At 35.7% G+C, this 144,179-nt stretch overlaps 1 protein-coding gene and 1 non-coding gene across 3 annotated transcripts; both read right to left on the bottom strand.

The window, feature by feature from the left end:
• Positions 1-19,079: 19,079 nt before the first annotated feature.
• LOC128778517 (U6 spliceosomal RNA) lies at positions 19,080-19,186 on the bottom strand. Its single transcript, XR_008424083.1, has one exon. It is a non-coding gene; the product is annotated as a U6 spliceosomal RNA (small nuclear RNA).
• Positions 19,187-26,244: 7,058 nt separating this feature from the next.
• On the bottom strand, positions 26,245-138,347 carry GABRG2 (gamma-aminobutyric acid type A receptor subunit gamma2). Of its 2 annotated transcripts, XM_053907066.1 has the most exons (10): positions 137,756-138,347; positions 106,444-106,595; positions 104,828-104,895; positions 102,281-102,501; positions 99,206-99,288; positions 95,642-95,779; positions 45,414-45,566; positions 32,124-32,329; positions 30,121-30,144; positions 26,245-28,714 (listed from the first exon to the last, which is right to left on the bottom strand). In XM_053907066.1, the coding sequence occupies exons 1-10, from the start codon at positions 137,860-137,862 to the stop codon at positions 28,439-28,441; spliced, it is 1,428 nt and encodes a 475-aa protein (XP_053763041.1). In that variant the 5' UTR covers positions 137,863-138,347; the 3' UTR covers positions 26,245-28,438. The 2 variants fall into 2 exon arrangements, with proteins under 2 accessions (XP_053763041.1, XP_053763042.1); XM_053907067.1 differs by lacking the exon at positions 30,121-30,144 and having other exon boundaries at positions 137,756-138,346.
• Between the last annotated feature and the right edge of the window lie 5,832 nt (positions 138,348-144,179).

The following is a 144,179-nucleotide window of genomic DNA, read 5'->3' as shown; positions in this document are numbered from 1 at the left end:
CAATGCCTAATAATTGTTGAGAGTATTATTCTATTTTAATGGAGTAAATGATTCAAAGAGAGCACAAGGCTTATTCAAGTTATATGGTTGTTTCTCAGTAGATTTGGGATCAAGAGCCACTACAATGGCAGTACAGCTGCCTCTTCTCTAAGAAGGTATATGACTTTCCTGGGAAGGCAAACTGCTCTCTTGGGAAAAGCATTGTTGGAGAGAATGACTAGACCCTGAAGACCAGAGTGCAGTTGTCCTTTGATCTTAGCTTTCCCTTGTAGTTGTGAAAAACACAGTGTTGTTTTACCTAGAACTGATCAAAGCCCAGGTCCAGCCAGAAGTGAAAGGAGATGAGAGATGGACCATGCCATTGGAGTGTGCAGAATGTGTGGCTTCTAGAAAAGTGTCATGCTTTTCATTTCCAAAGTGTTGTCTTCAGACAGTATAGAGCAGTGAAACTTTGACTTTATATTGTTTTCTTGACAAAAAGACTGCTTCAGAAACCATCTCAATGCTGCTTGCTCAGTCATTCATCCACACTAGGCAGAAATTCTGTCAGAACTTGTCATTTTTATTTAACCAAGGCCCTGCCATGGAGCAACTTTATTCTAATCATACTCACATTCAATTTGACAGTTTCAGATATCTTGTATGTCCAGTGTACATGCTCAGATAGATGATTTATCACCAAACATTTCTCTGTCGGCAACTCTGATAAAATTCTCACCTTCTTTTAGCCCAATTTCTGGGGAGCAAAAAAACCTATATTAAAAATATCACAGTTTTCCAGTTCTCTATAGATAGTGTGAGATGACACATTATAGAAACAAACACAATTTATTGTTAGGAGGGGGAAAAGGCCAATGGAAAGTAGTATTAAAATGGAATACTCACTGAGAATTGAATCCTGAACTTTCTGATTTTCTCTTTGAATTCTATTTTCCCAGAGGAAAAGATTACATTGATCCAGTTAGTTTTGGGGGAGTTTATAAAACACTTTAAAATTCAATTTTAGTGTTATATTAATAATGTTATATAAACTGAATCTTCTAGCACACTAACCTTAAAAAGACTAAAGGTCAGAGAAGAACATTACTGAATTATCTGCTTAATTGGTGCTGCATGAAATACTGTCACAGTAATAGTATTAGCATTTCTCATTTCTTAAATGTGTATTATGGCTCAAGCATTCTATTTGCTGTATATATATTATTTCATATAATCCTTACATTAACCCTCTGAGGCATTATTATCTCTATTTGCAGAAGAGGCGAATGAGCCTCAGAGTAGTCAAGCATCTCATTCAAAGTCATTGTAAAGAGATCATTTCAGGGAAATGGTCATCTATGAATTTTCCGTATAGAAAATTAGGTAACTCCATGAGTATTTTTAGGAGATGTGGGACCACAGACTTGTGCCTCATAGTGAGCTAGAGAACTGATGAGGGAAAAATGATATAAATGGACTTTGACCATGAGCCTTTTCAAATAGTCACAGTCTATGTTGAGGCTCTCAATAGACAGCGAGAGCAAAAATAAGTGACTCCCCAGGTATGGCAACACCCACTTTGCACAGGTTGTTAAGAATCAGAGTCCTCTGGCTGACTAAATGTGTCCCTAGAATCTTTGAAGAGACAAATTTTATTTGGTCATTCAACCGTCTAAAGAAAATGGTAAGTAAAGGTTATTTGTTCCCACAAAATATTCATGTCCTCCCCTCACGTCCTAATCCTTGCATTGGGTTAGAGTTATATAATGAGTTCTGGCTCTGAGAAGCAACTCTGTCAATTCCAGGCCAAAGCAGTTCTAGAAAAGTACATTGTTGAACAAACTGATGGAATTCTAGTAAGGGCTGTAGTTTAGTTAATAATATTGTACCAATGTAATTTTTATCTTAAATTTAAAACAAACTGTGCTTAATAATGTTAGAGCAAGTAATGGTAGTTATCAGTATTGGAAATATTGGGAGCAGCAACAGAATATTTACCAAGTTCCAAGCACTGTGCTAAGCACAACATGAAAATTACATTTTTAAATTCTAACACCAATCCTATGAGGTATGAGCGCTCTTAATAATTGGGAATATATAATGAGAATAATGATGACAATAATGAGAAATTGGTCATCAACTTTTCATGTTACTGAAACACTCTCAGGGCATCTACCCAAACTCTAGAAAAAAACATCTTTAGATTTGGTTGACACTGACATTCTCCAAGGTTATATAAACAGTGGAGTTGGAATATTTCTTCTGTTTTCCTGCTTTCTGTAACTTAATAATTTGAATAAGATTCTATCCCATTTTTCTAATTTGTCAAATGAGGAAGTTAGATGAGGTAAATATGTGTTTCTCTTCACAACTGAATTCTATAAGGTTACTGTTATAAAGATCCATAAATAATGGTATTTTTTTTCCTCTTCATGTGCCTGAGTGTGTTTGAGAGTTGAACGGATGTCCACAATCCCTTCTGTGTAAGAGAGGTATGATTCTAAACAAAGACATGGACAAGAGTCAGGCTTCCATTTGTGTTTCAGCAACAAGAATGATAATAGCTGGGGGTTCCTGGGTGGGTCAGTTGGTTAAGCAATCAACTTCGACTCAGGTCATGATCTCACAGTCTATGAGTTCGAGCCCTGTGTCAGGCTCTGTGCTGACAGCTTGGAGCCTGGAGACTGCTTCAGATTTTGTGTGTGTGTCTCTCTCTCTGCTCCTACCCCCTTCACACTCTGTCTCTCTCTGTCTCAAAAATAAACAAACATAAAAAAAAGAATTATAATAGCATAACAACACATATTCTGCCTATAAAAATGTACCCAACAGAAGCTGAAGTTCCATTAAGACTATGTTGGCCAAGTCATGGCAAAGTGAAAAAAACAAAAACAAAACAAAAGCTATTAAAAAAATTAGCTTCTTGATTTAGAATTATGCCCAGTTACATAGCCTTCACATTCATTTGGCATATGGGTGCTCTGGGTATAAGGTCTCAGGAAGAGATAGGAAGGGGATCCTGAATATCCATATCCTGAGATAGCACCCATGCAAATATTATTTTTCTCTGGCATTTTAAATTACTATTTTCAGACCTTTAAACCTTAGAATTAATACCCACTCATGCACTCAGAATAATATCATGGCACTCCTTATGTACCTTACGCTCTGCCAAGCATAGGGTATTTTTTGTGTAAGGAGTCTAATTCCATTTTTGATGTGTGATGGCTGAGGGCTTTTAAGCCCATTCTCTTTCTGCACCACATCTGGGAAATGTTACAATAAAGCTTGGTTACTCCCTCCTTTGGAGCCAGAGTTCAAATCATACAATACCTGGGCTGTGCATCTTAACCAACATTCCCCAGCCTTACCAAGGAGCCACCTTTAAGCCAATCTTTCTCTAGTTTCATTTTTGGACCAGTTAGGAACCTACTCCTGTTCTTCCCAGAAAGTCTCATTATGTGTAATAAACCTTTACATGCCATCTTGGTGCATGTGTAACATTATCAGTCTCAACATCCAATCAAATCTGGGGTGGAGTGGTCTATCCTATCTATGTGAAATAAGCAGAACATCTTGCACGTTTGCTTTTATAAGACAATGATTGTTTTTGAAAAGTTATTAAGGGAAATAGGAATTCAGAAGAGATTAATGCCTTGACTAAAAGTCCCATTTCTTACTGCAAAGTGGCATGGACACGCCCAAGATCTTTAGGTTTTCAGATGATATTCTCCTAAAAGTAAATTCCAAAAAGTCAACAAAGGAAATTAAATGCTTATAAAAAGATTACCATGAAAAAATTAACAGTACATAGTAGAACTCAGCAATTACAGACTATTGCTGGTTCTACTTTAATGTCACAGAAAAGAAGCAAAGAATAATAAGCAAGTGTCTAAATTATTTCTGCATACTTATCATTTGTGAAGACTTAAACTCTAGTGGTTGATTTTGACCTTCCATTAAATGGATGTTATGTTTATACTCTACTGTTTTTCCATTGATTTAATTAAGAGTCTACATGAAAAACTCTCATGGTAAGAAAAGTACTAGAATGAAATGAAGGAAAAATAACCACATTCTACATAACTAAAAAATTAAATCCTCTTGCCTCCTTTTTATTCATTTCATTTCATTTCATTTCATTTCATTTCATTTCATTTCATTTCATTTTCAGTATAGTTAACAGAGTGTTCCATTAATTTCAGGTATACCATATAATGATGCAATGCTTCCTTTAACACCCAATGCTTATCATAACAAGTGTACTCCTTAATCCCCATCACTTATTTTACTCAGCGCACCACTCACTTCCATTCTATTAACCATCATTTTCCCCCTTTGTATATGTTCATCTGTTTTGTTTCTTAAATTCCACATGTAAGTGAAATAATATTATGTTTGTCTTTCTCAGACTGACTTATTATGCTATTTTGCTTAGTATAATGTTCTCTGGCTTCATCCACATTGTTGCAAGTGGTGCGATTTCATTCTTTTTGATGACATATATTATATAATATATATATTAATAATTTAATATATAATAATATATAATAATATATTATATTAATATAATAAATTATTATATTCTCCAGAATGGTTGCACCAGTTTGCATTCCCACCAACATTGCAAGAGCATTCCCCTTTCTCCACATCCTAACATGCTGTTTCCTGTATTGTTAATTTTAGACATTCTGACTTGTTTGAGGTGATAACTCATTGTAGTTTGGATTTGGATTTCCCTGATGATGAGCGATGTTGAGTATCCTTTCATGTGTCTGTAGCCATCTGGATGTCTTCTTTGGAAAAGTGTCTTTCATGTCTTTTGCCCATTTCTCAACTGGATTATTTGCTTTTTCTGGGTGTTGAGTTTGATAAGTTCATTGTAGATTTTGGATATTAACCCAAATTATCATATATGTCATTTGCAAATATCTTCTCCCATTCTGTCATCTCTTTAGAAGTCATGTGCTAACAGTACATGCATTAATGGTGAAAGATAGTTTAAATAAGACAAAAATTCACAGCAATCCATTTAAAAAGTGGGCTTTTTATTTTATGAGAAGCAATTTGGTAATCCTTATAAGTTTTACCTAGTAGATAACCTGTTATTATATAGTTTATAATGCCAGGCAATGTAGTTCACCCTTGTGAACTACATGTTGTGAACAACAGGATGGTTAGGGGCACTGAATCAACTGCCTCCAATAATACTGTGCAGTAGAAAAAAATACGCATTTATAACTTTCGAATCCCTCAAAACTTAAACTACTAATTGCTTTCTATTGACTAAAAAGCCTTACAAATAACGTGAACAGTTAACACATATTTTTGTTATATGTATTATATTTTATATTCTTATAGTAAAGTATGCTACAGAAAATAAAATGTTATTGAGAAAGTCATGAGAAGGAGAAAATACACTTACAGTACTCTACTGTATTTATTTTAAAAAATCTGCATATAATGGATACACACAGTTCAAACCCATGATGTTTAAGGGTCAACTGTATATTTCATGCTTTATGGTTTTAAAAAGCTAGGAAAACAACCAGGTAATCAGGAAAAATATGGTAAGGATTACAATATTTTTAATTTATTTATCTAATTTAGTTAATATACTCTGGGTTATTTGTAACAGAGATATATAAAATTATTGTATATATAGTTAAATTAAAAGCCAAGAAGCGGGGCACCTGCGTGGCTTTGTCTGTTGAACATCCAACTTCAGCTCAGGTCATGATCTCGTGGTTTATGAGTTCGAGCCCCACATCAGGCTCTGTGCTGACAGCTCAGAGCCTGGAGCCTGGTCAGATTCTGTGTCTCCCTCTCTCTCTGTCCCTCTTCTGCTCACACTCTGTGTCTCTCTGTCTCTCAAGATTATATAAATGTTAAAAAAAAAAAAAAAGACTCAAGAGGTACCTGGGTTGCTTAGTAAGTTACGCCTCTGACTCTTGGTTTTGGCTCAGGTCACAATCTCATGGTTTTTAGGATGGAGTCCCCTGTTGGGCTCCATGTGACAGTACAGAGGCTGCTTGGGATTCTCTCCCCCTCTCTATCTGAACCTCCCTGCTTGCATGTGCACATTCTCTCCCTCCCTCCTTTCCTCTCCCCCCCACCTCAATCAATCAATCAATCAATAAGCATTAAAAACATAAATAAAAACAAGGACATTGCAATCTGGTGAATCAAAATGTGCCTTGCTTCCTTGAAGTTTTATTCTCTAAAATTGCTTTTCTCAATGAAATTACATATAATCAATCAATTTGACTAAACCATCTGGTGTTGCATTACTTGGGCTGAAATGAATACAGTTTTCTCCAAGAAAGTTAGCTCTTGGTGCTGTATTTCCAAACTAGTATAGTCCTCTGACATAGGTGTTTTCTTGCAGGAGGTATGCAAAATCCCAAAGTAATCATGCCGTATTTTCCTGGAAGTTCCAATTCCACTCAAACAGTTTTGGAAAGATAACAAAAGAACCACAAGAATACATTCACTAGAATAACTAAAATTAAATTAAATGATAACAATAAATGTTTTGTGTATATGGAACAACCAGAATGCTCATACATTTTTATGGGACTGTTAAGTATTAGAATATATTTGGGAAAGTTGTGATTGTTTCTTATAAAATTAAATATATATCTACCCTATGACCTGGCAATTTCATTAGTAGATATATACCTAAGATGTATGAAAACATATGCCCACAAGTGATTTGAAAAAGTGTTCACATCAGCTTTATTTGTAGTAGCCTTAAACTAGAAAAAAATTAATTTTTCATCAAAGAATAGATAAACAGATTTAGGTATATTTATACAAGAAGATACTACTCTTAAAATATAAAGGAATGACTGATATGTGCAATAATCATGGATGAATCCTAAAAATATTACCCAAGTGAAAGAAACCTTACATAAAATAATACACATGGTGTATTTCCTTTTATATAATCTTCTAGTACAGGTGAAACTCAGCTATTGTGAAAAGGTCACAAAAGTGATGGTCTCTGGGGAGATGACAGATAGAATTCCTTGGGCAGGTAGGTGAAGGACCTCTCTAGGGGTGATGATGTTACATCTTTTGATGTTGGTTTATATTACAAGCAAATACTTTGTCATATGATGGCACACTTATAATTTTTGCATTTCAATGTTTATAAATTTTATCCCTGAGGGGCAGGTGGGTGGCTCTGTTGCTTAGGCGTCCACCTCTTGATTTTGGCCCAGATCATGATTTCATGGTTTGTGAGATCTAGCCCTATGTTGGACTCCATGCACTGACAGTGCAGAGCCTGCTTGAGATTCTTTCCCTAGTTCTCTCTCTGCCCTTCCCTCTCTCTCTCTACCCTCCCCCCCCTCAAACTAAATAGACTGAAAAAAAAAAAGAAATTTGATCCCTGAAAATGAAGATGGATTAAGATAGTGATGGACAGTTGAACTATTGGTTAAAAAGCAAATACAAAAAAAAAAAAATAGAAATTATATTAATATACATATTAGAAGGGGAAGGATTGTAAAATAGTTTTCAACATGAAATTACATAGAAACATTACTAAAAGTTCTATCTTTTGTGATCTTAATGTCAAAATTAAAGTACAATAACTTAAAATAATATTTTCAACTGAAAACATGGGCTGATGATCTGATATAAAAAAATTGGGGGCTATTAGCTCAAAACCAGCAGAAATAATATACATACTAGGAGAAAAATCAGATATTCTCAACAATTTTGATGAGATTATCTATTATAAAAATAAAGGGAGAAGAAGGATACCATAAGAGTGTTACACTAACACAATAAGATAATTGGTCTTTGTAGCATAATTAAAAAAAAAAGCCTGTGTTCTACTTACATGCTTGCTTGCAATTTTATTTTAATGTTGTAACACTGTAAATGAATCTAGTTTTTTACGTCCTTCATATAGGAGAAAATACCATTCCTCAATTGTATAAACCCACTGACTTCTGATTCTGGCACAGTCATAGCTATAAACATCTTGAAATTCTGGTAACATAAATTATTTTGGAAGCAAAGTTGGAATTACAAAAGGAAAAGAAAATCTATAGGTGACAGAAATAAAGAGTAAACAACACCTAAGCAGCAAGAAGGGAATGAGGACCAGGGTTATCCATCATTTTGGTTGAGGAGTTTAGAATTAAAACATGCCCCAGGATTAAGAGAGAAGTTCTTGGTCTGAAAAGGAACTAAGACTCCTGCTTAAAGTCATGTCACAGGATGGATTATTCTTCCTACTTGCTTGGGACCCTCTCTCAAAAATGTTTAAGTTCCTGAGTGACCTTAGACTTGTTAATTTTCCTGCTCTGTGTCTCCCCTTTCCTTATTTACAAAATGAATATTGTAGTTACCAATGTTTGGGCAGCATTTATTCAAAGAGGAATCTATTATGTTGGAGGATACAAATGCACTAAATTTAACAAGTAGTCATTGATAATAAAACAGTCAACTCAAAAAATCTTAGGTAGAGAAACAAAAGGTGACAGAATGGTGAAATCCTTATAACCACAAGAGTGAAGTAAATGGGAGTGCAAATAGAAGGTAGATTATTTTGAGTTGTTGGGCTTTTTTATAGGCTTCTAATAAAAATTGGTGGTTCCATAACACCTGCCTCTATGAGGTTTTTTTTTTTTTTTCACATATTTTAGTCCCTTACTTTATACCTTTTGAATTTCCTACCAGTTTCTTTCCCATCCCATCACACTTGTCCAAACCTATCAACAAAAAAATTAAGATCCAAAGTCCTAATGGATTCTAGTTCCTTCCTCATCTACCCAGTGGTTGCCTCCCCACCTGGCACACTATCTCCAGCCAAACTGCTCCTGGAGTAACCTCAGATGGAGACTGGAGACTGTGATCTTTCTGTTCCCTCTGCCTTAAATACTCTTCCCATGGATTTATTTCAAGACTCTCACTCCCACTCAGTTCATGTTTTTACTCAGATGTTGCCTCATCGATGAGGACATTCTGAACACACCAGGTCAAATAACATCTCCCCTGCCTTTCAGTACAATTCTCCAAAATTAATGCAGTCAATGCATCAGCATGTGTTCTATTAATATATGAGATAGGGGGACCCATCCTTTTTGGCTTGATAATACATAGTTATGGCCATGAGTATGATTATGGAAACTGAGATATACACATCTAATTATATAGATGGTTCTTTTCTTTCTGGTGGTACAAATAAATTGTTTGTGTTGTATAATATTAAAGCCATACATACCAGTAGGAAGAACAAAGTAAGCCTTCTTCTTCTTACCGTTCCTCTTCCCTTGCACCCTCCTGTCAATCCTTCCATTCTCCCTCCCTCTTTTCTTTCTTCTTCTCTCTCATTTGCCCTTCTTCTCTTTCTTCTTCATACCTCAAAGATGACTGTTGTGTTGAGATGAGCATTCTCAAGATTTTAGTAAACCCTTCTATATTTTTAAATTTTACATCTATTATGTATCTGTGTATATGGTGTGTGTGTGTATATATATATATTTTACATATGGAATATACATGCCAGATGCAACTTGGTGACTGTATCTATATCTGTTTATGTAATTTTATATTCTGCTTTTTACACTTAGCAATATATTACGGATTTTTTCATGTCAATGAGCTTCAATCCACATCATTGTTTTAGCTTCTGCATGATAATATATTACCTGGATGTACCATGCTTATAATAATCAGTCCAAATAATCAGGAAAGATTATATAGGTAGCTAGACAGCTAGCTCGATAGCTAGATAGATAAATTTATTTTATGACAGAAGTAGTAGGCACTTTAATGTGGCAAATAATTGATTAGCGAACAATTTTTGTTGGGTTAATTAAGTTTAAGCATATAAAATAACTTAGGTCCTACTTTAAGTCATATAAAAATAAGTTTTAACTAGAATAATTAATGTAAAAATAAAAGTACAAAACTATTATAATAAGATATACAAATATAGTTTTTAACTACTGTTTAAGGAAGACTTTTTGAAAGAAAAGTACATAAACACTTCTGTGAATTAAAAACTTTCTATGCTTTAGAAATCATAAAGCTTAAATAGTGGGTAGACTGAGAGAAGGTAAATACAACATCTGTGCATTGACAACAAAGGCAAAATATGCTCACCACAGCATAAACACCTACAAATGAATAAGAATGAAAAAGAAAAAAAAAGAATGAAAGAAGAGATAAAGGGAGAACAATATACAGAGGATATGCATAGTCAATTCACAAAAGAAATTTGAATGATCACATACATAAGGAGAGGTTTTGAACCCCATGAACACAAAGAAAAATGCAATTTAAAACAAAGCAGCACAATTTCACACCTAGAAGATTATAAAAAGTATTAGAAGTCTTAAAGTGATATGTATCATCAAGAATAAGAAAAACATTATTCTCTCATATTCTTTCTGGTGGGAGCCTAAATTGATGAGCCACTTTGGAGACAAATGTTAGTAGATAGGAAAATCAAGAATAAGAATAGGATTAACACAGCTAGCTGCCAGTTCTTTGACTATAGGTAGTGCATGTAGGTTCTTCTTTGATTAATTTGACTTGGAAAAAAAATGCACCTAAATTCAGAGGATTTATAGAATCCCTAAAATCTATTCATTAATATTCTAAGGTGTCCATTAACTTCTACACCGAAGATCTCTGGTGTATAACTTCCATATTTGCAATCTAACATCATGTAATAAATATCCAGTAACTAGCAGAGCCTTTATTAGAGACTGACAACAATTTAGACATCTCAAAGCTACTGGTAGAGCAAGAAATGGGGCTTTCTCTGTAATAACTTCACCCTTGGGGTAGTTCTAGCTGAGAGGCAGATGACTGACTGCTGTACACTGATGTTTGTGCCCCTCCAAAGTTCATATGTTGAAATCAAATCCCAAATATGATGGTAATTGTAGGTGGGATGTTTGACAGGTGACTAAGTCATGAGGATGGAGCCCTTATAAACGAGATTAATGCCTTTATAATTACAATTATAATGCCTTTACAATTAATGCCTTTATTAAGGCATTATAAGTATGTGTGTGTGTGTGTGTGTGTGTGTGAATGTACATGTATATGGATATAACCTATTCTTTAACGCGAACTAAGTCACTGCTTCTCAAAATGCTTCATAAATTGAATCTACTTTTTTTATAAAAATTCTTGGAAGGTTTTTAAAACAATTTTTTTAACATTTATTCATTTTTGAGAGACAGAGCACAAGCAGGGGTGGGGCAGAGAGAGAGAGGGAGACCCAGAATCTGAAGCAGGCTGACAGCTCAGAGCCTGATGCTGGGCTTGAACTCACGAACCATGAGATCACTACCTGAGCCGAAGTCAGAAGCTTAACTGACTGAACCACCCAGGCACCCCTACTTGGAAAGTTTTTAAAAGTACAATCCTGGGCCCAATATTCAGATTCTGATTCTACAGATCTGGATTGGTGTCTGGTAATCTGTATAATTTAGATGTATTCTGTGACTTTTCACTATAACCATCTCCATGAGTATTTACTTTCTTCACTCTCCTTCCTAGACCTTATGGTCCATCAGTTACATTATAGTCTTCATGACAGACCATCTTCACATCTCATCACATCTGCCTCAATTTTTTGCTCCTCTGTTAGTCGTGATCTTAAAGATGATTTTCCTTCACCGATGAGCACGATCCCACTGCATTTAGTCCCCTTAAGATTCTGGATCATTAGGGACACAATTTATTTTCTTTATCTTCAACATTTTGCTTATGACTCCTTTCCAACAGTATTTAAACATGTAAAATCATCTCCTATATTCAAAAGATAAAAATTTCCCTTCACCTCTTTTAAATCCCCTGGAGCTATTTTCTTATCTCTCTCCTTCCATTCACAACCAAGTGTATTAAAGGAGTTGTCTGCAGTTGCTGTCTCCATTCTTTCACCTTCTATTTGTGCTTTAGACAACTACAGTCTGACTTCTGCCACCTCCACTCAGCTAAAATTGTTGTAGATAAAATCACCATTGATTTCTTTGCTACTAAATTCAATGGAAACTTCCCAATCTTGGTCTTAGTTAAACTTTGTGCAGAACTTGATCTGTTCATTAATCTCTCCTTGCATTGCACTCTCTTTTAGAGGAGGTGGGGTTCTGTGACACCACACTCTTCTTGCTAGGTCCTTCTGAGCCTTTTTATGGGATTTTCCTTTGTTTTCCTATACTTATATTCACTTTTTTTTTTAAATTCTAAACATTTCCCTTAGTAATCCTATCCAGTCTCTGATCTTGGTATACTGTTTTTTGTTTTTTGTTTTAAATGTTTATTCATTTTTGAGAGACAATGTGAGTGGGGGAGGGGCAGAAAGAGAGGGAGACACAGAATCTGAAGAAGGCTCCAGGCTCTGAGCTGTCAGCACAGAGCCTGATGCGGGGCTCGAACCCATGAACTGAGAGATCATGACCTGAGCTGAAGTCGGACGCTTAGCCGACTGAGCCACCCAGGAGCCCCTCATTTACTGTTTTCTAATAATTTAGGCTATATTTCGAGTCTTTATCTGTCTCTTTGGTTCCGGTCTAAGTATCCAACTATCTACTACATATCAGAACCTGGATAATACTATTATTAAAGTACAAGAATCATAATAATTGAGCAATAACTGTGAATCAGGCTCTCCATTAAACCCATTTCATGAATTATCTCAGCCTTATGTAGAGGTTCAAATAATGTCCCCATATAAAGGAGAATAAACTGAGGCTTAGAGATATTTAATAAATTACTCAACACATGTAACTAGAATCCTACAATCCAGAAATAGTGTTTAAATTCTAATACCACACCACTCACCATTTCTTATACCTCTTCTGAGGATAAATATTCTCCACCAAAACTCAAATCCAGTAGGTCCTAAACTGAAATCTTCCATTTAATTCACTATCACAATGATTTTCCACTTCTCCTTCAATTCACACAAGCAAGAAACTGGACTTTTTGGCTTACAGATCATACCTAATAAATCACAAATCTTATAACTTCTACTTTTCTAATACCTTAAAAAGACAGGGCTTTCTATCTATCCCCACTGTTGGAAACATAATTAATCCTCCCCTGAATCAATGCAGCAGCTTCCTAACTGGTGTCTGTGCTTCAGGTCATGACCCTTCCAATCCATTTTTCACAAGGTAGTCTGAGTGATTTTCTAAAGTCAAATCTGATCATGTCACTTCCTTGCCTACTTAAAGTCTGTCAATGCCATTCCACTGCCCTCCGGATAAACTCGTTACCATGGCATACAAGGTCATTTGTGACCTAGCATCTCCTTAAATCTATGGCTTCCTCTACCTAAAGTACTCACTTCATTTTAAGCTCCAGCCATTGGACACTATTTGTAGATCCTTGAGCATGCTGTGCTCTGTTTCAGTTCTAAGATTTTAAAAGATTTTTTTCTCCTGCCTAAAAAGTATCCTTCCTCCCCCATTCAATGGGTCCTTCACAATTCAGCTTTGATGGAGCTTCCTCTTGTAAGTCTTCTCTCTCCTGCCAAGATCCTCCTGTGTTCTCCCAGCATAGTTGTTTTTTTACTGTAGAATTTATCACACTGTATTATCATAACTCATTTTCTTACCTGTGTCTGTGCACTTTATATCCCTTCAATGGTGGGCATCATGACATTAGTTTTCCTCAGAAGCAGAGCCTGAGGGAAGGATTCAAGTGCAAATAATTTGGAGGGTGATCTCAGAAAACACTGGAGGCAGAGTAAAGAAGTGAGACAGGGAAGGGAAACTAGTCAATGAAGAGCTCGGGAGCTTAGGTTAATGGAGCTTAATATGCTGAGGTACTCTGGGAGCCAATGTAAAACCTGTGCTTCAGAGTTACTCCATCCTAGGAGAAAGTTTGTGTATTCACATATCATCCTGGTTGCACTGAAGGTTACAGTTGTAGCACTGATTAACCCCTCAATCCCAGCCAAACCTGAGTAGTTAATCACCGTAACCACCAGCGACCACCAGTTACTAGTTGAAGGCAGCTAAGGGAAGAGGGCAGGTGAGTAGAGGAGCAGGTAGTAACTCCCTGACGCTTTTAGTGTCCTGTGTAGACAACAAAATTAATTCCAGTGATCCAAAAGCCTTCAGTCGAAGAAATTTAGGAGCTGGCATTTGAAAGTAGGTCCAGTAAACACTGGATGTTGGTGATGAATATGGGTCTCCATATTCATTCATTCATTCATTCATTCATTCATCTTCATGCATGTAACATTTGCTACAGCCTTGTTTACTATACTAGACTTGATGTCTCCCAGTGTCTGGCACATAGAGAGTGCTCAAAAATATTTATTAAGTAAGTCTCTCTCTCTCTCTTTCTCTCTCTCTCTCTAGATAGATAGATATAGATATATTTATATAGATATATAGATATTTCTTTTTTTTTTTTTTTTATTAATTTTTTTCAACGTTTTTTATTTATTTTTGGGACAGAGAGAGACAGAGCATGAACGGGGGAGGGGCAGAGAGAGAGGGAGACACAGAATCGGAAACAGGCTCCAGGCTCCGAGCCATCAGCCCAGAGCTTGACGCGGGGCTCGAACTCACGGACCGCGAGATCGTGACCTGGCTGAAGTCGGACGCTTAACCGACTGCGCCACCCAGGCGCCCCTAGATATTTCTTTTTAAGAAGGAAGCAAGTTTCTGTGATTTGTTTATTTTTTTGTCCTCAGCATGGAGCATTAATTCCAGCACTTAGTAAATGCTTAATAAATATTTTGAATGAATAATTGAATGAAGGTCTTACTGAATGAAGTAAGTGATCTGTAAGGTCCTTGTAAGCTGGGAGATTCTATAATATTTAAAAAAAATCAGTATGTACCTTCCACTGTATCCTCTTCAAACACGTCACTTTATTATCTGTGTGGGTGCTATGCAATGCAGGGCACATGATTTAATCACCTATACCCAGGCCACATCAGGGAAGAGGAATGTTGCAATGTTCTTTCATCAGCCTCAGAGCAGAGTGATGGTGACTAATTGGACAAGGGCCACCATGACCCAATTTTGGGGCCCTGTCACTTCAGAAATATTTAAAACCACACTGTGGGATGGTAGAACATAGACTGACTGCTCCCACCTGACTCCACTAATGATAGAACTATAAAGAGAGCTCCAATCTCCAGAGCTATTATTCTGGTGCTTCCCATGAGCATTTTCTGTATTAAAAAAAATGGAATTTAAAGGGAGGTGTGGGTGTGGAAGAAGCTGAGTCTTCAAATAGCTTTCTGAAATACCATCTGAAACAGGAAGGGCTTTGAGGAAAGGACTGTGGGAATGTGTTTAAACAACAATGGAAAGTGGATGCGCTCTATTTCTGGTTTTTAGAACACTTAGCATTTAAAAAACCTTTTTGTTTGTTTTGGATAATTGTGTATGTACCACGGTCGTCTGCTTTGTTGGTAGTGATTTTTTTTTTTTTTTTTTTAGGTAGAATTCCTTGTTGTCTAAGAAAGCTCTCTCTTATACTGACTACATATAATGTATTTTAAAAATCCAAATTTTTATCATGGCAATTTTCTAGTTCAGTAATATATCCTTTTCCTGATTATTAAATCGGGTGCACAGATAAGGATTTTAGAAAACTCAGAGAGTGATTTTTTTTAAAAAGCACCAATAATCCCTAATGTTCCGGACAGTATAAATATTATTAGCATTTTTTTATATCCATACATTTTTTAGTACATATGCTAGCTTTCTACCAAATTTGGAAGTTATCTTTATGATTTCCTGACTTAAAATATGCTAGGGTACATACTAAAAATTTATTTTGGGGGCCAAGAGTTAGGATTCCAGAGAAATTACAGGTCATGATTTGCTTTTAATGGGAATGATTTTTGTAGTGCCTTCTCATATGGGCGGCAAAAGACTTTATTCTTATTGGATGACTCTTTTTGGGAGCTGGCTTTCAAAGCAGTTGAGAGCTAGGCACAGCTGGAGGGCATGTGACTCCAGTCAGGGGAGATGGACCCACAACTCAACTCAGTACTAAAACTGAGTAGAGAAAACAGTGATTTCAGGTCACGTGTCACAAAGGCAGTTAATTTTTATGTAACTAATTCTTGACAAATGTATATAGCACACATCAGGGGAATAGCTTTTAGAATTTCCTCATTTGGTGGCACCTCGCTGGCTCAGTCTGTATGCTATTCTTGATCTTAGGGTCATGAGTTTGAGCCCACATTGGGGGTAGAGATTACTTAAAATAAGAAAATAAAATGGTTGATGTGGAAAGATCATATGTATTTCACCCCAATTAAAAAAATTTAGGGGCACCTGGATTGCTCAGTTAAGGGTATGACTTGAACTCAGGTCATGATCTCATGGTTTGTGAGCTCAAGCCCCACATCAGGCTCTGTGCTGATAGCTTGGACCTGGAGACTGCTTCAGATTCTGTGTGTGTATCTCTCTCTCTGTCCCTCCACCCTCTGTGTGTTAATTTTTAAAAATTTTTTTTCAATTAAAAAAATTAATTTGATGAGGGCTCATGATTCTCTTAAATTAAGAAATGAAGGCTATTCTATGGGTGAGATATACATTGTAGGTATATTTTACACAACAACTGGATTATTCTGTTCATACATCATGCAGAATATTTTCCAACTATTAATATATTATTTTAATTTTTTCTGCTTATGATTACATAGTTAAAACTTCTGACTAACCTACAAAATGGATTTTGTAAAGTGAACCAGTATAAACCTAAATAAACTTAACACTGGATCTGCTGATAGTCAAGAAACTACATCCATATCCTTCATTCTTTTTCAAAAGAAGTATTAGTATTTAGGATGTTTATATGAAATTCTACTCATAAAATATAATATATAAACGGTAAACCTGGAATTAATGTAGTCCAAATTTCTCATGAGGAAATTCTGAGTCTGGTATTTTTATCTTTAGGTCACAGTACTGGTTAGTTTCAAAAACAGAGTCAGAATAAAATTGATTTGATTTTCTTTTTCTTTCACTTTATTTTTATTACTCTTTGTTTTTTAGTTTATTTATTTTGAGAGAGAGAGTGACAGAGCATGCAAATGGGGGAGAGGTAGAGAGAGGGAGAGAGAGAATCCCAAGTAGGCTCTGCACTGTCAGAGCAGAGCTCAATGTGGGGCTTGAACCCACAAACCGTGAGATCATGACCTGAGCCTAAATTAAGAGTCAGATGCTTAACCAACCGACTAAGTCACCAGGCATCCCTGATTTGATTTTCTATCAAGATTCCTTATATTGTGCCCATGCTTAACAGCCAACAGGTCTATTTCATTTTTATGGTAGATTGATTGTGTTTATGGATAGATATAAATGAATACAGAAAAAAAATATGTATGTAATTGTATCCCTTTTAGTATTTTTGAGTTTTTAAAAAATAAACAGATATACTGAAAAGGACACATCAATAATTTTCACAAAATGACCTATCCATGTACCCAGAGTGCAGGTCAAGAAACTATTACCAGTTCTCAGAAGCCTCTCTTGTGCTCAGGAATCTTCTCCTCTACCTGTTCCCATAAGAATTCTCCTTACTCCATCACTATAGATTAGTTTTTTCTTATTGAATTTTATATAAGTGGAACTTATAGATATCCTCTTTTGAGTTTGGCATTTTGCTCTGTCTTATAGATGTGGATTCATTCATGTTGTTACTTGTAGTTTGATTCTTGTAAATTCTGTAGTGTAGAATATGCTATTGTGATAATATTCTACAGCTTTTTTTTATCCATTCTGCAGTTGATAGGCATTTGAGTGGTTTCAATATATAAGCTATTAAAAATAGTACTCTGATTAATCTGTTTCAAAAATAAAAATATACATACATTGTGAATATTCTAAGTGACAATTTCACAAATCATAGTGAGTGGCATTCATTTCACAGCCTTTATTTTGAAAATTCTCCTTTATTTCTCTATTGCCTATTATGGATAAGGATTTTCTATATTTTAATAAAGATTCAGAGGTAAAAACTGTGGCCCCCACTTTTAGGATGCTTATAGCTTTACAGGAAAGGCCACATCATGTATACATTTTACAAGTTTGGAGAAGGGTAAGGATTTTGTGATCAGATCTTCACTTCTGCATTAATGGTTTTTACCTACTAAATTTCAAATTCAGTACTTTTTTTTTTTTTTGGCCACTATATTGTACGTGGTGCAGGTGTATTAGTTTGTAATGTAAAATCATTTTCTACCATAGCTCAATAAAAGCTTGAAAGCCCTAGCTTTCATGGTAGTAGCAGGAATATTTTTACTTTAGTTTTTAAAATTTTTTAAAAATGTTTATTTATTTTTGAGAGAGAGACACACACAGAGTGTAAGCAGGGAAGGGGCAGAGAGAGAGGGAGACACAGAATCTGAAGCAGGCTCCAGGCTCCAAGCTGTCAGCACAGAGCCCAACGCGGGGGTTGAACTCATGAGCTGTGAAATCATGACCTGAGCTGGTCGGACACCCAGGTGACTGAGCCACCCAGGCATCCCAGGAATTTTTTTTACTTTAATAAATGTTACCAATTCCCCACTGACAAACTAGGGAGGTGAGCAATTATATATTTTAGTTTAGTTTAGATTTTAGTTTTTATTTAAATTCTAGTTAGTTTACATATAGTGTAATACTAGTTTCAGGTATAAAATTTAGTGATTCTGGGGCACCTGAGTGGCTCAGTTGGTTGGGCTTCCAACTTCTGCCAGGTCATGATCTCACAACTCGTGGGTTCGAGCCCTGCATTGGGCTCTGTGCTGACAGCTCAGAGCCTGGAGCCTGCTTCGGATTCTGTGTCTCCCTGTCTCTCTGCCCCTCCCTCACTCATTCTCTCTCTCTTTCTCTCTCTCTCTCTCTCTCTCAAGAATAAATAAAACATTTATTAAAAAAATTAAAATTTAGTGATTCAATGCTTACAACACCTGGTGTTCATCACAAGTACACTTCTTAATCCCCATCACCTATTTAACCCATCCCCGCCCCCCCCACCTCCCCTCTGATAACTATCAGTTTGTTCTTTATAGTTAAGGGTCTGTTTCTTGATCTGCCATTCTCATTTCTTCCCCAGGATGTTTGTTTGGTTTCTTAAATTCCACATATGAGTGAGATCATAAAAATATGAAATGCTTCACAAATTTGTGTGTCATCCTTGTGCAAGGGCCATGCTAATCTTCTCTGTATTGTTCCAATTTTAGCATATGTGCTGCCAAAGTGAGCACAGGAGGTCAACAGTTAAATATAAAACACTTTTCAGAGTACTTTAAGATTCTGTAGTGTTCAGTCCTTGGGTAATGTCACTGTGCCTAAAAACCAATATACGTTCAAAAGAAATGCATGTCAGCTATGTAACTGCATATATATGCCAAAAAGGACAATTTTGAAAGAAACACTGTTTCATTACTGTTAGGTACTAACAAAGATTGTCTCCTTGAGCAAACCGTAGCCAGCTTCTCTGAGCCCTTTATCTCAAGTAGGCTCAACTTTTGGACTGTGTATTCATCCTTGCATTGCCCAGTTTCACCAAGAATCCTTTTGAGTCAGTCTATCACATATCCCTCTAAGCCTTGATGTTTCCTTTTAGTAATTTTCCATCCAGTGACCCCTACTGTACTCCTTGACCATAAATCCCCACTTGTCCTTGTATTCAACTTGTGGTTGAGCCCAACCTCTTCCTCCTACTGCAGAATCCTCCTTGCAGTAGTCTCTCTTGAATAGTCTTTCTTAATGTTGTTAACAAGTGCCTTGAATAATTATATTCTAGTGGGGCTTTTTTAATAAAAAATATATTCTCCTAGGGAAACCCAATAATCCACCACCTTCTAGTCTCCTTTTCTATTTATATCTTACAAATATAAATAAATATAGATAGAAAATACATAAATACAGTTGAAACTTGAATAACATGAGTTTGTACTGTTTGCATTCACTTATATGCAGATTTTTTTGATAAATACAGGAAAGTACTGCAAATGTATTTTCTCTTATGATTTGCTAAATAAAATTTTCTTTTTTGTAGCTTACTTCATACTAAGAATACAGTATATAATACATATAACATACAAAATATGTTAATCAGCTGCTTATGTTATCAGTAAGGCTTCAGTCAACATTAGTAGGCAATTAGTAGTTAAATTTTGAGGGAGTTAAAAGTTATATGCTGATTTTCATCTGCACAGGTCAGTACCCAACCCCTGAATTGTCAAGGGTCAACTATATATGAAAATTAATGAAAGAAAACCAGCATAAGGCATCCTCCATATATATGTATATGATTTGGGAAGAGGTAAGGATTTTGTGATTAGATCTTTCCGTTTTACACTAATAATTAACACCACCTGTTGAATTTCAAGTTTAATAAAAAATTTTGGGCAATACAGTGTAAAATCTGTAAGGACAAAGCCTGTGCCAATAGTTGTTACTTCCAAAACACAGTGTAGTGCTTGACATATGGTAAGTACTCAACACACTTACTCAGTTGAATCCTTACTTCCTTACTTTACAAAGGCATCAAGTATTTTGGGAAAAAAATAATAAGAGTAAAAGGGGAGAGACAGAGTCAGTAGAAGCTTAAAGAAGGAAAGGAACTCAAATTTCGGTACCAAATATAATTGGACTACTCTTCTGTTCAGCAGGGTTCACATCTGGTCTTCATGAGGACTTGGTTCTTCCTGACTTTCAAGGAAGTCAGGGCCCTGTTCAGTAAGGAAGTCATAGTTTTATACCCTGTTGGATGTTGGGTTCAGAGGGTCTATGGGTTGATCCGTTCTCCATATGGTTTTATCCATAGTCTCTTTAGGTTAAGTTGTGCTAATAGTCTCTGTTGTCCCTATAGTCATTTTATTTATAGAAATAGGACTCTGGCTTTGCTATTTTTAGCTTCAACCCATTATAGAATTATACCCTTGGGGACCCCTTAACTCAGAAACCACATCTCTCTTTAAACTGAGTGAGAGCAGATGCGAAATATTGGCTCAGATGGTCCACACTTTGTTAAAGTAGCTCCAGCCTGCTTTGCCCTATAAATCACTGACTTGGCACCCTTGCATGGGGCTCACCTGAGGGCCATGGCTATTAGCCTATATTAACTCTCCAAAAGCAGTTTCCTGAAGGCATTTACCTGTTATAAAGCCAATTGGAAAGTTGTTCATGTTGAACAGAATACACGGTATAAAATATATCAGTTTTTAGTACTCCAATAAAATTCCTTTTAAAGACTACTTTTTTCATAGACTAGGCATCAACTGAAAAGACCTATATTTAACCTTTAAATTTTTTGAATGTTTATTTATTTTTGAGAGAGAGAGAGACAGTGTATGAGTGGGGGAAGGGGCAGAGAGAGAGGGAGACACAGAATCTGAAGCAGGCTCCAGGCTCTGAGCTGTCAGCACAGATCCCAACGCAGGGCTTGAACTTACCAACCATGAGATCATGACCTGAGCCAAAGTTGAATGCTTAACCGACTGAGCCACTGAGCCACCCAAGCACCCCCTAAATTTAACCTTCATAATCAGAGTTATGATGACTGTTGTGCAAATAAAGAGGCTTTGTCATGCACCACATGTACTAATTTTTGGAGAGATTTATTGGGTAATTTCTATCAATTTCTCTAGACCTGTTCTCCAGGCTTTCTCACCATGAGGTATACCCCACGAGGCTAATCTCTCTAGTCCACACTAGCTGGTTTTCCATGCTCTCTAGTTTCCATTTGGTTTGACCAATGAGATGCTTTAGGTAGGAGAGGAGAGAATTCTGGGTACTTGTTCTCACCCTCCCTCCCTGCCTGGCCACTGTTTGGCAGTAGCTATATCATCTATCTAAAGCCACAGCTCCTGTTGGTAGCTTCTGTTCTATGGCATTTTCTAGGTTCCAATACTGCTCCTTCCTCTTGTACTTTCAGGACTTAGAGTGGTGTGGTAGGCAGAATAATGGTGTCCCCAACATGTTGATGTTCTAATCCCTGAAATTTGTGAATATGAGGCCTTACTTATTAAAAAGGACTTTGAAGATGTGATTAAGCTTAGAGTATGGAGATGAGTGGGTTATCCTGGATTATGTAGGTGGGCCCAGTGTAATCACAATCACCTTTATACGTGGGAAGCAGGAGGTTGGAGCTAGAGTTATGATGAAGGAATCAGAAATTGGACTGATATAATTGCTGGCTTTGAAGATGGAAAAGGGCCATCAGCCAAGAAATGCAGGAAGCCTTTAGAACCTGAAAAAAGCAAAGAACCAGTTCTCTCTTAGCGCCTCCGAAAGGAACTTGGCCCAGAGAACACCTTTAGGTTAGCCAGCGAGACTACAAACTTTGAGGTATGATCATGAATTTGTGCTGTTCTAGATAACTAAATTTGTGGTAATTTGATGTAATGGCAATAGGAAACTCAGATGATAATGGCTTTCCCATGATACTACATCATCCTTTTATTGGTGGACCTTTGTGAATAATTTCATTAATTTTTCATTTATCCCCTTTGAGTGTGCCATCTTGATTTCTGCTAAGACGCTGTTAAATGCCTATATCTCAGTGCCTGAGATAAATATAGATATTCATTGTATCATTGTGTATAACAATAAAATTTTCAGAAATTATGTTAAGAAATAACATAAATTTTCAGAATACGGACTGGCTAAATAAATTATGGTATTGCTATCTGATATAAAAATAGAATACCAGAAACTGTTTGTTATATATGTACATAAATACATGCATAACTGTGTGAAAAAATCAGGCTACAAAACAGATCTATATCTATACCTATCCTTCTGTTTGTATCCATGTTTATACCTCTATTATATAGTTAACTAGCTAGCTAGCTAGTGTCTCACTATATAAAGGAAAAAAATAAATGATGATTTTAGTGGTTAACTCTTGCTAGTGGATTAGGATAATTTTTTTTTTTTTTTTTTTTTTTTAGTTTTTCATATTTTTTCAAAACTTCTACAAGGCTTTCATTAGTGTTCAGAGAGAAAGTTCTAAAGCAGTAATGAGCCTTCCTTACATATGGTGGAATGCTTTGTATTACAGAGAAAATCTTTTCTAGTTTCACCCAGTTAGAATAGTAATTTCCTCTACCTACAACTATTTAGTGCAGCTCCATTTTAGTTACTTATATTCTTATCTGACTTCTCTATCATATTAAGGGCATTTTGAAGCAGAGAATGCCTTAAAATTTATTTCTTCCTATACTTACAGTGCCCTATGTGAGGCTCTTGATATGTGTTTACTGAAAGCTTTATATTAAGTTGATTTTACAGATGCTTAATCAAAACTTCTTTGATGAGGGACTTATTTTCAGACCAATAAAAAATACAAGTGACAGAAAAAAATAAGAGGCAAACTCATAGAGCAGGGAGATAGAAGATAAACAACCTGGTTTAAGATGCAAATTTTGCTGAATTATTTATATCAGATTCTTGTTACAGAATTGTTCATTTAAAATTTGTTTACTAAGAGGATTAAATAAATATAAGTACTTAGCTGAGGTAAACATTAGGATAAGGCTACTCAAAAATCCCATCAAATACTGAAAGAAATAAAAGAAAATAGCCTATCATACTTTAGTCAGACTGGAAAGTCTCCATGGACTAGGTAGAATCTTTAATTAGCAACTCTTCAGAAAGTGAACAGAGAAAGGCATTCCAGCAATGTGTCACTGTTTTGGAAAAGACTCAAGGAGGAAATAGGACAAATGAGTCAAGACAACTGTGTGGAAGATATGACAGAGTTTAGGAGGGTCTGAATGTTAGATGATATCAGTAACATTAGCAGAGGTGTGATAGAATTAACATCAGTCAGAAGAGACCAATTACCTTCATTTACATATGAGACTGAGTCTCCCAAGATAAGAATAGTTAGGAACATCCCCAGATGTGACTTGAATTCTCTATCCCAGGCCCAGTGACATTTTGTTTTTCTTTTAATGGCAAGAGTCCTCAGTTATGATTGAGTCCTCATGTTGATTTCTTTAAGGGTTTTATAAATTAGCTACAAAATAATTTATTGACTTATAAAAATGTACTATATTAAGATGGAACTACACCTTTGTTGATAATGTCACTTAAGTTTATTTAGCAATCCCATTACACATTTCCATGTTTTTAAGGGAAATCTTTTTTACTTTTTAAAAGATAGCTACACTTGTGTCTTTATATGTATCATCTATGGTAATTAAAATGATACACTGTTCCACTTGGGAGTAATTATTAGTACTTGGCTCTATTCTTTATATACATGAATTTCCCAAGTATTGCATGTCAGTAAAGATATGTATTGTTTATTATCTATGTTTATTATTCCAACAAAGTGGGAATATGTAGTAATTAATTTCATAAATGATAATCCATATTCTTAAGCAACATAGACTAAGATATCATGCCCTTTCTTTTCTGTGCTGAGGAAAATTATTAACATGCAGTCCTTCTTTGGTATTAACTCAGTTACTCCTTACAATAAAATTATTAGTTATAAGCCATTATTATCCCCTATTCAGGAATAATAGGTCTTGAGAGGGCCTGGATTTGAATCTAGGTAAACTGAAACAGCCTCTGCTTTTCCATTTTGCTCTAAAAATAAAAAGGGAAAATGTTTATATCCCAAATGGCAGAAGAAAGTTACAACTGGATTTATAATTGGCCTATGATTTTTACTGTCAGAACTGGTAACAATAAAGCAGTTGTAGCACTTTCTTGATATAATAGAAATAATGAGCCTATACCAAGGAGCCATAGGAAAATCTTTAGTTGTCTATTGTCTCAAGCCCTAAGGGACAAAGGCCAACTCTGGGTCTGGAATTTTTCAGATAACTGGAGATGTCTTCTTTCAAACAGCATTCTGAAAGCAGCAGGTAACACCGAATATTGTTTGATCATTACATTAGAAAGAGAATAAAAGAAATGCAAAATTTATCACCTTATCTCTTTTACTACATATTCTAAAACTTCTGTCTCATTGCGATAAAATATTCAAAGCGAGGTCAAGATCAAAGAAAGGCATCCTCAAGTTTGGCGGATCCTCAAGTATTAACAGAAAGATAAAGTATTATAGAATTTTACTTCCAAATCCTGAAATGCTCTATGACCCAGTAGAAAGAGCAATGGTCAGATGCCTCTCCCAGGTTTGCCATTAACTGGCTGTGTGACCTTTGGCAATTCAACCAGCACTAAAAAACATAGCAGAGCTTTTGGTCTAGGTCATCCTTTCTCCTACACATTTGACAAAAATTCATAGTGACAAAGCATACAGACAGCAATTTTTGACACAATCCCCAAAGACCGCATCATTTTGTTAATTTAATTTGACCTTCATCACAGACAAAAATTGTTGCTACTAGTCAGAATAATATGAGACTTAAAAAGGGGGCTGAAGGCCATACAATGAATACGCACTCAGCTAAATATAAAGGCATTGAGTTAGACAGAAAACAAGACCTAAGTGAAATTGTTTTTTAAACATGTGTAGAAGGTGAGAAAGATGTCTAAATTGGATGCAGGCAGAGGAAGGTTAGGGCAGCTGTGCTTGTAAAGGATTATGCTACTTTCTTTTGAGAATTTCAGAGGACTTCAATAAAATATGACACTGTCTCTGGAGCATATCTCCCTATGTTTTTAAGTTTGGGGGTACAGGGAAAGGTTCTTTGGCCTTAAAAGTAATCTGTAAGATTTCTTCAATAAGAGACTCTCAGATTTTTATAGTTTAAAGGAATGTTTGCAATACAAATACTCTTTAAAAATGAAACCTCATGCTGCAGAGTCACATTAAGACATATGTGAGTATTGTTGGATATTTTTAAAGACAGCTTATATGATGGAGGTGGGAGGATCATGGTGGCAGAATATCGGAGGCCCTGGAAGTGAAAGAAGACATTTTGATCATTTGTTGAGTGTCACTACATGAGGTGGCATTATTATACCTTTTAGCTGATAAAATGGAGGATTATAAAGGATGAATTAATAACTGTCTAACAACAGGCAAATGGTAGAGTCGGGATCCCAATTATGTTTGACACCAGTGTCCGTATTCTTAACCACACCGCAAGTTTGGAGGTACAGAAGGCTTGAGCTTTACTTACTTGATGTTATTACTTCCTTCTATTTCCATTTCACACCTCAAATATATCTCTTAATTTCTTCGAAGTGAGGAGCATCACCATGCATAATATGATCACACTGCTCACAAATAAAGCTCACATAAAAGGAAAGCGGCATTGGGGAATGCTACTGGAGAGAAGTCACGGTCTTCACGACAAACAAGTCCAACCAGACCACTGACATGCCACCATCAATTAGAATGCAGCATTTTTATTGGAAAAGTCCACATATTAGGCAAGTCCCTTTGTGAAAAGGTTTTGAAATACACAGATGAGGAGCAGCTAATAATTAAGATTATATATAACATATATTCATACTGCCAGTACTATGCATACATTGGAAAGCTAGCTTTTTTTTTTTTTGCGTGTCCCCATTACAGAATACATTTCAAGTTGACAATAATGTGTTTCTCACCATTGAAAATTTGCCGACAACTCTCCTAAAGAGTCAACATTAAATTGTTAACAATTCAAAACATGAAAATAATTAATTCTATTTACATGTCTTTGAGGTTATATATGAGAGTACTGATATATTAAAGATTTGTAAAATTGGCAGCTAAATGTGTTTCAAGATTCATCCAGATGACTCAATGAGGACTTCACATAGCTTTATAACAAAGCCACTCTTTCTTTTCTACTCTTTTTAGATTATCTATCAAGTTATACTGGCTATGATTGAATTCTGACTTTAAAAAATGGTTGCTATAAAGAAGAACTGACAAAGGGTGTTATTTTAGAAAAAAGGGGATTCAGGATGAATACTTAAAGGTGGAGCTCAACTCATCATGTTTGAAGTCTGGGACAACCACTTCATGTGATTATCATTTAGTTGAAAGAAGCCACAGTCATAGGTTCAACCTCCATGTAAGTCATTCATTTCTTGTTTTATTTTTAGAAGTTAATTTTCAGTGCATTTTTTTTTTTTTTACAGACCATAGAAAACAACATTCTGAACACTAGTCAGTTATGAATCCTGCTCTTGCCTGTCCTATGTCTTCAAGTGGAATTGTGGATGGGTCAAAGCTAACTCATCCCCAAACCTGGAAAAAAAATATACAAACTCTAATTATGCCCTAGTAGACTCATTTTTTTTTTTTTTGCATAAACATATGACTTAAGTATTATTTTAAAAGGAGCATGGACTTTGGCTATTATTGTTCATTATCAAAAATTTATTTTAGGCAAAGTTCTTTGGATCCTTTTGTTCATTTTCACAAGATCAAGTATCATTTGACCATGCCTATGTTCAAAAGATGAGTCACTGGTTCCAGGCCAGCTCAGAGAGATTCACAGAAGCATATGAAGCCAATTTACTTCAAACCCTATCTGTTGAGCACCAACTATGTGCCAGGCACTATATAAGGTGCTGAGGACCCAAAGAGGAAATGACAAGGATTCTGCCCACAAGGCACTCACAATCACTAGAAGCAGATCTTGAGATGGAGAATAAATTCTGTTATAATCTATCAACCTAAAAGGAAGAAAAAATAGCGGCAAGCACATACAATTACTTTATACTCTATGAAATTGGGCATATTTAGAAGTGGCAAATGTCAATTATTCAGTCTATATTTTACTTAAAGTGTTCTAATATGTCCTACAAGGAAAAGAAAAAAAAAAAAAGCTGTTTGAATCTTCATGCGTGAGGGAGAAGGTAGAGAAAATTCCTCCCTCCAATTCCAAACCCAAACCCTTATCATTACATTCATGATTCTTTTATTGCCCAAAGACACAGAATAAAAGACAATGCTTTGTGATGTTAACTTCATTCCATTTATTTTGGATCTAAAGAGATGCATGCATTAAACTTGAAGCATTCTACGTTATTGAAATATTTACATCATTGTACATGTGATGTGGAGGAAAATTTCTTCCTATCTTGGGATAGAGGTGTAATAGATTTCTAGTCTAGGTTCTTATATTTAAAGTGACTTGTGATTTTTCTCAAATGAGGGAGATATTCTACTGGGATCAAATTTACCACAACCTATCCCCAAATGAACATAGGGTACAGTTTTGGACATTTTGCATCTAATTGTATTTTGAATTGATTAAGGACACCACCACTGTAAACAGTCATGGCTTTCACTATTTCGGTTGTTGTAGCTGAAAGTATCTTGTTGAATTCAGTGTTCTTGCTCTAATTTCACTCTGCCTTGCAGGTTTGAAACACAGCAAACATTAGAGTTCAAATTACACTTACCACAGGAGAGTTGGGCGCAAACAATATGACATTAATACAATTTAGCAGGTTAGAACATAGAAACAAATTCAAATTATCATAAACCACACAGGGGATTATTTAAGTGGACTTTAGAAAGGACATCTCCTCTCCATGAGATTTAGTGAATAAGACCTACATCAATAAAACCCATACCTCTTTCACAGGTAAAGGTAGGAAACCCAATAAACCAGATTGAACAAGCAGAAGGCAGTGGGGAAGAAGATCCGTGCATATGAGTCCATTTTGGCAATACGGATATGTATCCTCCCATGTCTCCAAGCTCCTGTTCGGCAATCTTCAAAACAGCAGAAAAAACTGGCACAGTCCTTGCCATCGAGACACTCATACCCATATTCTTCATCTCTCTCTTGAAGGTGAGTGGCATTGTTCATTTGAATGGTTGCTGATCTTGGGCGGATATCAATGGTAGGAGCCTGAGACAAGGGTAGGGAAGAAGAATTAGATATACTTGATAAATCCTAGATTAAGTCTCCACAATGTCACCAATGTGAATGATGAATCTGAAAATGAGTACTCAGGAAATTGCTATGACATCGTGATCTACAATGGTAAAATTGAACTTAGAAGGATAGCACATTTGCAGATTTCAAATTTTGAGCTTAAGCAGTGCAGCTGAAAATAATACCATCAAGCTAATAGCTATAGCAAGAAGATTGAACACCAAAAGAACTCAAAGTTTAAAGATTTAAATCAAACAACTACATGGAATCTTAGTCTAGTAAATATTAGATGTGAGATTGGTTACATGAAGGCATTTAATGGTGTTGCATGTGAGTAGAACAGAGAAATAAAATGCATTAATTTTGAACTCAAATTTTGTGTCATGCTTACCTATAGGCAAATGGTAAACCCCATTACACTGAGCAAAGTATAATGTACTAAATGCTATTAAAAGAAAATGTTAAAATATATACAAATGGAGGAGTTTCCTAAGTATAGGCCACAAATGGTATGGCTTATGTTTTAAAGACATATAGTGCTTTGTCTAACATTTACCATCTAGAAGCTTTAGAACATCAGCAATGTTTACCTATATGTGAGTCAACATTCAGAAAAAAAAAATGCTACCACCTTTTTAGCATTTGAGAAGAAACTAATGTCAATAAACTGAATGATAATTTGATCTTTGCTATCATATTAATTATGAAATAACTATAAATCTCAATGATTAATTTAATTTGGAGGAGTTTGTTTTGGATATTATAAACACAAATCCCAGTGTCTCTGAGAAAATTATCAGAATTCAACTGGGAAAAGAAATATCATTGCAGTATTGCATGATAGAGCCAAAAGGCCCCTGGATTATTCTAGAGGAAAGGGATGGATATTTTAACTTAAAGTATTTCACAGAGTATTATTTTTATAAAACTGACAGGTAGGGTTCAGACCAATGGAGATTATTAAATTTACTTAACAAAAACCAAATCTTATTTTGAATTCAGATTTACAGAGTTACATTTTAAGAACATATATAGTATATATGTTAGGTGCTGTCAGTGAAATTGGATCCTATTTTTATCTGGGAAGAGAGGATAAGTTTTGGTTTTGATGTTTAAAGAGGCCCTCTTTTCTAAGGACATCTCATAGAGTTTGCAGCTTTTGAGCTTCATATAGGGTCAACACTTCTGTGAATTAGTGTAGGGTTGATAACTCAACTCTGGAAATCTATAAAGCTTTCTTCATCTCAAAGCCCTTATCTTTAGTAGAATGCTTAAAGGTCTACTCACTAAAAAACAAAAGAAGTCGAAACACCATGTAAGCGTTAATAATTAAATTCAGCAGTTGCATGCAGTGAATTTTCATTCCAAAAACATTATACCTTGAAGGAAAACATCCGAAGAAGCTTTAGGTTTGTAGACAGAAAAGAGAATTGCATTTTTTTTTAATTAAAAGAAGGAAAAAAGAAAAGAAAAAGACAAAATAAGACAAATTAAAAATACATTTTAAAAACATAGTAAGTAAAATGAACTGAAATTATAAACACAGAAGGACAATTCTGAACTTGGAATAAAGTATATGCCTAACGTTGGAAAATGGAATTTGGGGATTTTAATAAATTAATCCACAATTACTTAACTATAAAAGCCAGTGTTGTCCACTTGTGAGGAAGCTTTCCATAGCCTGGCTTCCCTGCATAGAAGTATTGTGATTTTTATTTTCTAATTATTGTCAAAGAAGCCTTAATAGGTAAGTCTTAATAGAATGAACCAAAGAGCATATTAAATGGAAAAATAAGGTTTCAGCTTTTCCTTCACAGCTTGGTCTCTTTCCTGTTTTGATAAATCATTTGATTGTCTTAAAATAGGGAAGTCCATGAAATTCTCAGATAATTTAATTTTTTTCAGTTTCTTTAATCTCCTCTGCAATCATATAGCTGTTAGGGCATAAAGGCTTTTTCCGAAGGACTCTTGTTTAAAAGCACACCCTCACATCCTTATTAATGCTGGAAGGTAATAATGCTGAATGGTATAGAACTTTATTCTTGGGAAAAATAATGGAAAGTGAAGAATGGGGAGAAATAATAATTTTAAAAGTACAACAACAAAAATAAAATAAGGTTAGAAGAAATGCAAAGACAAGCAAAACAGAAAGGGAAGGAAAGGACTGCATAAAGCATAGTGAATAGTTGGGAAATTAAGGATAAGCATTTCTGTTTTAATTACCAAGAATAATGATGATTTTTTTCTTTACCTGTTGCAAATTGTTACATTCAAGTAAATATATGCCATTTGTAGAATCTCACCAGGTTTCCTGGAGATCCATCAGGATACAACCTAGAATCAGCTATATTTCCTCATTATAATTTAGTTCCCCCTAAGTTGGTGGGCCAGATAACTAGCCACTATCAAGGCCCTCATGGCCCTTACAGCAGACAAGGAAGGGCTATAAACTGAGGAGGCTAGGGTGACTTCCTTTGCCCCTGACTTAGAAGGGAATGGACCTTAACTTCCACAGGGCTTCCTATGAGCCAGCCAGCCATATTCAGGTGCATAAATGGGTATACTTGCTCTCTTCAATGTCCATATTAAAAGATAATTGCTTTAGGCTTGTTTATCTGTGCCTTTTTATTTAAAGTTTGATGGCAAGGTGAAGTCATCCTACCTTTTTCCAAATCATTGAAATCAATCCTTGTCGGTTAGTGTATAAATCATCAACATCAACCATCATCATCATCAACTATTAAAGGTAAGGACTTCCATTTGTAAGGTACCATGTAATGCTTTTTACCTTCATTGCCACAGTAGCCCTTTGAGGTAATTATTATAAAAAAATACATATTTTGTATATGAGTAAACAAAGACACTCAGAGGCTAAGTAACTTGCCCAAACAATAGAGTATCATTTCATTTAAAAACAAAATGATATACATTCTTGTTTGAAACCAATAGTAGTACTCTGGTGGTAACATGCACAGAGACAATTACTTGCAAAAATGTGATCTTTGAAGTTTCAAGAACATTATGGCTTCCTAGTAGAAAGCCTTGAATGAAAATGTTATTTTAAAATAACAATAACTTAAGAATGTTATTGTAAGGAGCAGAAAGGTGACAATCAATAGAAAATAAATGCAGGTGTCAGCAATATTTATAATTCCCATGAAATGAAAAGAGTGGGAGTCTTCCTTCATGAATCAGGTCTCTCCCAAATAACTAATGACCAAAATGAATTCTTATGTCCTAGCCAAACTCATACATTCTGTTTTCATTTTGGAACCCAAATTACTGAGGTTTAGTCTGCAGACAGACTAAGACCCAACAAAAACAAAACCAGGTGGGCTTCTACATAAAAATCTCCATGATCCCAATGGGAAATGATACATACAGGGTTTTTCTTCTTTTTGTCTTTATCCTTGCTTGGTTTCCGGTTGCTGACAAAATAATGCAGGGTGCCATACTCCACCAAAGCAGAGAAGACAAAGATGAAGCAAACAGATACGAAGAGATCCATTGCTGTGACATAGGAGACCTTGGGGAGTGACTTCCGGGCAATAGTGCTGAGGGTGGTCATTGTCAGGACAGTGGTGATACCTGAAGAAAGGTACAGTAAAACAGACCATGTGACCTTATCAGCAAGTTGGGTAACTGAGTCACTACTGAAACAAAATTTATTTTGTGACTGCTGAAAAGCAACCTCAATAAGGGAAAGGAGGCACAGGTGTAATCCATTCGCTCTGCCCACAAATATTTATTGCCTGCCTACCATGTATCAGTTACTATGACAAGCACTGAGTATATGCTGAAAAATAAGATGAACATGTTCCCTGAGCTTATGTACCTTACATTTTAGTGACAAAGAACACTATAAATCAAGTGAGCAAAGAAAAGTATAATTACAAATTATGGTTCATGCCATGGATAACAGCATAGGTGTTGAAAACCTAGTTCGATGGAATGCTAAGGAAAGGCATCTTTGAAGAGGTGATAGTTAAGGAGCTTAAAAAGTTAGAAGACACCAACTTTTAGCTAATTGCAGAGTAAAAGGAAGATATTGAGGAAGGGACACTATGTCTTTTTTTAAAAAAAATAGAATACCTAGCATCTGGGGAGAGGCAGGGGTGTCAAGGTGATACTGGGATAACAGAAGTTGTATCATGCATAGCATGCAAAGGAGTTTTCATTTCATTTAAAATACAAGGGATCCATTAAATGCTGTTAAATAGAGGAGATGTGCTAAGTGACACATTCTGATTAATGAGTTTTTTAAAGGCTATGATATAGAAAGAAGATGGTGGAGTAGAAGAATCATGAGTTCACCAACCTCACAGATATACCAAAGTGTAACAACTACCTATATTGCAACTCACTCTGAAAATGACCTGAAGATTGGCAGAACAGATCTTCTCTAACAGCTAAAGTAATAAAAAGAAGGCTACATCAAGAAGGGTAAGAGGAACAGAGATATGTTGAGGAACTTAACTGCTGCAGCTACCAACAAGTAGGAGGGATATCAGAAGCATGGAGGAACAATGGGATCAAGCCCCATACTGGGCCCCTCAGCCCTGGGCTCCTACACTTGAGATGAGTCACTATGTCTGGTTTTAAAAATCAGCAGGGCTTGGGGCAGCTGGGTGGCTCAGTCAGTTAAGTGTCTGACTCTTGATTTTGGCTCAGGTCATGATCTCACAATTGTGAGATAAGAGACCCATGTTGGGCTCCATGCTGAGCATATAGCCTACTTGGGATTTCTCTCTCTCTCTCTCTGCTCCTGCCCCACTTGTGAACACTCTCTCTCAAAATAAAAATAAATAAACATTTTTTAAAAAAAATCAGCATGGCTTAACTCCAGGAGAGCCAGAAGGTTATAGGACACCAAGTCTTGACTTTTAAAGAGCCAGCACTGAAGAAGCAGTAAGAAAAGTGCCAACTTTTCAAACACAGAAGAACCAGTTTGAAAAGGATATTTATGACTGATTTTCAAATAGTTCCAGAGGGTCAGAAATCTGCAGAAGCTTTCTCCAGGAAAAGAGGTACTGACAGGTGCCATTTTTCTTGGCATGCTTCAGCCTAGATGTCTGGATGCTTGCAAGGACCATTTCTGAAATTCTCTTCTTTGTGAGCAGCACTTGCACCACCCCCTCATTCCTCAATAGGTCCATCCCACATAATCCACCCTCCTCAGCAGGCACCCCTCCAAAGTGACTGCTGTCCTGACATAACTGGCCAGGTAGCCTAAGTTGGGACCAGTGACCCCTCAAAGAGTCTATTGCCCCTATAAATAGGCCTCTCTGCTAGCTGTGTGAGGGGCAGACCCCACCCACCAATGTGCCCACAGCAGTACAGCCACAACAGGAAGATGCACAGACAGGGGATATCTCTGGGGCACCTGGCTCTGGAAACAAAGGTATATTATGCTGTGGGGCACCACAGGATGACTTCACCATAAAGCCACTAATTTCAAGATCAGATATAGCTGACCTACCTGATACATAAAAACAAACACAGAGAATTACACAAAATGAGGGGACAGAGGAGTATGTTCCAAACAAACAAACAAACAAAAAAGACAAAACCACAGAAAAAGAGCTAAACAAAATGGAGATAAGCAAAATCCCTGGAAAAGAGTTCAAAGTAATGGTCACATGACTTGAGAGGTGGGTGAGTGAACACAATGAGAACAACAACAAAAAAATAGAAAACATAATGGACTAGTCAGAGCATATAATATCTGGAATTAAAAATGCACTAGAAGGAATCAACAGAAGATTTGAGGGTGCAGAAGAACGGATGAGTGAGATGGGAGACAGGGTAATGGAAAGCACCCAAGCTGAACAGCAAAAAGAAAAAAGGAATTTGAAAAAATGAGAATAGGTTAAGGGATCTCTGAGACAACACAAGCATACTAACATTTGCATTATAGAGGTCCCAGAGGAGAAGAGAGAAAGAAGGGAATAGAAACTTATTTGAAGAAATGACAGCTAAAAACGTCCCTCATCTGGGAAAGAAAAATGACATCCAGGTCCAGGAAGTCCCAAGCAAATCCAAGGAGGTCCACACCATGACACATAATTAAAATGGCAGAATTTAAGATAAGAAAACAGCAAGAGCAGGGCAAACAGTTACCTAACAGGCAAAACCCTCTAAAGGCATCAGCTAATTTTTTCAGCTGAGACTTTGCAGGCCAGAAGGGAGTAGCATGATACTCAAAGTGCTGAAAGGAAAAACAAACCTATAAACAACAATACTCCACCAGAAAAGGCTATTATGTAGAAGGAAAGAGAGTTTCCTAGACAAATGAAAGTTACAGGATTTCATCACCACTAAACTGGCCTTACAGGAAATGTAAAAGGAACTTCTTAAGTGGAAAATAAAAGGCTATACCTAGAGGAAAATTATGAAAGAAAGAAAAATCTCAATGGCAAAAGCAAATATACATTAAAGTTAGCAAATTAATCATTGAGCTAGTATGAAGGTTAAAATGCAAAATTAGTATAATCAGCTCTATCTACAAAAATTAGTCAAGGAATACATAAAATAAAAAGATGTTAAATATGACATCATATACATAAACATGGAGAGTAAAAATGTAGTGTTTCAGAATGTATTTGGACTTAAGCAGCCACCAACTTAATACAGACTACTATATACTTAGGATGTTATATATGGACCTCATGGTAATCACAAACTAAAAACTTAAAATAGATGCACCCTCAAAAAATAAAGAGAAAATAATTGAAACATAACACTAAAGAAGGTCATCAAACTATGAGGGAAGACAACAAAAGAAGATAGAAGTATAGGGGCACCTGGGTGGCTCAGTTGGTAAGCATCTGACTTCAGCACAGGTCATGATCTCACAGTTCATGGGTTCAAGCACTATGTCTAGCTCTGTACTGACAGCTCAGAGCCTGGAGCCTTTTTTGGATTCTGTGTCTCCCTCTCTCTCTCTCCCCTGCTCATGCTCTCTCTCAAAAATAAACATTTAAAAATATTATTACTTAAAATTTTTTTAATGTTTATTTTTGAGAGAGAGAGAGAGTGGGTGATGGCAGAGAGAAAGACACACACACAAAACAAAGCAGGCTCCAGGCTCCCGGGTATCAGCACAGAGCCCAACACGGAGCCCAAACTCACAAGCCATGAGATCATGACCTGAGCCAAAGTAAGATGCTTAACCAATAGAGCCACACAGGCGTCCCTAAAACAAAATTAAAACAAAACAAAACTATAAAACAATGAGAAGACAATAATTAAAAATGGCAATAAATACATACCTACTGATAATTACTTTAAATGTAAATGAACTAAATGCTTCAATCAAAAGACAGAGTGACTGAATGTATTAAAAAAAAAAACAAAAAACAAGACCCATCTTTATGCTGCCTAAAAGAGACTCACTTCAGACCTAAAGACACATACAGACTGAAAGTGAAGGGATAGAAAAAATATTTCATGAAAAGGAAAGTAGGAAAAACTGGGATGGCAATACTTTTTTTTCAGACAAAATAGACTTTAAGGCAAAGGCTGTAACAAGACAAAGAAGGGCATTACATATAATAAAAAGACCAATGCAACAAGAGGGCATAACACTTGTAAATATCTACACACACCCAACATAGGAGCACCTAAACATATAAATATTAACAGACATAAAGGGGAGAAATTGTCAGTAATACAATAATAATAGGGGACTTTAAAAGCCCATTTACATCAATGGATAGATCATTCAGATGGAAAATCATTAGAGGAACAGTGGCTTTAAATGACATATTAGACCAAATGGACTTAATAGATATACACAGAAAAATCCATCCCAAAACAGCAGAATACACATCCTTTTCAAGTGCACGTGGAACATTCTCTAGGGATAGAACACACATTGTACCACAAAACAAGTCTTAATAAATTTAAGAAGCACAATTATATGAAAGTAGAGATTGGGACACCTGGGTGGCTCAGTTGGTTAAGCATCCAACTTGGGCTCAGGTCATAATCTCACAGTTTGTGAATTTGAGCCCTGCATGAAACTCTCAGCTGTCAGCACAAAGCCTGCTTGGATCCTCTGTCCCGCTCTCTCTCCCTCTCTCTCTCTGTCCCTCCCCTGCTAGTTCTCTCTTTCTCAAAAATAAACAAACTTAAAAAAATACTTTATAAAAAATAAAGTAGAAATCAGTTATAAGAAAAGAACTGGAAGAAACACAAAGCCTACTGCTAAAGAACAAATGAGTCAAGAAAGAAATCAAAGAAGAAATAAAAAAATACCTAGAGACAAATGAAAATAGAAATAATATGGTTCAGAATCTTTGGGAGACAGCAAAAGCAGTTCTGTGAGGGAAGTTTATAGCAATACAGGCCTACATCAAGAAACAAGAAAAATCTCAAGTAAAAATCTCAAATCTAGCTTTACACCTCAAGGAATTAGAAACAGAAGAATGAAGCCTAAGGTTAGTAGAAGGGAGGAAATGATAAAGATCAGAGTAGAAATAAATGAAATAGCGACTAAAAAGGAAAAGAAACTAAAACTTGTTCTTTTAAAAGATAAAATTGAGAAATCTTTAGTAAGACTAATCAAGAAAAAAAGAGAAAGGACTCAAACTCAGAACTGAAAGAGAAGTTATAACTGATAAGACAGAGATATAAAAAATAACAGACTATTTTGAAAAATGTGTGCCAAAAAAATGGATAGCCTAGAAGAAATGGATAAATTCCCAGAAATTTACAATCATCTAAGACTGACTCAGGACGAAATTTTTAAAAAAATGAGCAGGCTAATGGGGCACCTGGGTGGCTCAGTTGATTAAGCATCCTACTTTGGCTCACATCATGATCTCACAGTTTGTGAGTTTGAGCCCTGTGTCAGGCTCTGTGCTGATAGCTCAGAGCCTGGAGCCTGCTTCAGATTCTGTGTCTCCCTCTCTCTCTGCCCCTCCCCAGCTCACACTCTCTCTCCCTCTCTCAAAAATAAACATTAATTTTTTTTTTAATTTGAAAAATGAACAGGCTAATTACTAGTAATGAAATTGATTTGGTATTCAAAAAAACTCGAACAAACAAAAGTCTGAGACTAGATGGCTTCACAGATGAATTCTACCAAACACTTGAAGATGACTTCATGCCTATTCCTCTCAAACTATTCAAAAAATGGAAGAGAAGAGAATGCTCCAAATTCATTTTATAAGGCCAGCATTACCCTCATAACAAAACCAGAAAAGACACTACAAAAGAGAGAGAGAAAGAAAATTGCAGACCAATATTCCTGATAAATATAGATGCAAAAATTCTCAACAAAATGTTAGCAAACTGAGTTTAACAATACATTAAAAGGATCATTCAATACTATTAAGTGATATTTATTCCAGGGATGTGAAGATGGTTCAGTATGTGCAAATCAATCAATGTGATGCACTACATTAACAAAATGAAAGATAAAAATCATTTTAAAAAATCATATCATCTCAATAGATGCAGAAAGGCATTTGACAAAATTCAACATCCATTCATGATAAAAACTCTCAACCAAATGTGTATAGAAGGAATGTACCTCAACATAATAAAGGCCATATATGAAAAACCCACAGCCAACACCATAATGGTGAAAAGCTGAAGAATAAGACAAGGATGTCCACTCTTACCATGTTTTTTTAACATAGTATCAGAAGTCCTAGCTATAGCAATCAGATAAGAAAAAGAAAGAAATGGGGGCGCCTGGGTGGCTTAGTTGGTTAAGCATCTGACTTCAGCTCAGGTCATGATCTCACAGTCCGTGAGTTTGAGCCCCGTGTTGGGCTCTGTGCTGACAGCCTAGAGCCTGGAGTCTGCTTCAGATTCTGTGCCTTCCTCTCTCTCTGACCCTCCCCTGCTCACGCTCTCCTTCTCTCTCTCAAAAATAAACATTAAAAAAAAAAAGATTAAAAAAATTTTTAAAAAAGAAAAAGAAATAAATGGTATCTGAATTGGTAAGGAATAGGTAAAACTGTTACCTATTTGCAGATGGTATGATACTACATACAAAAAACCCTAAAGACTCCACCACAAATCCTTTTAATTGCATCAAAAATAATAAAATACTTAGGAATAAATTTAACCAAGGAAGTGAAAGACCTGACTCTGAAAATGATTATAAATTGAAGACAGCACAAATAAGTGGATAGAACATGCTCATGATTTTGAAGATCTAATATTGTTAAAATGTCCCTATTACCCAAAGCAATCTACAGATTCAGTGCAATTTCTGTCAAAGTAACAAAAGCATTTTTCCCAATCCTACAATTTGTGTGGAGCCATACAACATCTTTCATAGCCAAAGCAATCTTGATGAAAGGCAAAGTTGGAGGTATCACAATCCCAGATTTGAAACAATACCATGAAGCTGTAGTAGTCAAGAGTATGGTACTGGCACAAAAACAGACACATAGACAAATGGATCAGAAGAAAAGAGCCCAGAAATGAATCCATGCATATATGGCCAATTAATCTACAGGAAAAGAGGCAAGAATATGCAATGAGAAAAAGAAAATCTCTTTGATAAATGGTGTTGGGAAAACTGGACAGCTATGTGAAAAATAATGCAACTGGATCACTTTCCCGCATCATCTACGAAAATAGACTCAAAATGGATGAAAGATCTAATGTAAGACCTGAACCCATAAAACTCCTAAAAGAAAACATAGCTGGTAAACTCATGGACCTCAGCCTTTGCAATATTTTTTTTCTGAATATGTCTCTCCAGGCAGGGAAAACAAAAGAAACAATAAACAATTGGGACTATATCAAACTAAAAACCTTTGGCATAGCAAAGGAAACCATCAAGAAAACAAAAAGGCAACCTACAGAATGGAAGAAGATATTTGCAAATGGTATCTCTGATAAGGGGTTAATATCCAAAATATATTAAGAACTCCTACAACTCAACACTAAAAAAGTAAAGAATCCAATTAAAATGATCAGATGATGTGAATAGGCATTTTTCCAAAGATGACTCACAGAAATGGCCGAGATACTCATGAAAATATGCTCAGCATCACTAGTTATTAGGGGAATGGAAATCAAAATTACAGTAAGATATTACCTCACACCTGTCAGAATGGCTAGTATCAAAAAGACAAGAAATAACAGTCTTGGCAGGGATGTGGAGGAAAAGGAACCATTGCACACTGTTGTTAAAGATGTAAATTGGTGTAGCCACTCTGGAAAACAGTATGGAAGTTCTTCAAAAAACTAAAAATAGAAGTACTACATTATCCAGTAATTCCACTTCTGGGCATTTACCTGAAAAAAATGAAAACCCTAATTCAAAAAGATATGTGCACCCTTATGGTTATTGGCGGTGGCATTTAGAATAGCCAAGACATGGAAGAAACCCAAGTATCCACTGATAGATGGATGGATAAAGATAACATGGTATGTACACACCATGGACTATTCCTCAGCTACAAGAAAAATAAAATCTTTCCTTTTGTGACAACATGTATGACCCTAGAGGGTATTATGCTTAGTGAAATAAATCAGGCAAAGACAAATGCCATATGATTTCACTTATATGTGAAATCTAAAGGCAAATGTACAAATGAGCAAACAACAACAAGAATAAAAACAGACTCATGAGAACAAACTGGTGTTTGTCAGAGGGGAGGTGGGGAGGGATATAGGCAAAATAGGTGAAGGGGATTAAGAAGTACAAACTTCCAGTTATAGAATAAATAAGTCACAAGAACCATGTGGCTTTCTTAGGCCATTATGTCTTAGTTAAAATCAAGTTTCCTCTGATTTTCTGTTATGAAATTCTCAAGAGGGGAAAGATCTGTGCTGGCTGAAATCACTTCACAGAAAAGAGTAGCCTTTCACAGAGAGGGAGGAACGATCAGGGAACTGCAGTTATAAATCCTATCCTCTTTCCTATATTATTATTATGGAATAACCCATCTCCCTTCCTAGTCTGTATACTCTGAGACAACAGAAAAGACCTCTATCTTAATGTCCTTTGTAATTTTATGGACAAGTGTAGTTCTTGGACTCAATATCTTTTGAGTTCATAAATGAAGCAATCAATGAATAGTGTATACATGAAAGGACAGAGACAGTTACCCTACATTTGAAAATAGGATTTCATATTGATGACTTGGAGGAGAGAGTTTTAACTGCACATAAAAGCAGCTAACATTTATGGATCTCCTTCTTTGGCCAGGTACTGTGTCAGGCACTTGATGTATTATCCTCACAATGAGGATTATCACTGTTATCCCTTTTTTTTGCAGGTGAAAAAAAGCACCGAAAAAATAAGAAATTTGTCCAAGGTAGTAAGTGACAGAGATGAGATGAGATGCAAGCCTGTGGAATCTGATTTAAAGCGCAATGCTCTGGGGCACCTGGGTGGCTCAGTAGGTTAAGCATCTGAGTTCAGCTCAGATCATGATCTCATGGTCCATGGGTTTGAGTCCTGTGTCAGGCTTTGTGCTGACAGCTCAAAGTCTGGAGTCTGCTTTGAATTCTGTGTCTCACTCTTCTCTCTGCCCCTCCCCACTCATGCTCGCTCAGTCTCGCTCTCCAAAAAAAAAAAAGTAAAAAAAATAAATAAATAAAATGCTATGTTCTGACCCACATTGTTATATTCTTTCGTTCTCTACAAATATGTATCTAATATGCAGCATGAAGCCCCAGACACTTGGAAGCTAGTGTATATTCCTAATCTGGGATGATGTGGACTGTGGGTCTTCCATATTGCCATGGTAGAACTTCAGCAATGGCCAAATTTCTCCTCTACAAACTGGGATGGTGTGGAGAGGGGCAGACCCCACAGTATTCTCATGAAGATTAAGTAATGTTCATTAACTGTCAATTCCTAGTAAGATATCAGTAAATGTAAGATATTTATTTTAGAGAAGAATAGTCTGCTTCTCAAACTGAAAAAGCTTCACTTTAGTTGTCTATGCATTAATTCATGTAGAAGTTCTTGACTACTTAATTACAGTTGATATTTGGGGGAGGAGAATTTAAAAACTAAATTGGGACCTGAACTTCCCTTCACATTCAGGCCTCAAGCCACACTTGACCTATGGAGGAGTGAAAATGTCAGTATTTATAGTAGATACCATAGATAAATTCACTTCAGAAAATCTGACAGATCTGACATGTAAGTTAAACACTTATCAAGCAAGTTGAGAAAATGTTATTTAGGCTACTTGGAAGTTCATCACAGCCATTTAAAAGAAGAACCTTAAGGAAACTGTTCCATGATATTTTCAAGTTTCTGCTGGGAGCCTCAGGAAAGAGAACAATGAGTGGCAGACAAGTGTAGTTTTAACTCATTTACCAACCAACAAGATAGCTGGGGGTGGTTTTTAAGCACAGTTTTGCCAAGCAAAGAATTAGACTTCTCTTACCTGGGATGGATGAAAAATATCCACAAGTTTTATCAATTCCTCCAGTCTTGGCATCAAGTAAGCTCTCAGACATGTTACCTCACATTACTTAGGTGAAAAATAGGTACTTAAGTAGCTCAGGTTACTTAGGTGAAAAATACCAACTGGTATTTTTACCATTTCATCCATCGTCATTAAATCATGATTAAGGTTTACCAGCTACCGCCTGCATACCAAACTACATTCAAGTGTACAAGCTCCAAAATAACTGCTCCCCCCATGCCCTTGTGGTCTGAGCTCAGAAAGCAGCCAGAATCTGAGCCACACAGGTATATTTATCTCACTTACTAAACAACTTGCCTATCACTATTCTGCAGCAAGAAACTTATGATCCACAGGGGTTTAGAGTCATCTGGTTTAACTCTAGGTTATAAACACTGGAAAAGGTAATATGATCACACATTTGAATCACCTGCAAAATTGCTTTTTAATCCTGACACCCAGGCCATGATTTCAAAAATGAAATCGACATGTCCTGTGATTGGACTGAGGCAGCTGTACTTTTAATGGCACTCTGGTGATTTAAATGCACAGTTAAATTTAAGAAGTTCTACATCAGGAGAAGACAGCAAAGTTAATGCAGAGAAACTGTGTCAGTTCAGCTGGCCCACCTTTCCCCACTACAGCCTTCAACAAGGCCTCACACACAGAGCAAATATAAGTCCCATTATCCAAGGTGCAGATAGATGTACTATCTGCTGGTCCCGTGACTTTGTTAATGTCATTTAACATTGCAGCCCTCTGCTTACCCCTAAAATATGTGATAATAATTTTTATTGTCATTTCAACTTCTATATGCACTTGTAAAGAGCAGAAAGGGCACAGGTGCTATATTAAACATGCAGGACTTGTAGTCAAAGATTAACAAATAGGAACACCTACCTGCTATTTGTTCAGGGGCCTCTCCCTCATTCCTTAGCTCACTCACCTAGATCCCTTCTCCTACCATGGTGCTTTGCCAATGAGCATTCACTTAATGGGTGGTCGAAATGAATGACCAAATGGTCTTAAGAGGGGTTTTGACCAGTGGAAGTCTGAATTTCAAGAGAAGAGATTGATTTAAAAGCTTTTCCTTAAAATATCTTTGATAGGGGTAGATTGAAATGCATTAATGCATTTGTTCCATCCATTCTTAAGAGCATACATTACTTGAATAATCACTGAGGTACCAGCTATGCACCAGGCACTATACTGGGAATGAAAAAAACATTTACATTCTGTTGTGAGAGACAGACATGTGAGCATGTAATGCAATGCATTCTAATCACAGTGACATAATGGTCCTAAAGTAATAGTCTCAACATATTTTGGATTTGTTTCAGCTTAAAGTATCAGACAAGATCTCATAACTTTTGAATAGGACTTGTAATAAAGTACTCCATATAACAGAAAAATCAAAATAAAATTATTTTGAAACAGATGGGAAAATAAATTAGGTTTAGAAGAGGATAAACATGCAAATGATGTCTCCTTCCCATAATATCTTTTGCCCTCAGTTTTAATAACCTGGTACAGGTCATTTTGTCTGAAAATGACTATCTAGTTGACCCTTGAACTACATGGGTCCACTCTATTCAGATTTTTTTCAATAAAAACAGCACAGTACTGTATTTTCTCTTCCTTACGATTTTCTTAGCATTTGCTTTTCTCTACCTTACTTTACTATAAGATCATACAGTACATAGATCATGTAGCATACAATGTGTGTGTTAGTGGTAAGACTTCCAGTCAACAATAGGCTATTAGTACTTAAGTTTTGGGAGAGTTAGAAGTTATCCATTGATTTTTGCACAGGTGGAGTCAAAGCCCTTAATCCTCACATTATTCAAGGGTCACCTGTAGTTGCTAACATTTCTAAGGCCTTACTATATTTCATATGTGTTACATAGAATACTTTATGTAACCTAATAAAACCCTACAAGTTAGGTACAGAAAATGATATATGTTCTCCATTTGAAGAAACTGTGATTTATACAAATTAAAGAGCATTTTCAAGGTTATATTATACATATGGGTTGAAATCCAGATTTATTGGATTTTAAAACCCAAGCTCCTGACTATTGCAATTGTATTGACTCTGTAGCCAAAGAGTGAGCAAGAGATGTGGTTCTAGTTTTCACAGAGCTGATGAAAGAGGATTGTGATTTTATAATTCATCTTTCGACAGCTCTATTCTTAGTTATCTAAGGGATTTTATGTAGTATGAAAATATCATTCATGGACCTAGACTGTAATGTCCCTGTGAGTCTGTGGCTTTATAATAATCTATGTGAACCTTCTTCCTCACATGAGGAAAGATGTATGAAAATCCAAGGTAATATCACATATACAATACATCAAGCAACCTCAAATAATCTTAAAAGTATGTGTGTGTGTGTGTGTGTGTGTGTGTGTGTGTGTGTGTGTGTGGTGGTGGGTGAATGGTGGTGTTCCAAAAATGTTACAGGTATTTTTTCAAAAATGGCATTTTAAATGTGTTCTTCTACACAGAGCCAATGGCTGTGTATATGTCTTCAAATGTCATAATAATTGTGGATGTTGGAATTAATAGACATCAGTTATGCACTGGTAAATGTGTGACAATTTACTGGGGAAAAAAAGGCAGTCCTGATTTTTAGTGTTTGCCTATTTCCATGATGTTAATACTCTCACCTTGGCTGACTTCAGTCTACCAATGTGACATCTCTCAATACAACGTTTGGAAAGAATAAACACAATGAGCTCTTATGAGCTTGTGTGAGCAGCTCCAAAATATAGCTGCCCAGAGACCAAAACAAAAATCTGTTGAAATTAGAAGTTTGATTTTTTTCCTAGTTAATTGAAATTTATTAAGAAAATTTACCAAAGAAAGCAAATGAAGGTAATTAAGGAAAACTAGAACTAGAAAACTTTTAAACACTTTTTTTAATGCTAGTTTTCTTCAAAATGAAATAGTAGGGGCACCTAGGTATCTCAGTTGGGTGTCTGATACTTGATTTCACTCGGATCATGATATCAGGGTCATGAGATTGGGCCCTGTGTCAGGCTCTGCACTGAGTGAGGAGTCTGCTTAAGATTCCTTCTCTCCATCTCCTGCTCGCTGTCTCTCTCTATCTCTCTGCCTCTCTCTCAACATGACATAACATGACATAACACAGCATAACATAACAGCATTTCTATGTAATTGCTGACTGAGGCAAAAGCAAATCAACTTAGGGGAATGAAGATTATTGATATTGGGTACTTGAAACACTAAAACACAAAGGAATGTGTCTCACCTAAAGAAGTCCTGGCTGGAACAGCGTCCTTATTGATCCAGAAAGATACCCAGGATAGGACAACGATGAGTGTGCAGGGGATGTAGGTCTGGATGGTGAAGTATCCCATTCTTCTGCTCAGGTCAAAGTAGACAGACATGACCACATAATCTCCTGGAACAGAACAAAGATAGCACCATGCAAACCCTTATCAAAACTGAAAAGCATTTGGAATAGGAAGCCTAGCAATAAACCCATGCTGATATGGTCAATTAGTCAATGACAAAGGAGGCAAAAATGTACAATGAGTCTCCAATGAATAGTTTTGGAAAAATTGGAGCTACATGCAAACGAATGACACTGGATGAATACCTTACACTATATGCAAAAATAAATTCAAAATGGGTTAAAAACTTGAATGTAAGACCTGAAACCACAAAAATCCTAGAAGAAAACATAAGCAGTAAGCTCTTCAACATCAGTCTTAAACATATTTTTGGACCAGTCTCAGGCAAGCACAACAAAAGCTAAAATAAACAAGATTACTTCAAACTGAAAAGCTTTTCAGTGGTGAAAGAAAGCATCAGCAAAATGAAAAGACAACCTACTGAATGGAAGAAGATATTTGCAAGTGATATATTTGATAAGAGGTTAATATCCAAAATATATAAAGCATTTACATAACTTAATATAAAAAATCCAATGAAAAAAATGGGTGGTACTTAAGACATTTTTTCCAAAGAAGACCTACAAATGCCAAGAGGCACAAGAAAAGATGTTCAACATCACTAATCATCAGGGAAATGCAAATCAAAACCTCAGTGATATATCACTTCATACCTGTCAGATTTGCTATTATCAAAAAGACAAGAAAAAAATAGCAAGTTATTGGAAAGGATGTGGAGAAAAGTCAACCACCCTTGTGTGCTGTTGCTGAGAAAATAATTTGGTGCAGCCAATATGGGAAGCAGTATGGAGGTTCCTCAAAAAATCAATAATAGAAATACCATACAATCTAACAATTCTACTTTTGGCTGTTTACCAAAAGAAAACAAAAACACCAATTTGAGGAGAAATATTCATTTCTATATTCATTGCCGCATTATTTACAATAGCGAAGATATAGAAGCAACCTAAGTGTCCATCCATAGATAAACTGATGAAGATGTAATATATGTACAATGGAATATTACTATACCATAAAAAATTAAATCTTGCCATTTGTAGTAGCATGGATGAACCTAGAGGGTATGATGCTAAGTAAAATAGAAAAAGACAAATTTCACTTATACGTGCAAACTAAAAACAGAACAGAAACAGATTCATAGATATAGGAAACAAACTGATTACCAGAGTGGGGAGGGGTTGGGTGTAGGTGAAATAGGTAAAGGTGATTAAGAGTTACAAACTTCTAGTTATAAAACATAAGCCGTAAGGATATAGCCAATAATATTGTAATAATTTTATATGGTAACAGATGTTAACTAGATGTATCATGGAGATCGTTTTGTAATGTATAAAAATACCGAATCACCATGAGGTATACCTAAAGCCAGTAGGTTATTTTATGTCGATTATACTTCAGTAAAAAACTGCAAAGCATTTGAAAATAAGCATATATTGAATTCTCATGTTCACACATTTGAGAGTTCTGTACAAGGGGTATGTTGAAAACTATCTTTTGCCCATTTGGGTTAAAAAAAAAAACAGGTTAAACTGACTTCTGATCCTTTCATAAGTAATGTGACCACTAGATGAAAGGAAACCTTTCGAGCATATTGATAATATTTCTTTCTTTGAGGTGTTTTTTGATGGTGCCTTGGATGCCTACTTAAATATATACAATATAAAACTTTTTGCTTCCTGGGTAGGGAAGGAAACAGTGCCTATAATGAACCCTAAGATTTGTAACAATGTCCTCTTATTCTCAGGACCTTTCTCTATGCAAGCCACAGAACAATATGCTGGTGACTGACACCAGTAAGTACCTATTTTACCCGGTTTATAACCAAATTTCTATGCTGAGACATTTTTCTCATGTTTCATTGAATCTTATGGCTTTCCTTCATAACACTGCAATTCTTAGTTTCTCATTCATATGTGTGGCTATTTTTATAAATATGTGTCCTATTAGAATTTATTGCACGAGTTCACAGTGTCTCTTTTAGCATACCGTTGCACTATCAGTACCTAGCATCCTAATTGACTCCAAATAGGTATTCAGTAACATTTGTTGAATGAATGATCAAAAGAAAGAATCATGTCTTGCATTTTGTATGATTCCAAGTGAAATTTTAGGGAATTACATTTTTTAACTAGATAATATGCTATGGAGACACACTTCAGTTACTATACATTTATATTTTCTTTACACTCTTAGAGAATATTAGTTTCAAAGACTATGTCTGCTCTTGCAATGGGAGATGAACCTGACACCACTTCTCAAATCTTGTTTCTTTTCTTTACTGAATTATAATTTGTCATAGAATACATAAAGAACAAAATACAAATCCTGTGTTTTGGTTTAATTATTTGGCTTTGTGCCTATGTTTCTCTACTTATTTAGGAGATTTAGATTTGATTTGAAAATCAAGTACTTTAGAAGCCTCAGGCAGAGATGGCTGACTTAGCAGAATGAGTTATGACTCCTCAGTCCAGGTCTTCCTTCCCACTTGCAAGTGTCATTCCACACCCTTCCAAGCTGATGAGACAGGAAACCCCCTTGGTTACTCCTCCAAGGAGTAATGACTTTCCTCTCATCCTGCAGTTTCCTAAGTGGGGTTATGAAACCTCCTAACACTGCCTTTTGGTGGATTAATGTACTGTCATTTGTCCAAGTCAGGCTTGGTTAAGTCAGTGACAGTGACCCAGACACTAACTGGGAAATTCAGCTTCCATTTGACCACAAGTTCCCTCTCAGAGATCAATGAGTAGCCATTATTTAGCAACTATTCCTGAAGACGTAAAGGTAGGAATTTCTCACTGATAGTAAGTAGGTCTTGATTAGTTTATGCTTCTCTCCGTCGATTTATCTGAACTTAAGCTCTGTAAAGTCATGGCATTTCATAAATTAGTTTGGTCTCTGTTTTCTTCTAATTTAGAATATAACAGACACGGGCTATGATTGTGGAGTAAAAACATTTCATTTGAGATTATCCCTAGGAATGTCTGTCTTTTTCTTTCCTGTTTCTTTGATCAGAATACCAAAGGCAAATTCAAGTTCTCATATGCTAGATAGGAAAAACAAGGCAAGGTTTTCTTTTTAAATAATTAATATTCAGTGGCACTTTTTCTCCCTATTTTCAGAGTCCTTGAGAGTTTTCTGCACATTTTAAACACGTGTTTAAGTGAGACTTTACAAATTAAAATATTTTAAATAAATCTACACAATATTAGTAACTTCGTTTTACTTCGTATCATGTAAGTGAATGAGAATCTATACTTTGGCATTAATGATCTGATTCTCCCAAAGGTGAACTTTAATTTTGTCTGAAGTTAACAAGATAATTATCTAATTCAATTCTCCACTTCCTTTCAGGTCAGAATCTAAACTTCCATAGCTTATTTATCTATCAATTTCTATTTTAAGGTAATAGCTTCTGAGCATCTTTCATCTTTGCCAGAAAATCCAAAGCTTTTCCACCACTAGATTATGAATTCAAACTTGGGAACAGGCCATTTAAAAGCAAAGCAGCTTCACAGTGACAGCCTGATGCCTGTCTTATCTCTAAGGCCACATCCCTTTTTGTATTTTTAAAAACTCTGGGCCAAGAAGCCTATAAAATCAAATCCTCTGAAAGTGCCACATCAGTGATTCCTAAGCCCAAAAGGTTTAAATGCCAACCAAGTCAAAAGTGGTTATTTCACCCACTTCAAATATATTTCATCTATTGATTTATTCTAACATATGATATTTAAGGTCATAGCATTTTATAAATTAGTTTAGTCCCTGTTTGTGTCCTAATTTAGCATATAATAGACACAAGCTATAACTGAAAAGAGAGGAAAGAATTTGAATGACACCCACTAAGGTCCATTCTTTCTTTATTGTTTTATAAGCTTCTTATGTCTGGTTTTATGAAGAGACCATCAATGTCAATTAATAATGAATTTCATTTTTTTAAGCTATGTTGTTAATCATATTAAACCTTTAAAATTCAGCGTTTATTACGGTGTTTAGTATTTTATTTCATATATAAAACTATTTCCTAAAAACTTAAAGATTCCACAATAGAAAAGTCTTCCACCCCAATGAACATCTGAAATAATGAAAACAAGTATTTTCTGGTTACCTACCATATAGTAACAAGGACCTACTGTGTACAGACACTGGGGCTGAATGATTTGCGTATATTATCTCAACATCATCAATACTTTGTCAGGACGGTGAGTAAAACAAATACTTCACTTTGTTCCTCACTCATGACTCTTATTCCACTTAAATATCATTGAATAGAGTATGTATTATTCTACTAGATTGACTTGAAGGCATTATTAGTACTATGCTTTTCTTTACATTTTTTTTTCATAGTCTCTTCTTTATTTAAATCAACAAACATTTTTGAATCACTGCTATGCATAGAGCATTCTATTAGGGAATATGGAGATTAAGACCAATGGAATCTCACAAGTTATTCTAAATTAAATAGATTAAATGGGGAAAAGATAATTTTCTTTTGACTATAATTAAGATAGAGACATGTATTGAGACAATGCATTAGATCTAATTTTATCACCCCTTATTAAATACTTGAATCTGTGGTATCCTTCTCTGAGGTTGCTTTTGGCCATAGGAAAGCAGGAGAGTTGATTGGCCACATTTTCCTTTGGGGAGTTTGTTTTTAAATTAGATCTGTAAATCACCTCACAAAAATAAATTTAAAATGGACTGAAGATCCAAGCGTGATCCTACACAAGGAAAACTACAAGAGATATAAATCCTACACAAGGCAAAACTATAAGAGAATATCTTTATAATCTTACTGTAAAAAGGCATAAAACATAAAAAGCATAATGGAAAAAAATTTACATCTTTAGCATGTAAAAGAACTCATGGGGCACCTGGGTGGCTCAGTTGGTTAAGCATCTGACTTTGACTCAGGTCCTGATCTCACAGTTGGTGGGTTCAAGCTGTGCATGGGGCTCTGTGCTGACAGCCCAGAGTCAGATTCTGTGTCTCCCTCTCCATCTGCCCCTTCCCCGCTCATGCTCTGTCTCTCTCTCTCTGTGTCAAAACTAAAACAAAACATTAAAATTTTTTTTTAAAAGGTACAACTCCCATATTATAAAGAATGGTTTAGGGGTGCTTGGCTGACTCAGTTGGTAGAGCAATGTGACTCTCAATCTTGGGGATGTGAGTTAGTCCCAGGTTGGGGAGAGAGTTTACTTACCTAGATAGACAGACAGACAGATGACAACTTAAAAAAAATTTTTTAAAGAATGCTTTAGGCAATTTTAAAAGGCAAAATACCACAACCGAATAATCTATCTCCAAAATAAGAAGTCAAAGGCTAATATCACTGATACATAAACAATTCCCATTAATCATTGAGAAAAGAAACCCAAATTTTTAACTAGGTTAAACAAAATGAATGGCAAATGAATGGATAAATGAAGAGTCTCAACTTTGGTAGTGATCAGTGAAAGGCCAAGTGAAAGTATTTCATTTTCAGCCTATTACATTGGGGGACAAATAATTTACAGCACAGACAACATGTAAACAAAGAGCTGCACACTCTAGGTGGGGGTATACTTCACTTTTTGAAAGGTAATATGGAAATAGCTTTTTCAAAAACATATTTAACTTCAAGATATCTAGAATAAATACTTTTTCCCCAAAAAATGCTTTGTAAATATTGCCTTTCAAGTGGCATGAAGTTTTTCTCCAGGTTTGTTGTGTGCTCAAAAGAATGAGTAGCATACCTTGGGCAGAATCACAGTCCCTGAGCTTATGGAGTCTAGAGTATTATGGGGAAGTAATGACTTCAAAATTTAAATGGTAAATGGCTGCTAACTTCTATACAAGCTGTTCCCATGTGTTTCTGTGTCCATCACCTGCCCACCATTCCCAATGATGCTCAGAGTCCTATTAACTTTTCTGGAATTACATTCAACATTCTTTCAGTAACTAGATCCTGTGAAGTCAGGGGAAGGGAAACACGACTAAACTGTAATCCTTGCCATCAAAGACTCCTCAGGCTAAGAAAGACCTAGGGATATGGCATCACTACTCAATGGCAAAGGGTCTATCAAAACATATACATGATAACATGCCATGTTTTTTTTTAAGTTTATTTATTTATTTTGCAAGAGTGCACCTTCCTGTGGGGGAGGGTCAGAGAGAGAAAGAGAGAGATAATCCCAAGCAGGCTCTGTGCTGTCAGTGTGGAGCCCCACATGGGACTCCATCCCATCATCCGTGAGATCATGACCTGAGCCCAAATCAAGAGTTGGATGCTCAACTGATTGAGCCAGTCAGGTGCTCAGTACCGTAATTAAGTTTCTGGCAAGAAACATTTCTGAAATTTCTGCATAAATATTCCAATCTTTGAGAGCCTTAAATAGATCCATGTTCCTCCTCACAGTCCAGACCCCTTAGTCTGGCATGAGAGGCTGTCTATAATCTGAATTTAACCTAAACCTCACTGTTTCCTCCATGTTCTTTAAGCTCTAGACAAAGTAAATTAAATCTTTTTCATTTTACACTTCTATGATCTTTCTGTCAGGAAGATCTGACCTCCTCTGTCTCTCTCAGATTCCTAGCTCATCTCCTTGCTCCTTTTCCTCATTCCAATTTCCCAATGTCCCAACACCACCACATTACCATACACACGTGCTCTGTACTATGACTAGACTTGTGCTAAGATGGTAGTTACCTTAAGTAAAATATAGAATTAAACAAAATTCAAAAATCTATTCCTCCAGTTCATCAAGGGCATTTCAAATGCTCTGTAACTATACACAGTTTGTAAGTACTATATTGCGGTAGTACAGATTTTAAAAAAGCTACTTCATCTTGGAAAACTCAGTTGGACAGTGCTAGTTTAGACCAATCTTTCTAAAATGCATTTCTGCTCATGCCATTCCCTTCATGTTTCTCAGTATACAATCCATACTGCTTAACATATGCTTCTGGTCCATTTTACCTTGATCCATACTGAACGATCCCAGCTGTATCTCACACCATTTATCATCTCTCCATTTAATGCCCACCCAACCTGATTTACTTTCTACTCTGCCAAGGGGTATTGCTCATTCTTATGTCTTCATTTCCCTGTTACCTCCAATTTCTGGAATACCCCCTGCTCCTTTGATCATGTCACACACATATACATTCCTCTAAACCCTTCAATAAGGATCCAATGATATCGGTACACACTAAAATCCTTTAACTTGCCCTTTAAGACTTTGTATGGTCTTTCCCCTGACTCTAGCCTCTAACCTCATCTTAAATAGTATTCCCTGCACTCCAACTGGGGTTCTTGTGATTCCTTAAATGGCCCTGCTACTTCTTGCCTTCGGATCTTTTCATATGCTGATTGTCTTGGCTAAAATTCTAATATCCCTATTTTATTTAATTAACTCCATTCTGCCTTCAGATGTCCATTAATTTATCCCATCATCAAAGAAATCAATAGATCTAATGTCTTCAGTAAAACCTCACAGTAGGTATGACTATTAGAGAACTGATCACAATTCAAAGTCTATGATTGGTGTGAATGTTGGATTACAATCTATAATTAGTTCACGAGTTCCACGAGGGAAATAGCCATACCTATCCATCTATTTTAGTCACAGCATCCAGTACAGTGCCTGGTACACAGAATGAGTTCAACAATTATTTGTTAAATGAATAAATGTTTTAGCTTAGAAAGTCATGCAGAAAATCTTGGGTGAGCTCTATATCAAAAACATTTAAGAACAAGGCAGAGATCACCATGAGCTTTAAAAATATTAAGCTTCACTTTAGAAATTATTGCTTCTGGAAATATTTTTAGTGGACACGTTGCTGAACTTAATCCCTGGAGATGTGAATATAAGGTCACAGTGAGCTGTTAGCAATCTTAACCACTTGCCAAGAAGAAAAAAGGGATAGGAAATCAGTTATATCAGAGTGACTGCATTACGCTTATTAAAAAATCAATTGGTGATTTGAGTTTCTCAGCCAGATTCAATTAATGAGAGAAGAAAACAAAGGGGCTTGGCTGCTGAAACAGATCAATCAGTCTTCTCCATTAAGTCTAATAGTGTGTTTTCATTTCAAAACGTCGCCATTTTTATTCCATCTATTATTTCTTTAAACTCATATATGGAAAAATAATAACAATTTGAAAAATTAAAATGGAAAATTAAAGTATAATTTATAATTTTTAAATTTTTTTCTAGGCTAAATCTATCTTTTAAAGTCTCCCTCTGACTTCTCCACTGAGCAAAGAGAGGATAGGATTCTGAAGACATCTGCTTCAAGTTATATTCCCTAGAATCAGAGGTGGAGTCAAGAATTCCTGCTGGGTTGAGTTACTTGTGGGTTTAAGCTTTCAGAAGAAGGGGAGTGAGAGAAGGAAGCAAGAACTGGCAGTGGGAAAAACTGCTAAGCATTGATTTGCTTCACCCTAAGGAGGAAAGCTTCTAGGAGATTCTGGAACCAAGTACACCACAGAGTTAGTGCCACCTGGAGGCAAGAGCAGCAGCCACGTGTACTCTGCAGGCTAAAGTGTAATGGTCTTAATCTCCTTGTTGAGATGGTTCTGTCTTGGTCAAAGGCAATTCTGGAGAGAAGGAACAGTGGTGAGCTGTCAGCAGTCACCCCTTACAACACCTGGAGGATGGATACACCAGCTCAGAGAAGATGGGAAGGAGGGTACATCAAAAACATCTGCTCTAAGGACTGTGATGTCAGACTGGCTTGGTTCAAAAGTCCTAGTCCTGTCACTAACTGGTTGTGCGATTTGGGGAAAGTGCCTTAACTCTCTGAGTCTCAAGTTCCTTACGTGTTAAGTAGGGATACTAAGAAAACTCACCTCATAGGGTTATTTTGAACCTGAAACGAGTGAATGTATGTAAAGTGTCTGGTATAATTCATGGCACATAATAAAGAGCCCATTAATGTAATTTATTAGTACAAACTAGCATAATCTATGTAATATTATTAACATCATTCTGGCACATACAAGCATGGAGGAAATAGTACTCCAAAAGAGAACTGGTGAGAAAGGGTCTGAGAATTTATCTCAACCTATTCTATCCTCTTAAAGATAGAGGGGCAGTTGAGATCCATCAAAGAAGTTTGGTGTTTTATCTAAGAACCCAGAGCTATCTTGTGGCAGACTCCAAACTTCTGCCTCCCAAAGCAACACTATTTTTATAGTAAACAGCTTGTTCATTTAAAAAAAAAAAAAAAAAAGCTTCATTTTTGAGAGAGAGACAGAGTGTGAGCAGGGGTGGGGCAGAGATCAAGGGAGACATGGAATCTGAAGGAGGCTCCAGGCTGTGAGCTGTCAGCACAGAGCCTGAAACGGAGCTCAAACTCACAAGCTGTGAGATCATGACCTGAGCCGAAGTCAGATACATAACTGACTGAGTCACCCAGGTGCCCCACAGCCTGTTTATTTTGAGCCAATGGCTAGGATCATGGAAAAAAAGCAAAATGCAAACACACAAATAGAAAGTCAAGCAATTATTGAATATAGTTAATACAGAAAGCTGGTTTGGATAACTGGGGGCTCAAACCACAAAGAGAAAAATTCTTTTCGTTTGCTCTTGAACCTTTTATGATAGGCAAATTACTTTTAGGAGAATGGAAACTTAACCATACTAGAGATTTCCTCCTGGAGAATAGCTTCACATAGAAGGAAGCTTAATATTTGTAAAGATTCCAGAGATGAGTGGTTTTCTCTAGATTCGTGCAGTGAACCTAAGTGTTTGCTAATAACTCAGTTCTCTGTATTTCTGTCCTAGAAAATTCTCTTTACTAGTGTAAATCACTTCTCTTTCTCACCCTCTGAAGAAGCCACCACAATTTCTTAGCTCAGTGTGACCTTTTGTAATACAATTCATTGTTTTGGGTCCATTGTCAAATTCCAACAATGTAGCAAATAAATTCACCTCGGGATTTATATAAATAAAACAACTCTGGCTCAGAAGTCTAAAGCTGAAGATACAAATGAATGTGTTTGCCACTTTGATCCATCCAAAAAGAATGCAATTTCTCAGCATAATTGAATCTAACTCCTACAAACTTCTGACTAGATACTAAAACATGTTTTATGTAAATTCAGAGTAGGTTGTAGTAGCAGGAAATATACTGAATCCAGTTCCAGAATTCAAGTTACTACTAATGACATTAACAAGGTTCAGAGACAAGGGCAAGTTGTTTACATTCTCCCAGTAAAATAGAGATAATCATACCTATTGCTAAGGCTGTTGTGAAAACCACATTTGCTAATTGTAGAAAAAGTGCTTTGTAAAATTCAGAGACGATGATACAGTTGTTTTGCAAAATAATCTCTATGGCATTGGTAAGTGAGCTTCCTCCTGAGGTGATATCTATATATTTTTTATCCTTTGTTAAAAGGCTACCTGCAACCATCAGGAATAATAGTAAAGCGTTCAGTCTTGTTCTTGTTTGTATGAACATCAGTGTGTCCATGAAAATCATTAATACCATCATTTGAACATAGTTCACAGATTTGTGTCATAAAAATCATCTGTTCAATGATTCACTGTTCAATATGTAACTGAAGTATGGACTAGTTATATATCAATAGCTTGGTAGTCAAAGGTGACAAAATATCCTTTTATGTATGTACTGTGACACCACCAGATCTCCTAATTTCTCTCTTTGAGAAGTCCCATTGTAGGGGAGATTTTAAAATTTGAATTCATATTCCACTCAGCTCTCATGGCTCTAAGTTGCTGACTGGAAATATTGTCAATGGCTCAGGAGAGAGATACCCATAAGAAGCACACACCATAGCATAGTTAAATCTGTCAACTTGAACAAGAAAATTAAACTGGCTTAATAGAGGTATCACTGGATATTTGAGAAATCCTAAGAAAAGCAGCAGTTGTTTACTTCCAGCCAACCACAGGTAAGTGCTCGATGAGGAAGGACTTCATGCTCCTTGTAATTAGAGGTTATAACTGATTTGTCACAGTTGTGATCCCAGGGCCACAGCAAATGGGTCAATATGTTATATTTTTCCATCCTGACATGTACATGATGAGACTGCACTTCACAGAGGAAAAGTACAGAAATTCTACTTGTGACCTGCAGAAAGAAACAAGATTTCCCAATATGAAAGGCATGGTCCACAGGTCTGTTCATGAAGAATGGAGTCTTTAGCCACGGGCAGCCAGTTTCCTCTATTTTCCCTCACCTATTAAACAGGAATTTCCACACTTTTGGAAAATACTGGAAAGTAAAGATTCCACTCTTTCTTCTGCTTCATTCGTTCTGTTGTCTGATAGGCAAAATTGAGACACATGCCCACTTAGGTGTTTCCTTACTGGATAGATCTAATAATTTCTTGCATCTGTTCTCCATTTGGTAAGGTCTCCTGAGTCAAGCCAAGGACTAATTTTTAGAGGCTAATCTAGAAGTTTGTCCTACTCAGTCCCTACTTTAGGTACTGAATTGTTCTCAGCCAGCTATTCTAAGCGAGTAATTGGTCTTGTACACCAACTTCTCCTCTGAGTTGGGTGATGCCAAAAGTTAGATATGCATGATAAATTAGTAAGAATCCCGACTGTGATTACAAATGTATCTTCCAAATCAATGCTACCAGCAATAAAGATGATATTAGAATTCTATCTGTTGGATTTATAGATGTATGCCACAAATGGTTTCAGAATCAGGAGGCAAAGAGCAAAAGGTTGTTAATGACTTTAATTCAAACCCAGAAAACTGTTCTGGAGAAATAACCATGTCAGTAGAAATATTGTAATTTCTTGTTTTTATTTATTTGATGGGCCCGGCATAATTTTGTGTTTGAAGCCAGACCTGATTAATCTAACCCAGGCACTGACATTTTCTTAAAGAAAAGACTCCACAGCAGTTGAGAAACCTAATGTTATCAGAACACCAAGCTTTCTAAAACAGCTTTGAAAGCAGCTGGAAAAAGAACATCCAAATTCAGGCAACTGCAGGCAATGGTTGCAAAAGGTCAAATCACAAAATGTTCCCCAAGATGTCAAATCACTCCTGGGGATACTCTGCAAAACTGTAAGCTTAAAAATTTGACCTCACTTGCTCTTTGTTCAATGCCCAAGCAGTCAATTTTAAAGCTTCCCACCCCCATCCTCCACTGGAATTCTCTCACCCTGGAAGTTTTACATTTTGTGATATTCAAGATAACTTTTAGGATGTCTGGTAAAAATCATTACTAATATAGTTTTTAAAACTCTGTAAATCATATAAAACTACATAGAGTTCTAAAACACTCAACTTCTCTGAGAAAGGAAGCTTTATTTTGGTAGGGAAAGCATTAGACTCAAAGTCAGCAGACCTATGCTCTAATTCCTGCCTGTTTATGATCTTGTTGTGTGATCTTGGGTAAATCCATTTTCCTTTCTGTTTTTTTTTTTTTTTTTGTCTTTTTTATAAGATAAAACTAAATCAGTTAGATAATGAATCTTGTGGAGACCCTACATAAAATGTTAATTATTCTTTTAATATTAAATTTATTATTAGGGATGTTTAAAGCTACATATTGAAACATATATTCAAATTTCACCAACAGGAGTTCTAAAATCTATGAAAAATGAAGAAATATTTGACAAAAAGTAAAATAAAAACTGGCTATTTCTTAGTTTGGCATTAATTTGCTCGACAACCTTAAGCAGGTTTCTTAACTTGCCTGGTCTCAGCTTCAGCACATGGAAAAATAGGGATAATAGTCATCCGTACCTACTAGAATTCTAGTGAAGGTTAAGGGGAATGATTGCTGTAGAGTGGAACAGGGACTGAGGCATCCTAGGTCTTAATAAATGTTACTGACCTTTATTACTGTTTTTTTTTTTTTTCCTTTTTCTAATGTTTTCACTGAACTGAGAGGGTCTTATGACCTTGAAAAACTAGTTTAGATCAGAGCTGTTGGTTTTGCTTTGTATCTACAGTAAACATTCAATTTTCTCCACCATCAGGAAGTCAAATCTTGTCTCATTCCTTCCTTCTCTGATTTTAAATGTAAGAATTGTATAGCTGTACATCTGACAGAACCTCTTTTCTTGCACTGTAATGGCCTTGGAGTCAAAGACAAGAGAGCAGAACAATCTATCATCCTCCTTCCCCTGAAAAGACTCCATTGCAGACATAACAACTTAAGAAGCCACAGTGTAGCCAGGATATAAGAATGCCCCTAGTAGGGGTCAGCAGGCCTTGTACTCAATACCTGACACTATCTACTCAAGACTCCACCCCAGGGCTGAGATGACATGTGTCTTCTACTCAACCATGAGACAGAGTCATCTCCTTTTATCCACCAAAAAGCCCTTGTTGTGACTTGATTAATAAAAGAAAGTAATATAAAGAGTTGAGAAAAGCATGCAACCACATCCATTTTCTGATTATACTGATTCACATCTCAAGGCTTTTTGCTTCGTATGTCAGAGAATGAATTCTAGCATCGACCTGTTTGCCACATGGAATGTTGTGTCTCTTTCACTTTATGAAGGATAGTCTAGATTAGGGGGTTGATGCTCAGCATTCTCTGTCCACAGGGAAAATAAAGAATTGTGTTTTTGAACAAAATGGGCTTCTGGGAGCAAATGTTCTAGGAGGGAAATTATGTGAACCAATGTATGTAGGTATCTGCCTCATATTTGGCTTCTGCTATTGCAGGATTGATATAAGAGATTATTAAAGGCCCTCCAAGTCTTTTCTTTTTTTTTTTTTTTTTTGAGTTGGCACTTGTTTTATTTTCACAGATGGTATTCCATGTCTAATTAGCATCAAGAACAATGGTGTAATGCTCTGCTCACCAAAAACTGAAAGTGTCTTTGGCCTCATTATATAGAGGGTTTTCACTACTTTCATTGCCGAATTAGAATTTGGATTTGATCCTAGGGTGTCAAAGCTGAAAGAGAATTTAGAGATCAGGCCAGTTCCTTCATTTTCCAGATGAGAAAGTAAACCTCTGAGGAATACCAGAGCTTGCCAAAGGTCACACCACAGAACTTTCACCAGAAGCTAGGTCTCTCAATTTACCTCCGAGAGCTTTCTTATTTTCATTAATACTGTCATTTGAATAACTAAATTGTGAGTTGTAAAATTGAAGTATGGTTTTATGCATTAAACATTTAATTAGATGTTCTCTCTCCTTTCCCATGCTTGAGTTCCTAAATAAACTTCAGAGTTAACCAATTCTTTCTGTGGAGTAACCATTTTTATGGTTTGCAAATAAGAAGGAAAAAATATTAATTGTAGAGAGCTGTTATTTGCCAAGAAATATTCTCTCAGCATTGAGGCAAGAACTTCTTGTCAGCTGATCCCAAGAGATCTCTCAAGGAGGATTTGATGTTGACATTCATAAAATTGTAGCCTATTTGGAATCTGGTATTTAAATAATGGCAAATTGAAGTCCCTTGCTTCTCTTCTATAACCTTCTTGGAAGGAAGAAAAAAATGCCACTCTTTGTTTTCAATCATTTTCTAAAGGATGTGTGATTTGTAGAATTTATTAACACTAATCTATAGCTCCTTTGGCCCAACCAATTCTTTGACAACATATTAGATTTGATGGCACGAAGAAGTAATTGGAACAATTCACAAAACCTAGTTTTCAAGCTATAGGATATTAAAGAATTGAAAATAGCTGCTTTAAATTAAATATTACTATATTTAATCTTCATATTGGTAGGGAAGATACTCCTGGCCATGTTTTAAGACTTCCGCTCTGCAAAAAGAGAAGATCTCTCTCTCTTTTATTGTTTGCCATGTATGTTTTGGTGAACAATCTGCAATCTGCCACAATGTCAAATTCACCAAGCTTACATGCAGCTCATCTTGTTTTCAAGCTATAAGATTTTAATTTCATTAGTAACTAAGGGTACACTACAATGTGTATCTCAAATAAACTGAATTATGGAAGACAGACTCTTATAGTAGTCATACAATGAAGAGAGAGGGAATAGGAACCAGCCTGCTGGAATAAGACATCTGTATTACACATCAATATCAATGGCAAATATTTCTCCGATTCTTCTTAAGAGATAAATACCAGGCAAGTTAGAAGCGGAAAAGTTTTGTTAAACAAACAAAAACAACAACACCTATAGGCACAGAAAAAACTTAGACCCTCAAAAAACAGATAAAAATTGGCCAAGTAAAACAAATAAGAAAAACTGGTTAAACTTCTCAGGCATACTAAATTTTATCAAATATATTATACTAAGGCATTTTAGCAAAATAAAGTATTAAACTATACTTAGTAGACATATACATCTATTTTCATAACTATTTCATTACAGATTGATTGACTTTAATGTACTTGAATAAAGAATTATCTGAGATCAGTGCTGACTAAACATAAAGTAAGGAAGGCAGACATCCCCAGCCATTCTTTGCATGAACATGAATTCTACCATTTAATGCAGACTCAAGGCCAAAAATTATTGGGGTAGGTTTTACTTCCAATATAGATTCTTTTCATGTAAGATCATAAAAATACACAAGGCGATGTGCCCAATTTAGAAATTACGTGAGGCAGCCACTATTAACACAGTTCCTAATAAGGGACAAGAAAAGCTAAATCTGATATACCAGCGCTCATCATGGGAGCAGAATAATCAAGTACAAGGAACTAGAACAGTCTGAAAATAGGAAACATCATGCCCTAACAGTCATTCAATCAAGGTTGATTTGATTGTTTTGATGACTAAAATAATCCACGTGAGAAATCCAAAATGAGTGTGAAGAATTCAGTGTCCTGTACATACATACACACACAGTGCTCAAAGCTTAGTTAGAGCCATCTCTACAAAAGCTGAAGAAAACATTGCTTGAAATGAAACAGGGGCAGATGTGTTTTCAAAAAACAATGGTTACTTTTAAAGGAACTGTTGACATTTAACTTTCAAATCTGAAATTAAAAATGAAGTAGAACCCGGTGCAGGATATGTCTGAAGTGAATTAGAGCCTTGATTTCCCAGTGGCATAACTGAGACAGTGTTTGAATTTAAAAACTGTTCCATATTTTATGAGCACCCTAAAATTTTGATATAGAATAGCAATCCTAAAATGACTTTGGCCAAAATGAACTACCAAAGACCTGCACTGAGAGAGACCCCAGTTGCCAGGAGTGGATATGCAGATGGCAGGGGGGCTCACTAACTGCCCAAAGACCCCTACTGCCCTTTGACCTCACTATGCAATGAACCTAGAACATTTTTAGTAGGGAAGTCTTTTATAAAAGGCTTTTAATTATTGGGCAATACTGAGACAAAGTGAAAACTTTTTGAGGACTACATTTTTACCATATTTTAGGCATTTTAGGGCTATTCTTTTACTTATTTTTGGCTGTTACCAAATTGAAATCTCTGAAAGAAAAGAACAGCTTACCACAGGGTTCAAAGGGTATCCTTCTTCTATAGCTCATCTTTGGAGAAAGACATAAAAAATGTGGTGACATAAACATTCCCTGCAACCCCTCATGGCTCCTCTATAGAGTTTGACCATTGTTCTTGTTAAGAAAAGACACTGATAAAGAATAGAATACAGACAGATTCTCTTTGTTCCTAGTTCTAGAGTAATTCCTTTAAACAACTATTGCTTTAGAGTTAAGTGAAAGATGTACTAATAGAAAAAGAGAATGCATGTAGCTTAGACTTTAGAATTAGAAGACATCTCAAGGATCATCTAATCCAGCTGTAAGTGAAGCTCAGGGTTAAAATGATACATCCAGGACCACACAATTAGTTAGCATCAGATCTAAAATATGGAATTCCAGGAGGCTGATTCTCAATTTCCATGCTGAATTTCCATTAAAAGTGTTGCACATATTTTTTTGCTGCATGCACTGACAAAATAACACAATAACCAAAACGACAGAAATATGCAATTCTAGATATCAACTTGTTCAATAGCTGCATCTTAGAAATGAAGAGAGGGAAGCCCTCACTCCTTAACCTTCCTCCCAGAGAACTGGAAGCTATCAGTGATCCTCTGTCATAGGTTACTATGTGTAATGTGGCGTAAGAGGGAGAGGAGAGAAGAGAAAGGAACTTGGCATTGGAGAAAATTGATTATCTGCCTGCTGGGAGCTGAGCTTGGAGAAACAGCATTTTGCAAGTACTTACGTTTCCTCATTACATGTCACAGGAAGGGAAACCGGTACAGTTTCTAGCATTGTTCCTTGAAGAGCTGTGACATGCCATTATGTAAAACAAACCCAGACAAGGGGAAGGATGCCAACAGTCTCTCCACACTTAGTCAACTGTCCTCCAGGGAGGGACTGACTGTCTCTCTGCCTGCAGAAGTAAAATAATGCCACTTGCAGAATGTAGGTTGAATGACCAAGATGAAAATCTGAGCTGAAATCAATCCACCTCCTCACCTGTATCTCAGCCAGGGAAGAGAACTCGGGATAGCTAAGCAGGAGAGAGAACATGGCTTGGCATGTAGCCATGTTCTCTAATCCCCAGGAAAGGAAGAGCATTCAGAAGGTTGGACCAGTAGTTACAAGAAAACATGGTTTTCCCTTTTTTTGGTTAATTCTGAGGATCTAAGAAAAAACATGATAAAGGCTGAAATTGTATATTATGTTTTCCATTTCTCTGGTCTTTTCCTCCTGATGCTCTCTGTCCTGTGTGGCCAAAGATCTCCTTTCTGCCCCCTGCCCTACTTCATACAGGACCTTGTCTGACCTGCTTGCCTTGAGCAACCTCTACATTCTAGTCAAGTTTATGCAATGAAAACAGTGTGGGCTTTGAGATCAACTCTGGATATACACCTTAACTCTAGTTCTTAATAGATATACAACTTAAGGTAAGTTGCTTAACTCCATGGAACACGTTTCTTCACATCTACACTCAACTCTTTTCTGTGTCACATGCCCTCCCTTTTGACTTATCTAGTAGAAAGGAAGACAATATGATAGACCAGGGGTCTAAATGATTATCTTTCCTAGCAGCATTGCATTTTATAGGGGATTCCTGTAGACACAATGCTTTAACTCAGTTGACAAGATTTTCAAAATTGGGATCTCTGGGATTCATGAGTCCAGCCTCATATCCAGAGCCACTGAAACTAAACTGAGAAGGCTGACAGCCTAAACCACCATAAAGTCAAAACTTAGTACTGCTCACATCTGGAGATATGAGATTCCAGTGATGGTTGGATTACATGATGAATAAGAATAGTCCCAATTCTAGTATCTTATACAAATCTTAGATTTAGTTGTAAATCCTAAACAGATTACATAGATGATTAGAGAGAAAATACAGACTAAAACATTCTAATATGAACCTAGAATAATCTTAATTTTTTTGAGCACAGTTTTAATTTTGAAGGAAAATCCATTTACTCCAAATATCTAAGGTGTATGCAATAGTGAAGATTTTCCTGTGAAGAAAAATGACATTTATGTTCAAAACACACTCTTTGCAGTGTGTGGAGATTTGATAACTTTGCTAAAAACAATCCTTAACATGAATCATGGAGCTTCAGGCAATCATGGTCTCTTAAATTTCTATTACTTATGTGTTTGTACTTACTTGTTTTCCTCTCTTATCATCTCTTAATAGTGCGACTGTTGAATTCTAATAATGATAGGTTTGCAGAGGTAATGATGCCTGGGAATTACCTCTGAAATTTTGGAATTGTAAGTTTTAAATAGTTAAGGAATATTTATTACTATTGGAAATTAAATATATTTATAGTAACCAATGTTTATTGATCATCTGCTATAAGCCACTCCCAGTGGGAGGAACTGAAAATACATGGGTGAATGAGAACTTCTCAGCTCACAAAGTGCCACTCATGTACAATGAGAAGTAAACAGGTAATCCATAACACTGTTACAAGTGCCACAAAAGAAGAGAATGAAGGAAGAGAGGTGTAAACATTGTCAGGGGTTGCTTCATCTCAGCTGAATCATGAAGGACAGAAAGAGTTGTCAGGTGAAGAATCCAAGAAAATGCTATGTAGAAGAAAACAGCAAGTGCAAATTCCCTGAGGCATGTGAGAGCCTGAAATATTTGGGAAACTACAAACAGTTCTGTGGGTATCAGGTAGAGCTTCAGGATAGTGAAGAAGGCAGAGAGAGAATGCTTGGAGAAGCAGATATTGAGGCTTACATATATTATGCTAAGGAATTTGGAATTCGACCTGAGAGCAATGCCCAGCATTCCCTAAGCCTTCTGCCACATTATCACGGTGAATAGGGAAACCTCATGATAACGTTTGCCTTCTTCTAAAGTTTCAACTCTATTTAAAGCTTTCAGGTAGAGTCTCACACTTGGTATAAGCTCATTCACCCACAACTGAGGTCAAGAGTGAATTCACATAGTAGTGTAAGACTGTGATTTCCCTAGCCTTTTCCAATTGTCACGGATCAGTTGGGGAGAGGCCAGGATCACATACTGGCATAAACACAATTTTCCAGAATGCCTTTCCTCATCTGTAAGGTTGAAGGAGGAGACACAGATAACTTCTCCCTAGCCATACCCTCAACAACACTCCCAGCAGTAGCCACCTTGAGTGTTCCATATCTAATCAATATGCTCAGATCATTTCCCACTTATTAAAGATTTTTAACTCTTGGCTCACTATCGCACTCTCTGACATCCTTTATGTAAATTCTGAGTTGTCAAAGATCACTGTATGATCTTTATAAAACTCTTTGAGTTCCTTAAATTCCTCTAGTCTGCTGATATAATGACAGTGACCTCAGTGCTACTTTATTCACCCACTTATGTGGCACTGCAACACCACTTTATTTTTTTTTTTTTTAATTTTTTTAATGTTTATTTTTGAGAGAAAGAGAGAGAGAGCAGGGAAGGGACAGAGAGGGAGACACAGAATCTGAAGCAGGCTCCAGGCTCTGAGCTGTCAGCACAGAACCCGATGTGGGGTTCAAACCCATGAACTGTGAGATCATGACCTCAGCCGAAGTCAGATGCTCAACTGACTGAGTCACTCAGGCACCTCTGCAACACCACTTTTTAAAAATTAACTGCAACTATTCCATAATCTCTACTTTTTGAATCCTACTATGTGACTAAAATCTCTTGTTTCTAGTTAACTTTCTCTGGTACTCTGGTCTCCAAAATCTTTTGACCCAACAGGGACCTTCAATCCATAGTTTCTATAAGCTTTTTATTCTCCCTTGTCTCCTCAGTATCCTCTCCTCCCTTACTCTTTGTAAATTCTTTGATCATTACACCATCCCCTTATACTCACTCAACTTTGTTGCCATTCATCACATGCATCTGTGAAAACCACCACCTTGGTTAAAGTAAAATTCCTTGTACTAGATGCCTATTTCTAGTCTCACTGATCTTCTTGATGTTCCTGAGACAGCCCAAGAATCCTTTTGCCTTAGGAACTTCGCAGTAATTAACAAGTAGTATCTAGAAATCTGAGAATCTTAACTCCAAAATGGTGTATACGACCCCAATAAACCTTATATATCAGACCTTAAAGTATAACTACTATGTTACAATGAGGCCTCCTTAGTGCCCATGTTACCCACAACCTTGGTTGGAAATGGTTTGGTCAGTAGAACCCAAATGCCTATTATTTTACTCTCCTAACAAAATTTAAAATTATTCATAAAAACAAAAATTAATGCTAGACAGGATACATGAGGAAATAGTGAGATAATATTGAATATCCAGAGAATTTAAAAGGACTCTAGCACCAAACATAGTTGGCCCAAAGATTCAACTGGAAACAAATAAATATAAATTCTAGGAATTAAAACATATGTATCTAGGCCATAAATTTTTCTAGTTGTTTCTCTCCCAGAAAGTGAAAATCTTAGGATATAGAATATTTATCCCAAGGCCTTTTGTTTTCAGACTTAATTATTTGAACTACTGAACACATAGGAGGTACACTTGGAAAGATACCATGATGCGATCTGAGAAACCCTGTCTGGCATTCAGTTTTTCAATATGCTTAGGTGCAAACATGTCCCTCTATTCCAAAAGGAACTGAGAACAGTGTACCTTATTTAAAGGCATTTTAAAGGCACTTAAAAAATGCTCTTTCTGGATGACTTATGAGATCCCTTGAGCTATTTTGTATGGCAGTATTTCAGTTCTGTTTCATGGCTTTTGGAAATATTTAAGGCAAGCTAGGAATGAAGGGCTGGATCTCTAGCATTATGTGCCAAGTAGAAAATTAAGAAAGGGAGTCAATTTTTATGATTTTTATGTATAGATTTTCAAGTTAGACCAAGTTGAAAGTATGCTTCATCTCCACTCCCAATGTTTTCCACCCTGTGAAAGAACTTCATTAGAATAACACTACTATCCACTCTATAGAATTTAAATCCATCCCAGGGAAGATGGAATTGTTTAGGTGAGTGGTGAGCTTTAGAAGAAGCTGGACAGTCATTGCTCAGTGCCTTCCTGTTCCTCCTTCTTGGCAGTGAGTGCCTAAAGGACAACCTGTTTCACTCGTTATCCAGGTATGGGTAATCTTAGTTCTTCTGGATGGGTAATTCTAGTTCTGGGGTTTAGTATTGTCAAGCTCACGCTCACATAGGTATATGTGAGATTTTTCAAAATCAAATTCTCTCCCTCTCTCTCTGACCTTCCACTGCATGCACTCTCTTTCTCAAAATAAATAAATAAACTTTAAACAAACAAACAAACAAACAAACAAGATCAGCTTTGCCAGTAATGAAGAAAACACTTTGGTCGCTTTCCATTTACTTGTTTACTTTTTCAATTGTTTTAGAACAGGAGAGGCAAAAATGTCATGTTACTAATTGGATTCCTTAAACACTCAACATTCACAATTGTTTGAATAAGCTTGGTCCTTCATACATCTGAGCTCTTATCCTTGGTTAAATGCTTCTCCTCACTCCTCAGCCTAACAAAATCTCACATTAAAACCCCATTCAAGCATGCAATCTTCTAGGGAGCCTGTTCTGGTTTATTTTGCATCTCTAAGCCTATACTGAGCATTGCTTTAACTCTAATTTACTGTCCTAATCTCGACTTGTTGCTTACTGCCCTGGTTTGATATGTGAACATAAGGGATTGACTTTCCTCATAGATTTTGTGCTGATTTATAATTTAAAGATGGTGCCCCTCTAGTGGGAGTTATTTTAAATGTTTTACACACAAATGAAAGTGTTAACACAATGATTATTTAAGTACATTCTTTGGAGTCAGAAGGGCCTGTTTTCAAGTCTTGGCTTTGCCACATACTAAGTGACACGAGGCAAGCTTCTTAACTTCTCCAAATCTCAGTTTGTCATCTGCAGAATACTAACAATTCAGTTCCTCATAATTACTTTTTCTCAAATATCTAATGATTATCATGTTTAATATGTTCTAAAGTGCTTTAATTAATATTAAATGTTAATATTGGTGGTTTCTTGGGTGTATGTATCAGAATCTACTTATCTTACAGGTATTGCAAAATAACATAGATTTTAAAAGGTGTCTTGGGGCGCCTGGGTGGCTCAGTCGGTTAAGCGGCCGACTTCAGCTCAGGTCATGATCTCCCGGTCTGTGAGTTCAAGCCCTGCATCGGGCTGTGTGCTGATAGCTCTGAGCCTGGAGCCTGTTTCAGATTCTGTGTCTCCCTCTCTCTGACCCTCCCCCATTCATGCTCTGTCTCTCTGTCTCAAAAATAAATGTTAAAAAAAATTTTTTTAAAATAAAAGGTGTCTTAATTTGAGAGATACTAAGATATAAAATGAATATGTACTGTAGAATCAGAGAGTAAGTTAATTTTTCAGAAAGATTTATTGAGAATATATGGCAGATTCTATGTGAGGGTATAAAACACAGACCGAGAGACAATGTTCCTACCTTAATGAACACCAACAAAAATTATAAGGGAAATGTATGAAAAATAATAAAGTTAGGGATTAAAAGCATCAAAAATTGAAGACAAATTTTTATTCAAAGGTAATTTTGACTTAACTACAATTGACTAAAAAATCAAAAATAAACTTTTAAAGGATGTTAGTAATGGTAAGACCAAGAAAAAAATAATCGTACAGATGTCCATTTTAAACTGTAAAAAAAGAACCTATATCACACCAAACCTCCTGATGAGACAAAAGTATAAATATATTTTTAAAAATAAAATGGATAAAGTTTTTTGACAAGAAATGAAAGCACATAGTTTCAAGGCATCAGGTAACAAAGGAGGCATCCAGGACCTCTCTCAAAATTCTAGAAAAAAGAAAACTACAGTCACTTATATTTGTTGATTCAGCACTTTCATGTTGCTAGGACAGTAAAAAAATGGAGTTCCAGGACAGACCAGAAAGGGGAATCTGGAAAACAACCTAAGCTTTCAGTTGAGTTTCTAATTATTATTTCTAATATAGAGAAATAATAGTGATTTTTCTGTTGGCATTGATTTAGTGATTTTACTGAGTTTTTATTCCGGAGAGAATCTTTCAATATTTCACCTCTGAATGTTTGCCTTAGTTTTTTTTTTTTTTTTTTTCTTTTCTTTTTTAAATGCTGTTTATTGTATTGGGGACATTCCTTTTTATTCTTAGTTTACTAGTAATTTTTATTATTAACGTTAAGTCTTCTAAATGAATGTTTTTGCATCCAGAGATAGAATCATATATATATCCTTTTTTATTTTAGGACTGTGATAAACTTAGCATGTAATTATTGATTTTATAATATTAAGCCAGTTCTGCATTCTAAGAATAAACTTGACTTGGTCATGAAATAATATTCTTCTTAAATAACACTGGAGTAGATGTGTCAACACCTTCATTACAATTTTACCTCCAAGTTCATGAGCAACATTGGTCTGAGTTTATTTGTATGTGTTCTTTTTTCTTGCTCTTTTTGTTTTTGCTTTTGTTTTTCTTGTTATTCTTGTCCTTCCTTCTTGTTCTCCTCCTCTTCTCCCTTCTTTTCTTTCTCCTTCTTGGGCTTTTTCTATTTGTCTTATAATGCGCTTTTTATGATGTGTAATGAAAAACGTGCAGGACTTATACATGCATGCATGCACATGCACACACACAGACATCCACACAAAAGGTATGATTAAGTAACAGATTAAGAAGATCTAAATAAAAGGAGACATATACTTTGTTCATAGAAGGTTGATACTATAAAGATGCCAGCTGTCCATAAAAGATTTATAGAATCAATACAGCATCAATTATAATTTCAGGTATTTTTAAAGTTGATAATATTGCTTTAAAATTTATAGAAAAACATAATGATATTTTTTCTATATGGTAACCAAAAAAATCAATCTGAGGAATTATTAGATAATTAGATTAGGTAACAAGATGTTTACAAACTAGAGTCATTCAGACAATGTGACACTGGCACAAAGGTAGAAAATCATACTACATTTACTCTAAGAAACATATATGGTCACTTAACCCATTATACAATTGCCACTAACCTGCATCTGGAAAAGACAGTCTTTTAAAAAAAAATGCTGATAACATCATTGAATATACATTTGGTTAAGTATGTTGCTTGATTGCTACATGACACCTTACACAAAAACAATTCCAGATGGATCATGGATGTAAATATGAAAGGTCTAACAATAAAATGTAAATTCTAGAACATAGAAAAATTTCTTCTTGACATTGGGATAGGCAGAGAGATCTTCAACATGACACAAAAGGCAGTTAACCATAAGAATAAAATTGTGTTACATTAAAGTTAAGAACTACTATTGATGAGAAAGCATCACGGAGAAATTAAATGGCAAGTCAGAGAATGGGAGAAGACATATATCTATCTGTCAAAAGCCTTGTATCCATATATTCAAGAATTCCCACAAACAAGTAAGAAAAACAAAGACAAAAAAGTTGGATAGTCTTGAGCAGGCACTTTGCAAGGAGAAATAAGCAAATGACCAATAAGCGTATTTCAGAAGCCATTATGGAAATCAAAGTTGAATCTACAAAGTGATGCCACCATTCATCCATCAGATTGGCTAAAAATTAAAATTAAAACTTAAAACAGTAACTTTTCATGGAAATCCCAAGACTTGGCTAGAATGTAGAGTATCTAAAACTTATACCGAAAGTGTAAAGTGATAGAATCACTTGGGAAACTAGCAGTTTCTACAAAAGCTGAACATCTGCTTTCTTTATGGCCCAGAAATTTCACTCTTGGTTATATATCCAAAAGTAAAGCATAAATGCACCAAAAGATATGCATATCAATGCTTATAGCAATGTTATTTATAGTAGTCAAAAGTAAAACAATCAAAATGTTCATCATGCATAAAATAAGTTGTGGTATATTAATGAAATTGCATATTACATATCAATGAAATGATTTATTGCTGCTCAGAACATGGAAGAATGTATTGAATCTAAGATACTAGATGAAAAAGTTTGCATACCATATTATACCATTCATGTAAACATCAAACTGATAAAACGTCATGTAAATTTCAAAACCTGATAAAAAACATAGCTCAGAAAATAAAAAAACAGAATAGGGATTGAGGTAGTGGTAGGTAGGTATTACCAAGAAGATATATTAGGAAGGCTTCTGTGGTGTTAGTATTATTCTATATTTTTATTTGGGTGGTGAAAACATGAGTGTGTTTGTTTTGTAAAAATTCATCAAGCTGAAAACATTGTTTTTGCACTTTACTCTATGTGCTTTATTCTTTAATAATTACATTGGCCCAGAGATAGACACAAGGATCAATCGAACAGAATAAAGGAGCCCAGAAATAAATCTACACATATATGGTCAATTAATCTGCAACAAAGGAGGGAAGAATATACAATGTGGAAAGGATCCTCTTCAGTAAGTGGTGCAAGGACAACTGGACAGGTAGATGCAAAAGATTGAAACTGGATCCTTCTTATACCATACATAAAAATAAACTCAAAATGGAATAAAAACCTAAATATAAGATCTGAAACCATAAAATTCCTAAAGATAACATAGACCATAATCTCTTGGACATTAACCTTAGACAAGGGAAACAAAAGGTAAAATAAACTATTGGGACTATATCAAACTAAAAAGATTTTTCATAGCAAAGGAGCCATCAACAAAACTAAAACTTACTGAATGGAAGAAGCTATTTCCAAATGATATATCCAATAAGGGGTTAATATGGAAAATATATATTTTTTAAACTCATAGAACTCAACACCAAGGAAACCCCACAAATAATCCTATTAAAAACGGGCAGGCAATATAAGCACTTTTCCAAAGATACATAGATAGTCAAGAAACACATGAAAGGATGTTCAACATCACTAATTATCAGGAAAGTATAAATCAAAATCACTATGAGATAACACCTCACACCAGTCAGAATGGCTAGTATCAAAAAGATAAGAAATAACAAGTGTTGGGGAGGATGTAGAGAAAAGCGAACCTCGTGCACTATTGGTGGGCATATAAATTGGTGCAGCCACTATGAAAAACAGTATGAAGTTTCTGCAGAAAACTAAAAATAGAATTACCATATGACCCAGTAATTCCACTACTGGTATTTACCTGAAGAAAACAAAAACACTCATTTGTAAAGATACATACACCCCTAAGTTTATTGCAGCATTATTTACAATAGCCAAGATATGGAAGCAACCTAAGAGTCCATCAACAGATGAATTGATAAAGATGTGGTACACACACACACACACACACACACACACACACGAGTACAGACACACAGGCATGGTGGAATATTACTCATCCATAAGAAGAATAAAATCTTGCCATTCACAAAAACATGGATGGACCTAGAAGGCATTATACTAAGTGAAACAAGTCAAACAAATACCATAATATTTTGCTATATATGCAATATAAAAAACAAAACAGGGGCATCTGGGTGGCTCAGTTGGTTAAGTGTCCAACTCTTGACTCTGGCTTAGGTCATGATCTTACAGTTCATGAGATCAAGCCCCGCATTGGGTTCTGTGCTGACAGCACGAAGCATATTTGGGATTCCCTCTCTCCCTCTCTCTCTACCCCTCCTCTCTCTCTCTCTCTTTCAATAAATAAATGTTTAAAAGTGAACAAAAAACAGAAATAGACTCATAAATACAGAGAACAAACTGGTGATTGTGGGAGGATGGGCAAAACAGGTGAAGGGGATTAAGAGGCATAAACTTCTAGTTATAGAATAAATAAGCCACAGGGATGAAAAGTACAGCATAGGGTGTATAGTTAATAATATTGTAATAATTTAACATGGTGATGGATGGTAACTACACTTCATATGGTGAGTATTTCATAATGTATATAATTGTCAAATCACTGTGTTGTACACCTAAAACTAATATTTTATGTCAACTATACTTCAATAAAAAGCATTCATAAAAAAGCAGAATATTGTTGCAGGTGTAAAAGCCATAGTAAGCAAAGTTTTAGGTGGTATATGTTGTCTAGAAATATCTATTTAATTGTTATTTGGCTTATATGATTTATATTTTAAGAGATAATAAAATGTCAGTCATTAACAGGTCATTTCCATCTCATGGAATTTCACAGACCCCATAATAAAATTTCAGGATTTTTTCTCAGTTTCATTGGTGGGGCCTGTAATGCCACTACTGGAAATGAGGCTTAAAATATAAGATCATGAACTGCAGATGGGAAAGCAAAGAATAAACTCATAAAATATTTTAAGTATGTACATTTATGGTGCAGGTATCATCAAGTGATGTGGTTCCTGTAGTGAATAAAACACTAGATACAACAATAAAAGCATGATGTTTTAACCCTAGCTCTGTCACAATTTAACCCAGTGTTCATTAGGCCTCAACTTCTCCATTTCTTTTTTTTTTTTTAATTTTTTTTTTCAACGTTTTTTTTTTTTTATTTATTTTTGGGACAGAGAGAGACAGAGCATGAACGGGGGAGGGGCAGAGAGAGGGAGACACAGAATCGGAAACAGGCTCCAGGCTCCGAGCCATCAGCCCAGAGCCTGACGTGGGGCTCGAACTCACGGACCGCGAGATCGTGACCTGGCTGAAGTCGGACGCTCAACCGACTGCGCCACCCAGGCGCCCCCTCAACTTCTCCATTTCTAATGAACAGATTGTGCTTGAAGTCTAAGAATTCAATATATGTACATAAAGTGATTAAGAATGTTAAGACAAAGACACAAATGAGCAACTTTTGAAATTGGACCCTTCAGAATTTCTTTTACAAGATTCCTGTCTTCTATTTCTTAGCTTATACATTTATATTTTATCATTCATGCTATTGCTTTCAACAGAGTTTACAAATAACCAGTTGGATAAACAGTTTTATTCCTCTTTAGCCCACACTCACCTCCACTCCACCTTTTATGTTGTCACTGACACTCACAGAGGTTACTCATAAATTGCTCAACAGTTTCACTTCCTTGGGGTAGAAACTTGCACTTGAGCTGTGTATGATAATGCTCATAAGTGTATCCTGATTTCTTATCTGTAGATATTTTCCTAAGAAAATAATCCAATTCTAGAATGGATTGAAGATAGTGTTCTGTTAAATAAAATACAAAACACCAAACTATATTTTGCCCTGTATATTATCCATTTAATCCAACTAAACTTTGAAGTAAATACTGTTTTTTCCATTTTACAAAGAAATGGCCATTTAAAATAGACCACATGAGTGACTCACTAAACTGACCAGTTGTGGGTTTGTGGTTTAAACCTCAACTTTTCCTACTATTGAACCCATATTTTCCCAATGCTTGTTTAAAGAACCAGGGCCAGCTGGAAGTTAATAATTCTAAGTTAAATCAGTGTCTTCCTAGATGCCTGCCTTTTGAAATATTAGAATCTTTACAGTATTATTTGACCATTGAGACTCCCACATCACCACATAGCTCTTAGTCACTTTGGTCGGATGTTGTAGTAAGAAAGAAGCCATACCTTTTGTTACATTCCTATCATACTACAAAGAGAACAAGAGTTTCCCTGTATCTTTGCCATGTCTGGATTAATTTTCTGAAGAAGGTCAATGTACTCTCCTTTCCTAGGAGCTATTCCAAGACCTCTACTTAGAAAGCACTGGTGGTAATCATAGGCAATAAAAAATGTACAACTAAATATGCCAGGGGACTAAAAGGCATATAAAATACAATAGGAGGGACTTCAAATGATAGCAAATAGAAGACAGGAATACAGGATGCATTACACAATATAATATGGGAAGAAACTTATTAGGGATGGACTGAATCACTTATGCAATAGGAAATAAAAAGGCCAGCTTATCCTTAGCATCTGAGGCAGCACTTCTAAAACTTTATTATGCCTAAGAATCACCTTGGGATCCTGTTTACAATGCTGAGTCTAGGGCTGCACATCTTGGGATTCTAATTCTACAGATATGAGGAGGGGTCTAGAAGTCTGTATTTTGAGTAAGTAGCAGGAGCAATGCTGGAGTACCCATAATGTCTTCTGAGAATAAACACTCTAAAAATATCAAAGGAGTAAAGGAAAAATTAACAAGGTGATTCTACTTTGTTTTATTTCAGAGCCCTCACATTGCTATAAAAGAGGAAAGAACCAATTGTCTTTTTAAGTCATTTTAATGCCCTGCATGGGTGAGAAACACAATCATTTGGATCAACTACAGAGATTGAAGTAAAGACATAAAATCCTTTCCCCCACTCGTCTTGGGGATAAATGTGTTCTGAAGCCATTTTCTAAAAAGATTTTACAAAATGAACACTATGCATATGACATGGATTATGGAACAATTCAGAAGAGTCTGGAGCAGTAGCCATAATCAAGCATATTTGTGTTACGATAATATTCATACTAAATGGGACATAATCTATAACAAGCCTCATGTCTTTATAAGTAAGTTCTTTCAACCAAATTAGTTGAGATCAAGTTGTATTACTTTTATGATGAAATAAAAACTACAACTGTCAAATTAACACTTTTACTTGAAATTAATTACTGTGAATAAGACACTGAGGACTTTAACAGCTATACTTTATTAAACACTTAATATTTGCCTGACATTGTATTTAGTGTATTACATATGATCATGTTGTTGTTTTCACTATATTCCTATGAAAAACATCTTTGTGGTCTTATTGTAAAGGTGAGGAAACTGAGGCCCAGAGGGTTAAAGTGACTGGTTCAAAGACAGGCTAGTGAGTGGCAAAGCCAGGATAGGAGCATGGCTGAGACTCTAACGATAGTCTTCTTTATACTGTGCTATACTGCTTTGCTCAAAAATTCTCTTGTTCACCACTAAGTTAAAAAAGAAAAATGTGCTTCAGTGGCCATATAACTACAACTTTGAAATCTTTTTTTTTGTTAATTCCTAAAATGTTTTACTAAGTGTCTGTAGAATGCTTATGCAGTTTACAAATATTCTTTCTGGACCAGGGTAGAAAACCATTCACCCCCTTTGAAGTTAGACATGGCCATGTGATTGCTACTGTAGTATAATCTAATCTCTTTGGATTGAGACAGCACTCATAATCTGCTCTTAACTGTTTTATATTATTGGCTTCACTTTCATTCCTAGTTTATACAGTGACCGAAGTAAACATTAATAATGTGTAAATTTTGCTACTGACAATACCACTCTTTCCTACCTTGGACCATTTCCACCAATAATGCATTTTTTAAAGAATACAAGAAAATATGTTCTGTTTAAGCTCTGATACCAAATATATTTTTTTTAACCTCTAGGTTTTACATTAAATGAGAAGTGGTAAATTTGATACTGATATATTTTTAACTGATTTTTCTTTTTACCTATTTATTTTTCTTGGTACTAGGATTTTATTCAAATATTCTCAAGGTTTAAGAAAATGAGCATCATTATAATTTACTTACTATCTCCTCCCACCCTCTTTGACTCAAGTACCTTACTTTCTTACCTTTGGGTATTTACTCTTCTTTCTCAGCCACTAAATTTGGGAAGTACTCATCCCACTCCATATCCTATGGAGAGGATTATTGGGACAATCCTATCTTCATGGCTAGAACAATTGGTTCAGGAATGTGAAACTGACCAAATTTAAAGTTAATAGGGGGCAACTGGGTGGCTCAGTTGGTTAGGCGTTCAACTGTGGTTCAGGTCATGATCTCATAGTCCATGAGTTTGAGTCCCATGTTAGGCTCTGTGCTAACAGCTCGGAGCCTGGAGCCTGCTTTGTATTCTGTGTCTCCCTCTCTCTCTGCCCCTTCCCTGCTCATGCTCTGTCTCTCTGTCAAAATAATAAATAAACATTAAAAAAAAAATAAAGTTAATAGTAGATAAATACCAGGAATTCCAAGGAGAGATTTTGTCTTTGACAATGTTGGGGAGATATGAAGTCTGTTGCACTGTAGCCATTTACTACCAAAAGGTGAGGAGTCAGATGTTTCCTCTAGCTGTCTTCCTTCAGTTGTACAATAGACATTTATGGAACATTCTCTTTGTCAGGTCCTGTGCTAGTTGCTAAGGAGATAACAATGAAGATGGACTTCCATAACAATACTTTCAGTCTTATAAAGGAGAAGCCCTCTCCTCAAATACAAAGAGCTTGTGGTAGGCTGTCTTTAGGTGCATTTTAATCTAAAAATTTACAAAAAGTATACTTTATCCACCACTTAAAAAAATATACCCAAGACTCTTTCTTTGGAGAAGATTCTACCAATTGTTTATCAGTGTTACCTTCCCCACATAAATAGGTCCTAAAATTATAGACCATAAATCGAGATTCATCTACTTTAAAAATTTGAAGTATAACATCTGTTTTAATATCTATTATTTTGATAATCACTCACAATTAACCCACACCCAAATATATGACTTCATGTAATGTCTAGCGTGTCATTAAAATAGTTTGCCATTCATAAACATATTTGGGCAAAAATAGAACTCTGGATAAATAGTAAATTCAGCAGAATTACATAGACATGTAATAGAGTCAACCATGAGCCTCAAATGTTCAAATTACCAAGGGCATCAGTCAATACTTTTGGTTGAGGGAATGGAAAAAGTAGCTATGTAGACTAGTTTGAGTTGAATTAAACAAGGAGAGTAAAGAGTTTCTCTCCTCTACAGTTTTATAATTATTTCAATGAATAACTAGGTTTTAAGCTTGACAGAGAGATTGATACCTCATGTAACTTTGAACCTAGTATCATGTTTTAAATAAACATTTTCTTTACCAAATGTGCTCTGGAATTACCAAATGAATAATGGACAAAATAACTAACTGAACTTATATAACACTATACAAATGATCCTGTGGAGGTATGTAGTGCTTTGCAATTACAAAGCCAATTTCATATACTTTAATCTCATTTAATTATTAGAGATATTCTCTATGGTTGACTAAATACGATATTTTGGTTTTATTTATAGGCATGGAAACTGTGGCTAAAATAGGCTAGAAACTTGCCAAAGTCCATGCAGCTTACAGAGATGGCCCCAGAGCTCAGGTTACCTGACTCCTCCTCCAGAATTTACCCAAGAGGCTAAAAAGATTGATTATTCAAGTGAAACCTACAGGCTGGAGTGCTGACTGTAATTTCCCACTATCACCACTATACAGAGAATTCTAGTAGATATAATGTCATGTTTAGACATGAAATTGCAATGCTAGAGCTATAGGTCTCAAAGAGAACTTGGTACTCTTTTTTTTTTTTTTTCCTCCTGATACCCTTCTTGCTATGACCTATTACAAAATGGATTCCTGAGGGACTGAGCATGGATTGAAAGGTTGGATGAAACATTAAATGACTATCAAATCTGGAACTACAGACAGATCAGATTTTTCTGGACACAAGGCTCATGCCTGGTACTTACATGGGCCAAAAATTGAATGAAAGGGAAATCAACTAGAAAACGTTCAGAATTTTACTCATCATTAAGCCAGCATAGGTATAGAAATGCCATACTGGCTGGTATGTTAGCAAATGCTCCCCAAATTGGTTCTCAGAGTGCTGGACTGGCAGTTGGTTTCTGCAGACACCTCTCCCACCAGCTTCTGTCTGGGAGGCATTGAGCATCATAGGTACAGGGGCAAGCATCCCAACTGCCAGAATGAGGGGTGGATGGAAGTAGGCAACTCACTAAATGAAGCCCCTAGAGCAGTCACAATTAAGAACTACAATGTCTCTTAAACAAGATAATGAGCATACTTGTACTTTCAAATTATGTTGCAAATGTATACTAATGTATTTTAAGAACTTGAGATGTTTTTAGAACAATAGTTTCTTCATTCAGGGGGAAAAAAGAGTGAGGATGGCATGCTATTGAAGCATGTATGCATTAACATGCTCTGGTTTAGTGAAAAGTATGGGTTTTTGTGTGTGATACTTCATCAGTCTTGTCACATAGAGATTCATGTAAAAGTTATTTAAAATTCAGTTAGATGCAGGTCATTGTCAATCCATTGGACTGTAGGCTGCTCAAGGGCAAGGACTATGGTTAATTTATTGTCTTGAACCCTATTAATGGTGCTTAGAACATAGGAGGTCCTGCATAAATAAGCAATAAACGGAACTTAGGTGACCTCAAAGAGGTCAGAGCTTTCAGCCACTCTTGGTAGAGTTCAGCAGCATTGCATAGATATACAGAGGGAGGCTTTGTGGTCTCAACTGAGTCTGAATCCCAGCTCTTCTGCTCACTAGCTGTATGACCTTGGGTAAGGTACTTATCCTTTCTGAGCATCGATTTTTCCATCTGTAAAGGGGCTGTACTGGGGCGCCTGGGTGGCTCAGTCGGTTAAGCATCCAACTTCGGCTCAGGTCATGAACTCACTTTTGTGAGTTTGAGCCCTCCATCAGCTGTGCTGACAGCTCAGAACCTGGAGCCTGCTTTGGTTTCTGTGTCTCCCTCTCTCACTGCCTCTCCTCTGCTCACGCTCCATCTCTCTCTCTCTCTCTCAAAAATAAATAAAGATTAAAAAAATTTTTAAGTGGCTGTACTAATTTACCCACTGCATGGGGTAATTGAGAGAATTAAATAACACTGGTAGTAGGGATCAATCATTCCAATAGCAAAAAAAAATCTTTTTTAGATTTTTTAAACATTTCCTAAAAAGGTACAGTTTCCGTAAAGGATTGAAAATCCTGGGCCAGTTAAAACAAAACAGTGGAGAAACCATCTTTCTATGCAGTATGTTTTGAGCGGGTTTACCCACTAATTTTCATGAATCCCTCATCTACACTGACTTTCTGACTATTCTTAGAGTTGGTGAAATTCACCAGTACATAGCATTTAAGAAATAAAAAAGCTGACCCATTCAGGGACATGGCAGGTGACCTTGACCATTTTTTCTTTTAATTATTTAACAGAGGGTGAGGGAATACTACAGAGAAATGAAGCACAATGTTGAACCTGCCTTTGGCAAAATCTACTAACATCTCTAGCAAGTGTTCTGGCCATGCTGGTCTCAATTTCCAGTGATTTCTCAAGTAAATTTTAACTACAGAATTATTTTCCCTCTTCCTCTTCATCCCCTGTCCCTCACCAAAAACATCCTCCTAAGGAATTCTACTAAGTAGAATGTTTAAGAACCTGGGATATGTGACCTGTTCAATCTGATTTCAAATCCTCTATTTCTCTTACTGCTTGGGAGGGCTTGGACAAGTTACCTAATTTCCTTGAGTTACAGTTCTCTTATCTCTGAAAGGAGGGTAGTTGATCATATCTACTTGGAGGTTTTTATGGGGATTAAGAGAGAAGTTTTATAGAAATTACCAGGGGCAGTTTGTTGTACATAGTATGTTTTCAATAAATAAATCATGTTATTAATTGTCCCACTGAATAACTGTGATGTCTTAAATTAAGCAGCATTTATTCCTAAAGAAATGTTCAGTGAGGATACTCGTTCTTAAGAAGAAATAAGCATCTCTTTTTCTTAGTCCCAGACAGAATGGAGACTGGCACTAATGCTGACTCTTGTCCTTATTCTTGCACTCACACTTGCAATCATGAGAACACATTGAATATTTTGAAAGGAAAAGATAATTTTCTTAAAATATGTTTCTAAATCCCTACATGAATTTTAATTGCAAAATGTTTCCCATCCTATATTCTCCATATAAGAGTCTAACTTTTGGGGCTCCTGGGTGGCTCAGTCAGTTGTATCTAACTCTTGATTTTGGCTCAGGTCATGATCCTAGGATGGTGACATCAAGCCCTGCATCTGGATCTGCACTGGGCATGGAGACTGCTTAAGCTTCTCATTCTCATTCTCATTCTCATTCTCTCTCTCTCTCTCTCTCTCTCTCTCTCTCTCTCTCTCTCTCCCCTGCCCCTCCCCACTCTTTCTTAAAAAAAAAATTTTTAAATAAACAAACAAACAAATAAATAAAAGTTTAACTTTTGATCTCAAGAAAAGTGAAAGCATTGAGTTTAGCCTGCTTGGCTCTCTCACAAACCCACAATGACTTAAAGATTGTCAAACGAGCAGGCTTTTATTGACTTTAGGTGAAAATGCATTAATCCAAATTCCATTTTCCTGTGCCTTCCACTGAGTATAAGTTTCATTTTCCTTTCATTTGTACATTTAGCCTTGATCTTTTAATATCAGGTTCCCCCAGAGAGTAGCAAAAACAAAAACAAAAACAAAACAAAACAACCTGTTGCTTTAAAAATACCCTTAATTTTGACCAGCTTGTCATCCTCATCAAGTCCTGATGACAAAATCTGATCCCAGGGACCCAGGACTGAAAGGCAAGAATTGAGTCACACTCCCAGCCTTACCCCATCTGGGGCTGAGATCAATGATTCAATGATTCAGGTTTGTTTTGTTTTGTTTTGTTTTTCATTTCTCAGCTTCCTTACTGGCACAAAGATATATACATCTTTAGGCCTTAGCTTTATGACATGACTCTGGAACTTCAGATCTAGAGGAAGCCTTATAGGTAATTGTTAAAGTGATGACAATGATGCTTTGGATATGTGCTGCACTCCCAACATGTTATAAAGCATTTTCACATCCATTATCTCATTTGATTCTCCCCACACCTCTATGAGAAAGGACTCCCGCTAATGCCATGCACATCTTACTGACAGAAACTAAAACACAAAGGGATAAAAGGATTTGATCAAGGTAATGCAGCAAGTTAGATGCAGACTGTGAGTGGAACCTGGGTTTTAAAACTCTTATTCTAGTTTTTCTGTCACCACTCCATAAGATTCTAACTAATAATGTAGACTTATGCTATCAGCACTGCTAAGCCACATATGACTTATTTCTCAGACAGCACTGAATGCAACATCTTCTGCCAACATAGAAATAGAAATAGGTCATCTTCTTAACTCAGTCATTCTTTCCCTTTTGGTTTTTATTTTTCTTCATTTTATTTTACCACAATATCTGATACATGGGAAAGGACCTGCCCATAAACATTTGAGTTATAGAACTTAACAGAGAGGCTTGAGAGAGTCTGTTGGAATGAAATCTGGAAGCCAATTATTAGATGCTTCATTTCCTATGAAACTAGTTGGGAGACCTTAGGCTGGCCATGTCACTTCCATGGACTTTCTTTTTAATATGAATATTATGAAGTGTCCTTATGAAATAAGGACACTTTGAGTAGGCAATTCTGGAGTCTCTTTGACTTACATGTTTTTGTCTTTATTACATAACTGCAGCATTGAATATTACTGGTACTGTGGAATGGAAAATAATGAATTTCTCTGACACATTTAGCGTGCGTGTGTTTGTGTGTGAGTGTGTGTGTGTGTGTGTGTGTGTGTGTGTGTGTGTGTGTGTGTGTGTGTTAGAGACCCCAATCTGGTCATGGCCAATCAAATCAACAAGTCCACTTAACATCCATTTCCTAAATCTTTCCAAAGTCACTTTATGGGACAGCTATTAAAAGAGCACTCCCACACACACATCTGCCCTTTTTGGACAAAATTCAGCCTTCTTTCTTTTTTTAGTCTAAATTTAAGGTTACAAAAGCAAGCAGAAATGAATCATTGCATCAATAACTATCTTCTATGGTCTTTCAATAAATTATAAATCACTTTTCTTTTCTCAGTCATTAAATATGCCTGAAATCATCATGCAGAAATATGTGAATTTCAAAGGTTAGGGAAAGGAATGAGAAAGAGGGGAAAATACAATTATATTATGATCATGTTGTCCTCTATTTCCGAAGCTATTCACAATTTTCTAGGCATATTCAGATACTCATACCAACTCTTGTAGGGCAATTATAATTCTTCCATTTTACAGATAAACAAAGTGAGGTCTGACAGGTTAAATGACTTGATGGGATATATAAACCTATTAATAAAGTCAGCTAGGACTTAAGGCGAGCTCATATCACCCTTAGCCAAGTATTCTTTCCTTTCAACTTTTACTTAAAGTCATGTTTTACTAATATAGTATACATGTCATTTTGTATAGAGTTTTGAGTCATAGAAAATACTTCTAGTAATAGAAAGCATTTTAACTAGCCTTGTTCAAGATGCTCCTGTTACTTCCTCATTCTTATCTTTGTAAAGAAAAACTGACTCTAATTTGATATATCCAATTATCAACATTCTAAACGTTGCCATCAACTTGAATAGTGGAACATATTAGGTTGTTATGGTATGCTGGGGCATGAGGTACCTTGAAAGCATGTGCCCTTTATTGTATACTACACACACACACACACACACACACACACACACACCTGTTGATGTGAATAGCTTTCTTCCTTAATAAAAAGGAAATTGCTATTTTCTACAAATGAGACCCCCCCCAAAAATGCTATGGCTCAGTCTCAGAGCACAAGTTCAAACCCTGTCTCTGCCACTTCCTAGCTACGTGATCATAGAAATGAAAATAAGGTCAGCCTTCTAAAGCTGTTGCAGGTATATATTTAATAAACCTTGTAAAATCCTTAGCACTGAGCCTGGCATACAGGAAATGCCCAATAAAACCTGGTTTGAACATTCTCATCATCATCCTCATCACCACTACCACCCCCTCATTATCAACACTACTCATCTGTGCGTAGATTAATAGGAGCAGATCTTTAGGACCAAAATATCTCCTATTACTCACTTATTTGGCGTCAGCCAGTGAAATGAAAATTCCATTTTATATTAGCTTCATTTTAGATAAATGGCCAGGGAACAGTGACTTGGGGACACAGATTCTTGTTGATTAGTTGTAATTGTACTGATAACTAGCCACACAAAAATGTTTTAATTATTGTTATCCTATACTTCATGTGCTTCACCTATAGAACAGAGGGACAGAATTAATTTTAAGAATGTTTGTAAAGGAAAGTGTTAAAATTATAGCTTTATTGTTAAGATTAAATAAAATGATTCCAATTTTACTTGAAACTACTGTATTTGTACTTTTTTCTTATACAAGACTACTACAGATTTTTTATCATGACAAAATAACAGCAATCAAGACAGCCTGACCTTTTCATTATTTTGTGACCATTCTTTATTAAATCATGTTCAATTACTTCCTCCTAGTGACAAGAGGATGATGCTAGTTTATTGTTTCTTAGAAGTTACACTGCCTAATATCTGTAAAATTTGATTTAGTATGGGACCAATATTTACGGACTTGTTTTTCAATGTAATTAATAAAGCTGTCCCAGAAGTATAGCAGGGAAAATCCTGCCCATGTTTATAAAATGTGACAGTTCATATCACCCTACAATCATTTCCATGTTAATATTGTATCTTTTCATCTGCTCTTTCTGAAGCCAATTTTACATAAATAGGAAATCATGGCTGGGTCATTGACAAAATAAGCAAGCTTGACCAAAACAGTCTCTTTTAAAGAGAATAATTCTCAGAATCAGAGACATTTTAAAAACTGGTTTCTATTTTCTTTGAGAGTTCATCATTCCTCCCCCTTGCTAGTGGGTTTTTTCCCTGCCATATCATCTCAAGCTACACCTGCTCACCTGGCCAGGGGATGGGCCATGTACAGCAGAAAGGATTATAATAATGGTAAATTTTTGTTATGACTTGGCAGTCCAAATATTTGTTATCTCTTTCTACCAAGTCTTTCCCTACAAAGGCCTTGCCCAGTGACCCTTTGTGTAAGAGAAGCATGTATTCTACCCCATGGGCAACAGGCTTGACTGTGTGACTTGCTTTGGCAAAGGAATATGAGCCAAATCACTTATGTTTATCAAAGCAGGAAGTTTAAGAATCATTTTATTCTTCTATTGCCCCCTCAGCCAATAGAATAGTATGCCAAAGAACGGAATATATTTTTTTTCAGCTTTAAATCACTGATATTTGAGGGCTATTGCTACCATAGCATAATCTAGCTTAAACTGACCAATATAGTCCAATTCTGCCATACACAGATGCACAGATGAAAGCTGGACAGGAAGCTGTCTGTTTAGTGACCTACTCTATGATTTGGACAAGGTCTTTGTCCTCATTGGATACTTTTCTACAAGATTGGTTATACATAATCATCTCACCTGGAAAATGAACATCACATTATAGAAATACTGTGAAAAGTTAATGAGGTTATTTATATAGAGAGAGCTTACAAATGCTAGTACATCATATTATTTTAGAAGTAGTAGATCAATACTATTTTAAGGGATCACCAATTCTCACCACAATATCCATTAGCCAAATTTATACAATTAAGCTCTTAAAAATAATACATTATGGTCATACTATGCACACTTGAGGGCAAGTGTTCTTTTTGTTGTAGGATACCAAGTGTCTCTTCTTTCTCCTCTCTGAAAGCCATGCCAAAGCCACTGTCTTACCTTTGCCCTCTCCTAATTTATCATTCAGAATAAAGGTAGTTCACATCCACCCTCTCTCCCCACACCCACTGTGGGCCTATTTTTCCCATGCCAAATTCATTTTTTCAGACCTAAACTAACTTACCAACCATCTCGATGGCAACACTCTGGGCCTCTTGCCCCTATGGTTACCACTGAAGTTCTCTATACATGATAGATAAAATAGATCTGTTAATTTCTAAGTTTCATGGAATAAGAAAACATTAGGAAGTTTATACTAGGGACTTGTGGGGACATAAATGCCCACCAGAAGATTGCTTTATAACAAAACTGCCAAATATCAGGAAATATAACACAGCATCTTAGAGGTGAAAGAAGCTTCAAATTCAATATAGTCTGGGTTTTTTTTTTGTTTGTTTGTTTTTTTGAGACAGAGAAATTGAGGGCCAAAACAAAATATGACTGTTCAAGGTCATTCAACAATATGATAGTACAACCACAAAGACAACTCTTACATAGGAATCAGGTTTTTTTTGTTTTTGTTTTTGTTTTTTTTGCTCTATATCCAGCTGTCTCATTTCATCCAGGATAATAAAGAACAGAGCTTTATTGCAGAACAATAATTGTATCAATCTTCAAGAAAGTACAACAGGAAAAAGTGTCAATTGGCTATGCAAGGCTGCTACTCAGTAATGTTCAGGAAAATTGCAACCAAGCTTTTATCTGCTTAGATGTGAGCTGAAAAAGACAAATACAGACAAGACTAGATGCACAGATGTCCATCTATGTAACTGCACCACTTTATGTTTATTTATATACAAATATATTTAAGTTTATTTATTTATTTTTGAGAGAGAAAGAGAGAGAGAGTGTGTGTGTTCAGAGTGCACAAACAGGCTCTACACTGTCAGAGAAGAGTCCAATGTGGAGCTTTATCCTACGAGCCACAAGATCACGACCTGAGCTGAATTCAAGAGTCAGACACTTAACCAACTGAGCCACCCAGGATTTTATTTAAAATCCATCTGCCAGGAAAGTGGATTATAGAGATAAACTAAATAAACTTAAAATTTATTTGCACTGCATATACTATATATTTATGACAAATCCAGCTGTAGAATATAAAAAAGCAAGTGAAATGTAGATTGGATAGGTTCTGGCACTTCCCTGCAAATCACTGTCTATTCTCAAGTAAACATTGGCTGAATAATAGTTTCCATGTTCATTTCTTTTTGCCTATTAAAAGTAAAAACAACAGCAACAAACAAACAAACAAACAAAAACTTCATTTCCAGGCATACATAAGTGCTCATTTGGGGATTATCTTTCATTTTCCCCAGTTTTCCACAGAGATACAGATGCACTTAGTTTTCAAAATAAGGAAACAGTAACAGAAAAAAGACCCAAAGCCCCAAAAATACAACAGGGACTTTGGTAAACTGGTAATGATGCACCTCACCTTTTCAGAAATGTCACAATCCAACTCTACTCAATCATGTTCAGATGAAAATGAAGACCCAGATGTTTAAGATGTAAATATGTTTAAGATTTTCACATGAAAATTTTCAATTGTTCAATACTGACTAAAATTAAATGAAACTCATCCATGTCTAATGATTCATGCTCTAAGCTGGAGTTGGACAAGTGGCTACCAAGTTACAACCAATGACTCTACCTCTTTGGAGTAATTTCCCTGTAAGTAAAATTACTATTGGGCTTGATCTTCAAGATTTAGCCCTAAAATTTTACCTTTCTCTATCCATCTCTTTCCACTCTCAGTACTGATACTGCAAGCAAGAAATCACTAGCTAAGAAAGTATAATCATTAGGTGGTTATAATTGATGTCCATGATTGCACTGTCTGGTTAACAAGGAGCTATTACACAGCTCATGAATTACACATTGTCTTATATGTTATGTAGCTCTTCACCACTTACCAATGAAATTCCAGGTGCTTAGTGCTTTAAGTCATGTGAGCCTAAACATACTAGAAATCATGTTTGGAAACTATTCCAGTAAACTCAGCGTTCTTGACTGAAGCTTTATCTTCTAAACAAAGCCACTTATTTATTGTACTTCAATGTTCTTATAGAGCTGATAGAGAAGCATTTAAGGGCAAATCAATTCAATTGGTGTTGGGGATGGAAGAACAATTGTAATTTTAAGAAAATGCTATTTTTAGTATTCTTTTTGTCATTATTCTGATAGATAATTCATAGCAAGGAAAAGCTAATTTTGGGGAAGATAAATTGGAAGACAAATATGAAAAATCAAACATTTATGATGTGACTCACCTGTTAATGAGAAGCACTGTCAATTTCTTAAACAGTGGAGATATCGATATATAAAAAAAATAATTTAGTCATGTTTAAGATATTTGTCAATTATCTTTTCCTTTCACTTTCTGACCTATTTCTGCCCTTCGGGAATAGACTGTTCTTGCTTTTCTGAATGAGATAGATTACATGAGAGGTAGGTGAACATGGTAAACAAATTCTGGTCAGCCACTGCTTATATGTCCAGCAAATTCTTTTCTGAGCTGTTTAGCACTGCAATGTGTCGTGACCTTCTTAATAAACTCTTTTTGGGAAAAAAAAAGTGAAATATTAAAAAAAATTTCCTCATTGCTGTTTGCTTCCCTTTTCAGTCTCTGATATGCTTAAATTTGCATATCTATAATGCTTGAATAGCATTATTTTCTGAAAGTGCAAAAATAAGAAGAGGAAATTAGTCAATTGCATCCAACAGAGTGAAAGGAATCATTAATGAGTTTGTGTGGAGAGCATGATGTCTGTAGACTCAGTATATCTCTCATTTTTATATTTTAATACTTATTTAATATTTTACATTTATTTGGGGGAGCAGCTCGACAGGAGGGCTCTAGTAGTCATATCAGTCACATGGATGAATGTGTCTTTTAAATATGGCAAAGTAGGATTTTCGATTGAATTAAGAAACACCAAAGACTTGGATAAAAATTAATGTCTTGACCTGGTTAGTTCTCACAGACTGTCACAATAAAGTATTAATCCCCAAAATTACTGTAAATAGTAGTCATACAAACCCTTTATTAGGTTTCCTTTCTTATAAGAACAAATAGCAAATACACTGGATCTGACAGTTTCTTAATTAAAACCATATTTAGATAGTGACCAATTGGTCCACTAAGCAAGTGAATAGTATTAGCTCATAGGCAGTAAACATGCTTCTGAAAAATGAAAGGCTATCATTGCTAAATTGTTTCTCACTTGCTATTGCTATATACAAATATAATTCCTATTCTTATAAGTTAACATTTTTTTGATGCATATATATAGGGCTATTGTATGACTTCATTGCATTGCTTGTGTAATATTACCTATTTTCAAGCTTAAGAATTAACTTTTTCTTTTAATTAATTCATCTCTTTGCCTAATATATTTATGAGAGGCAATGGGATAAAAATTTGGTATCTGGATAAATAACTCTGCTTTATTGAATATCCTTGAATAAATTATTTAGCCCCTCTAAACTTAAGTTGTTTCATGTGTCAAATAGCAAAAAAATGTATTTCTTAGAGGCTTGTTGTGAGAAATAATATGATAGCACACCATGTCGCACAGATGCTAGAAACCATAAAACCCATTGTTCCTTCCTAGCACACAACTGAGCTACATTTCCCAGACTCATTTCATCATCACGGGAACATACAATATTCTTGCCAGTGGAATGTAAGCATAAATAAAATGTATCACCTTGAAGCCAAACAATTTTCCTTAGATTTCATATGACTTCCTATGCAACCTCTCTCTATCTCTCAAGCCCTGTCTCCCCACTAGGCAAGGTCAGAGCAACCTTGGAATTTAAAATTCGGATGTGGAACTTTTTAAAATGTAATATATAAATACTGCAGGGTTACAACTGAAAGAAAGAAAAACATAAAATTTTGGGTTAACATATATACCATCATATGTCACTAAAAACAAATACATGCATGGGACTGTTATTCCCCTTAAATTAAAAATCTAAAGGAGTTTGTTTCTGCATTTGACTTGCTTTGAAAACCTATTGAAAACTTGATGGAGAACATTCTAGGAAAACTTAATTTATAAACAAAAAGGCATTCCTACATTAGGAGATCTATAGTGTAACTGTGGTGACGTCAGAGGTTTTGGATAGGTCTAAGAACAAGGATTTCAAAGAAGCATCTAGTAAAATGCATTCATCTTATTATAAGCAGGAACTTTCATCCCAGAGATGGCTATTCCTGGCCCAGCTCTCTTTACGTTATTCTTATGTTTTCTTCTATTGAAACCAAACTTAATTTTTTTTCTAAGTCAAAGCTTAAAAATAAAATAAAACTCAATTACTATGAAGTTTTCCATGGATTCATTTTAAGACATTACATTTCTTCAACTAGTTTGAAAGTATATTTTTGACTAAAATGAACTCACAGCTTACTGTGACCCAAAGTCACAGGAGACTGTGAGATGAATGCACAGTTGTTTCTCTCCTACCAACTAGGTTTCTGAATTTTTTTGTTTATTTCAACCTCTTCAGAAAAAAAAATACTGTTAACTTGTATCTTTTTTCCCCCTTTTCTTTCCCTTAAAATAGTTCACCTCTATTATGAGTAAAGTTTTCAAAAGTGTCTCCCTGGTTTGCCAAAGACATCTAAATTAAAACACATCGTGGAAGGTGGGAGCTTTTCTTTTCTTTTTTTCTACTTGGATAATTATTTGACCAATACATATAGGCTGATACAGGTAGAGAAGGTTGGATTTGAGCTTGGTATTAAATAAGGAATATAGGACACAAAGACATGAAGTACGTACTACCTATACAGAACACCTCAGGGGGTTAAGGGTATGGGGGAAGAATAGTGGTCAAGCTTTGAAAGTATAGGGTAAATTTTAAATATTTTAGAAATGAAGCAATGAACATGGACTCTATCCACAGAGCTGGTATTTCTAAAATTGTAGTCTGACCGGTACTGTTGGAAAGTAAGGTAAACTTAGTGATACAGGGACTTTTTATTTTAATATTTATGTATTTCTTATAATAGAAATTAGGAAAATACAATAAGCACATGGAATCCTAACCAAAATGGTGAATTAAAGACAAAAAAGTAAATAATATCTAATGTTCATGGGTTCACCAAAAAATTTATGAGGATTTTCATGAAACACTGAAGTTTGCATCCTAAAGAAAATATGGAAGCTTTCATGGTATTCTAACATGGGAAGAATGTGATACATTCTGTGTGATTCAGAATGATGGCACTTGGATCACAGATTCTCCTAAGAAACTTATTTGCCCACTTTTGTAGCCCACACATCAGGATAAGAACATGAAGGAAAAAAGTTCTGCCTGATACTAAAAATCATGTAGATAATTTGGTGAACTGGCAATGGCAACATGACCAGAAAGAACAAAGTCTTCTACTTCAGAGTAAACAATGAGTAATGAGAATATACATAATAGAATTCTGCACTGCTTATTAAATTGAGAGAAATTTTGCAGGTTTATCAATATAATTGTCATAAACAATCAATTCTACAATTGCTACTCATCAACAACTCTAGGCAAGCCACTATACTAATAACATCATGGGTACAAAGATGATTAAAAGAAGTGAATTTTGTGAAATTTGTGATTTATTGGAATGAGGGGGCAGAAAGGGGTAAATAAAAAGTGCCTAAGCCCTATGATCCAGCAATTGCACTATTAGGTATTTACTCAAAGGATTAAAAAAAACAGACTCAAAGGGGGTACATGAACCCCAATGTTTATAGCAGCATTATGAACAATAGCCAAACTATGGAGAGAGCCCAAACGTCCATTGACTGATGGATGAATAAAGAAGATGTTGTGTATATGTATATGTATATATATATATATATATATATATATATATATATATATATATATACACACACACACACACACACACACACACACACAATGGGATATTACTCAGCCATCCAAAATAATGAAATCTTGTCATTTGCACTGATGGAGATGGAGCTAGAGTGTATTATGCTAAGCGAGAAAAGCCACTCAGAGAAAGACAAATACCATATGATTTCACCCAGATGTGGAATTTAAGAAACAAAACAGATGAACACATGGGAAGGGGAGGGGGGAAAAGAAGAGAGGGAAACAAACCATGAGACAGAGGGGGTGGGGGAGGGGCCAGATGACTGAGGGGTATCAAGAAGGGCACTTGTGGTGAGCACTGGGTGTTGTATGTAAGTGATGAATCACTGAATTCTAACTCCTGAAACCAATATTGCCACTGTATGTTAACTAACTAGAATTTAAATCTAAATAAATAAATAAATAAATAAATAAATAAATAAATAAATAAATAAAATTAGCAGGGAAAAAAGTGCCTTAAGCAACACAAAGCAGAAATTATGTCTTCATAAAGTGGGTGAAAATGCTCTGAGGGAGAGTTAATGGAATGATGACGATGATGATAATTATTAATAAGAATGTCTTCTATTACAGAGTCTTTTCTGTGTGTCAGAGAAAGTTTTAAGCATTTTTAATTGAGTGTATTACTTAATCCTCAGAACAACCCTGAAATATTGGTGATACTGAGCTTAAATATATTAAATAATTTATACAAGTTAACATTCAAACTTGAGCTGCCTGACTCCAAGAGTACACATTTAAAAATTGCTCCAAGTTGTTTTGATGAAAGGTAGTAAAGACCTCGTTGAGGAGATGCTATGCTTTTAAGCCTTAAAGTCATAAAGAAGGTAGAAAGGATTTGCGAAGCCATTCAGAGAAGAAAAATTAAGATTCAGTGTGTGTATAGGATTGGCTATTTATATTCAGAAAAATATAGTTGGATTAGTTCTGTCACAAGGTGGGAAATTATAGAAAACAATGTTGGAAAGTTTCTGAGAACAAAAGCTTGTGCTTAATTGACCTACTAAATTCTTGAAACATGGTGAAAGTTGTGTTTTCAGAAGATCCATTAGACCACAGTGGGAATAAAATAGCATGATAATTAAGAGCACAAGTCTAGGAGCAAATCACTTGAACTCATAGCCCAGGTTTTGTAACTGATCCCTGCAGTAAACGAGCCTCTAGAAGTCTGTTTCCTCATCCACAGTGATACCTTGGGTGTGATGTGTAGGAAATAGGACCATGGCTATGAGAATTCAACTAGGTTGTTTGGATTAAAAGTTTGCTACAGTACATGTAGTTAGTGCTCAGTAAGCGCTAGCTTTTATGATTAATGTGTAAAAGATAGACTGTGGAAGAGAGAGACTGACAGCAGGGACATAACTTAATAGGCTACCAACACAGTCCAGATGGGAACAGACAAATCCTGAACTAGGACAGGGGCATTGGCAACAGAAAAGAGGACAGTTACACAAGATGCTTTAGAGGCATAAGTGCCTTTGTGATTCATTAGAGGTGGGAGGTAGAGACATGACTCTAACTGTTCACGCCTGGCTCACTGAGACAATGATGGTGCTATTCCCAGATGCAGAGCAATTATAAAGACATGATGGTTTGGAGGAAAAATCATGGATGCAGAATCTGTTTTGATATATTGACTGTGAACTAAAGATGTTCTTCAAGTCATATCCATCTACCACCGAGGCAATATTATTCTCAAGTATGATACAGATGTGACTGGTGGGAAATTAAGAAGGTTCAGGTGGTGTGAGCAAAGGTTGTCACTGATGACATTGAATTACATGGTGAGAAGATTCTTTCCTGAGAAACGGTCCTTCTACTCTTCTGTTTACATCAATGAAATGTTTTACTTTGGTGCCAGCTGCAATTTCCCATTTCTCAAATATCTTTCCTTCCCTCATTTTCAATATACTCAGTCTGCAGAACACTAATATATGCACTTAAAATTTAAGAACATTTGTTTGCTTTTCATTGTATTTTTGCATCAACTTCTATTGTGTCAAATGCTTCTGCTTTTTCATTATGGCCCTAATATGAACTTTCTTTTTAAAAATTCATTTTACTAAAAACAATAATGAATCAATTTAAAGAAAAAAATACTAAGGAATCAGCAGTATAGTCACCACTTGAATATAATAAAGTCATCAGAGGTGGGCTTGAATGAATGAAGGTTAGAAAGCCTTGCAGTAAGCTAGATCAGATATTAGGCGATATTCTCACCCAGTTTTGACCAAGGCTTCTTAAACTCATATACATTTATGGTAAGTCTAGGAGAAAATCACATTGTAATAATGTATTTAAAAGGAGTATAAATTTGATCTGATAATTTCCCAAGAAAGCTGTTTTTATAACTTCCTTGTAGATATTAACTAGTTGTAAAGCTCTGCTTTGAAGGTAAGAATGGCATCAGAAATCAAACAAAAGGTCATGCAGAAAATTCAAGTCATTACAAAATCAACTGTCATGAGAATCAGGCTGCCTCTCAGCATTGGTGTTAAGTTTCCATTCAGTCCTTTCTCTTCACAAATACAACTAAGATGGCGCTGCACACAAAATACAAACCAACAAGAGCAGGGAGTGAACAACAAGACCAACAGGGAGGCTAACCACTGTATTAAAATTCACAAATGATGCAATCAATTAAATCATGCTACTCAGTAACTAATCTGATATCAATGCAGTCTTGCTTTGATTTCCCTAGTAAGATTAATAGCTTTGTGACACCTTGGTAATATTTCTTGCCATGCTTTAAGTAAGTAGGTCATTTTCTTCTGGAAATATCTCATAATAGACAGTAAATACTCTAGATCATTCTCAAGATGAAATATTGGGGAGGGAATGATTTCGGCCCTATGATATAAAGCCAACACTTCCCTTACCACCATTTGGTTTTATTGCCCCTCTGGGCTCAAATGACTAAAAAGACTGGCTAGTCATCAGTTTTGGGGTTCTGTTTTAGGGTGCTGGAGCAATTACAGAAATATGAATATACAACACAATTTAATGCCCAATTTCTCATTCTGGAAGCATGCAGACTTAGAAATTATTTTTACACATGTTCTTCCTTTCACAGATGGAAAGCCAGTTCTAAGGCAATCCTAAATCTTTTTTAGGGACCAAATAAAAGACTGTTCTAGTACTTGATGTTCAGGATTTGCAGTGAATAAGGGAACAGAAGGCCACTTTTCAAAAATATACTCAAGCATTTCTTTGACCTTCTTTTATATTCTTTTCGCAAATTAAGAGAGTTGGAGAAATCTGCAAACACTGTTGATAATAGTGTTAAGACCAGATAGTACTTTGATTTGGAGAATGATGGTTACGAAGATATAATCTTAAATTTCTATTTTTGCATAGGTCCTTAACTTGCTTCTCTGTGTATAGCAGACCAAGACCTTATTCCAAATTAGTCAACACAAAAGTATATTCTATGAATTTCAGGAAAAAAACTCAGGTTTGTGCAAATAAATCAACAGAAAACAGTTCAACTCACAGGAATATATATCAAAATACATGTCTTAATAGACATTAATCTGAGAACCCATCATTTATATTTGAAACTGGGACATATCTAACTCACTTAATTTTAAAAGGAGTAGCTGGAATAATTTGCTTGGAGTATGTACTCAACATTGCAGAGGGTTTATACTGGCCACCCAGGAGACAGATATGGTCTCTGAAATAGGTTTAAATTATACCACATGGGTTTTCAAATAAATTCAATTAATGCCATTAAAATCCATGATACTTGTTGTAAAAATAAAGATTTTGAGTTTCTCTTAAGAAATCTGAGCTCCTGACCATGTTAGGTCCCACACGCACTTGTATTAGTTTATTGAATGCTCGCTAAGTTCCAGGTATCATTCTAAGCACTCTTCTTTTTTGTTTTTTTGTTTTTTGTTTTTTGTTTTTTCCTTTATACACACAGTATGCCTGTGAAACAGGTTTTTTGTCCACATTAGTTATCTTGCAGATTTAATCCCTGAGAAATTCAGTAATTTTCTCAATATCTATAGCTAGTAACTGATGCAGTTGGGGTTTGAAACGAGGCCTGTCCCTTATCCATGATAGAGCCAGTTCAAAATATTAAATTAATGAATGCGGAATCAGTCCATATCCATTATGATCACATTTCTGTATTTGCAGAAAGTTAATTTTCCCTGTGTGATTACTTTAAATGCTGCTATTTTAATATACCATAAAACTTATTTCCTAAAAGAAACATTACACCTACACCTAATAAATATTGTCTGCTTTTAAAATAATTGCTAGTCATTTTTGCTTAAAGAAATTAAGCAAATAAGTTACTAATCCAATTTTAATCCATTTTGCTTCAAACTGATAGAATCCATTTATATTTATCTATTATGCTAGAATACCAATTATAATTTTCTCCGGTAAATTAAAACACTTCATTTAATGTTCCACATATCATTTGTAGACAGGTATTGAAAAGTCTGTGAATTATTTATACCAGAATATTAACTCTGGAAGGGGTCACTCAAAATTCCTTTCAAGAGCATCTTACCAGAAGTTGTCTTCACTACTTCAGTGGTATTTCTCAGTCCAACAAATGAAAATTGATAAAGCCTCCATGATCTTGTGTCACCTACTTCAACAGAACTACGCTTCCATTGGTAGACAATTTCTTCACGTGGATAGCCATCTGCCATAAGATGGAAAAGCACATATTTAAAATTATTTATAAATGAATGTATGTAGCAACCACCTTCCATGAACAAGACACTGAGGTAAGTATGAGAGAAATGGTGTTTTAAGTTAGAAAAGGATCTTGAACTAAAGAGCATCACAATAGAGGAAATAAATACATTGACATCTTATCCCAACAAGAAGTTAAAAAGTCATAAGGTCAAGATTACCCTTGAAAATAACTTAATTTGCATAGAAGATATGCTATACATGGTTTCGTATATACTATACGCATGCTTTACATTGTCTGAGGTAAGATATAAAAAGTATCCAATATATGATAAATAGCACATATGCAAGATATTATTTTATGATGATGAGGAGTAAACAAGGCAAGGTTTTGAGAGTCATGCAGAAACAGAAAATAATGGAAGAAGACACTTAAATGCCTCTCCAGGGTATGCCCTTAGAGTGGAAGATGACTGAGAAAAATAACTTCAACTATTTACATTATTCTCTCTCTCTCAATTTGTTGGGACTTCATTTTAATACACGCAGAAATCTACAATTAACAGTAGTAAGTAGTGGGACGCCTGGGTGGCTCAGTCCATTAAGCATCCAACTCTTGATTTTGGTTCAGGTCATGATCACCCGGTTCATGAGTTTGAGCCCCACATTGGGTTCTGTACTGACAGTGTGAAGCCAGGTTGGCATTCTCTCTCTTTCCCACTCTCTCTGCCCCTCCCCCCCCAAACTAAATAAACTTAAAAAAAAAAAAGTAGTAAGTAGAAATGCCAAGGGGAAGATACCAATGAGCACTATGTAGATTCTGAGGAAGTTAATTATGTTCAGCCAAGAGAACAGAAAGCCTTCATGAGAGAGGTATTGCACTGATTATGTAGAGATTATCAGTACCATTTGCTAGCCATAATACCCTAGACAAATTTCTTTGTTTTTTTTCCCTCAAGTATTTGTTTATGGAGATGATGGCAGTACGTATTTCATGAAACTGATGCCCAATGTATAATTGTTGAGTGGATAAACATTATGAAGTAAATTATAGAATAAACTCTGTAGGGGTGCCTGGCTGGTTCAGTCACTAGATCATGCAACTCTTGATCTCAGGGTTGGAAGTTAAAGCCCCATGTTGTGTGTAGAGATCACATAAAAATAAAATCTAAAAGAAAAGCATAAACTCAAGTAAAAACAGATAGATAGATGATAGATAGATAAATGATACATAGATGATAAATAAAACTAGACATCATCTCAACTATTTATGAACTAATAATCTATATAAGTCTTAATTATGGAGGCTGATTGACTACCTGGAATAGGATCCCTAATGTGTTCCCTTTTTCTTTTCTTTTGGTCCAACTAGGTGTGTGTTGTGTGCTTATTAACTAAGATGAAAGAAAAAAGAAAGCATGATCCCCAGACTGGTATGGAGAAGGGGTAGGGGACAGGATGTGTTGAACCAAGAAAAAGAATAGTAATGTTAGGGAACTCCCTATGGAGAACATGTTGATGATTTAACTTTTTTGATAGCAGTAAGAAACATTAAGTTGTGTTTGGGTTCAGAAGACAAGTGTCAATCAGTGACCTAAAGACACAGAAATCACCAGCTCTAGATTTTATCTGACTCAGAAGAGTAGTCCCAGTTGAAAAAATAATAGAAAAGAAGTCTCATCTCCTAAAGCTTGGGGAGGATTTTACTTAAAAATATTCCATTCTTGGATAAAGTAAAACATATGAAATAAGATTTATAATGGGAAATTTTCTTTTTTTAATTTTTTAATGTTTTATTTTATTTTTGAGAGAAAGAGAAGCAGAGCATGAGTTGCGGAGGGGCAGAGAGACAGGGAGAATCTGAAACAGACTCCAGGCTCTGAGCTGTCAGCACAGAGCCAGATGTGGGACTCAAACTCATGAACCCATGAGATCATGACTTGAGCCAAAGTCAGACACCTAACTGACTGAGCCACCCAGGTGCCCCAATTTAATGGGAACTTTTCTAAATAGATATGATACATAGTGATATTTTGCCTCTAGTTCCTTCTGGAATTTATGTAATGATGAACAGATGATTGCTGCTTTCATCATTGTTTTTTTTTTTTCTTTTTGAAAGGACAGCTATTATTATTTAGTTGGTTTGTATGGGTCTCTGTCACTCCCTGCCTGGGAAATTCTACTTATAGAAATATAAACTTAAAATTCATAATAAGTTTTTCATTCTGCCTAGTATGCATAGTTGTCAGACCAAAAATAAGAAAGAGGTGAGCAACCTAACGTGGACCTGAACAATTAGTGAGGCAAACATCTGGGGGACACTGAAGCTTGGGTTTGGTTCAGACAGGAAATTATCTATGAAGCTTAATTTGTATTAGAATCATCACAGATCATTTTGCTATATAGTCTATTGCCTGATAATAATAATAATTAATAAAAATAATAGAGCTTTTTACTGAATCCTATTGTGTGTGAGGTAGCATATCAAGCATTTTACATATATTACATCAACAAAACAATATTGTGGGAGGGCACATCTCAAAGTCTCTGCTGGGCACCTGAGATTGTGGATTCACTGCAAGATTTAATAATTTGCTCAAGTCTATAGTGATGGAGTTGGGATTTGGACTAGACCCAAAAGACACCAAAAATTAGTCTTTTACTCACTGGTAGGTAACTAGTTCTAGATATTATTCAAACTCCAGATGAAGTGGGTAATTTTCAATTTTGCTATCTTTAACGCATATACTGAAATTGAAATAAGCAGATGACACTGTTAAATCTATGTACCTCCTGCTGGGTAAGGGAGAAAATAAATAGCAAAGATGCTGCTACTCTCTTCTTCTGAGCCAATAGGTGGGAGCCAGGAAGAAGGATGTAAAACCTACCATTATACCTTTCCATTGAGTTCAGGCCTAGCTTTACAATCCTTCTTGAGAAAAGTCTCTGGGTGGGGTGTGTGGGTGGCTCAGTAGGTTAGGCCTTGGACTTCAGGTCAGGTAATGATGTGAGGCCTGTGGGTTTGAGCCCCACAATGGGTTCTGCGCTGACACCTCAGAGCCTGGAGCCTGCTTTGGATTCTGTGTTTCCCTCTTTCTCTACCCCTCCCCTATATGTGCACTCTCTCTCTCTCAAAAATAAACACAAATTAAAAAAAAAGAAAAGAAAAATATCTCCAGGCAACCACTACGAATTTATTAAAAATTTATGCCCCAGTGAAAGCTACTTGTAAATTCTAATAAAATAGATCCTTTTTTGCAGGAATCACTCTAATAGGGTTAAGCTGGTATTATGATGAAAGTAACTGTCAAAGTCTTCAAAGTCAACAACATTGCTTGTTTCTGCATTCTCTAGGAGTATCCCAATTAGTTGGCATTGCAATTAGGAAACTGTTGGTGAGAGAGGATACAGAATACAGAATGAGATTACTTACAGCTGGAAAACTCCAAGGGGCAGGAATGTTCGTCCATTGGAAAATTGTGCAACTGCAATTGGCACTCTGCATCAATTGTCAACCTAAACAGAAGGATATGAAACACAAATAGAAAGAGTTTAGACACAGTTTTAAGAATGTACATGAATACAATTTTTAATGACTATTCTTAATCTTTGTTCCTGGAGAATATATCTCATATTCCTATTGATAATTCAAGGTGATTCTCCCTGAAGAAACCCACCAAGTCCAGGAGAAAATTACTTAAGACTTAATGTAGTCCATTCCTTTTCACAGAACAAACAATAGGATCTCATTGGTTTCAATTCCATTTTTTCCAAAATTTATGACCACGTAATTTTTTTGGCAAATTAATTGCACACATGAGATTGCTTGGTGAATATATTTAACTTAACAGAACAAATTGTTTTAGGAACTTAAGCTCATTTACTGTTTGCATGTAAATGAATGCTGATAATTCTCAGATCTTATCTGCTAATTAAAGCAGAACCTTCTGTTTGTAAGTACTTGGTAGCTGTTAGATTTAAATTACTATATGTGAGTTTTAACATACTTATATTTCACAATGGAGTATTATGCATTCTTATAATGGAACACTATGAAGCCATTAGACAGGATGTTACAGAGTAGAAGAATACTTAATAGCAAACAAGAAATGTTAAATACACATATACAGACATGTTTGAAAAATGTTTGCCAGTGAACCTCAATTAGTTTGCATCTGGGGTGTTTATTAAAGTTACAGATTTTCTGGATCTCGATATAGGCTAGGACTCTAGGATGGAGAAGTTTAATGGAGTCCCAGATATTTTGACCATCTTTGGACAAGTAGGAATATACTCTAAAATTGTAATGGCAGTAGGTTGATTATTTTTAAGATTTCTTATTTGTTAGCTATATTTCTTACAAAGTACATAGAATAATCTTGAAATAATAAAAGTATTATTTTATAAATATTAATTTATTTTAAAAGATTTTATAACTCAGCATAATTATTAATTGGGGAGATTTCATTTTTCTATGGTATAATAGAGCAACTACTGATCTTAAAATATAAGTAATAATTATTCAGCCTTTAATCATCTATGTGACACTGGGTATGATAAATTTTTCTCTCATTTAATAAATGTTATTATCGCTTTAATGTACTTTAACTTGTTCAGTCACAAAACTAGCAGCACAGTTGAGATTTGAACCCAAGATTATTTGTCTCTAAACATGAAGGTTTTAATCATTGTCATTCAAAAATTATATGCTCTTCCAAAGAAAAGGTTAGTTTTATTTGTAAGTGAAATTATAATTAATTTGATATTTTATTATTTTCAAGTTCAACTGGAATTATTAAAATTGAAAACACCTTTAGAAAGATTGCAGATACAAAATAGATACACACATATATAATCTGTGCACAAATATTCATAACTTATAGATTGGCTACAAGAATAAAATCATCTCTATAGATTCACAACTCATTCAAACTTTGAATCTTCCAAGTGGGATTTTTGAAGTGACTTCCATAATTAAATATTGGATAGAGATTCTACAAGTTATTACAAGTTGAAAAATGACTATAGTTATGAGGACAATAAAGGGACTTGAGATAGTGTGAGTGACTCAATTTTGCAAAAGCCAGACTGAGCTCTGATTTATCAAACTTTGATTTCCACTAGATTCTAATTTCAATCATTACCTTATCTCTCATTTAATGAAACCCATGATGAATACAAACTATATGCAATGAATTTCTTTTGCAATTGTGGCCATTTTTCCTAGTTACTGATCTTGGGTGGGGGAATGTGTCATGAGGGTGGTGGTGCCTTATTTCCAATAATCTCCATCAATTCCTACCTAATTCCTCTAAATAAAAATGTAACCAAGTAAAAACATTAAACTTACTAATAAAGCTTTGAGATATACCTTCTAGCACCAAGACCCCTGCAACCAGATAGCTAGCTGCCCTTAAGTCATATACATAGAAATTCTGGAGAGCTGCCCTAATTCATATTGATAGTCAGATAGAGCTAAAAACCAAAGTCAGATCTGTCTGGTTCTTAAGTTTATATACTTACCTATTATGATGTTTAATAATATACTTTCACCCATTTTAAACCTCAACATAAAAACATTTTAAATGCATGTAAGTATAAGGGGCGCCTGAATGGTTCAGTAGCTTGAATGTCCAAATTCAGCTCAGGTCACGATCTTGCAGTTTGTGAGTTCAAGCCCCACATTGGGCTAATTGCTGTCAGGGCAGAGTCGGCTTCAGATCCTCTGTTCCCCCTCTCTGCCCCTGCCCCGTTTACACTCTCTCAAAAACAAACATTTTTAAAATAATAAATAAATAAGTAAATCAGTAAGTAAGTAAATAAATAAATAAATAGATAAAATAAAGTGCTAAGATAATGGCATACAGGAATTTAAGTAGAAAATCTCCCAAATGTTATTTCATATTTAAGTTCTGAAAATAAAAGATACCTCCTTCAACTTATCCCTAAAGAAGTCTATTCCCAAAATAGCCAATAAATTAAGTCAAATAGCCTATCAGTGTAGTGGGGAGTGGGTGCTGGCAGATAGAACTCATTGTAGTTACTTGCTATTGTGCAGAAAAGAAAAGGAGGTACAGGAGATCTCCACACCAAAATTTCTCCTTTAGCAATGGTTTCCTTGGAAACAGAGACATTTCCAAGCATAACAACTGGTGATCCCAATGGTAACTGTGTTTCAGTCTCCTTATTTTAAAGTAGCAGGACACACATGCAAAAGCCAAGGCAGGCACAAAGATCAGGTAACCTTATGAAGTCAAGGGACATTTCATGTCCGTGTGAGAAAACAGAGTTCTTACATTAGTCAAAGAAATAAGTTCTACCTATAACTTTGCAAAGCATATTGAAAACAGAAAGAAATACAAATTTTGTACTACCACATACTGTTTTGATCAAACATGCACACCCTGATGTAGGTTTGAAATTTCTTTCATTCCTCTTGTTTCAAGAGAGTGTCGGTGATCTTTGTTTTATTCCCAGAGATTACTCTTTTTCTTTTTCAAAAGAATACCTTAAAGTGTAGAGCACTCGACCATCATTCCAAATTCTCAGCATCCTATTAGGGGTGGTTATCCAGTGTGCATCAGCTTTCTTGGAGTTTCTGAAGAAAGTGTCTGGAATCCAGATTTTCCCTACCATGTTGCTATTCAATCGGAGGACTTTAATGGTGCTGTTAAATTTCAGACGTCTGTCATACCACGTTTGAGCAAAAAATATGTCAATTGTATATTCCTGTTTTTTTTTTAAAAAAAAAAAGGTGAAATAGAACATTTTAAACACAGAATTGTAATGTAGAACATTTGTTTGTATTTATCATTTGTATTCTCATTACCAACATAAAGCAAACGTACTCTGGTTTTAATTTTAAAGAAGGCAAAAGCTTTGCTAAGGAGATACATCCATCTTTTATAGACAAATTGATAAAAAAATAGACCTGTTTAGATGAATTCTAGCAAAAGATCATAGTTGTAATATAGTCATTTGCATTCAGTGTCTGTACAGCAGTTTCTCACGTTACTTTGGGCCAGCTAATTCTTTGTTGTGGGGGCTGTGTTGTGTATGTTCGAATGCTTAGTAGTAGCATTCTTAGCCTCTACCCACTAGATGCCAGTAACACCACCACCACCACCCCCAACGCAACCCCCTGCATATTGTGATAGCTAAAAATATCTTCAGACATTGCCACATGTACCTTGAGGAAAACAATCACCTACGTTCAGAATCACTGCTAAAGAGTGAACAAAGTCCATAATACTCAAAACAGTCCTCAACTGGAGCTCTGGAGGACGGCTCAGTTGCCTCAAAATAAAATTGGGATCTTTAAGAACCTGCCTTGTTAGGTAGTGTGAAGATGGAAAAGGAGAATTCACATAAAATGGTTTTGGTCTGGCAGATAGCAAAAACCAAATGCAAGGTAACTTTTAAAATATTTTTACTATTATAGTTGTCCTTTTCACTAATAACGAGGAAATTAACCAATTAAAAAATAATTTTTACTAATGTGCTAACTCCATCACAAAGCACATTCACAAAGTGCTGTGATGAGACAGGATTCTATAATGACTATGCTCAAGTATACATCACTAAATTGGCAATGATTGACTGTACTTAAAGAGAAGTAAGTTTGATGTGAATTCAGACCATTAGACCTGGAATCTGAACACCCAAGTTCTGGTTTGTCATATTTAGATATTATTTAACATTATTTTATAACAATTTCACTGATGCCTATAAATGAGAAAAAACTCAGTGTTCTTAGAATATGAGAGCTGAGTGTTGGGAATCATCCACATTTCCTGTCTAATACCATCAACCAACCACCACTTTATAATGAAGAACACACATCAAACAGGAAGGTTACCCAAAAAAACATAGCCTGTCAGGATCAGACTAAAATCTTCTTCCTTTGCCTCACTTGCATCGCTCTGTGCGATTTCTTTGCACCTCCTGCTGAGGTGTCTCACTGTAGCTGACTACATTTCCACTGGCGTAAGCCACATAACACTTTGTTCCATATTTGTTGTCTGTAAGTAGTAAGGAAGGAACCTATCTTATGAAATTCTTTATCAACTAATTACTGGCGAACCAGTAGATAAAGTAATTAAATAATTCTAAACTACATTTTGGCAAGAAGCAAAAATAAATAAATAAATAAATAAATAAATAAATAAATAAATAAATCCCACAAAAATAAAATATTTTTTTTTTCACTGAACCAGCATTTCATAAAATGCGATCCTGGGATAACAATTACAATTCTGGGGACTAGTACTGCTGAAGTTAAAAGTTCTATGTTTAAATAAACTACCCATATAGCTTTTTAGATATTTACATTTTGCATTAGAATGCTAAATATGCTGAAAATTTTATTTATAAGGAAGAATACTGTTGGTATTTCATTGTTAAACAAACGAACTTACTTGCTTGGAGTATGCAGGTGATATACTTTACCATCACTGTACATGAGAACACTTAAAGTTTCTCATCTCTCTGACTCAATAGAGTGTCCTTATTGCTAGCTTGATAAACACCATTTCAAAATTATAGTATCACTAATATTATGTTATGTTAGGTTAGGTATTATGTTATAGCATGTTCTACTCTATTCTATTCTAGACTCCAATCTAGTTTCTTATGTCAGATTTGGGCAGAAAGAATCTAATAATAATAAAGCTACTTTTATCATTATATCTAATGCACTATTTTCTCTGACAAATAATTCCAGTATGAAGCAAACTCTGTCCTCTCTACCCCATCATTTTCCAAAAACTAGTGGAAAACTGTATTTTATTTTGTATTAACAAGTACTTACCAAGTAAGAAATGATTGTTGAATTTTAAAAGTATAACATATTTACAAAAATTAATTTGTACACATATGATCACATTTAAGTCTCATAACAAATTATAAAAAATAATTATCTTCATATTACAATAAAAAAATCTGAATGACTATCTCTCCCTTATGGATTTTTTGTTAGCATATTCTTTGCTATTTTTATGATACCACATCTCCTCTCTAATATGTTAATAAAATTGACAAACCATTAGAAACTTACCATATTAATAGCATTCACTGGACCGATGCTGTTCACATACATGTCTGTGTGAATTAACGTTGGCTTCACTTTAAAGAGAATGATAAAGATATGTGAATTAAACATTTTAATGTTTTAGTCTGTGTTATTCTAGAAATAGATTTATTTTGCCACATTAGAAGTGATTTATTCACAACTAATTTAGTGTCGGTGACTAATTTATTACATTTAAATAACTGTTTACTTTCAAAAAATCTCCTTTTAAGCACGTAAATGCAGTAACTAAACATATTAGAGTTTTGAAACTGATTAACTTTTAAAATTACATTAAGATGAACAAATAAGAAAACACTGCTTAGATTTTCTTTAGCTTTCTCTACATATCCTGAATTTTACCATTTTTCTTCAAGCCCCAGAATCTTTTGGGCATCATAATCTGACTTGACCCATGTAGAAAAAGTAACTACTTAGTGATCTAGAAAAACTAAGCATTAGAAACACGAATTAGACATTTAGTGCAACAAATATTGTAAGTTTCTTTTAAAATATTTCCCTCTGTTGATTCCTTTCATGACCACTTAATTCTCATACACTTCAGCCAACACAAAATCAATCTTCCTAAATGACTTAGTCAATTGTGTGACTCATCAAATAATATGAGGAAACCATATGGAAACTCAATACACACCTATTTGTCAAAGATGAATGATATTAAAACTCATGAAGTATTTCATCCATGACCAAATGGATGTGCTCCATTTTCATTTAACAGTTAATGAACAAGGATTCATAATATCATCCTGTACTTCAAGTCAACAAGTACATTTTCTCTCATCTTTATCCACTTTCCCTGAAAGTGCCATGCCCTAATTTTCTGTGTTGGATTGAATTCTTCAGTAGTCCCTGCATCTATGCCCCTGCATTTACTCCAGTGAGGCTACTTCTCTGCCTCTGAACTTGAGGCTTGACCATCTGACTTGTGTTGGCTAATACTACACAGATAAGTGAGTACACAAGTTCTAATCCCAAGCATTAAGCCTTATGAGCTTCTACTTTCTGTCTCATTCTTTGTGTTTTTTTTCATGATAAAGATACTCCTGGCTAGTCTGCTGCTCCCAGGAGTAGAATGAGAATACAGCTTTCTTAAATGAGCAGCCCTAACCTGGCTTAGCTTAGATTAGACCACCCCTGGCAAAATGTTAAATAAATGCTTATTATTATATGCTACTGAGAGTTGTGATATTTTATTTCACAGAAGTACGTAACTAATATATCCTTTCTTCTACTATTATTTTGATATTACTTCATAACATTTTGATATTATATATACATATAACATATAACATTTTGATATTACTTCATAAATCAATTGTCACATTTCTTCTACAGCCTTTGTCTAAGATATCTAGGAAATTTTGAATTTCTAGTTCTCAGGCCTCACTTGAAGATCATCTTTCTTCATTTTGCATTTATCAATGCCCTCCCACCTCCAAGCCTGAATGCTATTTATACATTCTGTATCCATCTTTACAACATATAATGATCATTTAAGTATTTCTGATTATTAAAGTATGCTAATTTTTTCTTCCAATGTGTTTGCCTCTGCCTGTGCCATATCACAAAATATTTTAATATACCTCCTATATCAGGCCGAAGTTTATTGTCATATCCTTCCAGGAGGTTATTTAAGATGACAGTGACATCCCCCTCAGGAACTTTTGGAGTCAAGACCCATGTTTTGTTAGAAGCATAATCTTCATAGTCATCATCAGATTTTTGGCTGGTGAGGCTAAGAAAACAAAAATATTGGTTAGGAAACATATAGACTACATCCAAGAGGACTTTTACTCACAGACCACTGGGGAGAAAGGAGAAATGAAACAGAATTACAGGAAGGTATTACAATGGATGAAAATGACATTTTTCACTGAGGGTTAGTCTAGCTAATTAAACTGCATAAATGTAAATTAAAATGTATTAAAGTGTACTCTCCAGTTTTCCAGAATGCTCTGTCTTCCCATCTGTAAGTATATTTTTGCCTTTTCCATAGTTGATGTTCTTCCTGTCTACCTGCCCAACCTCATGAAGGACTTATTAAGAAGAAACAATTTTTGTGAATGCTTAAACTATTTTAAGTAATGCTTAAATGATCATAACGTAGTTCAAGAATTCAGATGGAATGTCTACTTCTTCCTCCTCTACGAAGTTAACTTGCTCCAACCTATTAATGAAAGTAAGAGACTGATAATTAGATTCACTCCCACAAACCACCAGACAAGCCTCTCCCCTCTCAATTGAACTACTAAGGAGAACTCAGTCTTGCTGCTTTTTCTTCCCCCAGGGTGTGTGTATGTGTATTTTTTCCTCTCACTTGCACTGAAAGCAAGGGCGGTTCATTTATCTTTGATTGTTTAGAACCGGCACTATGGAGGTTGGTTGTAGACTTTAAACCAGTCTTTATTACAGCGAAAGTTCCTGATCTGAAAACTCATACTAATGGTTAATGTACTATAATTGTATAATTGAAATTACCTACTTTGAGTGATCAAAAAGCCACATAATATCCTGTGATTCAGATTTCAATGCCTGAACCTGGCAGAAACCCCCCGCAAGTAGACCAGAAGTTAAGGCTGACTTTGGAAAGATATTGGAATTCCTAGACCTTGCTTCTCCTCTTGCCCCAAGGTCCAACTCCCCTCTCTCTGCCGCCCACACAAGAGAATTACATTTTTCAGATCTAGGGCCAATGTAAACCTTGCAACAACTGCCATTTTCATTTTTAGCAGCATTCAGTGAATGTTAGTTATTTCTATGGTTTATGGTAAAATTTTTAAAATTACAAACTTAAAATGTAAAGTGTCCCATCCCTATCTTCATTTTACTTTTGTAAATATATGGTAAAGAATGGATCTGATCAGAAATCAAACCACTGCCACATTACCCTGAATATACATACATACATATGTACATACACACACAAACCATATTTATCATCTTTCTTCAATTACACTCATTCATCAATTTACATATATAAAATATATGTATGTATATGTGTGTATGTATAGGTAAATAGATGACTACATATGGCAGACGAAAGCTGATTGCATGATTAACCAGGTTTGAGAATGTGGATGGGAGATGAAGTTTTAAGAGTAATCACTGGCATGGATCAACTTAGTAAGCAAGTAATCTCCTCTTTCATTCTTTCATTCCTTTAAAGCTTTATAAATAGGAAACGTTATAAAAACTGAGCCACACATCTGCATAAAACCTAACATAGCCAGCCTTACATCTTGCACTTCAATTGCCATAATGACTTTAAACAACATTTAAATTTCATAAAGCACCCATATAGGGGACGATGGGCTAGACAAAGCTTCGAGGAGCTCTCAAAGAGAAAGGCCTTGGTGCTGGCGGAGGCAAGTTCTCTGCTAGGAAAATCCTTCTTGGATCTCAATTCATCATTTCTCTAGAGCACTGCTGAACACTGCCTAATAGAGCTCTAATCCTATGACCTAAATCCTAGTAGTTTAAGAAGAAATAACAGCTCTCTGATAAAGAAATTTTCAAATCCCTTCAACAACTTTAAGAAAAGATTGTGCTTAGCCCATTGGACATCATCACTATGGAATTGTACCACCATTTAATTCATCCATACAAAAATGTCTTTAAAAAAAAATTTCTCCCTCTTCCTTTCCCCTGCCTTCTGTGTGTCTCTTTCTGTCTCTGCCAGACAAATGCACCCTATTCAAGTTTCTTCAAGGGAAGGGAAGAAATGTTAAATCATTTGGCTTGCTCACTTATAGCAACTCCTCATACTAACAACTAAATGACACAAGCATGATGGTGCTGTGTTACTGGTGTTACCATCATCTGGCAGACAAGTAGGAAAAATGCATTAAGTAAAAATACAAAGGATACTTGCTTAGAAAGAATACCACTTTGTAGAATTGCACCAATAATTTATTTAGAGTCATCATCTGTTAGATACCAAAACAGTAAATAAATCGATTATTTCATATAAAAGTATCAGTGACAGATTTTATCATACTTGAGGATGCCTACTGAGCCAGAGAGAGGTTAAAAAAAAAAAGAGTTGAGAAGTTAAGAGTATACATTTTGAAGTTAGGAAGTACTAGTTCTGCTTTCTAGATTTAGCATGTCTTTCCTCTATCACTTACTATTTAATGGCCTGGGGCATGTTATTTAACCTTGCTAAACTTCACAAAGTTATCATCTTTAAAATAGAGTTAATGCTAGTATTCTAGCATTTTTTTGACATTTTTATGTCAGATTAAGATAATGGTTATTAAGTGTTTCACACAGTACCAGACACACAGCCCTGAAAATAGGTCCATTGTAATTATTGTTATAAAGTGACCACTGTTAGATTTATACCCACAGGTCCAACCATGTAACTAAAACCTGAATCTATAGAAGCTGCTTCCAGGCTTTTATGTAACACATGCTGAGAAGAACTAAAAACAGATGTTTTCCAGGAAGAAAAATAATGAACCCCTACATTATAATAAATGAAGTTTTTATTCTCTAGAGTTTTCCCAGCTGAGGTCTAAATTAATGGGACTGATACATAATCTGGGATTGTTTCCAGATTTGTCTTAAAAAAAGAAAAAAGCACCTCTTTCATTCAACATCGGTTGTTTCTTCAGAATTCTGAGGAGTCAAGACTTCATTTATAGGTAGGCTGTCTAGAAATAAATGAAGTCTCATCATTAGAAAAGGCATTCTGCAGAACTGTTAATTCCATAAGAAGGCCTGGGTGGAAATAGATTGATAATGATTCAAGAAAATGCACTTGACCGTTGAGTGTGCTGAGCACAAACATAAAGGTGAACTTATAGCTAACAGCATCTATCCAAATGCAATAGTCTTTAGAAGCGATTACTTGTTCTTGTACACTTTAGTTTAAAAAATAACCTTATAAAGAGAGAGAACCAATATTTAAATTAGTCTTAAATGAACTTACCATCCTGAAAAACATTTTTTGTAATCTGAGCAAAATTTGTCAAAGACAATACCCGAAAAGGTTGTAAATTTTTCATCCTTGAAAGCTTTTTATTTTTTGAATGTTTATTTATTTTTGAGAGAGAGAGAGAGGGAGAGAGAGAACGTGCAAGCAGAAGAGGGGCACAGAGAGAGGCAGATATAGAATCCGAAACAGGCTCCTGGCTCTGAGCTGTCAGCACAGAGCCCAACAGTGGGGCTCAAACTCCTAAACCCTGGAGGTCATGACCAGAACAGAAGTCAGATGCCTAACCTGACCCAGGTGCTCCTCATCCTTAAAAGCTTTCTAAAAAAACGTGAGAAAGCCATCTGACCACGAACCTTGGACCAGCAGCATGAATATCTCCTAAAGATATTAATACAAATGCAGAACCTTGGGCCCCACTGAGATTCCTGAATCAAAATCTTTAATACATTTACAAGCGATTCATCTGCACATTAAAATTTGAGCAACTCAGTCTGTGTTTAAACCAGTGATGTGTACTCCTGGGCGGAGCGTGGCGGGAAGGCTCTTAAAAATACAGATTCCCAGTTCCCCCTTTAGATCTGAGTCTCCATGTTGTAAATTAGGTTATTATATTTTTATTTTCATGTTTACAGTTTTATGCATTATTTGCATTTATGCATGATTACAAACATGTTTTGAGTTCATGTTTATAATCAGAAAAAAAATTGATTTTACTTAGAAAAATAAAAGTGGCTTAGAAAAAAACAAAAAAAAAAAAAAAAGAGGGCAACTGGGTGACTCAGTCGGTTAAGCTTCTGACTTCAGCTCAAGTCATGATCTCATGGCTTGTGAGTTCAAGCCCTGGGTTGAGCTCTGTACTGACAGCTCAGAGCCTAGAGCCTGCTTCGGATTCTGTGTCTCCCTCTCTCTCTGTGCCTGCCCCACTTATGCTGTCTCTCTCTCTCTCTCTGTCAAAAATAAACAAACATTAAAAATTTTTTTCAAGAAAAACATAAAACAAATACTTGATTGATGTTCAGTGAAAGTTCAATTATATAGAAGATGCTAAATATTCAAATTTTGGTACATATTCTAGATGTTTGACACTAAAGATTAATCATGCAGTTTATGGAATTTTAAATTTTAATCTATGTATTTCACATTTCCAGAAATTCAATAAGGATCTAAGTTTTGTGAGAGGAAAAATCTCGTCATTGTATCCTCCCAGGGTAATATAACAGCAAACACTTAGGTGAGATATAAAAACATCTGTCATTTCATTCAGGTATCTTAAAACCCACTGGTATTTGGCATCATAAAGGCAGAATCTATATTTTTTCTTTCTCTGACATATGTAGGTAAGTAGAATAAAAAATATACAAAAACTCATTCATTTTTATGCTTGAGCTCTTTTTAAATAATTCGTGTTTCATTCGTTCTTAACATCAGCTTCAATATTTTGTTGGTACAAATCTCGGTTTATTTTTATTTTATAGGTACAATCAGTTAAATACAGGGTATTTTATATGTGAAAATAAATCTCCCAAGACATATATGTCAACAAAATAAAACCTTTTGAAACTTTTCTATTAAAAGTTCCTATGCATTGTATTCTCTGCTCTGTTAACATTACCTCTTGTGAATCTCCACCGCTTATATAACATAAATCTCTGCTCTCAAAGAGATCCCATTCGACCTCACATTCTCATCAGGCCATAGAATCCAGTGAGAATCCTCATACTCCAAAAGCATCAGGAACAGAAGAATGTGCTATTCCTTACATCATCATGTTACCCAAGTTTGATGAGTTCTAGAAACTTGGCCAATCTCCAGTATATTTACACATATACTCCTTCCTCCTACAATCTTTTCTTCTCTTCACCTCCTAAACCAGTATTTGGTATGGCTTATCCCTTCTTACTTTTCAACAGAAATAACCTTTACATAGAAGTCATCCCTTATTGTTTTATCTAACACTGTCACCCACCCCAACCTTCATACGCTATAGCCAGTCCCATGATTGCTTCATAGCATTTGTTACAATGTCTGTGCTCTGATTTGCTTATTGTCTGTTTCCATTACTAGACTATAAATTCCATGAGTGCATGCTTAATTAAGATTTGTGGAAAAGAAATATTCTTGCTAACCAGTTTTTCTGAGGTAAATAATAATACCAACAATAGCTACTTTTCAATATTCACCATGTCCTAGGAATAACTTTAAAAACTTCACATACATTCTCCCACTTAATCCTTAAAACAGTGTTATTCCTTTAATTATCCCCATTTTGCCAATGAAGAAACACAATGTTTCCACTAGTCACTTCAGTTTGCCAAAACCAAAATATTTAACCATTATGCTGCAAGGCTTTGAAAAAGAAACTGGGTCCAAAGAATCTGCTACTGTACATTCATGAAAAAATAAGATCACCCAAAATAAATAGTTGTTCAAACTCATTTTCCTTTAGGACAATAAATTCGTTTATGCCTGAGCTCAATAACAGTATGGCAACTTCAGCACAAAGTTAATAATATTCAAATTTCATAAGCTTGTTATTCCAGATACCAACAATTTGATCTCCGCATACCAAGGACTAAAAGCAGAGATGCCTGGGTGGTACCTGGGTGGCTCAGTTGGTTAAACTTCTGACTTTGGCTCAGGTCATGATCTCACAGCTTGTGAGTTCAAGCCCCACATTGGGCTCTGTGCTGACAGCTCAGAGCCTGAAGCCTGTTTAAAATTCTGTGTCTTGGAGGATCCTGGGAAGATGGTGGTGTAGGAGGATGCTGGGCTCACCGCGCATCCTGCTGATCACTTAGGTTCCACCTACACCTGCCTAAATAACCCAGAAAACCGCCAGAAGACTAGCAGAATGGATTCTCTGGAGCCAAGCGCAGATGAGAGGCCCACGGAAGAGGGTAGGAAGGGCCGAGAGGTGGTACTCGCTCCACGGACTGGTGGGAGGGAGCCGGGGCAGGGGCGGCCCGCCGGCCAAGCAGAGCCCCCGAGTCTGGCTTGAAAAAGCAGAGGGGCCAGACAGAGTACGTTCCGACAGCAAGTGGGACTTGACATCTGGAAGGTTATAACCTAACAGCTCTGCTCGGAGAACGGGAGGGCTGGAGGACAACGGGAGGGAGAGTTGTTGAGTCCCAGATGACAGAGCTCAGCTTGGCGGGGAACAAAGGCACTCGCCAGTGCCATCTCCCTTGCCCATCCCCCAGCCAAAATCCCAAAGGGAACCAGTTCCTGCCAGGGAACTTGCTTGCAGCACGCAAACACCCAATGCTGTGCTTCTGTGGATCCATCCCTCCAGCGGGTCTGACTCCCTCCCCGTGCCACAGGGCCCCTCCCGAAGCAGATCACAGAAGGAAAAGTGAGCTGAGCCTGCCCCTCCCGCCCCTGTGCACCTTGCCGATCCACCCCAATTAATACGCCAGATCTCCAGCACCACAAGCCTGGCAGTGTGCAAGTAGCCCGGATGGGCCATGCCACCCCACAGTGAATCCCGCCCCTAGAAGAGGGGAAGAGAAGGCACACACCAGTCTGACTGTAGCCCCAGCAGTGGGCTGGGGGCAGACATCAGGTCTCACTGCAGCCCCGCCCACCAACGCAAGTTATTCAAGACAGCACAGGGGAAGTGCCCTGCAGTCCCGCACCACTCCAGGGACTATCCAAAATGACGAAACAGAAGAATTCCCCTCAGAAAAACGTCCAGGAAATAACAACAGCTAACGAACTGATCAAAAATGATTTAAACCATATAAAAGAAAGTGAATTTAGAATAATAGTCATAAAATTAATCAATGGGCTTGAAAACAGTATAAAGGAGAGCAGAGAATCTCTTGCTACAGAGATCAAGGGACTAAGGAACAGCCAGCAGGAGCTAAAAAATGCTATCAATGAACTGCAAAATAAAATGGAGACAACTACGGCTTGGATTGAAGAGGCAGAGGAGCGAATAGGTGAACTAGAAGATAAAATTATGGAAAAAGAAGAAGCTGAGAAAAAGAGAGAGAAAAAAAATCCAGGAGTATGAGGGGAAATTTAGAGAACTAAGTGATGCACTAAAGAGAAATAATCTACGCATAATTGGTATTCCAGAGGAGGAAGAGAGAGGGAAAGTTGCTGAAGGTGTACTTGAAGAAATAATAGCTGAGAACTTCGCTGATCTGGGGAAGGAAAAAGGCATTGAAATCCAAGAGGCACAGAGAACTCCCTTCAGACGTAACTTGAATTGATCTTCTGCACGACGTATCACAGTGAAACTGGCAAAATACAAGAATAAAGAGAAAATTCTGAAAGCAGCTAGAGATAAACGTGCTCTAACATATAAAGGGAGACCTATAAGAATCGTGACCAATCTCTCTACTGAAACTTGGCAGGCCAGAAAGGAATGGCAGGAGATCTTCAATGTGATGAACAAAAAAAATATGCAGCCGAGAATCCTTTATCCAGCAAGACTGTCATTTAGAATAGAAGGAGAGATAAAGGTCTTCCCAAACAAAGAAAACCTGAAGGAACTCGTCACCACTAAACCAGCCCTAAAAGAGATCCTAAGGGGGATCCTGTGAGACAAAGTACCAGAGACATCGCTACAAGCATGAAATCTACGGACATCACAATGACTCTAAACCCATATCTTTCTATAATAACACTGAATGTAAATAGACTAAATGCGCCAACCAAAAGACATAGGGTATCAGAATGGATAAAAAAACAAGACCCATCTATTTGCTGTCTACAAGAGACTTATTTTAGACCTGAGGACACCTTCAGATTGAGAGTGAGGGGATGGAGAAAACTATTTATCATGCCACTGGAAGCCAAAAGAAAGCTGGAGTAGCCATACTTATATCAGACAAACTAGACTTTAAATTACAGGCTGTAACAAGAGATGAAAAAGGGCATTATATAATAATCACAGGGTTTATCCATCAGGAAGAGCAAACAATTATAAATGTCTATGCGCCGAATACAGGAGCCCCCAAATATATAAAACAATTACTCACAAACATAAGCAACCTTATTGATAAGAATGTGGTAATTGCAGGGGACTTTAACACTCCACTTACAGAAATGGATAGATCATCTAGACACACAGTCAATAAAGAAACAAGGGCCCTGAATGATACATTGGATCAGATGGACTTGACAGATATATTTAGAACTCTGCATCCCAAAGCAACAGAATATACTTTCTTCTCGAGTGCACATGGAACATTCTCCAAGATAGATCACACTGGGTCACAAAACAGCCCTTGATAAGTATACAAGAATTGAGATCATATCATGCATACTTTCAGACCACAATGCTATGAGGCTTGAAATCAACCACAGGAAAAAGTCTGGAAAACCTCCAAAAGCATGGAGGTTAAAGAACACCCTACTAAAGAATGAATGGGTCAACCAGGCAATTAGAGAAGAAATTAAAAAATATATGGAAACAAACGAAAATGAAAATACAACAATCCAAACGCTTTGGGATGCAGCGAAGGTAGTCCTGAGAGGATAATACATTGCAATCCAGGCCGATCTCAAGAAACAAGAAAAATCCCCAATACAAAATCTAACAGCACACCTAAAGGAAATAGAAGCAGATCAGCAAAGGCAGCCTAAATCCAGCAGAAGAAGAGAAATAATAAAGATCAGAGCAGAAATAAACAATATAGAATCTAAAAAACCTGTAGAGCAGATCAACGAAACCAAGAGTTGGTTTTTTGAAAAAATAAACAAAATTGATAAACCTCTAGCCAGGCTTCTCAAAAAGAAAAGGGAGATGACCCAAATAGATAACATCATGAATGATGGAAATAGAATAAGATTAAAACCAATCCCTCAGAGATACAAGCAATTATCAAGGAATACTATGAAAAATTATATCCCAACAAACTGGACAACCTGGAAGAAATGGACAAATTCCTAAACACCCACACGCTTCAAAATTTCAATCAGGAGGAAATAGAAAGCTTGAACAGACCCATAACCAGCGAAGAAATTGAATCAGTCATCAAAAATCTCCCAACAAATAAGAGTCCAGGACCAGATGGCTTCCCAGGGGAGTTCTACCAGACGTTTAAAGCAGAGATAATACCTATCCTTCTCAAGCTATTCCAAAAAACAGAAAGGGAAGGAAAACTTCCAGGCTCATTCTATGAAGCCAGTATTACTTTGATTCTTAAACCAGACAGAGACCCAGTAAAAAAAAGAGAACTACAGGCCAATATCCCTGATGAATATGGATGCAAAAATTCTCAATAAGATACTAGCAAATCAAATTCAACAGCATATAAAAAGAATTATGCACCATGATCAAATGGGATTCATTCCTGGGATGTAGGGTTGGTTCAACATTCGCAAATCAACCAATGTGATACATCACATTAATAAAAGAAAAGATAAGAACAATATGATCCTGTCAATCGATGCAGAAAAGGCCTTTGACAAAGGTTTCACTCTTATGTGGATCCTGAGAAACTTAACAGAAACCCATGGGGGAGGGGAAGGAAAAAAAAAAGAGATTAGAGTGGAATAGAGCCAAAGCATAAGAGACTCTTAAAAACTGAGAACTAACTGAGAGTTGATGGGGGGGTGGGAGGGAGGGGAGAGTGGGTGAGGGGTTTTGAGGAGGACACCTGTGTGTTATGGAAACCAATTTGACAATAAACTGCATATATTGAAAAAATAAATAAATAAATAAAATTCTGTGTCTCCCTCTCTTTGTCCCCCTCCCCTGATTGTGTTCCCCACCCCCTCAAAAATAAATGAACATTAAAAGAAAAAAAAAACCAGAGCTTGTAATTTAACTTCATGGATGTGGTCAAGCATCTCAAACTCTTTATCAGTTTGGTGAGCCGTGCACACTCCAGGAGCAAGACATACATATCAACCAGTTCATTTTAAACGATGTCCTCCAGCCACTGCAAAAAGTGTCAGAGCAGGTATGGAAGGTGAAATATATGTCTCAAAGGACATGGGGACTCATAATGTGATCATGGGAGGAAGGGACTCCACTCTGTATTGTCCAAGAGGACTGGGAACTCACAGGATGCTGTGGTGTTCTGTAAACAAGAGCATTGGGGCACCAGTTACTCTTTCACCTAGGGCCTTTAGTGGCCTATGCGATTCTGTACCTCCCAGTAAGGACATGTAAGGAACCTGTGCATAACCTGTTGGGAATGCTCTCTGCCCGTGTGTGTAGCCAAGTGCGGATATACAAAAAGGGGAGTGTTACAGCAAGGAAGCAAATCCCTAAGTATCAATTCTGGTAATGAATTTTCCTATTTGTGATGATTTCCTTAGCTCTTACCGGGTTCAATGTTTTAAAATTAGGTTAACAGCTGTGGGTAAATATGCTTATTTGACTGAGTCCATTATCACACACATATATTCCAGTGTGTAAATGCAAACTGTTTTTTGTTTTTTTTTTATTAGCAACCACCAACGATCCATATCAAATAACTGTCTGTGGGGTTTTATTAGGTAAGATAAATTTCAAGGCAAGTCTCAGAACATTCAAACTAAATTGGGGAGCACTGGAATATATAATCATAAAGCCTAATGTAGGATAAGCTTCATGGTGCCCTGGTTAGCTTCACAACTATGTATTTAAAAACTCTGATTCTTTGTATCTCACCCTTCTATCCTCCACGGTGTCAGCTTCAACGCAAAGGTAGCTTGACTTTGCAGTCAGGAGAAGCTAACTCCAACTCCTAACTTCTATGCCTCTTTATTTACATCTATGAAAACGTAGAGAAACTCTTCCAGAAATTCTCTCAAAAAGAAGGAAGTCCTCAGAAAGTCTAATTTCGTGCATCACTAGCCAAATACATAGGAATTCACACATATGAAACTATGATCCAAGGCCAAGGGTGGGATTATATTAATTATTTTAGTCTACTATCCTACCACTAGTATCCAAGATGGAATTAGCTTCACAAAAAAGCATGAGGACTTCACAGACACCCAAGGGAGATTGGGACAATTAATAAAGTGAGGAGAGGAAATGTGGAAAAGGCAACCACAACACTGATTGGGGTCCAGGGGTGTACACAGAAAAAAAAAAAGAAAAGAAAAGAAAATCAATGTTAGGTCTAGAATTATCCCTGAATTCCATTTTCTCTGGGTTAGCCACTTCACCATCCTTGTTGGTTTGTTTTAACTGTTCTTGAATAAAAGTGGGAGACTGTGGAGCAACTAGGACTCATTCACTACTGGTGGAAAAACATTTTGGCATTGTCTGCTCGTGATAATCACCCCCAAAAAGTCCATCCCTAGATTTATTTCAAAAAGAAACACATGCACATATCCACTCAAAGACTTGTGCAGAAATATCCGTAGTTGCATTATTAGTAATAGATATAAACATAAAACAAAACATGACCCAAACAGATAAGAACATAATTCAGTAGAATGGATTAATAAAATACAGTATATTCACATAATATTATACAATAATACAAATTGGTGAACTATTACTAAATTCAGCAAAATGAAATCTGAAAAATCAAAATTTGAGCAAAAGATACTACACATACACTCATATACACACACCCACATGCTGTTTCTGCATATAAAATGTAATAAAAGGCAGGGACTTCTGGGTGGCTCAGTTGGTTAAATGTCTGACTCTTGATTTTGGCTCAGATCATGATCTCATGGTCGTGGGATTAAGCCCCATGTCTGCTTGAGATTCTCTAGCCTCCTCTCTCTCTCTCCCCCATCCCCTACTAGTGCTCTCTCTCTCTCAAAATAAATAAACCTTTAAAAAATTTAATAAAAGGCAAAATTCAAATATTGAGCTCAAAGTCAAAACAATGGTTTCTTTGGGGGAAGGGAAAGAAGAAGAAAATGAGGAAGGAGGTGAGGCTGTTTCCTAGGGTGCTAACAATATTTTATTGCCAGTTGTGGTTGGTGATTATATGGATTTTGTGATGATTCATTGAGCCATCTTTAGTCCTTTTGTACTCTGCATACATTTTTGCTTCACAACAACAATAACAACTACAACAAAGCATTTAAAAATTAGGTTTAGGTGTGAGCGTTAAAAGTAGAACATTAGGTTCCTAACAGCAAGAAATGTTTCCGTCTCCAACAGTGTCATTTTCAGAAAATTTGCCAAGTGCCTGCCACTTGACAAAACACACAATGAATAGTTTCCAAAATACTGAATGAATCAAGGAGAATGTGGGTTATTTTTAAAAATTGAATGTTGGCAAAATTCACATGGTAAAATTTACTCTATTTAAAAATGTACACATGTAACAATTATAGCTAATATTAAAATGAGCTGCTCATATAATATGCCATCATATAATTGCCATCACCTTTTTTGTTAAATGCTATAATTCTTTGCATGTGAAAACTCAGGTAACATACACTCAAGATGTCTTTGAGAGTTAAAAAGGAAACAAGGCCATGGCTAACTCTAGAAACCAGACACCAACTGTCTATAGCTGTTGGATAGAATAGAAATAAAGTGTTGATGGTAAATTGTGCTAAGAAAGAAATATCAATGAATACTAGAATTCTTATGGTGTAAACATTGATATTTATATAGATAATAATGATTATTAAACTGGCACATTCCTAATTTATCCCTTTATTTATAAAGTATTTTTATGTGATTTTTTTTTACCAAGTGATAAAAAATAATAATATTCTCAAATTCTTGTTTGGGTAAACTTTGCCACAGAGTAAAAGCTATGGCTTCAAAACCTGAATGATCTTGGGAAAGTGAAACAACTCTTCTTGCAATCTATATACTAATATGGAACTTTAAAAGGCAGTACCCTAAAGTGGGGCCATAACATGTTGATCTCATGCAACAATTTTTTTTCTATGAGGTAGCAGAACTTAGCCATTGCACTTGCATTATTGTCGGACTGTGACAACGCAGTGACAAACTCGGCCAATATAATTAAGGGGGGCTGCTCTCCTTCATTCTAGAAATACACAGTTTTCTATTTTTAGAAATAGTGTTTCAGGGTACACTGGAAATTCAAGATAGCATTGTCCTCAAAATTTATGTCCTATTAAGATCATCCCATATCAGTATTTCCGAGAACTTAGGACAACTGTCCTTGGTAAACAAGGCAGCTTTAAGTGTCACATAGGAATAACATTAAGACACTGAAACACCTAATTTGAAATTTTTCCCTTTTTAATTTTCTTTTAGCATATTCAGTTATATTAAAGACACTGTCTTGGTTTATTTGTAATTTGTCTTTAGCCACATTTGCCAATTTACTAATCTGCTTTCTAAGGAGAACATCAAGCTTAGCACTTCTAGTAGAAAGTAATATATACATTTAAAATGTCATAACACCACCCTGGTTTCATTGTATTTACTTGGCAGTTGTCTTGCATTATGAAAAGTAAAAATGATTTTTAAGATTTTCTTTTATTATTTAATGTATTAAATAAAATAATATGTTTTAAAAAGATACCAGTTTTATGAAAGATATCAAGGAAATAAATGATCAGATGTCACTGAGATGTGGCAAAAACCATGAAGGTAGCCAAATTTGGGAAATAATGCCTTATAGATTTAGATTTCTTGGTCCTTCACTTAATTAGCATGTATTTGAGATTCTTTTGTGCAGAGCACAACTGCAGATGGAAAGAAATAGAAAGTTCAATGCTGATATCAAAACACCTTTCATCTATTTGAGGAAACAAATACCTGAAAAGTCAGAAACAGGCAACACTTAACTAACAACACAAGGCAATAATAAAAACACTGTCATATGGTAGACCATGACTAATCTCTGTCTGCAGTACCTCCAACTTGATGGTAAGGTTATTTCTATGAACATGCTTTTGCATTTGCTGCAAAACCTTAATTTCTGTAGTAAGAAGGATAGTTTTCTCTGGAACATAAAACATTTTGAAGAACTGATACAACTTTTGCTCTTCCAGCAAAATAAAAGTCACACATATAAAAACTGTTCCCATATTTGCAAGGAGGCCACACATGTGGTTAGGAGGACCTCTTGTGTACTTTCTCTCAAAGGTTAAACTGTCCCAGATTTAGGTTAGTTTAAGGGTCACTGAAAACTAGTGTAAGAAAATGAAGGATGGGGGAACTTGGTTGGCTTAGTCAGTAGAGCATGTGACTCTTGATTTCAGGGTTATGAGTTCAAGCCCAATATTGGGTGTACAGATTATTTAAAAAATAAAATCTTAAAAGAAAAGAAAATAAAGAAAGGAAAAGAAAGGAAAATGAAGGCTGATTCTATTATATGCAATATCTACATATATTCAGATGTTTATTCAAATGTATTCAAAATATATTGAAAATTCCTATATTTGGACACTGTTCTGTGAGAGCAGAAAGTAAAATATTCCAATTTTGTTTTAATATTCAGATGTTTGGAAATATGGAGCTCATTTATTCAGGTGGCTGATTGAATTTTCACTTTTATGTGGAATTTTACTAACATGAGTACATACATCTGAGTGAGCATAATTATAGGAAATTTTTTTTCTCTCCTTTGTTTCTTTATTTTCTAAAATTGTACTGTATCTTTAAGTTGAAGTCAATACAATTTCCAACACCCTCTCTGTGGCCATGGTTACTTCTAGATCACTCTTAATGTTTTATTATTTGGCTCTTGCTGCCTAAAACATTTTCTTAAAATCAAGGTTTTATTAGTCACTTTAAAAAATTAATCAAATCTGTGGAACCTGGGTGTCTCAGTCAGTTAAGTGTCTGCTTCAGCTCAGGTCATGATCCAGTGGTTCATGGGATCCAGCCCCACGTCAGGCTCTGCGCTAACAGCTCAGAGCCTGAAGCCTGCTTCATGGATTCTGTTCCCTCTCTCTCTGTCCCTTCTTTGCTCATTCTCTCCCTCTCTCTCTCTCTCTGTCTCTCTCTCTCAAAAATAATTAAAACGTTAAAAAAATTAATCAAGTCTTATCTTTCAGTTTTCTTCCTCCTCAATTTCCCTATCCCTGTTATATAAGTAATCCATTTTTATCTCATTATAATGTAAATTTACATAACTAGGAATTATAAATACTCCAGATCATAGAAATTTTTATTCAATCATTAATTCACTTTGTATTAATCATTATGAAAGTATTGTAGATGTTAACAAAAAACTGTACTGAAAATGAGAATAAGTGCTCTGTAGATGTATTTTACAGAGTCCATACTTACTTTCGTTCTTAGAATTCCAAAACAATGTAAAAAAAAAAGAAATCCCAATAGAATTTGAAATCACCCTAACTTTGCCCCAGTTTAAGCACATTTTAAATTGTCATGCTGGTTCATAGGCAAATTAAAAATTTTAACAGAGAAAGCCCAGTTTTCATCATTTATGTACTAACAAACTTAGATCCTGTATCAGGAAATAAGGTTAAAAGCTTTAAGTGATAATGAATTCATATCATGTACAGAGTGCCTTAATGGAATAACAATGTCAATTTGTGTCTTTTCTAGATAGTGTATTATTACTTTTTTCAAGAGACTGATAACCTAATGCACAAACTACAAAAAGAGACTCCCACAGAATCCATACTTCCATGTGTTCCTTAACGGTATTCTTTCCATTCTTTCCAGTATCCTCAGGTACACAATCACCAGTGATGTCAAAGTAGATCAAATTGCTGGTTACCATTTCGGTGATATCACTATCAGTGAAAAAGTCCTGATTAATTCAGTCAAGAGTACAATCTCGAGTCAATATAAAAGAAACTTCCATCTCATCTGGAAAAACTTAATATGATCATGTTGTGTAAGCATTCCAGAAAAAAATAATCTAGTAATCCATTTTTAAAGTTATTATTCCGTAAGATATTTAATTCTGTCATACAAATAGTAGATTGCTGAGTAATAGTATGTATGTTTAACCTTATACAAAATTGCCCAATTATTCCCACTAGCAATGTATAAGAGTTTCAGGTGCTCCACATCCTTACCAACCCTTAGTCTTGCCAGTATTTTTTTTATTCTACCCATTCTGATAAGTGTATACTGGTATCGTAATGTACATTTACATTTAATGGCTATGACAGTTGAACCTCTTTTTGTGTGTGTTTACTGACATCTTGATAACTTAGATGAATCTCAAAAGCACTATATGGAGTCAACTAGATGATGCCACTTATATAATATTCTTCAAAAGAAAACAACTACACTAATGAATAAAAGACCAGTTTTTGTCAAGATTTAAGGGAGGGAGAATGGTTTGACTACAAAGGGTGGTAGGAGGGAGTTATTTTGGGAAGGGGAGTAATAGAACAATTCAGTATCCTGCTACTGAATTACAAGAATTTATGTTTGTATTAAAATTCATAAAACTCCCTACCAAAAAAGGTCATTTATGCTTGATGTTAACCTAAAAATGAAACAAAGAGCTATTATGCTGTAAACTTAAATCACTGAACATTTTAAAATATTCTTTGATATGAGATATTTGTGAAATTTCCAGATACTAAAGTATGAGGTGATTGAGTCTAAACATTTAAAAATCTTCTGGGGAAAAAGGAATTTTATTAATGAAATGGTAATGTGATTTCCTTTTAAATTGGTACAATGATATTTGGATTTCTTTCAGCTTTTTAGATGGAATATTACTTTTCATGGCTTTGTTGTTCACAGATTACGTTCAGCAACATATTTTATGGATAAGAAATAAGTATACTTTTGTTAATGCTCTTGGAGAATCCCTTAAAATCTAAAATTCAGTCATCCAAATAACTGCTCTTAAGTCATATTGATTAATTTGGAAATAAGAGACTATCGTTGCTACTTCTTAGATACAGAATATTCATCTTTATAAAATATATTTGTTTAAACACATTATTTAAATATAGTGCAATCATTTCATAACAATGCCACAAAATAATTACTACACTTCAAATAATTGACATAATAGCAGAATTAATAACTAACTCTTGATCCCACTAAGATTCTGTAACAAACTGTAGAACGCTACTATATATAACTCTAAGGAAGGTTAAAGTAAAAAATTTCATTAATTGCAGGCAATTGAGAATTGGTAGGTAAATTGCAACTCTTACCATTCCCCAAATCATAGAGTCACACTTCTTCCTTAAGAAAAAAAATTGATGGTGTTATTATATGAGGCATTTCCCCTGACACAAACCCCTTATCTGGAATATAATTCAACTTTTTCACTAAAGCTACAACTCCATGTAATAGGAAGTAGATTTCTGCCTCCTAAATCCTATGTCCTGACTTTTTCATTCTTAGTTACTATCCTCCAGCCATCTGGGCCTTTTTTTAGTTCCTAAATCACACCAAGTTCTTACTCCATTCAGGACCCTTGCACATGCAGTTACCTATGATAAGAACCATCTTCACTTCAATCTTTTCATGGATAATTTTTGTAATACTCATATAAACTCAATTTCTTATCCATTAGTCAGAATGGCCTTTCCTGACCATTCTACCTAAAGTAATTCTTTTCTTTTCTCCATCATATCAAATTTTTATTTCTTCAACACTCACCTCTCTTTGAAGTTTGTTTGTGTACTGTTTTTCCCTAAACTGTAAGGTCTAAAAGAATTAAGAAGGTACCTATTTTTCTCATGGTTTTATCTCCATCCCCTAGTATAGTGCCAAACAAGTATTGGGAATGCAACAAATATTTATTTATGGCAGGAAAGCAGGAGACAAGAAGGAGGAAATTGGTCTGCTTTGCATTTGTTAAATTCACGTTTAACATAGCAATTTAAAGCTCAACAAGAGTCTAATGACATCCCATGTTAGCCTATTTCAAGGAGAAAGTGGACAGAATCACATGGACCTATGGGTTGAAAAAAATGATTGAGCATGAAATGTTTACCTGGTTACACAATTTCCTTAAATCAGAGGCAGTAAGTGAAACAAATAAATATAGAATAGAATATTTTCTATAAGTAAATTTATAAAAGTATAATTATAATATATAATAAATAGTATAGTGTTTTGCTTTTAAAAGCACATCTTTATTCTAGAAAATAACTTCCACAAGAGCAAGGACTGGTTTGTCTCATTCAATGCTTTTCAGCATCCGGCATAGTGCCAGGAACAAAGTGGCTATGGATTAAACAAAAAGTGATTCACAAAATAAACAGGAATTAAGAAGGGCACTATTCAGATCACCTAAATCAGAGTATGTAACCACTAATTCCAAACTTCTGCTTTATGTGCATTTTTCTGATAAATTTCATTTATACCTAAACATCGACTAAGATTCTGCTTAGGAGATTACTTGGAATCTGAGGTCCAAATAATAAAATTAATGAGAAAATATCTCTCTCCCTATTATGATTCTCTACAGAGTCTACTTTCATACTTATTCATCAGAGAAATTGAGCTGTATATGGGAATGGTAGCATATCTACAAAAAGGAGCTCTTATCATGGACCTCAGAAACTCTGTAAATGGCCTGTTGACCACAAGGGTATTTGAAAAGTTACATGTTTCAAGGAGTACTTAATGGCCAACAGGGCCATTATGTTGTCCATTGAGTTCATTTTATTTGTTGTTTATTGTATTATATAAATATTTGGGGGAGGTGACATGTGGTGTGACTAAGAAGTTTTCTTTTTCCATTTAGGTAAGGTATCACTACCGGATATTTTTCATCCTTTTAACTATAAGAATTAGTTCAGTTAAGTATCTTTTACTATGATCTCTCCTTTTTAACCATGAAATAGAAGAGATTTATATTAAAAATATTCTTCAATCCTAAAACATCTCAATGATGGAAATTCTGAATTATAGAATTTCAAAATCTTCAAAAGAAAATTGAGAGGGAAGAGCTCTGAAAGTAGTATGTGTAAAGGAGATAGGAAAATTAAACTAGCATTTGAAAGAAAACAGTAAAATATAGTGGGAGAGTCAAGTTGTATCTGATGAAAAATCAGAAGCTGACACTCGAGAGGTTGTCAGGGATCAGATCATGAAAGACCATATTGAGTATTCACATGCCCAGTTTGCCTGGGAAAGTTCCAGTTGGCACCTGTGATCCTGACAGAATTATTAATAATTATACCCTTTCACTATAAAAATGTCTCCATTTTGTATAACAAATATATGGTATATTACCTGCAAGTCTACATAAGACAACTGGATCTTATGGTATTAGGGGAGTTACTGCAAATATTTAATGTGGCAATATAACAACCATATTTGTATTTCAAGAAGTCATTCTGGGGGGCCCTGGGTGGCTCAATCGCTTAAGCCTCTGACTTCGGCTCAGGTCATGATCTCATTCATGGTTTGTGAGTTTGAGCCCCACGTCAGGCTCTGCGCTGACATCTCAGGGCCTGGAGCCTGATTCGGATTCTCTCTCTCTCTCTCTCTCTCTTTCCCTCTCTCTCTCTCTGACACTCCCCACCCCCTTGTGCTCTGTCTCTCTCTCAAAAATAAATAAAATGTAAAAAATTTTTAAAAAATAAGTTATTCTGAAGTAAAACTATTTTTATTTGCAGATAACAATATTGCATATAAAAAATCATAAGGGACCTATAAGAACTACTGGAATAACTTTTAGAACAAATACTAGAGGATATAAAAGTAATATACAAAATATATTGCTTTTCTATATAATAATAATAAACAGAAAATAATTTAAAAACATAACTTAAAATGAGACAAAATACTTAATAAACTTAAGGAGAATGTGCAGTGTCTACACTGAAATATATAATTAGTGAGAAGAACTTAAGAAAACCTAAACATAAAGAAAGATAAACCATGCCCATGGATTATAGGACTTAACATTGTCAAAATGTCAATAATTTTTAACTTGATCTATACATTCAGTACCACTTCAAAAGAGACACAGCAGGACATTTTTGTTTTGTTTGTTTTTGTATAAGTTGACAAATTTACTAAAAATATGTGAGGATATAAAAGATGGAAAATAGACAAATCAGATCTTGCAAAAGAAAAATACATAAGGATCTATTTCATATTCAGTGCCTTATTTCAAGATTTATTACAAGGCTACAATGATCAAAGTTATATGGTACTGACTTAAGAATAGTCAAGTAGACCAATGGAATAGAAAACAGATTTCAGAAACAGAACTCAACATACATGTTAATAACATTTTGACAAAGTTCAAAGGAATGTCAATAGGAAAAGGAAAATCCTCCCAGAAAATAGGGCTAAGACCATTGGATAAATGTATAGGGGAAATGAATCTCATCCTCTAACATATTAAATGAAAATAATAAAAAATTGAGATGGATCAAAGAGAAATCTATAATTACAAAGCCTCTAGAAAAAAATATGAAAATATTTTTGCAAACTTGGGGGAGGCAAATATCTTAGATAGGATAGAAAACCACTAACCAGAATAGAAACAATGATGAATTATACTTTAAAATTGAACATTTTGTTCATCTAATCAATAAATAATAATCCCATAGACTGGAAAAATATTTTCACTACTTATATCTGACAAAGGACTTTTATTTATAATTCATAAGGTACTCCTACAAATCAATAATAAAATATATCAAAACAAACAAAAAAACCTGAATAGGTACAACTTTACTCCCACTATAATGGTTAAAACCCCAAAGGCTTTAGTTACCAGCTTCTGACATGTCCCCAGTGATCCTTATCTTCCTGGTATTCACACATTCACACTTTTACCTAAACCTTTCCCACTGTGTATCAGGATTGTTCTCTGTTACTAACACCACATGGCAATAGTATTGGTACATAATTATAAGATTTTATTACAAAATTCTATGGCTTCTATCTTGAGTTCTCTCTTGCACGCATGAGCGTGCATTCTCTCTTTCTCTCTTCTTTCTTTTCACTCCACTTCTCCATCACCATGGAAAGGCCACCAGTCAAGGAAATGGAGCTTCCTATCAATATAGGAGTGAACTTGGGAATGGATTGTCCAGAACCTGCAGATATCTGGAACCCTGTTCAAGAACTTTATTGCAACCTCATGAGAGATCGTGAACCAGAATCATCCAACTAAGTCACCCCTGGATTTCTGATCCTCAGAAACCTTGTAAGATATGCTTTGGATACCTGCTTATATAGAAATAGGTAACTAAAACAAAGGCAGACAATACCTAAAGTTGTAAGGGCTTGCAGCAACTTGAACTGTCACACATTAGAAAATTGTTCCAATAATTTCTTATAATATACAAATAAATCAATTCTGTGTCCCATCAATCCCCCCAAGAGAAATGGAAACAGGTCCAAAGAAACACTTGTACAGTAATGTCCTTGCCAGCTTTGCCCAAACTGCTTCAAATTGGATACATCAAGAAAAGACTCAGTAAACATGCTGTAATTCATACCATGGATTCTTAACAATAAAAAGGAACTCATAATATCTGCAACATTATTATGTCTCAAAAACGTTATGTTTAGCAAAAGCAGCTAGGTACAACCTGTTGATTTCATCACTATCAAGTTCTAGAACAGGAAAAAAAAAGTCTATGGTGAGAAAAGCCACAAGAGAGACTACCAGAAGAAGGGAGGAAAGGGAGAGTAGACAGGTAGCTAGTTGGAAAGGAGCACAAGAAAATCTACAGGTGTGATGGAAAGTAATATATATTAAAAACCTGTGTGTGTGTGTGTGTGTGTGTGTGTGTGTGTGTGTGTAGGAGGGATGGTTATACTAGTGGATACATTTGAAAAAATTCATCTAACTATACACCTAAATTCTGAATATTTTACTACATCCCAATTGTCTTTATTTAAATAATATATTTGATACAAGGAAAGTCTCTTTGCTGGGTGGTAAATTACTAAGATAGCAAAACTGGAATCAGAACGATACTTTGGGTGACAGATATAGTACCCTACACAACAGATAATGTTGAGTTTAATTCTATGATCATACCTATTAGGCACAAAGAAAAACATGAGTTAGTCATGACACTTAATAGCAAAATATCAGCTTGGATTGTCTCCTTCCTCCTTACTCTCCAGGGTTTGCTGGACAACAACGTGAGTTTGCTCTGAAAAATGGGTTGAGTAATTTTGCTCAGAAACTAAAAGACAGTGGTGTCACACTATCTCTGGAAAAAGATGCTCCTTTGCATATCATTAAGGAAGCTATCTTCAAGAAGTTTCGTATGTTAGCATATATTTTCTTATTATATTGGCATCTAATTGACATCTGTTAGAAATATTAAGTTTATAATAATGATCTAAAATCAATGATTAGCATAGGCATTCTACAAACTCGGGGACCTCTCCCCTATTTTCTTTTCCTATACAAGTTAAGGTAGGAGACTAAAGAACTAGAGAATTTTTATTAAGAAACTCTCTTCTGCACTCTCCTAAAATTTGGAGTTTAACAGAGGTGGAGAAGACACTTCTGCTTCTAGGAATATCCCCAGGAAATAGACCCTATAGAAGTAACAAAAACAATAACAAAAATGACAACATACAAGGGATGATTAACATGTGTGAAGCCCTTTACACATATCATATCAATTACTACACAAAATAATCTTATGTAAAATTATTATCTTCCTTTTTTTATTTGAAGACACTAAGACTACATGAAGGTGGCTGAGAGCCATCAAGTGATGGTAGGGATAGTAATTGGAATTCTGGTTAAGTGTGGCTCCATAGCTTATGTTCTTTAAGGACTACATTACACTACAGGACCTATTTGCTTTTTTGTTTTTACTGGCAGCTGCATATGCTGAATTTAGAGTGAGATACTGTTAGGAAAATAAAAAGGCTTTTCTTTCTTCCTTTTATAAAAAAAGACAAATTTCAGGGAAAAGAAAATGAATTTTTAATTATTTAATTGAAAAAGAATTATTAAAGATCTATTAGAGGCAAAGCCTTTCTCTAAAAGCCTGGGTTATATCAGTAGACAAATCAGCAACCTTGCTTTCATTAATACTGGCTTCTAGCTAAGGGAGGCAGAAAATGAAAAGTAAAAAATAATAAACCTGTAAGCAACATATAATAAAATTATCTGCTTAATTACTTAAGGCTTGAAGTATAAGGAAGGATCAAACATAGATGAGGATAAGTGGAATTTTGAGTACAAGGTTGAGGGTTGTTTGCAACATTACATTGAATAATCAGTGTAGGCCTCATTGGGAAAGTAATATTTGAGAAAAGACTTGAAGTAGGTGAACTAGCCAGTGGATACTTGGAAGAAATATTGCAAAGGTAACACAAGTTTTTAGTTAAAAAAATTTTTAATGTTTATTTTTGAGAGAGAGAGAGAGAGAGAGAATAGGCGGGGGAGGGGCAGAAAGAGAGGGAGACACAGAATCTGAAGCAGACTCCAGGCTCTGAGCTGTCAGCACAGAGTCTGACTCAGGGCTCAAACCCATGAACTGTGAGATAGTGACCTGATCTCAAGTCAGACCAGACACTTAATGACTGAACCACCCAGGCGCCCTGGGAACAGAATATTAAATATACTTTCCCTGTTGTCACGACCAATGTCGAGAACAGAGAAAAAATGGCAAGAAGTGTTAGGATCTCATTTAATACAAATCTGTTAGGCACCAAAAAGAGGCAGACCTTGCTAGAGAAGGCTAAAACAGGTCATGGATTCCTTTTCCTTTTCCCAGTTTGGAGCCACATAACAGATGTGTAAGGAATCAATGACAGAGGTGTTCTTACAGAAGAAGGTTATTGGCCTATGAGTAGAAAGAGCTGTGCAATTTCATATCCCCTCTTCCCATGGAGGTACTTGTTCCACTTCTATCTCAAGACAATTAAAAAAGAAGTCACAAAATCCACTCATAGATGTCCACTGTGAGAGAAAACTAAGGAGGGCAATTGCTATCCCTACCCCAAACAGAAAATTGCATACCTGCTTTAATGCTCTCTGAAACAGAGTGGATAGAGAACTCTTAGGTAAATTTGGCCTTTATTCTCTATAATCTGAAGAGTCTAAATGACTAGCCTGATTCTTTCCTGAAGAAGTCTAAAGGTAATAGGCTTGTTTGAATGACCCAATAGTGAATAGAGTTAGAAAGATCTTCACTTCCAGAATCTGACAGGGAGTTTGCTAAGTCTATCAGTTCATATTTTCTTCCTCCCTCACTCCTTCCCTCCTTCCTTCTTCCCTCTCTCTCTCCCTCCCTCTCCTCTCTGCCCTTCCCATGAATGCCAAAACAAATGAATGCCAAAACAAAACAAAATCATCTTGGAATTGTCTTTAAAAACTGTCTATCTGGTGAGATGATGCTAGCAGGGAATCAGGGTGGGTATATTTTGGAGTGGAGCTGAAGGGGTGTCATCCAACATCAGCCATCATATAGTATAACTCATGTCAGGGAATAATGTGATGTTATAGGTCCCCAAAAGTGGGGAGGAGAAAGAGGGTATCTTCATAGAACCCATCCAATCTCCCCATGAAAGAATAATTGAACATTTAGGTATCTGTCACCCAGATAATACTAATTAAGATCTTTCTCCTCCTTTAATTATCTTCTATCTTTCCACTCCAATCTCAAAAAATAGTCAAAAACAGCATAACAAGAGCATAACAAACATAACAGCATAACAAGCATAACAAAAACAGCATAACAAAAAATAGTCAAAAACAAGCATAACAAGCCAAATCCTAGGTCAAGCCTGATCAAAAGAATAGAAGAAAAAACAAAACAAAACTCACTGGGAGGTTGAAAGATCAATTTAGATGAGAGTTTAATACCTAAAAACAAGATTATTCTAAACTCTAAAATAAAGAGAAAACTTATAGGATTTGTCTTAGATATTGTCCAGGTGTGAGGAAAAGAGATTCAACAGATGAGGTTTGAAGAGAAACACAATTTCTAGGCTGTACATAGCAAGTTCAATAAATCTGTTATTGGGAGGTTCAGGCAAATTTTAAGTATCATCTCCTAAGAGAAGACATGAAATTAAAGATCTACAAAAATCCTTAGGAAAAAAATAATGAAAGACGAAATCGAAACAACTAAACTAAATATTCAAGCAGAAATAATATTACTACTTCAATATCTGGGTATCTATGTTCAATATGTTAATATTTAAGGTTGACATTTTAATCACCTCAATCATACAAGCAACTGCTTAATTAACTTTGGCATATGATAGCTTAATATCAAAGTGCTTAAGCTTCAATTTCCAGAGGAGTATGAACTTACACCTAGAAACTGGGGCTTTATTTTTTTTCTGAGAATTTTTGCATGCACATTCTTTTCTCTGGTCTCATGAGTTTGATAAGGAAAATAATATTTTCTTTGTGAAAGCTGTAGGAAATGAGATATGGAGAAGTTAAGGGACTAGTCTGAGTCTTCTTGAATATTAGTTGTACAGCAGGATTAAAACTCCTCTAATCACATTCTTAGGGCAATAATCCAAACTACACAAGTATAGCCACCCTTTTGCTTTCTAATGGTAAGAAAATACTTGGATTGTTTTGAGATATGAAAGGCCTCTCTAGTTGACTTTACTGGGAGGGTTGTTTGCTATTCATTTCTCCCATATTCTGGAGAATAAATATCCTTTAAAAGAAAATAAAAAACCCTTCTTTAAGTTACACATTAGTGGCTTGGAGTAAAAATAAAATTTAACTCCAAATCATATTAATCCTTATAGTATTGTGATAAGATTGCAAAATATGGTAATAATTCTATATCATTAAAAAATCATTGTATAACTCTATAGATAAAATGCCATGTAAATGCTAAATAAGTAGCACTGGCATTACACTCTCCACCCATTAATAAGGAAAACCATATGAATAGCAAATAAAATAATAGTGGGGAAAACAAGAATACTTTTAAGCAAAGATCCTTTGTAATCATTGAAACCCTGCCATGAACACAAGTTTGGTTGTAGAACCAAAGTCTACGTAGTAAGACCAATATGTACTTGTTCCCCTTCAATTACAAGTATGTGTCATTCCAGGGGCACCTGGGTGGCTCAGTTGGTTGAGTGTCTGACTCCGGCTCAGGTCATGATCTCGCTGTTCATGAGTTCGAGCCCCACATCCGGCTCTGCGCTGACAGCTCAGAGCCTGGAGCCTGCTTCAGATTCTGTGTCTCCCTCTCTCTCTGCCCCTCCCCACTTGTGCTCTGTCTCTCTCTGTCTCTCAAAAATAAACAAATGTTAAAAAAAAAACATTTAAAAAAACAAGTATGTGTCATTCCAGCAAAGTCTACTTGTATTTCAACAATGAAAAGCCCGTTTTGGAATGGCTAGGAAACTGTGGCAGTGACAAGGAGCCAGAGCCCTACTAACATATTTACAACAAAGATAAAGTCTCCAAAGTTAGCATTATTTCCCTTCAATTTGAAAAATTCTTTTTTTTTTAAGTTTGTTTATTTTCAGGGGCACCTGGGTGGCTCAGTCAGTTGGGCGTCCGACTTCAGCTCAGGTCATGATCTCACAGTTCGTGAGTTCAAGCCCCAAGTCGGGCTCTGTGCTGACAGCTTAGAGCCTGGAGCCTGCTTAAAATTCTATGTTTCCCTCTCTCTCTGCTCCTCCCCCACTCATGCTCTGTCTCTCTCTCTCCTTCAAAAATAAGTAAAAACATTAAAAAATTTTAAGTCTATATATTTTCAGAGAGACAGAGACAGTGTAAGTGGGGAGGAGCAGGGAGACTGAGAGCGAGAGACAGAGAGAAAGAGAGAATTCCAAACAGGCTCCATGCTACTAGCACTGAGACCAATGTGGGGCTTGAACTCATGAACTGTGAGATCATGACCTGAGCTGAAATCAAAAGTCGGATGTTTAACCAACTGAGCCACCCAGGCACTCCCAACTTGAAAATTTTTTGACATGGAAGCAAATTTCAAGTGTATAGAACAGAGACCTGTATCATTAAGTATTCTGTAGTTCAAATATTTTGAGGAGATTATTCTAAATTAAGTCTAAGATATCAGACAGACATTTATGTAACTATTTAAATTAAAAGCCAATTCTTAAATTCCTGCCTATAAGTCAAATATTTTGTGTAGATGGTGATGGGCAGCTGGATTTTGAGAAATACTGGGTGATCATATTTTTCTTTTTTCTTTTTTTTCCAGGTACATGTTTGCCCCAGGGTAGACTGTTTGAAATTTTACACCTACAACTAAGCAATTAACTATGCTGAGGAAATTATTTTTCTTCTAAATAAAACCAAGTGGAGGATTTAGAAATATAGGAAAGAATAAGGTTGTAGCTAGAGATGAATTCTGTTAACAAACAGGGTTATAGTGAAGAATCACAAGATCCTCTCTACAAGCAGGATCATAGCCTGTTAAAGTTAAAACTATGAAAAAATTGGTTATGGGTCAAAATCTTCAGCAGCTCACCGTAAGAGTCACCTGAAGCATTTCTGTTCAGGGAACAGCTAAGAACAGAAAATATTTACAAGTCTTGAACTCAGTTTTCTTCTTTTATAATTCAGTGTGGGGCACCTGAGTGGCTCAGTCAGTTAATCATCCAACTCTTGGTTTCAACTCATGATCTCAAGGTCTGTATAGGTTCAAGCCCCAAGTCAGGCTCTGTGCTGACAGCGTAGAGCCTGCTTGGGATTCTCTCCCTCCTTCTTTCTCTCTCTCTCTCTGTCTGTCCCTCCTCTGTTCATGTTCTATCTCTTTCAAAATAAACTCAAAAAAATAAAAAAATAAATTAATAAATGAAATAAAATTCAGTGCTCAAACTTCAAGGTAAGGGTTACATTTAATATCAAAAAGTTAATCAAATTCATGTCTATTCAATCTATCCTTGAAAAAAATTATGTTATAAAAATCTTATTTTATTCTGATAGATATAAAAATATATTTGCTTTTAACACTTATTCCTATTTATTCTAAAAAGTTTCTATTACATTAAAATTTCTATTTCTTTTTTCTTGTTAGGGTATCTTTACTCTGAGGTGAAATGTAGTTACATTGAAAGAGTTTATAAAATTGTAAAATTTGTTTTAAAACCTGTATGTATGAAAAGTTGTACATGGAGTGTATGTAGTTTGTGAACATAATTACACACACATTCACACATGTATGCATATTTTATTTTTTCAGCCAATGTTTACTCACACATGAGTTGGGTTTACTAAAATTATTTCTAGATATTCCTTATCCTTTGTGGTTTATATAATATGCCCAATGTTACAAATGAAAAATTCTGTATATGAACTGACTCATTATGCTCCGTTGAGTAATAAAATAGCATTAATCAAAGCACTTGTAAATATTAAATATGGTGATAAATAAACTTCTAGAAATCAGCAAAGTAAATACCACTTTTTTTCAATGTGGGTCTAGGGTACTTATTGAAAGTGAATATTCCTGAGATCCATCCCAGAAATAAAGATTGAGAATCTTTCAGTGTAGGGTTCAGGAATCTCCATTTTGGTAAGTTTTTTAGGTGATTCTTATGACAGCACTATAAACAAGATACAGGACAGTTTACATAACTCTGAGTTTCAGAAACTAATATTTCCCACACAAGAAGAGATATTAAGTGCTAACATCCTCATCCCAATGCTTTATATCCTCTTTGTTTTCCTTTGGTATAAACACAACGTAATAAATTTAGTCAATTTAATAAGGGGTAAAAACTTATTCTTTGCATGTATATAAATGAAAAAGTCAATTAAATATTTGTTTCTTAAAGTTCCCTTCAACTTTCTAGGTGGTTCTACTGCCACTATTTACCCCCCAAACGTCTTTTAAATTGGCTCCTAAGATCCTACATTTTCCCAGATGCTTTTTTGTCCTCCTTTAGAATCAGCTTTAGACATCAAAGCTTCTATTTCCATCCGGCCCTATTCAGCCACTCAAATGGCTTTTTTTTTTTTTTTATGAGATTGCAGCAAACTAAAACTCTGATCACATTCTCTGCACTAAACTGCAATGACTCCATTCCCTCTCATTACTGAGAAAATATGCAAATCCTCCTATTGGAGAGTTTACATTACACATTATTTACATTATTTAGAGCTATCTAAAAAGCTCATCTACTAAGCAAAGAATTGAAAATTAAAATGTATCACTAAAGTTTTACTTTTTATATAATATTGGAAAAGTCAGAGCTGTGGCAACAAAAAGGCATGTTAAATATGATACTATTATGAAAAATAATAAAATTATATATTTTTCATTAAAATAAGGCTATTGGAGATAAATAAGAATATCTTCATTGATTTAGTTATAAAATTGTTTACTAAGATAGACATGAAGAGGAAGGAAAGACATATTTCCCTATGTCCTGTCTAGATTTCAATCCACAGGTTTCATAAATGGTAACAATATGAGAATGATATTCTATCCATAAGCAACTATCAACTCTTTAATTCCTGAGACAAATTAAGAGCTACACAAAACACTGAACAGAAATATATATGCATAATTTTTAAATAGAAAAAATGATTTTCCAGGATTCCACTCAAATGTATTGCATAGAACAATTTCCAGTGAAAGGTAGTATACACTTCTGAGAAAGCTACCTAATCTTATACTCTTAATGAAAACACATTCTATTTTTATAGTAAAGAACAAAGGTATGAAAAGTGCTGAAAGAATTAAGCAGAACCTGTCTCTGCTTAAAAACTCCAAAAAAAAAAAGGCTTTCACTCCTTGTTTTCCCTGTGTCTCTTCTTTATCAGAAATCTTTATCTGCCAATACCTACCCTAGAGAATGGAGGACCAGAGAAGTTAACAAGAAAATTTTGATAAAATAAAATAAAAGTTTAACTCTCATGCCTTTTGTCTTCTTTTGCCACAACTACTACACAAGAGTATCAACTCCCACAAAAACCTTAGGGCAATGACTTGATTTCTTCTATAGCCAGTTTTCTTCTCTTCTTTTTGTGGGGTGCTAGGTGGAGGAAGATAAGAGTAATTCTTCCAGAGCTTTACTTCAAAATGACAGTATAGAGGAAAGTAAGAAATGTAAGTAGTGGACTTCTAACTTGACTTTGGCCCTGGCTAGAAATCCTGAGGGTATGTGTACGTGAGGTCCAGGGGCTATTCAGGTGTGTAGATAAATGATGATCTATAGGTGGAAGAATATTCTCCTGATACTTTTGGTGCAATGAAGTTCAGGAAAATTTGGGTGCAAAGCACTTCAGAGCATATAATTGCTCAGCGTTTTTAGGAATTCATCTTCCCCTTACCCATTTTCCATTTAGTGCAGCAAGGCTTTAAGGTATCAATGCATAACTTCACAATTTTGGCTTAACATTTACTTCGTTCAGCTTATTTTTCAACACTGCAGCAAGACCACCTCTTTTCTAGCCATATATCCTCTATAAATTCATCAACTACATTATCCACCCCATGCCCCAGTCCTCCTCCCACCTCCTGGAGGGTGTAGAGAAATCAGAATAGTCCCACCACCACCACCCCCAGAGCTTTTTAGTGCTCTCTGGCTCCCTTGGCCTTCTGTCTGCACTATAGGGATGTCCTGTATAGAATTAGAGATGTCCTATGGGATTAGATAAGCTTCTTTTCCTTTTGGCCCTAACTGGGACTGCTGTCCCTGGTGCTGAACCATGTCTGCCCATCAGGGAATCTGCTGCTAGGTCAATGGGACTGAAGAGAAAATCTGGCTGACTGATCTTAAGAATGTCCAGGTGCAGGAGCAAGCAATACTTTGGTGTACAGGAACAGAACCCCTCCCTGCCACATACATACATCTCCTGGGTGTGATCCAGGATCCCATTTGCAGTTTTCTGCTCTAGACCCCCCACCCAAAATGCCTCCAACATGGCCTCAATTGCCGGCATGTATCAGTTCAGCCCACCTCCATATCAGATTGCAGTATTATCAAAATGCTACTCCCCAAATACAAAGTCTTCATGACGTTAGCTTTTCTACTCTAAAACAAAACAAATAAAATCAAAAAAATTAAGAAATAAATGAAAGTGACCTTCCTCTTTTCTCCCTCTCTTTTCTGCCCCCCTATTTTCACATTCCCCTCATTTATAACCCTATATCCCAGAACAGTGTTTAAAATCTGGGTGGTCTCCCGATTTCCACATCCCTCCCCCTCCCCCATGTCTCCGGAACAAAACAACGCTGAAAACAGCACATCTTACCCGGGGTAGAGCGATAGCAGGAGCAGAATCCACACCGTCATTTTCTGTGAAAATACAGGAGTCGAGTAGTCTGAGCTTCCTGTGCTCCATATATTTGTCGGACTCATCGCTTTTTTTCCTCCTCTGCCTCTAGCCTCTTGGGTGCAAAAGGATCCCTCCCCTTTGTATTATTATTATGCTTATGATCTGATGGTGGCTCCCCCCACCTGCCTCTAGTAGGTCCCTTCACTGAGATGCTGTGTTGCCATCAGCTCTGGGAATTAATATTCAGGGGGCAGAAATAAGATCAACACAAACGCTTGCAGATACCATCAAAGCGTCAGCTCTGGGAGCGGCTTCCAAGACTAGGGGAATAATGTATTTGAGGCAGGGGGAGGGTACAGGGAGAGACGCACACCGAGACAAATAAGGGAGAGAGATGCGCGCACACTCTACACATACTCCTGCCCCTGACACTTACACATACTCCCCCGGTCCATCGTTTTAGGATTATTTGTTTGCTGTTTTGATTTTTTTCTTTTAGTGAGGGCAGGCAGGGCTAAGGCTGTGTGTGTGTGTGTGTGTGTGTGTGTGTGTGTGTGTGTGTGTGTGTTTAAAAGAAATTTAAAAAAAAATCAAAGAGTCTCTGCGCAATTAACTATCACGCAGATTAACTATGAGGTCAAAGTGGAAGTGATGCACGCTGCTGCAGCACGAATTAACACATGCGTGGTGTCTTCCCAGCGCTTTTAAACTCCTTACTGCACACACAAGCATGCAAAGACTGACTTTCATGGGAACGAGAGATGCTTTAGCAAGCCCCTAAACTATATCACCAGTGACAGAAGGTTTGTCTCATCAGATCTGCCAAGAATCCTTATTAAAATCGTCAAGTCTTAGAAGTCACGGTTACACTGTAGGAGGAGGAGGGGCAGAAGTGGGGGATGGGGGAGGAATGACCGTTTCTCTCTAAATCTCCCTGTAGGGAAACAGATTTGGTGAATTTTCCATTTGAATGAAGGGAGAAAACATTGATAGAATTAAAAGACAAGAAAAAATTCTATGCTCCCCAGGATTCACTCCTCCCTTTTTTGTTCCCCTTCCCCAGTGAAAATGTAAAGACACAAACACTTGAAGGATGAAAATAATTACACTGAGATAGTTGTTTAAGTAAAGAATATAGACCACAAAATAGTGGCTGCTTTTTGAAGACAGTTGGTCAAAGGGGAAAGGTCAAGAGGACATTTAATAATATAAGGAGATTTCTATTCACTGTGTGGGAATTGCCTTTTTTGTTGTTGTTGTTCTGCTTGGTGACAATCCTGAAAATTTCTGGGGTGGATGAGTCGTGTTAGCATGCTTCCTTCTTGCTTAGAATGTTACCATGGATACTGATACATGGGAGATATCCCTCTGTGCCATCCTAGTTCATCTGCCACAGAGGAAACCCCATTACTCATCATAAGAAGAAAGTGAAAATTGTTTCAAGTTTCCAGTAGAGTCCAGACCACAGCAAAGATGTTTATGAACAGATACAGGTGAAGAGGACTAATAAGATGCCTTGTTGCCATATAGCAGGGAGTCATTTCAAAACCAGTGGCTTTTCTACAGAAAGTCTTCCAGGTGGGGAACTTGAGTAAGGAGTCCAGGAGGCAGAGGAATAGAATATTCCAACCACAACCCTAAACTCTGCCCAAGGAAAGCAGAGAGAATTGATAGAAGTTGAGGAAATTCATTCTGACAATGAAGCAAAAAGGGTCTAACAGACACACCTGGAATCCTAAAGGCCTTAAAAATCTGCCTCATTTTATGACATTTAAACAGAATCCAGTCAAAACAATAGTCACAGGAAGCAGGCAAGTGACTTCTTTCTATTGTTATTAAAATAGAGGGAGAAAAATTATAAATCTCTGTCTTTGTAATTTTCTTGTTCCTTGCTATACTGTGAAGAACTTTGGCCCTCTTTATGTTTACATTTATTTACAAAAAGATGCTAGGTTGTTAATAGTTGTATCTTTGTTTTGTTTTAATTTTTGATGTTTATTTGTTTTTGAGAGAGAGAGAGAGAGAGAGAGAGCATGAGCAAGGGAGGTATAGAGAGACAGGGAGACACAGAATCCCAAGCAGGCTCCAGGCTCTAAGCTGTCAACACAGAGACTAAAGTGGGAACCAGGTTCGAGCCCAGGAACTATGAGATCATGACCTGAGCCAAAGTGGGACACTTAACTTACTGAGCCACCCAGGCGCCCCAGCTGTATCTCTGTTTTTAATGAAGATATCCTACTGTATCTTTGTAGGCTAAGGCTAGATGCCTACCAAAACCAAGCCAATAAGATAAATGAAAGAAAAGGGCTGTGTTTCTGAATAACTTAAGGGTTGGAAATGATACACATTGAAGTGTTCACACCCCTTCTGAATGGAGTTGCCACTGCTCTGTTCTAGTTAGAGTTGCCAGAGGAAATGGAAATAAAATTATGAGAAATGTTCCCATTTTTAAAACACAAAGGAAGCCACACCAAACATATGTAGGCCATTAGCTTGCAAATATTGTTTATAGCACATGAAAAATTGATGTGACAATTCTGTCTTCTATATTTCCAATTTTGCATCTTAAGGTTTTTTTCTCCTGAGTTTAGTGACAAGCATATTAACCTGAGAGAATGAATGCTATCATATTCCCAAAGTAGTAATTCATATATTGATCCCTTATCAGTATCATAACAGTCTCTGTAAATTCTAATCTATTTTAATAACGGAACACCTTTCAGCATATTAAAAGAATCTGTGAAATTTTACTTTTTTAAAATTTTTTATAGCATTTGTATACAATTTTACCTGTCCTATTCCTGGCTAGGCTTCAGTTTGCCTCTCAGGACCTTTCCTGTCTGGTGAGTACTCTGAAGAAAATTATTTTAATATATTTTCTAAGATTTGCAATACATATTATATTCACTGGTATTTGGAAGACACCTTATCCACTAATTTATTTTTTAATTACCTTTTAGTTACATTTATTCTTGCCCATTTTTAAGAAAATATGTTTATAACACATATTTAAATAACCATTATTTGGTAATTATGATGCTTATACTTTCATTGTAAATAATATATGTATACCTATGCAAATATGCATTTATATTAAAATTTTAAAATTGTTATAAAACAGAAAAAAAACTACTACCTGATTCTGTCATCTAAGCAAGCCATTGTCAATATGTTTGAGATTCTTTTTGCAGTTTAACTTTTTCTGAATAAAGTTTTATTTTTACTAATAACTTGACATTGTTATTATTATTATTATTATTATTATTATTATTATTATTATCAAAAGTGAATTATGAGGTCAAAAGTTGGACCAGTTTGGTTGTTGATAGCAAATCTCTTAACACTTGGGAAATCAAAGTATATTACTGCAGTTCTAGTCCTGGTAATGTAGAAATTGGCTAGCCATCCTGCATGCTAAAAATTGTAAGTAGTGGACAAAATATTAAACAAACTGTGTAAAGTACTAGAAAGTTACCAAAGCAAGGAGAAAGTGTTGAACATCTGACCACAGAAAGATGAAACTGAATTGGATGAGATGTACAATTATGTGGCTTGTCCACAGAGGGCGGTTAAAGGATGACCAACTTGTCCCTATTAGCCACCAATTTGCCTGATTTGAGCATGGGAGGTCCCACATTCCAGGAAAACCCTCAACCCCAGAAAGGATGGCTAGAATCAGAAGGCAGCAATCTTATTAGTTTGAGTTTCCAAAGAAGGACATGGGGATGCATGAGCTGCTCAAGCTGAGGGGGAAATCACAGAAAAAAAAATAACAGAGAAGTAAGAGTCAAAATCTGTAAGCAAACTTCCCTTACATGTTTGTTTTGGGGTGAAAGACACCAAAAATCCTGGAAAAAAGTTAAAAACAGAAAGACTTAAAAAGCTAAGCCAGTATTTCAGCTGCCACTCAGTGCAGGAGAGACTGAGTTTGGAATTTCAATCCACCAAGTTAGAGGATCATAATAAATACATCACACTTTTCTTAAAAACCCTAGAAGGACCATGACCCTTCTCTGCTGTAGGAACAGGATTTGTTCTAAGCCTAAGGACAAAACTGAAACTAACCTGAAAACAATATAGAACTAATCCTGCCCAAGATGAAGGCCATTTGTCAATAATTTAACTCCTAATAAAACAAAAATCAACATTCTTCAGAGGACTATTAAAAATCAGAATGTTGATAACATAGAAATTGTATTGATACATAGTAAAATTGTTTGATTCATGATAAAAAAATAAAGACATTCTAAGTCTTATACATACAGGATAATAGGACACATATTTTTTAAAAATAGCATTCAATATAAACAAAACCTGAGATGTAATTTGCAAATAAGGGATATTCAGTCAACTAATTTTATCATGATAGTTATGTGGTCAGTGAGTGTACAGGAGGGACTCTCAGCAAAGAAATAGAAACTACTTTAAAAAATAGAAAATTCTAGACCAAAATGTATAATACCTGAAAGGTATGGGTTTTAATAACAGATTGACAATTGCAGAATGGAAGCAATAATCAGTAGAATTAAAAATAGATCAATAAAAATTATCTGACATAAAAATCACAGAAAAAAATATTGAAAAAAATTTAAAAGAGCTACTAAAATCTGTGTGACAGTCTCAAGCCTCCTAATAAGCTATCGTAGAAGGAGAAGAAAGTAAAGCAGAAACATATTTAAAGTAGTAATAGCCAAAAGATTTCCCAAAATTGGTAATAAAAAATTTATTATAGATCCAAGAAGCTCAGTGGACTCCAAGCAGAGTAAACATAATGAAAAGTACCCCTGGGAACTTTATAATCACACATATAAAATCTAAAGATTAAATGAATATTTTGAAAATATTCAGAGAACAGTGAAACACTTTAATTGCTAGAGGTTAACACTGCAATGATGGCTGACTGATCAAAACAGTTTGGGGCAGGAAACAGTGGGTGACATCTTTAAAGTGCTGAAAAAAAAGTATATATAGAATTCTATATCCAGTAAATGGATCTGTCAAAAGTGAACCCCCCATAAAAAAAAGACATTTTCAAATAAATGAAAGGTGAGAGAATTTGTCACCAGCAGAGCTGCGACAGCATTAATAAAGTAAATTCTTCAGGCTGAGGGAAAGTGATACCATATAGAAACCCAGATCTACACAAGTGAAGGGCGTTGAAAATGGTTAATATGTGAGAAAAAAAAAAACAAAACACATACCTTATTGTGTTTCATGTAAAAGAGACTTTTTTCTTTCTTTCTTTTTGTTTATTTTTATTTATTTTCAGAGAGAGTACTTGTGCACACTGGGGAGGGGCAGAGAAAGAGAGAGGGAGAAAAAGTCCCAGGCACTGACTGTGAAGCCCAATGCAGGGCTCATACTCACGAATGGTGAGATCATGACCTGAGCTGAAACCAAGAGTTGGTTGCTTAACTGACTGAGCCATCCAGGCACCCCAAGAGACCAGAATTTTAATGCAAATATTATAACAGTTCATTCTGGAGTTAATAACACATATGTGTATAATAGCACAAAGTATCTCAGAGATGGGGTTAAGTAAATTACACTGTTCCAAGTTTCTTCCATTTCATGAAGTGACATAATAGCAACTATAAATAGACTGATAGGTTAAAGATGAATACGGCAACCCTTAAAGCACCCCTGGAAATACTACAAAAGGATATAGCTAAAAATCATTAGAGAAATTAAAACCAAATACTAAAAAATAATTCATGAATGCAAAAGAAGGCAGAAAATTACAGAATGGGGAGGAAATAACAAGATAAGGAGAATACAAATAGCAAAATGCTGGCTGAAAATAGATATAAATACAAGGAGTATTAGAAGATATAAAGTGCTATTTATTATAATGACAAAAAGATGGATTCATAAAGAAGACATAAAAATTAGAAAATTTTACACACCTGATAATAGAGCTAAAAATAAAATGAAGCAATGACTGACAGGAGAAATAGATCTATCCCACAGTCCTAGTTGGCAATATTAAAAGTCTTCTGACTTCACAATTATCCAACAGTATGCTCAATAATTATAGAGTAAATTAACCAATGTGCATAACTATGAAATATTCATTAAAACAACCTCAGTAAATTTCAAAATTTTGAAAGCTTATAGTATATATTCTCTTACAACAAAAGAATTCAATTGGAAAACAATAATAGAAAAGTTCCAAAAACTGTGACAATTGAACAATATATGTCTAAATAATTCATAGAGCAAAGAGGAAACCACATTTGCTTCAAAACACATGAAAATACAACATATCAAAATTTGTTTTGTGGAGCTAAAGCAGGATATGGAGAAAATTTGTAATTGTATATATATAGAAAAGAAGAAAAATTAAAATTAATTATCTAAGCTTCTGGCTTCAGTAGCTAGCAAAAAGAATCAATTAATG

This window comes from Panthera pardus, unplaced genomic scaffold, assembly GCF_024362965.1.
Source record: "Panthera pardus isolate Hobbes unplaced genomic scaffold, ASM2436296v1 HiC_scaffold_2, whole genome shotgun sequence".
NCBI lineage: Eukaryota > Metazoa > Chordata > Mammalia > Carnivora > Felidae > Panthera > Panthera pardus.
Note: the sequence above shows the minus strand (reverse complement) of the source record. Positions and strands in the feature narration are given on the sequence as shown.

What these genes read in the sequence shown, in the direction of transcription:
- GABRG2 (XM_053907066.1), bottom strand. Translation starts at nt 137,862, where the DNA reads ATGAGTCCGACAAATATATGGAGCACAGGAAGCTCAGACTACTCGACT. An exon ending in CTGCTATCGCTCTACCCCGG is followed by an intron (nt 106,596 to 137,755) that starts GTAAGATGTGCT and finishes TTGTTTTCTTAG; the next exon opens with CCTCACCAGCCAAAAATCTG. An exon ending in TCCAGCCAGGACTTCTTTAG is followed by an intron (nt 32,330 to 45,413) that starts GTGAGACACATT and finishes ACCTTTCTTCAG; the next exon opens with GTATCACCACTGTCCTGACA.